At 46.0% G+C, this 110,078-nt stretch overlaps 3 protein-coding genes and 1 pseudogene across 4 annotated transcripts; all 4 read right to left on the minus strand.

Moving 5' to 3' along the window:
- Positions 1-1,116: 1,116 nt before the first annotated feature.
- Positions 1,117-10,934, minus strand: LOC135911253 (neurofilament heavy polypeptide-like). Its single transcript, XM_065443445.2, has 2 exons — positions 3,434-10,934; positions 1,117-3,387 (listed from the first exon to the last, which is right to left on the minus strand). Exon 1 carries the CDS (start codon positions 10,514-10,516, stop codon positions 8,669-8,671), a length of 1,848 nt encoding a protein of 615 aa, XP_065299517.1. The 5' UTR covers positions 10,517-10,934; the 3' UTR covers positions 1,117-3,387; positions 3,434-8,668.
- A 139-nt stretch (positions 10,935-11,073) lies between these two features.
- Positions 11,074-11,865, minus strand: LOC135911254 (alpha-crystallin B chain-like). The gene has a single exon (XM_065443447.2). It carries the CDS (start codon positions 11,745-11,747, stop codon positions 11,238-11,240), a length of 510 nt encoding a protein of 169 aa, XP_065299519.1. The 5' UTR covers positions 11,748-11,865; the 3' UTR covers positions 11,074-11,237.
- A 12,588-nt stretch (positions 11,866-24,453) lies between these two features.
- Positions 24,454-81,621, minus strand: omd (integrator complex subunit 5 omd). Of its 2 annotated transcripts, XM_065443444.2 has the most exons (8): positions 80,436-81,621; positions 69,508-69,704; positions 65,126-65,404; positions 56,174-56,317; positions 52,659-52,994; positions 41,751-42,149; positions 33,146-33,291; positions 25,589-25,728 (listed from the first exon to the last, which is right to left on the minus strand). In XM_065443444.2, exons 1-7 carry the CDS (start codon positions 81,352-81,354, stop codon positions 33,169-33,171), a joined length of 2,397 nt encoding a protein of 798 aa, XP_065299516.1. In that variant the 5' UTR covers positions 81,355-81,621; the 3' UTR covers positions 25,589-25,728; positions 33,146-33,168. The 2 variants fall into 2 exon arrangements, with proteins under 2 accessions (XP_065299515.1, XP_065299516.1); XM_065443443.2 differs by lacking the exon at positions 33,146-33,291 and having other exon boundaries at positions 24,454-25,728; positions 80,436-81,613.
- On the minus strand, positions 29,046-33,034 carry LOC135911218 (putative polypeptide N-acetylgalactosaminyltransferase 10; annotated as a pseudogene).
- Positions 81,622-110,078: the final 28,457 nt, after the last annotated feature.

Raw genomic sequence — 110,078 nt, forward strand, 5'->3', positions numbered from 1 at the left:
TTAAAGCTGCTACTATAACAGAGATCGAATCAAAAGTTAACAATTACCTGAAGCAACTCTCTTGCTGGTTACAACATAATAAGCTACAAACGAATTCACCCAAAACGAAATATATGATATTTGCTCCTACTAATAAACCACGTAACTGCACTGCGGCTATTCTATTTGAAGACGGGCTGATAGAACAGGTAAAATGTCAAAAATTTCTAGGAGTGTGGTTCCAAGAGGATTTGGCCTGGAACATGCACATCGACAAACTTGCTATCGAACTAAGCAGAACTGTTGGCTGCTTATACAGACTGAGTACTCTGGTCCCTCTATGGTTGAAAAGTTCTTTATACTACGCACTCTTTTATTCTAGATTAACCTACTGTATTTTAATTTTGGGCACTACTTCGCAAAAAAATTATAAATTGATAGTGCTACAAAAAAGTCCTACGCGCATTCGAGGGATACTATGGCCCTGTACAAAACTTTAGAACCACACCATATTTTATAAAACACTCTATGTTAAAGGCAAACCAGGTGTATTACTACAAGTTGCTGCAATACATTAAACAGAACAAATCGCAGTACATCTTGAATGTACCCACCAATCCGCATTACAGCCTTCGACAACATAACATGAGAACACCAAAAATAAGAACCAATTACGGAAAACAACTAGTCAGTTACCAGGCACCTTCACTACCAAATCGCCTACGTGATTTTGAAGATGAAATTATAGAATATTCGAATAAATAATTCAAACATTTTCTCATCCTGAACAATATTGAGTTCGTCTGATTAGAACCACACTATAAATTGTCAGTCTTTTGTTTCTTTTGTTCTTTGGTTGTGGTTGGTCTCATACAAAATACATCGTACTTTGAGTATCCTGTTCGTTTCTCATATTTCTTGTATACATGTTTTATTTCACGAAAACAATATTGTCTCGTGACTATTCCAGTTGATTTCAGTATGTATGTATGATACATGTTGCTGCGTACGGCCTGCGTGCCGAATTGTTGTGGGAGCAGAAGCCTTCGTCAGGCCACATGGCCTTTAGCTTCTGCTTCCTTTCTGTTGTAAACAGGAGAAATAAATTCATTCATTCATTCAATTACATAACTAAGGTACTGTTCAAAGTAAATCTTTATTTGTCACGACATCAGCATCTAATGGAAGCTTGCAGTAGCATCTCCACAAAGAAACTTGGATACAAGAGAGTCCTCAGAGGCAATTTATGCAAAGTCATCTCCATAGCTGTGAACACAGCCACTGAGGTACAAGAACAGCGATGAAAGTAAACAAATACGTTTCATGGTGCAATATGTTTTAAGGTTTGTAGCAAGTCCTGAACACAAACACAACTGTATAAAAAAAAAAAAACTCGCCTACATAGAGGGGCACCAGGTTGACCTTATTTAAAGCAGTGTTGTGAAAGTGCCAAGGAATGCTCTTGACCGGGGAGGTCAGTTGATGCTGACGGCAAGGAATTGCTCTTGTCATCCATAAACCTGAATGATGCATTTGATTGATACTATACACATCACACGATCCGTTCTGTACACCTTGGGTAACAATAAAATTCAAACAGCGCTAGACGACAGAACCAGAAAGAGGAGGAGACAAACACAGCGCCGTGTTTGTCTCCTCCTCTCTCTGGTCTTGTCGTCTAGCGCTGTTTGAATTTTATTACCATGGAACACCAACTCGCCCAATCCGCAGCTCTTCTGTACACCTTGCCTGTTCAGCCACACAGCACAGGCTTCTTTCCTTGCCACATGTTGAATACTTGCAATTAAAATTTCTACTTCGACTCAAGCAGGCAAATGTTTTGAAAGTTCGCGAGAAAACTGCTGCTTCTTTCACTCGGACGACTCTGAGCACTAACCTACTTTTGATTCGCTTACCTCACAAAATACAAGCACTTGGCGCTAAGAAATTTGCATACATAGCTCTTGTGCAACCCCTGTCATTGGTGTCCACAGCACTCATTGGTCAAACACACCTTTCACAATGACAAAAGTTACATCGTTAGCACAATGGAAAAAGCCAAGAGGATGCAGACAAGAGCCGCGACACAGTTACATATGAACATAAACGCAGAGTCAACGCTAAGCTATACTCCAAACACGCACATTAAATCAGAATATACTGACGGAGGCACGTCAAGATGGCCAAGCACACTACAAAACACTGTTGACTGCAGTGAGGACTGCATGTTGAAAATGTTTAAACTGAAAAGTGCGCAGGCTGCACACTGTATAAACAAAGAAAGGTTAATGTAAAGCATCCGCGTGAGACCAGTTATACATGCAGCTTCCACAAAAATATTACAGCTGAATTTACAAAGCAAGATGTGTTCTTAGCCAATATGGCCACAAGAAAAACAGGGTTACAACTTAAGAGTTGCTCTCCTTAAAAACTACCGAGTTCTCTGCACAAGCTGCTCAACTTGCAGTCACTGTGGACCACACAAGTGAAAGCAACATTACTGCGTAACACACTTTTTACACATGGAAGCACACATGCACACATTTATGAGCCAAATTAATGTGTGTTTTGATGCAAGATGATGACAAACACCAACCACAAATGATACAGTAGAGCAATTTCTTGGCTCCCTCATGGGAGCCTTGTTCACGAGATAAAAACTGTGATGAAACAGTCAATTAGGCATGTTGCAGTAATGTGACTGATTGAGACAATGTACTTAGGCAACTGTTTTGTTGCTTTTTAATTTTATTGTGACCCAGGCTCCCACGCTGAAGCCGAAGCATTGCCCTATTAAATATTTTGTGGCTGGTGTTGATCTTCAACGTTCATCACATTTCGTCATACTCTCAATTCCAACCTGCGTGCTGATAGCAGTTAATCAATTTCAACATGACCTTCACTGTGTCCCTGCTGCTACAAAGGATGTCTCCAGTTGTAGTCATAGTGGATAAAGCGGCAAATAGGGCGAGGTCACGACACAGGGAGGCAATAGAGGATCCTACAATAAATGTGGGCTCCAAAATACACTGGAAAAACCCACATTGCCCTGGGCCTTCCCCTCAAGGTATTCCTCAAACTCACGTGCATGGTTAATGGCGCCAGCAAGGCACGTGTGCATGTGCTTTGAAGGCGATGAGATCGGTTCCCTACTTTCAGTAGCCAGCAAAATATTTCAGAGCCTTAACAAGAAAGCGCCCAAGCGCAGCTTTGACACAACGCCCCTGTTTTACTAACCTCATTGTTCAATCGCACAAGTTAATTCTTATCGGTTAACTCACCAACAAAACGAAAAGTGTTAGTGACGAAGCAGTGTAGTGGCCATAAGCATGGCTGAAAAAGTTTTTTCGGTGGGCTTCCAATTTTTTTTTTTTTCCTGAATGGTGCCAGCAGTCAATGCAGAAAAACCTTGTCATAAGCTGATAAACAACTTAAAAGTACACCAAAGGCACACTAAATAAGCTTATATTGATAAAGTATTTTTCCAAAACTGCTTTCGTTAATTTCATTCATTAATTCATTCATTTACCAGAGGAGAAGGTGAAGAACCAACTCCCACATTTTTTTTTTTTATTTGATAGTGAAACCTCAGTAAAACATCACAAACAGACAATAAAGTTAGAGGTTGCGACTGATGGTGACTAACAAAAAACCATGCCCCTAGGACAGACTTGAGGTTCTCGCTAAGTGCATTTTCTTGTTTCAACTACTGTGGTTCAGCAGAAGTTCTCAACAGTTTCTATGTTTAGTCTTCGGCTCCTTTAGGACACAATGTAGTCCATTTTTACCAATGAAAAATTTAACTAGGTCCACTGAGCAACAACATAATGGTGAGTTCGTGCAGAAACTTCAAGGCGCCGCTGCCACCAATTTTTTTATCTTCACATTTTTCTGGGTTACCAAGCCCTCTCTCATGGTACATGTAGATCTTTTTTTTAATTATAGAAGCACAATTTACTAATACAGCTGAGCCTATTTTTAGCTTTAGCATCCCTTTAATGCACTTATAGCGGAAGTTTACTTAGGGCAATGACAGTCCTGCTGCTTTTGCATTACCCGATTTGTGAATTAAATGTGGAAAAGAGGAGTGACAGCACAACAAATTTTTGGACAGAGACTGCACAATGAAAAGTTACAACTTGCAACACAACAAATACACCAGGATAAGTCCCGTGGGCTTCACAAAGCCATTACTGGCTTTCAAAACAGAAAAAGCTGCAACTCACAAGTTCAAGGCTGAATTAATGCATCGCCTTTACTCCCATTCTTATGTCCTCTTTGCACTTTGTCAGTGATCAGAGTGGCGCTCTGCTAATGTTACCACCACGATCAGCCATTTGTAAGCGGTATACGATAGAAAATACAATCGAGCAAAAGGAATTGCATTACATCAACCCGGCATTGTCGCTTGTGATTCAATGGAATTGCACTCTCAATAAGCGCACAGTGCTGCGTGCTAGCAACGAGAAGTGGCACTGAGCAATGCTGACATGCAGGACTTGCACACACAACTACCTTTCATCAGACCAGCAATGAACAATAGACAAATAACAAATTAAGAAAAAGCATTCTCACCCTCAACTCTTTGGGTAGCAGCGTAAAAGAATTTACATAGTGGGCATTGCCTTCCATGTTGTTTTCACCTGTTTTCACTGAGCTGAAAACTCATTTTACATTTCTTTTTTGCACACAGTGCCACAATGAAGATACATGCGACAGCTTCATTTTGTACAATTGGTCCTGTTCCTAGTGTATTCCAATTCTTATTCCAAAGCATGCAGTCAGGAATGCTCTACATGTGTTAGTGCACCTTAGCTACCTCATGTTAGTGTTTATTAGCAAGGTGCTGGACCACCGTTCCAAATAAGCTCACTTTTATCCACGAAGTATGTTTCCTCATTGAAAAAAATGGTGATGCACAAAACACAGAAACCAAATCAGTGCATGCACCTAATATATGCCTTCCTTACACCTGACAGCCTTAAGAGTACCAACATGCCATTTTTCACTTGTCATTTCTTTTCTGCTAACCTTCTTCATACCGCCGGAAATAAAAAAAATAAAAACATTTTACCTACTTTTCAGTGCATTTCAGCAGTCAAAAATAAAGAAAAAGGCTAGACACAGGCAATCTAGTGTCAAAAACTGCAGCTAGAACAAAGCCACAGATTTACTCACAATTCTTTCCATTACTTTATTTCTCTTGCATTCCATGTTTTATATATTATGCAAAGTGTGTGAATCTCTGCAGCTTTATGCAACCAAGGGGGTTGAGTGTCCCTCAAACCACGTCTGCGCGGCTTTTTTCTCTACCTGCCCCATTTATTGTGTGTAAATAAAAATCAGTAAAGAACCAACATTTAAGCACACTGCAAGGTACTTTTTCTCAGGACGACTATACTTGTAATCGGTCCAGAAAGGGTTAATTAAAGGTCTATAAGTATTACAGCGAGAAATTGGGCTAGTTGGTGTTCGTTCAACTTGCAATGTGCCGTGCACAGCCAACAGCCACAGCAGGAAACGCCAGACAAGAATGGTGGGGCCCAAAGCACTCTGTCGTCTGGTACGTACTATTGTTGTGGCTGTTCCTTGCTCCCCGGCCATTACAATATCAAGGGCCAAACCATCTAAATCATATCAAAAGTACAGGGAAGTGTCACAGTGCCCTAAATAATTTACTGCAATGCTTGTTCCTTTTATTCTTTTATAACCTATTTTATGTTTACTTTTTCTTGTATAAATGTTATCAAATCTGAAGAATACACAAGAAAAACTCTGGCACTTTCAATCTCTCTAAGAACGCTAACTTTAATGGTTTTGATACCGATTCACAAGTTTTCTTTTTTCTCCGCAAGAGAAGAAAATTCTGGTGATACACCGAGTGGCATAATGTTTCAATCACAGGTGTGGCTAAAAGAATCATACAGCTTGCCTGGTGTACCTATATATGTCGATCAACTTCACCACCACTTTTCAACTTCACCATGTTAGGTCAGGTTTAGATTGTGACATTATGGACACATGCTGCCAAATTAAAGCAAGGAGTTGCACATTGACGATGCTGCCGTATTTAGGCTGTTTTGGGCATGCCAAAGTATTTTGTTAAGACTAGCAAGGGCCAATACTCATTGTGGACAAATGTGGTGCAAACGAGTGAATCAGTGAAGGAATACACCTACATAAGCATTACAGTTTGCCTAAATATTTCCAAGTACAGATGATATGCCTATTTCTGCTAGATCTAGGTCATGCCAAAAAGGGGCTCACTGTGCTAATAAAATAGTCATGTTTAGAATAAATCTCAATACACGTTAACCTCAATTAACAGTAGTTGCAGGGCAATTCGAGAAAAAGCAAGTTCAATGGCAAATTATCTATTTAAGCCAAATCATCCAACAGTTGTTGCAAGAACAGCACAGAAGGCAATACTAAAGGAAACTGTAAGAATACTGCACTTGGAAATGATATTTGCCACTCAAACTGCTAGCCAGCCCACAACAAAGCTCACAATGAAGTGGGAGCTCTACTCTCCCCAAATCACAATTAAACTGTGTTTTCTTTTTTTTTTTGCAAAAGTTAGGTGCAAGACAAAATGGGAATCATGGAAACTGCACAATACAAGAGGAAGAAGCACTCTCCTTCATTGTCTGTGATACTGTCACAAACTAGCCTATGTTTTGCCACGAAATATTTCGAGTCTAGGCTTTCTCGGTTGCATGCAACATATTATGTACACATGGTGTCAATGCACATGCCATCACACGAGCAGAGAATAACAGTCAACGGTTGGAGATCAGAAGCAACTGGTGGACTGGCAATCAAGAATATGGTTATTGGCCAACTGCAACGAAATTTTGGAGTGCGTAAAAAAGCGTAGTTTCAGATAGTGTAGATACATCAAGCAGCATATATGCAAAATATTATGCTTAAAGTACAACTGGATGATACACGAAAAGCTTGAATTCATATCATAACTGAGAAAAGTGCTGACATCCCCACATGCTGGAAAGAACCAAAAGTGTCGAGAACTAGCTTGGCTTCTTGAAAATTACGTTGAGAATTTTCCACCTCGCAGCACGCAGAAATTCTTAGAGGTGATATGCTAAGCTTTCCATCATCACATCCATTAACAACTAGGTGCATGTTTGGTCTGCTTAAAGGTTAACGAAAAAAAACGTTACCAGCCTATAGTCGGATACAACTCAAGTTTGCAGCGAAGCCCCGCCCATGCGCTCATAACCACCAGCCACTGTTCCTCCACGAGGCTGCAAATAGTTCGTACTTCTAACTTTTCCTGTTACCTAAATAAGGCAGTAACTACAAAAATAAAACTATAAGCGCGTAATTTTGTACATTTTCACTTGTATAATATAGCAGAACGGTGAAAGCCCAATTGTTTATTGAACTGAAATAAAATGCTTGCTTTGCTGCAACTATTTATTGTCAAGTTTCACTTCAGTTGGCAGTGAAGTTTCGTGAGTAAAATGGGGTCAGCAGTGAAATCAACTGTATCACGTACTTTTGAAGAGTGAAATGCTCAGACTTCATACACTTTGTCCGTGTCTGTTGTACGCCTCGTTGCTTCCGCCAATGAAGACTCTTCAAGAACAGTCGACACACCGGAGGTATCAAGTAGAAGCCATTTTGAAATGATCGTATGACAACGATTTTGTCTGCTTCTGTGATTGGCTGGTGGAGTAACAACCTGGCGCAGTCTACGTGCCTTGGTTGCCAACTGCTGTTTTTTTTAAGTTGTATCCTACTATAGCAGCCTTGCCAAGGTTGCTTTGCAATAGCATATACTACCTATTTATAACCAAATTTCACAAAGGGAAGTTTCGTCGCAGTTGGCCTTCAAGTGGTAACGTAAAGTTACAGCAAATACAAACTTCTAAATTGCAACATCACCGTTACTTTTTCAGGCAAGCTGCTGCTCTAGGAACCTGGCCCATTACGCCCTCATACAGCAGCGTCACGCCCAACATGCGAGCAGGCTTACACAAAGTGACCAGCACTGAAGAAATTAAGTGAGGAGGTTGTGGCCATACTGGTAATTGTTCATGCGCTACAAATCTGAAGGCCAAACACTGAAGCTGTGCTACTGCAGCCAAATGAGCAGTAGCTGTGCACAAGGAACTCCTCAGTCAAAGAGCAATCAGTATGCAAGAAAAGAACAGCTCCGTACCATGCGCCCAAGCTCGTGACGTTTTCCGACAGTACAGTAAAAATGCGGATGCAAAGGTCACTGCAGGGAAGTAGGTACATGCGTGCACTTAAGCTGTTTCACACAGAGTTTTGGGAGTCTGATAAAGACCCACATGTTTACCTTAGAAAGTAAAAAAAAAGTGTAATGAAATCTACAGGGAATAGCTGCTACTTGTGAATTTGTGTTATACAATAGACAGATCTCTGCCATAGGCCCACTACATGTGATGCATATATGAAGTGCAAACCCTGCATGACATTTAAATGAATGAGCATTCTTAAACCACACGCACTCCATACAGAAGCCACATGATGCACACAGGCTTTTAGAATGGTGACAGCAACAACTCACGGACACAGAATGGTATTCACCGATGTTGATGATGTGATGTTCGTTGGCATTAAAATGTGCTGTGTCTCTACACGCAGTGAGGAAGAAAGTGAATGCGATCGTCTGCTACCTGCCAACATCCTGCACGATGGTTCAGGTTGCGGTGGGTCGCCCAGTCATGTCGTGCGTGAACGCCTGTGGCTGCTGATGCTGCTGGTGTTGCTGCTGCTGGTGGTGTTGTTGCTGCTGCTGCTGGTGCTGCTGCTGCTGGGCACAGTGCACGGCCGCATTCACCATGTCCTGCGACTCGTCGTAGTGCCGTACGTCGACGATGCGTAGGAAGCCGTCGCCCGGCCTCGCCTGCGTCGCGGCACGGTTCACCAGCGCGTTCCTTGCCGTGTAGTCTCTGACGTCGGCGCGCGGCGGCATCGCGAAGCTGCAGCTGTTGGCATCCGCTGTGTTCACCACCCTCATGTCGGGCGGCGGCCTCATGATGGGCGAGTTCCTCGCCGCGTAATCCCGGTGGTCGACGCGGCCGGGTGCGATCACCATGCCGTTGCTCGCGTCGGTCGGCGGTCGCACGTCCGACGGTTGCTGCTGCTGCTGCTGCCGCATCACGGGCGAGTGCCGCGCAAAGTCCGCGGGCGGCGACGCGTAGCCGCAGCTGGGCCGGCCACCGTCCGGCCGCATCACCGGCGAGTGTCGAGCCCCGAAGTCGTCGGCGGCCACCGTGGGCCGGGGCGACGCGTAGCTGCAGCTGCCCACGCCGTTGTCGCCGACGGCGGTACGCACGTCCAGTTGCGGCCGGATCATGGGCGCGATCCGGGCCGCGTACTCCCGGGCGTCGAAGCACGGCGTCGGGAAGCCGTACGCGCCCATCGCGTTGTTGGCCGCGGCCGCCATCCGCACGTCCGTCGGCGGGCGCATCATCGCCGCCGGCACACTTCTGGCCGCAGCCGCGGCCGCTGCTACGGCCGCCGGGTCCTTGTTGGCGTTCTTGCGCGGGGAGCCGGTGCCCGGCGGGCGCTTGACGCGCTTCGGGGCGGCCGGCGCGCCGTCGGCCGACTCCGGAGGGGCGTTGGGGTCGCGCTTCTTTTTGGGGGACTGCTTGCGCTTCTTCTTGGGCGGCGCGGACGGGTCGCCGCCTTCTGCGACGATGGCGAGCGCCTTGGCCCGCTCGTACTCCTCGGGTGTGACGAGGATGCCGTCGGCGTTCCTCCGCTTGCGCTTCTTGCCCTTGCCGCCGCGCAGCTTGGTCTGCGGCGTCAGGACGTGGCCGTTCCTCTCGTGCTCGGCGACCCACTTGAAGAGGGCCCGGATGCTGACGCCCGTGAGCACCGCCGCGCGCTCGTAGATGCTCGTCGTGCTCCCTTTCTTGGTCTCGGTTATCAGCGCGCCGAGAACGTTGAGCGCCACTTGCTTCGCTTGCAGCGGGTAGAACGACGGCTTGGTACGGTAGCGGTAATCCGCGGGATTGATCAGCGGCTCCGGCTCGGGTTCCGGTGTCTTCTCACGCTTCTTCTTGACAGGCTTCTCGGGCTTCTTGCTGGACTTGTCCGCCTTCTTGCTCTTGTCGGACCTCTTCGGTCTCTCCGGCTTGTCTGCCGCGCTCTCGGCCGACTTATCGGACTCGGCGGAGGACGCCTTCTTGTCTGCCTTCTTACGTTTCTCCGGCTTCTTCGGCTTGATGGGTTTCTTAGGCTTTATAACCACCACCTTCTTCGGCTTTTCCGGCTTCCTGGTCCTCCCGGGCTTCCTCGCCTTCTCCGAAGACCTCTTGGCCTTCTCCGATTTCTTGGACTCATCCGATTTGGCTGGCGGCTCCTGCGCGTCTGGTTCCTCCGATAGCACGGACTCCACCAGATTTCCGGGCAGCACCGTGTTCTCGGCATCCTCCGAATTCTCCGCCTGGTTGTCGAGCTCAGCCGAATTATCCGACTCTGCCGAGGTTTTTTTGGGCTCCTCCAACCCTTCCGACGGCGACACTGAAGCGGCAGCCATCTTCCCTGTGTTTTCAAATGGGCGCAGCACCTCTCGCGTTTTCGCTCACTCCGCGCGCCATGTGATTTATGTCAACTGGTTAGCATGGCGGCCACTCGAACCGAAACACGCGCGATATATACGCTGAACTGACGTTGGATCACCACCGACTGCAGTGTGTTTGTTGCGGTTCCAGTGCAACTCGTGTCTCGCCGCTTGTTTACACGGACTACTACATAGCGGCATGTGTTCTGCGGCGGCATCGCGTATCCGTGCGCGCCTGTGGCGCTAAACGGTGAAAGGGGTTTTGCGAAAATCGCGAGTAATTTGGCTGCCGTGCATTGTTGCAGCAGTACTAATATGCTTTACTTCTGCAAGTTTTAGACAGCTTCGCGTGTTTTGCTGCGAGAAACCTTTTAGCCATGTAGTAGTCGAGTGCGTACGGCGATGCGGCTCACAAACTTAATGGCGACGTCGTCTGCTTTTCGTAAGTTTGTTTACGCTTGGTAGCACTTGAGAGCAGCGCGCCGATGGCGCGCGCGAGCTCACAGTCCGCAGGCATGACACCTCAGACACAGTGTCTTGAACGAAACGTTTATTGCACTCACTCGACAATAATAAATTAACATGACAACGTCACTCAAGTTCCATGCGTGATAAACGAAATATGAACAGGAACATATAATACAGGCATTCGAGCCCCGGAATGTGGAGAAACCGCGGTAACTATTCAAGTTGACTTCTAGCTGTCGCCACTGGCTTTGCCTTCGTGATGAACTTTGATAGGGATGAGGTTGGCATGCTTGTCTTTTTTCTTGCGAGGCGCCTCAATGGCCAGGACGCCGCCGGGAGTCAGGTGCGACTTGATGGTCTGCGGGTCGACGTCTTCGGGAAGCACATAGCGGCGTGTGAACTCCCGGGAAACGTAGCAGCCACGGTCGTCGGACTTTTCTTCGTGCTTGCCATGAATCACGAGGCAGCTGTCGACAGTCTTCAGAGTGAGCTCTTCGGGCGCATAGTTGCGCGCGTCAAGCCGAACGGCAAACTTATCCTCGTTAGTGCAGATGGTTGACGCAGAACCTCCCCTCATCGGGCACACCTGGCGGTTTTGGTTCTGCTGATTCTGCAGCGGCTGGATGTAGAACCGCTGGTGATAAAAAGGAGGATCGAAGAGCTCACCATCGAGGTAGCTGCCGCCCCCAAGAAGACGGGCTAGGTCCGACGTTTCGTTCAGAAGAGGAAACAGCGACATGACGATCAGCAAGTTAACTCAGCACACGCTCCAGTCAATGCTTATGGTCTGCCAAGCACCGGCAGGAGCACGTTTTTTTATACCCCCTGCGCCGGTTTCGAGCGCTTTCTGGAATATTCGGGCAGCGCGACTATCGAATGCGGATTGGTCAATGCCAATCACGTGCACGTGACGCTAAGGTCCTCGCCGTGGTCGTTTCCTGAAGGTTCTCCCGAATTCTTTTCGGAATTCAATAGCTTTGCAGTGCGACAGGCTGACCACATGCAACAGTGTGAACTTTTAATTGTAGCATTTTTATATTCATTGTTATATTATGCTACAAAACCTCAACTTTATCTACTTTACTGCACTTCAGTCTGCCTCGGCTCGAAGGCAGACGCCAAGCACTATCGCGCTGACGTCGAGGGCACTGCCCTCCCAGACAGCCAATGAAAGTGTTCGCACTGCTCTTGAAGGTTCTTCGTGTTTCTACGAATAAACAACCGTGTCGTCTGCTAGGCGTTCAGGTCTATTGCGCACCAAGACCACCGTAGTTTGTTACAGATGGTCCAGCGCTCTGGTTGGCTTTCTGTCAACGGCGTGCTCGTCATCGAGGCTTCGAAGGCGCTGCCTCCCAGCAAGAAGGCCAGGACGATTCCCATATCCGACGAGCGGGCAGTCGACCACGAACCGATCTGCTGCCGTGACTGAAAAGCATGAAGCCGTTGAAGCGGCGCGTCGAGCACGTGATATATTTTCCTAATGTCATCTAATGTCATTTACAACGAATGACATTCGTTGAGGTTTAATGTCATTATCGCCGCGCGCTGTCACACGGCGAAAGCGAATGTCATTTGAAATTGATGACAATGACGATAATAAAAAAAGAGGCACACATAGCGTCATAATTAATGTTGTTCAGTGATTATTTTCTAATATGCTAAAATACGTCGGAATGAGTGACCCTCCATTCCACACCGTATACTTCGGATCACTAACTCGTCGACACTGGCAACTAAAAGTCGAGTCAAGCCAAGCCCAAGATCAAGAAAACAACATGGCGAAAAGCACGACGGGCGCTACCGCTACCTCTGCTGAAGAGGCAAGAGAAAGGCAACTGCGTGTCATCGCTGCTCTTATGTGCATGCGGGCCAAACATCGTAGCGACGCGTACACTTTGGAATTTCTCTTCGTGCGCCGCAGGTCTCCCAAGAGGTCCTGCCACATTCTTATGAGTGTGCGAGTCTCCTGTTCAGACCACTGTGCGCGACTCCGAACTTCTGTATCGCCGTCTTGCGCCGTTGACATGGCATAACACAATAAACGCGCACGGGTATAACCAAGAGGCCGCGGCTGGGGCGAACGAACGCGACTGCCACAGCCAAAGCCAAAGACGGCCGCCTAGTCACTGGATTGAGAGTATATTGCTTAAACGTCATGAAAGTAAAAGCTTATAGAATAAAACTGACAGTACAACAGCTATTTTTTGTTAGACAATTAAAAAACGGGTACTGTCTGTGAAGCTGATAAAAAAACAAACATTGTTTGAGAAGCTGATCGGTAGGCTTCTGGTGTCGAGGGTACACATTTCGTTCCAAAACGAACGCGAATGAGTTTGGCGAACTCATTCGATTGAAAATGTCATTTTCAACGAATGTCATTACATTTTCCCGTGTGACAGTAAACAAATGACATTCCGAGCGAATGTCATTCGTTGGAAATGACATTAGATCTGCCGTGTGACAGGGGTATGTACGTCACTGACGTTCGCTTCTTTCATTTCAGCTGTACGTATTTATCTTTCGCTCATCGATCGCGCTGGCAGTAGCGTCAGTAAACGTACATTCATCATTTTAAAGCAAGTGTACGTGTCTTCCTTAATTCCAGGAAGCACGCAGCGCTATAGCAAGTAGAAGTCTGCCTTCCAGCTTGATCTAGCTGAGGCCACAGCTAATAGCCGTGTTTCGTAAGCTGTGCACTAGACCTAGACCTCTACAAGCCAGCTGGTAACTCATGCCAATGCTCCCTCCACTTAGTCAATTTTTGCATGTATACGAATGTAAAACCCGGTAATCGTATTATATCATCAGATTTTAATTTGCCTAATGTGGACTGGGCAACGCTCTCACTTAAAAAACATGACCCTCTAGGGGAAGCTATGCTGAACATTGCGTTTGCCTTTAATTGACTTATTGCAAATTGTGGAACAATTAAAGCACACGAATTCAAGGCATTTTTCAGTCGATCAGTGCTTGAGCTTTTTTTTGTCACTGGATCAATTAGTGCCAAAACTAATGGCGAGATAGTGCCTGGCATATCGGATCACAAGGCCGTACTACTCACCATTGCAGACACCTTGTTAAATAAAAAATCTGAATGTTCATATTTTACCAAAACTTCTCTCGAGTCGATGATGTATCAAATATTGATATACTTTCGCTTAATTTTGACAACTTTTCAAGTATCACGGAACACATGGTGTCTCTGTGGTGCAGGTTTTAAAAAATAGTTAGAGTGGATTGATCGCTTTGCCCATTGTCGATTAAAAAGAAAAATCGCAATAATCCCTGCATCTCCCGCGAGACATTGCTGCTCCAAAGGAAACTGAAATGTGTAAAGAAACAATTAAAAATCGAAAATGTGCAGTCGGTAAAACAAAAGATCGACGACGTCTCCTCTCAGCTTAAAAGTGCATGCTGATAAATAACGCTACTATATGGCAAATCGCTACCAAGTATCATAACAACGGACCCAGAGAAATTTTGGCATTCTATTTCTCCGACATCCAAGGAATGTGTTGTATTTCATGTTGATGGTAAGGCAGTTCACGAAAGCAAAGAAATAGCAAATGCGTTTAACAAACACTTGAAGTCCGTCTATACAAATGATAATGATGTAATGCCACCTTTCGAAATGTCTACGCCACCTATACCCGATGTTCAAATAAGTGAACCAGGTATACTATAAACATGCTTTTACAACTGATCAGTAAAAAATCTTCTGGCCCAGGCTACATTCGAAACATCTTAAAACTTTTTGTGCGCGAACAAACAGGGACGAAGAATAGGCAACACAAGGACGAGCGCTTTCTAACAACTGCTTTTATTTTTGAAGAACCACCTGCTTAAATACCCACAGATCTGCGCGATCTAGTCAACAGAGCACGCCTATAGCGCATATGATACCCGCACATCTGTGCGATCAAGTCAAGAGAGCATGTCAATAGTATATATAACACTTCTGATAAAAAGATGTGGACAAAAGCCATCCGGTCAACATAAAAACAGCAAGGTGCATAATACAACCACTTGCAATAAAATGCGTTAAAGATGTGATGATAGAAGCGAATTTTCTTTATCCAACAATGAAACAGAAGGATAACTGATGCATTTTTCTTTTTGTTTTTCAATCCAGTGTGCTTCCACAATTTCCTTAGCGGTTTGATTCGTATGCCTATACAAAATGTCGGTGCTACTAGACAAGGTGAGCAATCATGTTCTTGGCAATGCATTGCCAAATGCGTACTAGGGCGACCTTTCAGACTAGACAAGTGCTCCCTTAACCTCGTGTTGATGCATCTCGCAGTCTGCCCTTCGTACACATGAGCACACGTCATTTTACCTCGCGATTCTTCATCCACTTCTTTCAGAATAGATAATGACGTCACCAACGACCCGGCGGTGATATCCGATGCATTCAACAAGTATTTCCAATCCGTGTTTGTTTGCGATAACAACTTCATCCCGACACTTACCACTATAGTTTCTTCTGAAGCAATCAGTGACGTTGAGATAAACTGCGAAGGCGTCCTCAACCTTATATTAAACCTGGATGTTAAGAAATGCACCGGTCCGGACGGGATACACAATGCGTTCCTTGTTCGTTATTCGTTGTGGTCATCAAAATATCTGTCCATCATATTCAGAAAGTCCTTATCATCCTCTACTGTACCTTCTTCATGGAAGTTAGCCAAAGTGCTCCCTCTTTATAAATCTGGAGATAAGCAGTGCTTGTCGAATTACAGACCAATTTCACTGACGTCACAGTCATGCAAAATGTTGGAACACATCATTCATAAGCACATCACGCTCTTTCTGGAATCAAATAATTTATTGTCTAACAAGCAACATGGGTTTAGGCGCGGTTTTAGTACGCTAACGCAGCTAGTTGAGTTCACGCATGACATTTCATTTAACCTTGACGTAGGCAACCAGGTCGATGCAATTTTTATAGATTTCTCGAAGGCATTTGACACCGTTTTACATTCTAAACTTATTGCTAAACTTAATGCTGTACTGAATAACCCTCATTTGGTTAACTGGATTTTAAGCTTTCTCTCATTTCGCTCCCAGTTCGTCTCTTACAGTTCGACTGACTCCGCTACTGTTGACGTGACATCAGGTGTGCCCCAAGGCTCCGTCCTTGGGCCACTTCTTTTTTTATTATACATAAACGATTTGCCACTTCACTGCTCTTCTAACATCCGTCTCTATGCTGATGACTGCGTTTTATATGAAGTGATTAATTCTTCTAATGATCATTATCGCCTTCAAGAGTCGTTTTCTAGGTTTTGCGATTGGTGTAACACTTGGCAAATGAACATTAATTTCAATAAAACCGTTCTGATGTCTTTCTGCAACAAATCTTCCCCCTCCCTTTTCAGTTACTCGTCCAATGGCCGTACAGTAGATAAGGTTTCTGAGTATAAGTATCTTGGTGTCATTTTTACGGATAACATGTCATGGTCCAAACACATTGACTACATATGCAGTAAAGCACTAAAAAAATTAGGTTACTTAAGACGAACGCTAACCCGATCTCCTAAAGACACAAAGGTACTAATGTATAAATCTCTAATCCGCCCTGTTCTTGATTATGCATCTGTAGTTTGGAGCCCGCATAAGCAGTTAGAAATTATTAAACTAGAGGCTATACAGAAAAAAGCTGTGCGATTTATATGTCATCGTTACGATCGAGACTTTTCGCCCTCTTTAGCACTTTCTTCCTTGAACCTAAACACGCTCTCTTCGCGTCGCCGTGTCGACTCATTAAAATTCTTGCACTCCATTGTCAATTCTTCAGTTAGGCTCTCAAATGATAATTACATTAACTTCACGCCGGGATCATCAACAAGAAGACATCATGACCTAAACTTAATACCCTACTACGCACGTACTAACATGTTCAAATTCAGCTTCTTTCCCCGCTCAATCGAAGACTGGAATTCATTACCTGGATCCATTCGCTCATGTTCATCCCAAATTTTTGCAACCGCCATCCCAGATGCATAATTATGAGTATGGGTATGGGCATAATCAGGCATGGGTATGCCTGGCAGCATTTGTATAACATTTGTATAACTTGTGTATTCTTTCACCAGTGCTCTTTTGTAAAAGTGTTCACTTGTATTTTTGTGTATTTTCCTTTTCATATGTGCTCTTTAATAGTCTTCACTTGTGTTTACCGCTGTATATTCCCATGCATTTTCTGTACATTTTCATAACCCACTCCTGCTATAGCGCAAATTGCGCTGCAGTATGTATAAATAAATAAATAAATAAATAAATAAATAGGAATCTGATAAACGACGTTCTTCGCGCAGTCAACAAATTGGTTCTTGCACGGATGTTTAACACTACATTCTTACTTTACATCATCCTTACTTTCGAACTTCTTTTTAACCTTAGAACACACGCCACCTATTTTGTTTTTTGCCGAAAATACCACTTTTACTGCATAACTACCAGCCACGTTTTTAAGTCTGTGTGAAAGGCCGTGCACATACGGAATCACTAAAACCTTGGAAGCTACATCCTTCTGCCTTTGATCCTTTGTGTCCTTTATCCTTTTTAAGTTCTTTCATTAGTCTAGCGCACGACGCCAGCATCACAGCGAGCGGGTACCAAGCCTTTCTCAACCTATCAACTTGCTTAAAAAATGCAGTCTTTACAGTGTGGAGACATGACTTCAACAACGCTGACCGGAAGCACGAAATGGCTATCCCATTCTTCACAAGCCTGGAATGGTTTGAGGCATAGTTCATTAGCGGTTTTTTGGGAAGCATAGACAGAGATTTGGCCAAAAATTTAGACAGTGTAGTAAGTAAGGTATACAGATATGTTGATGACTACTTGGTTTTAGGCTGTCATGTAGACAAGGGTGCTTTCAGGAATAGGGTTGTAGAAGCCTTCAATTCTCTGGGCAAGGGCTTAACATTTATTTCGGAAGTACCGGTAGATAATAAGCTACAGTTTCTTGATGTCAAGTTAAAATTCCTACCGGAACATGTGTGTTGGTCATTCTCACCCTGAGCTGGAAAACTTTTGGAACACATAATCCATCATCACATCTCAAAATTCTTGGAAAAGAATAATATACTTACAAAGCATCAACATGGGTTCAGGAATAGCTACTCTACCCAATTAGTTTTAACGGTGCATGACTTTGCAAAAGCAATTAATAATGGGAAACAAATAGATGCTATTTTCATGGACTTTTCAAAGGCTTTTGACAGGGTCTCTCACAAGAAACTACTCTACAAATTGAGCAAGATTCTGAAAAACTCCAGACTAATAAATTGGCTCACAGCATACCTTAATGGCAGAGAAGAATTTGTTGTGTTTTAATAATCATTCTTCTGAACGACTTCCGGTAGACTCTGGTGTTCCCCAGGGCTCGGTCCTTGGACCTCTCTTGTTCCTTTTATTCATTAATGATATGCTGCATGGTATTCCAGTTATGGTTAAGCTTTATGCTGATGACTGTGTATTGTACTCAGAGACAGACAATATTACTGACCAGGAGTTGCTGAACGATGCTTTTCGACAAATTGTCGACTGGTTCGATGCCTGGAAAATGTCAATTCATTTCAAGAAAACAGTTTTTATGTCCATTTCACATGAGAAGTATAAACTAAGGTTTCCATATGGTATTAATAACATAATTATTTCCGAAGTAACACATTATAAGTATCTCTGGATCACAAATGACCTCACTTGGGCTAACCACCTTGAATATGTAGTAGCTAATATTAACCGCAAGCTTTATTTTTTAAGGAGGGCTTTGAAACTTTCTACTCCCACGGTACGCCTACTCGCATATAAAGCTGTCATTCTGCCGATGCTAGACTATGCATGTGTAATTTCGAACCCTTTTACTAAAACTGGCACTAACAAGATAGAAATGGTGCAAAGAAAAGCAGCTCGTTTCATTTATAACAGCTTCGGACACACTTCAGTGACAGACCTCTTAACAAAAGCAAACCTGCCACCATTATATATGCAAAGAAATCGTGTATCACGGCTAAAATTCCTTTTTCAACTTATTAACGGTCAGATCTCACGGGAATAATTACTTTTTCATCTGGTTATGCTACTAGGCAGCAACATAGCCGAACAATAACCCCGTTTAGTACACGTAATAATTGTTTTAAGTATTCTTTCTTTCCTTGAACAGTGGTTGAATGGAATCATCTAACCAATGACCAAGTTTCAAAATCATCACTTTCAGCATTTGTTTCAAGTATTGAGTAAAAATGTTTTATCTTGCTGTGCCACTGCTATGTTCCAGCTCTCTTGACCCAATTTGTATTGTGCTCATTGCCTATGCTATTGTGTTCTTTACATATGTATTGTTTCCCACCCTGCTAAAATCTCCGGTGGGGATTGCAGTATTGATAAATAAATAAATAAAACTTACAGCTATGGTAGTCACCTTGGAAAGCACTGCTGTAGCTGCAGTGTAGACATTCAATTTCCAGGCCCGTTTCGATCAGCTTCGCAAGTGCTGTGGCTAGCTCCACTTACCATGTTTACAATTTCGTAAGGTTGAATTCTCATTTTACATGTCACTACAGAACCGCAAGAAAGGCAACGACTACAGTAAAATCTTCACTTTGTGCGTCTTTCTTGTGCCATATGTCCCAACAAGATGAGCTGTTGTCAAGCCCTTGATTTCATACCACTGTAATGTTGCACAAATACCAAACTGATAATCATTTAAAGAAGTTATAAATACAGTGCAACAAAATACTTTTTTCAATACATATATAACACCAGTACTGATATAGTTACCTCAACATTCACAAAGAAATGCATTTGCGCTCTATGTATTGTTCTCCCACTCTTTGTAAACCGCTTCTTGTAAACTGCAAGACAGCAATTTTCACCTAAGCTCGAGCAAATATAAGCCTTTTTAGTGATTGAATGGTGTCAGCACTAACCAACTTTAATGTGTACCAAAGTTGGCAATGAAACACTATTGGAGGTTTTCATACAAAGTATGACATCTGTCGCTGCTCATGTGCAGCAGAAAAAGTGGCCTTTCATTACGCCCCCTTATTTTTAAGAAATTAAGGCACAGCTTAAACAAGTGCAGCAGCTCAGCCTATGTACACACTGAGTGCACATAATGCATTGCACTCCACTAATTTTATTCAGCCATTTTCAATGTTCGAGCACCATGCTCGTAAATAGTTCTACAATTTTCATTTTTCAGAGTCAGAATTAAAGGACCATTGTTTTGTGGTAGTAATGGTAGTATGGTGGTTGCGATAGTAGTATTAGAATACCATACCGTGCATGCCGGCTATAGTAGTACACTTAATAAGCATGTCTGTCTGAAATAGTGCAACAAATGTACAATTCTATTTCCCTTGTCCCTAAGGTCATTAGTAGGGGCCAGTAGGTGCCAATCTTATGTGCCAGTTGTGGGGATGCGCGACCCTCGCGCCTCCCCTGATAGCTTGTTTTCCCGCATAGCCCCGTCTCCGTGCGGCGTCGCCGCGTGGGCCGCGGCGTTGGAGTGGTACAAGCGTGGTGCGAGAGATGGCGCGAGCGTCGCGCCGCTGCGCGGTTGCTTGGGTGCGGGAAAGACGAGGCGCTCTCTCTTGGGTTCCAGACAGCCAGCGGGACGGACGTGCCGTGCCGCACGTGCAGCGGCCCTCTTCCCCGGCGGGTCGCCGAACAGCGCGGACATTCCGCGCGCGCGGCGACCGATGCATCTGCGAGACCGCCTCGCGTGGCCGCCTTCGAACGCGCCACGATTCGCGTGACTATACACGCGAACGACCAGGCGTTGGGATCCAGCATGGAGCGAACATATTCGCTCGCGAGGACGCGGTGAGTCGGACTTCTAGATTTGTCGCGCGCCCATCTGCATGTTTTGTGGATAGCAACTCGGCTAGCAGGCATTGATCTATGAAAGGTGCAATAAATGCCCTTGCGATTGTTTGCAGTACTGTGTTGTCGTTCCTTTGTCCCAAGAGCACGGAGGAGAACTCCACAGTCCGTATTTCCTTTCTTTAACGCGGCGAGCAAAAAGCCAGACTTCATTGTTATAACCAATAATGCGGCATCAGGGCATTGTAGTAAACGGGTTATTTCACAATGGAAAACATACAAAACGTCGACGGTACAGCAGCTTCCTATTGTTATGACCGATATATTGTTAAAATCGGTATCATTATAAGTGGGTTAGACTGTATATGAAAGCCATATAGAGAGGTTGATCAGAGTACAGATTGCCATTCAATCATATATTAATATCACCGAACCAAAATAAATCGGTGTTGTTGCTGCCGTTCTTGCAAACACAACCCCGAAGTTGTCCACTCGATAAGTCTTATCACTTTAAGCAAGTGAACAGCACAAACTAACCGCCGCCACCGCTGCCGAAAGTTTCAAAATCAGCAAAAAGAGCATGAAGCAGCACCGTGGGCACCGTTGCATGTGGCACCACCTTCACCACCCTTGCTTCACTTGTATAAAGTTAAGTTTTTTTCTCATGCTTAGATATTTTAACTTTAAAACAACTTTATTGCACAGCTATGTTTTTGAACAAGATATATTTCATTTTTTTACTCGCTCTTTATGTTCGTTTTAAATTGCACACCTCCTTTGTGGGCTGCAAGTTGCAGCACACCATTAATGTGGCATCAGATTTGAAGCAGCAAAGATGAGCGCTTCTACACATGCGCAGGAAATCAGTTTCTATGCGCTCCATTTGTGGTGCTGATTAAGCTACAAGGGGTTTCATATATTCCCTGTCAATGCAACTATCCCTTCACCTTTTCTGAAGCATGCCGGCAGCATCCACGCTTACAAAACTGACCGTGTCGCCCCTCCATGCATTGGTGACCCCCCCTTAAATTCCTTGAGGCTTTCCTGGATCTTCCTTGAAAATGCCTTTGAAATTTCGACTTATTCTAAGGAACTGTCTTCACATTAGATAGAAGCCTATGGCTTGCAGAGATCAAGTGCTAGCCATGTTGAAGATGTCTGAAATATAGACTGACATAGCTCTAGCTGCTTCTAGTCTGCTCAAGCTGTATCAACTAGCTAGAAGCCAACTTGTGCTTCCCAAGTTCTACACACACATATACATATGCACGTGTGAAAGACTTTAACATACTAAGTGCAAGGCAGACGGGGCACGAAAGCACAGTGGTTATGGTAAGAATCGTTATCTTGCTGCAATCAGGATAAGAACTATTAATCAACCAATCTGTTTCAGTTTTCTTACACAGGAAATTGAGGTTGGCAAGAGAAAAAGCAGTCCAAACAACTGCTTGACAAGGCTCACCAACCTTAGGAAAAACAAATATACCAAATGGTCCAGCAGGTTTTTGTGCCTCTTCCTTCAAATTGTATGCTTATTCAGCACGTGCTTAAATGTGCACACAGTTTGCAACACTTGTCTCTTGCAGCCATATTGCACAGAGGCAACATAACTATAATACAAGGGACGCTCTGAAAGTAAGTTTTGTCATTTATTTTCACACGATAACCTTATTGAAAGAAAAAAAAAAAATAACACCATGGCATCATAAACTATACATCTTGCACTATCGTTCCACTTAGTCATCACTGACGTTGAGCTATCTGCCGTAGCATGCAATCAGTTCAAAGAAACCACTCTGGTAAAACTGTGCGCTGAAATGTAAAAATTGTCACACAGCCTTCTCCACCTCAGCATTGTCTCGGACGTGACGTCCCCAGAGTGCGGCTTTCAATGCAGGGTACAGGTGCCAATTCATACTGGATGCACTTTCATTGGTGACCAAGTCATCAGCACACGTATGTCTGCCATCATGATTTGTACTCAAATAACCTCGGACACGCTGGTCTGCTGGTACTCTCTCTTCTTCGGTGCTCTGCACATGTATCATTCCTCCTTCGCTGACGCTCCTTCCGTCACTGAACGAGCAACGGGCGGGGATTTTTATGGCGGTTGTTTATTTTCCTAGTGTACTGCCTTCTCTTTAAAAAAAAAAAGCGAAACTTACTTTTGGAACACCACTCGTAAAATAAATATTGCAGAGAACTCACAGTTCGCTAGCATTCTAAAATTGCACAGCCATGTTGCTGCTGTGTTCTGCCACATACACAGCACGAGTTTGAGCAGCTCAGAAAGACATTGCTATGGTGAACTTCTGAGTAACTCCATTACATGTTCATTGAAGTGTCCGCACTAAAAAATTCACCAATGATCACGATACTCCCTACTGCGAAATTTGGGTGCAGCTCTATACATGTTTTAATTTCGCAACATATGGGCTGGTGCAGACAATCTGTCTCGTGCGGCACAGTGCATACGGAGCAAAGTGTGGCGACACTGCCTCGCTAATCAGGAGATCGCGAGGCAGCGTGTAGGTGACACATGGGTGCGATTCACAGCAGCCACCGCAGACAGACCTCCCCTCGTGCAGCACTTTGTTTCCATATATGGTGGCGTCATAGCTGAACAGACGACATGCGCTACTCTGGAGCCATCGTTGCCACGGAGCCCATGTTGTATGACACGGCTTTTCTCTTCAGGCTTTCGCCACACCCTCCTGCTCCGTTTTCCTCCTTGGGCTGTCTTCACTATCGCCGTCTTTCATCACCCGCTGTGGTTCGCGTTCGCTCTTTCATCCTTCGCTGTGCTTGTTCATCTGGTTACGCCGAGGGATGCCGACGCTTGACACCGGGACGGGCACCTAGGAGCTTCACTCTAAAACGCACAAAGATGGTTACATATTTTGCCCTTTCTGTCAGCCTCTGCAAGTTGATTGCTTTTCAAAAGAACAACCTAAGCCCAAGTGGTAGTCATTAAAGTGTAGGGGGGCTTTGCCAGAACGACAGTGTACTCGACTGTCTGGCAACGAACTTAGAATGCATTATGTAACTGCGCAAATGACAACAGACGAAGAAGGAAACCTGTGTGTTCCCTTCTTTGTCCGTTGTCGTTTGCGCGGTTACATAATGCATTCTAATATGGACCACCAACTGGCCCGCCTCTCCTTGTTAAATGACAACGAACCCTAACCACTGCCAAACAAGTATGCTGATCAGGACCCCAACCTCATATGGGAGTGTGACAGACTGGAACAGGCTGGCAACAAGGCACTGTCCACCAAAGGTGGACAAAAAAAAATCATTTTCACACTGTGGAGCTTCACATGCGAGACTTCGATACCTAGTGTTGGTCGAGTTGTTGTCCTTTTAAGCAAATTTATTCTCTTCCCCTCTCTTTCTGCATCAAGTGCAGAATGGCTTGAATGGCTGTGAACAGACAACACTAGCCAGCAAAGTTCTCTCTAGAGATCCAGTGACACACACATGCAGAAGGGCCATATGTGTATTTGAGGTGCACTTTTATATAGCCGACACCCAAGCAAACCATGCTTACCTTATACACTAAGAGGCAAGTCATAACAGTACAGTCATACTGGCGCAACACAAGCGGCTGTGGTAGAGCGATTATTTTATTGAAAATGTATCGCAGCTCTGAGGAACAGAACAAATAGGAACTGATTTCTTAGTTCCTAATTTGAGCACAATAAAAAACCATGACACATAAGTGGCACGAGACCGGCTTACAAACATCTGCAAAGGAGCCAACTACTTCATACAGTAAAAACAGCCTCATACCAGTGTCACATGGTCACTTTCGATTGCGCTTGGGCCCGATTTGGATTGAGCTCGACTCAGGTATAGTGTTGCTACATGGCCACTTTTGATTGTGATCTTGCTCACTATGAATCCAGACAATCACAATCCCTGCATGGCGATAGATCCTCTAGATGATGATCATAGGCTGATGATCATGTAGTTCTGAGGGCGGCCGACTATCAGCAGACGACAGCCTTACCCACAATGAGAAATGAAACATTTCCTAGAAAAAAAAACATTTTATATTGCAATTTTTGCAGCGTATTAGGGAAATCTGATAAGTAGTTTGGACCCACTAATGGCACCTGGTGTACTTGAACTCATCCAAACTAAATCTGAACTGGACCGTGTAGAAGCAATAATTTTTGATAGAGATTAAGAAATTCAATCCAAATTGGACTTGATCGGAAGTGGCCATGTAACACTGGTATTAGACAGCCATGCTGATGTAACATTACATGACATGTTGCAACCATTGGTGGCATACCGAACCTAGGGTCCTTAATGACCAGCACTTTCAACATTCAGCAAGGTCCACATTCACACCAGTTTCATGTGTCGACACTGAAGAACTTCTGGAAGATCAGTCCGCACGTCTGTATGTTGCTGATCATGATGGCTCTCAGCCGCTCCATGTACTTGAGGTCTGCGGCGGGTGCCTTGAACTCGCGCCACAGCTCACCAGTCGTGGGGTTCTTCTGTGTGAACAGTGCCGGGCTGGGGACGTTGTTCCGCATGTACTGCCAGACATCCGACAACACGCAGAAGACTTCGAAGGGGCTCAAGAGCGGCAGCACCTCACCGAGACTGTTCATGGCTGGCGGGAGCAGCTGGCCCAAAGACATGATGCGTAGCACCGTGCGGGTGGTCTCGAGATGTTTGGGGCTCGAGGCGGCTGCCTTCTCCTGGCAGTTGCGCCAGTGGGTCATCGCGACGGCCATGACGGCACGGAGGAGGACACTGCAGTAGCACAGCGACGGCCGCACTGATGCCACCAGTCGCAGGAGGTCCCACAGAATTGGGTGATCCACAAACATGGCCTGGATGTGAAGGTCACGCTCGATGGTCACCTGTGCAAAAAAAGAATGTAATTGTGGGCTTTAACGTCCCGAAAGTGCACTGAGGGTTATGTGGAATGATGTAGTTGAGGGCTCTGAAATGTTTTATCACCACCCATGGTTCCTTAACCCATTCGACGGCATGGAAGAGCTGGGTTGGCAAGCTTTCTGCTAGTTGTTATTTTCTTGTTCATTTTCTTGCAAGTCTCTTGCATATCTTCACTTCTGCAATCAATTATTGCAGTTTTGTTTACTAAGTGCTTAAAATATTGTGCACATTGCTTTTTAATGCAAAAGCATTATATGTCTCATGAGGCAGAAAAGCCTGCGGTGTCCGCAACTAGTGGTAACAAAAGTCATCATCATTAGTGATGTCATCAGTGTCTTGTATGATGTCAATAGTAATACACAATTAAAGTTGGAACGAGTTAGAGTAAGATGATTTAAGATGGAGTAAAGCGAATTAAGGTGAAGTAAAGTGAGTGAAGATTAATAAATTAAAGTGGATTAAGGTTCATAGAAATTAGACAAAGGTGGATTAAGACAAAGTTGTGAAGGCCGTGTGTATGACATACGATGACACAACCAATGAATAAGAGAAGTCATTATGCTTCTGCATTCAAATCACGTAAGAATACGTAAGTGACTGTCAATTTCTGCAAAGCATTCCACAGTAAAAAAAAATGTGGACATTTTTTACCACAATTTAGAATAATGGTGCTTTCACAGTTAAGAATTAACAAGCACCTATACTCGATCTAACAAATCGTTTGCAGCACTGCCGAAGGTACTAGCGCAGTCGAAAGTGACCATGTGACACCAGTATCAGACATTTTCCTGTCCCAAGCATTTGGCTCTCTTGCAGTGGAATATAGTTCCAGGCATAATTGCTTATTGGTGGGATTAAACAGCTTTATTTCTGCTTGGTACGTGATACGTTCCAGCAATTCATGACATGTTAGGACCTCTGTGCATGCGCTGTGTACACCGTGAATTACTATGGCCGTGGGTAGATGACGCAAAACAGATGGACACATCTCGGGGAGCATTCGGCCTTCCCACAGGCTAAGAGTTCCTGCAGCCTCCACAGTGCCACGAATGATGTGTGAGATGAAGAATAAATTAGTGTACGCAACCATTTGTCGATTTTGACCTCACCGAAATGTGGCCAGCACAGCTGGGAATTCAACCTAGTGCCTGGCAGCAGAATGCATGGCAGCCACTGCACCACCACAGTGGCCTCACCTGAGCCATAGCAGCTGTAGCTTTATGAAATAGCCTGCCGCAATGAGGAAAGATAGGTGCCAGAGTTTACAGTTACCACCATTTGGTGCACTGTGCAACGAATGCTTCTCGCACTCTTCTCGATTGGGGTGGCGACATCGAGTGAAGGGCAAAGCAAAAACAATGCTGCAAATTTGTTTGAATTTGTTTGACTTAGGAAGGAGACACGAGACACGTCTCGTGTCTCCTTCCTACGTCCAGTGTTGTATTTGGCGCCTTTGTTGTAATCATGCATAACCAACTCGCCCACCAGCATGTGCTGTTGGAGCATGGCTGCGTGAGTGCATGGTGAAGCAGCTGTGCCTGGCTTGACAATGCAAAAACTGAGGCTGCGTGTCATAGTAACTCCCTTCCTTCGATTCAGTGTCTTGTCATCTGCAATTCTGAGAGACATGACTGCCACAACAGTGACACGTCCGGATCGCCATCGAGAGGCAGTGTCAGCAACGTACATCATTGAGGGTCAAAGGAGCAGTCTTTGCGAGGCTCCTCAAGCCCCAGAAACAGACATAGAGAAGTAAGGGTAATAAGTTTGGCTAGTTGGTTTTTGCAGAAATGCATGCTTACCTCCGAAAAAGAAAAAAAAAAATAAAGAAAATAAAACATGGAAACTGACACAGGTTAACGACGTGACTGATAACAAAAACATTCACCCATTATGATACTCCCTCATGCGAAACTTAAGTGCAGCTCTGTACGATGTGGGGCCACTGGCTGCACCGCTGTGCCGCCATCACCACCATCTAGGCCTGGCTCATACGCCCGTTCCATGCGAAGCTGGCCTGGGGCTGGAGCGCGAGGAATGGCGACGAGGAAGCTGGCCAGTTGGTCTAGGGCTTCAGGCAGTAAAGGAGGCTCTTAGTGAAGAAGTAAAGGCTCTTGGAGATGACACTGTGTCATCTCCAAGAGCCTCAGTTGGCCACTGGCTTTGAAGCCATGGCCCTGACCACATTTTCCTTCTAAGGAAGCCTCTTCCTTTTTTCTTACTTTCTTTTAATGTACCATGTAACATGACCTGTTTGCTTCTTTCTGTAAAATTGTGCCCACCTGCTTTGGTCTCAACTGAGACTGGCAGTATTGCAAACAAAATATATGAATAAATAAATTTGGCACCCGACATGGGGCCTTCAGACAGTCCTTGTGGGTACCAGAGAATGCTGTCTGAAGAAGCAGAGCACTTGAGTCGCACCTAAGCCATACGTGGCTCAAGTACGTGCCACCATGCAACAGCATTCAAGAAAGGATTGAGCACACCGGGCAACTGAAATCTGTATACCCGCACGCGAGCGTATGCCAATCTATCGTCACAAAATGCCAATTTAAACATTAGGCTGAAATCACACATGTAATAGTTCATAGCCTCCCATGCCACCCCCTTCATCCACCACCTCGTGTCTTCATTCCGTGATGCCGATGACCTTGCCACATTGCGATCTTCAGAAACAGAGGGAGTGCCTTCAATGAATAACTTGGCCCTCCTTTGTCTTTAGAAAAATTAAGCACACAAAAGCAAACACTGAGTCTTGTTTATGCACACAAGGTCTTCTATACATTATGCAGAGGTCCATGTTACACAGCGATGCAACATGACCGGGACTCTAAGGTGTTCAGTAACATACAACACCGCTTTCATTGTCTTCCAGACAGGTGTCTAGAAGAAGCGCATGAAACATAAGTGGAGTCTGCATTTCTTTGTACTTAAATGTCACTTAGAAAAAAAGGAAACACTCTTTGATAGACTCCCGTAAATATAACAGCAAGTTTATCATGCTTTCATGCATGTGTTCAATATGCCTCCAAGCTAAATATGTCACATTCACAACAGCGCAGCGACGCAGTGTAGGGCGAAGTGACTGATCACGCGGAACACAAGAAAGCGATTTTCCAATCAAAGGGTGATGGGTTATGTACTGTAGGCAATCGTCCAGTGGCATCGCTGCAGTAAGGAGAATGGAGTCGCCAACATCATTGAAGGTCGCAGGAGAGGCTCCCAAAAGTGCGGCAAGCTACATTTTTTTGTAGTGATGTGCGTGCCGCTCCAGCAATCACCAGTTGGTCAGCGCCATCTTGTTTATGCACTTGAAGAGCCAGTGCTACGACACTGAATTCGGGTCGCACGAGTTCATGAACACCTCGCGCCGCTCCGTGTCGGAGTCAAGGGAGGAAGGAGGCTGTGATTAGGTGGCTAATCTGCTTCATTGTTGTGTTGTAATTGAACAGCTGGCTGCCGCGCATTCCATGGCAGCTCCAGAGCACAACGGGTGCCCTGGGCTTTGTGGGGATGCGCGACTCTCACGCATCCCCTGATACGTTGTTTTCCTGCACGGCTCGCATGGCCTGGCACCCGCGGTGTGAGAGATGGCGCGAGTGTTGCGCCGCTGCGCGGTTACTTGGGTGCGGGAAAGACAAGGTGCCGTCTCTTGGGTTGGAGATCGTCAAGCGGTGCGGACGTGCTGTGCCCATGCTTCTGCGAGACCGTCTCGCGTGGCCGCCTTCAAACGCGCAACCGTTCGCGTGACCGTACACACGAATGACCGGGCGTTGGGATCCAGCATGGGGCGAATATATTCGCTCGCTACCTGGTCGCAGTGAGTCGGACTTGTTTGGTATGTTGATCGGCATGTTTTGTGGATAGCAACTCGGCTAGCAGGCACTGATCTATGAAAGGTGCAATAAATGCCCTTGCGATTGTTTGCACTACTGTGTTGTCATTCCTTTGTCCCAAGAGCATGGGAGGAGAATCCCACATCTGGCGCCCAACGTGGGGCTCTTGGGGCATCGGACGATAGATTTAAGTTTTGCTTCGTTCGAGACCTTTGTTTGAACTGAAGCGTAGGGCTAGCGTGGATTTTGATCGCTAGCGTTGGCGGCATGCTTTCTTGAGCGAGGCGACGGTGGCTGTAGTGTGTTTGAACATGTCAACATGCTAAGCCTTTTCGCAAGTGTTTTTTTTAATGGCATTCGTTGGTACGAGAGCCACGTGGTCTGCATCCTGGGAGAGCAAAACTCAGTGCCTGCGGAGCATTGCCAAGCATGAAGCGAGTGAGTACGGAAGCCTCGTGGGTGGTCCGAATTTCTTATGTAAATCATCATCATCAGCCTGGTTACGCCCACTGCAGGGCAAAGGCCTCTCCCATATTTCTCCAACAACCCCGGTCTTATGTAAATAGCTTCTTCTATCTCTTTGACTCGGATGAAGTTGCGGCTCTGGGAGCCAGATGGCCGCGGGCCACGGGTGCCACTACGGGCTGACTGGTATTGCGGCCTCGCACCGGGCGCTCCGACACCGTCTGGGACGGTAGGCGCCGTCAACTCGGATGCTGTGTGCACCGAGCGGAGTAAGACCACCTCACAGAGCTGACGTCTCCTCGCGGCTGCCTCTTTTGTGCTCATTTTGGGTGTTGTTTTTGGATGCCGGTTGTTGTCAGGGTAGCGACGCTTTAGGCCTAAGGCTTTATGAAGCTGCCTGTCGCACGTGGAGAGACACAACCTGGTGGACCGTGGCGCTGAGGTGTTGCACTTTGCTTCCCTCATTCTATTTAGCCTCGCACGAATTGAAATTACTCGTTCGACTCAAGGAAGCGAGCTTCGTTCACGTGAACTTAGCATCTGTGTAGCTGCCCGATCTTTTGCTAGCCGAGTTGAACATCGTACCACGTGGGCGATGCGCATGCAGAATTTCTCTCCCTTGCACTACTTTAGTGTTTGCCGAGTGTGTTGAGTGTATGCAGCGTTATTGGAGTCACCCCTGGCTTGCTGTCACCTGCACATCGTCTGCGCTGCTGCTCCGGACTATGATCGAGCCACCCCGGGCGATGGTGATGGTGTGGCCAGTTCGGTGCAGCGACTTCGGCGGCCGCCTGTATCCAGTTCGCAACCCTCGGCGGTGGAAAAAAGAGCCGGCGGTCACCGACAGCTACTGTGGGTCTCACCAGCAGGGCGCCTCGGCACGAGCGATGCTTGCTCGTACCGACTACTGCGTCGTCGTCTCCAGAGTCCTGGCCTGGAATCGTGCCGTCGAGTCTGCAAAGCTGCTGCTGTGACCGGCGGTGTACCCAAGGACAGTCGGCTCGCATGCTATGGACAGCGTGTGGACATTTCCTCAGCGCGGCCACTGTTGCATGTACTATCGTGTTCGCGAAGCACGGGTTAATGTTAGACCGTGTGACATGTTTCGCCGGAATAAGAAGTGATTTAATGTTGGGGGGATGTGGGGATGCGCGACTCTCATGCATTCCCTGATATGTTGTTTTCCCGCACGGCTCGCGTAGCCTGGCGCCCGCGGCGGTCGGAGTGGTACAAGCGCGGTGCGAGAGATGGCGCGAGTGTTGCGCCGCTGCGCGGTTACTTGGCTGCGGGAAAGACAAGGCGCTGTCTCTTGGGTTGGAGATCGTCAAGCGGTGCGGACGTGCCGTGCCGCGCGTGCGCCGACCCATGCTTCTGCGAGACCGTCTCGCGTAGCCGCCTTCGAACGTGCCACCGTTCGCGTGACCGTACACACGAATGACCAGGCGTCATATTCGCTCGCTACCTGGTTGCGGTGAGTCGGACTTCCTAGATTTGTCGCGCGCCCATCAGCATGTTTTGTGGTTAGCAACTCGGCTAGCAGGCATTGATCTATGAAAGGTGCAATAAATGCCCTTGCGATTGTTTGCAGTACTGTGTTGTCGTTCCTTTGTCCCAAGAGCACAGAGGAGACCCCACAGCTTGGAGCTGGACACGTCGAAGAAGACGATGCGCTTCTGCGGCCGGATGTTCTTGTGCCAGGTGAGCATGAACTGCTGCTCGGCAGACTGGTCTCGGTCGTCACTGATGCACTTCTCCAGCATAAATTGCTCCTTCTGGCCCTTGAACAATGTGTCGATGCACAGCGAGCTCTTCTCGTACCAGATCTCTCCCCACGCGTAGTCGGGCGGCTCGATGGCCAGGTACTTGGAGGCTGATTGAAGGCCACATTCTCCATGAACAACTTGAAGGACTTGCAATTGAGCCGCTTGCGGAGCTGTTCCTGCGCCGTCAGGCCACCAGGTTACAGGTTGCAGTATCGCAGCCGCCGCATGTACAGGGTACTTCTCATACTTGTCCATCTGCACCTCAGCTATGCGGCATAGTTTTGGCCGACAAAGCTTCCTATGCCTGGATTGGGAAATGGGGCGCACTTGCAGTAGATGTGGCCCACCTGAGAGCAGGGTGCATCCACCATGGTGCCGCTGCATTGCCAGACATTGAAGGACAGCTCATACTGCTCACTGCCCCACATGTCTAGGCCTTTGTCGCAGCTGCCGAGCTCCCAGAAGTAGCACTGGTTGATGGTGAATAGGCTGCCAGCCATTGTGGGGTTCTTGAAAGGCTCTGTAGGGTTTGCCAGGTCCTCCATAAGCAGCCGCAGCCGCTTTTAGTAGAGCTCCCAGTTAAACGAGCTCCGTGCGCTATTGCCCTGAGCGTGGTAGGCGAATGTCTCGCAGTCAAAATCGATGAAGGGGCACACTACAGTGAAGTAGCATTTGGCGATGGGCTCGAGCAGTGGCAGCAGCCAGTTCACGTTGTTTCGGTGTGCGAGTTGAGCAAGATGAGCACATCGCCCGTTGCCTGCCGCATGTGCAGCAGGCGCACACAGAACAGGCCCTCGCGCCGTGTCGCACGCATGCACTTTGGTCCAGTGTTTCACGGTGTAGTCCTCCAGGGCATTTTCAGCTGCTCTTTATTGGTGTAGTCGTCAGCCAGGATGTTCTCCTTGATCAGGTACTGCGGCGACTGGTTAAGCATGCTGGTGGCTGTATGCAGAACCGTCGTCCAGTGCTTGTTGTGGAAGGGGACAACCATGCTCGCCGTGAAGAGCTTCGACACATAGCACTTCTGGCACCCTGGATTTTTGATGCTAGGCAGTGACCTGTTGAGCGCAATGGAATGATTGGCCAGCGCTTGAAGCCATTGACCTTGTACAGCTCATCCTTCCTTTTGTTCATGCCCACGGGCAGGAGTAGGCAGCACCTTGCTCACCAGTGCCTTTGGCCTGTGCATCATGGCTGACCATGATGCAGCCGTGCCATTCCTTGCTATCAGTGTCCACTTTACCACCGGCACCAGTTGTTGGCTACAGCAGCCTGGGCGCATAGATGTTGTGCCAAGTTAACCTCCGCTTTACCGCCGTTCCCATTTGCCGGTGGGTCAATGAGGCCACTTTGCGGTTGGAACAACTCTGTGCCGGCATTGGGTTTCCATGGCACCGTGGGCAGGAAGGAGGCACCGCCAGGCACATAGTCCAGCACCTGGTTCCTGCTGCCGGCTAGGCTGTGGAACAGAAGTGTGGAGCACAGCACCAATGCCAGTGCCTGCTTCAGCATATTGCGGTGCATGGTTGCAGTAGGGTGCTAGCTATGTCAGGAGGAACAGTTGCGACTCCCACGCATCCTAGCCTATGCCACACGGTCTTGATGAAAACCAGTTCTTTAACATGCTGCGATATGAAAGCAACGATACGCCACTATGACAAACTGCGCACATGGCCTCATCTGGGTTCGGTCCAAAGCTGCCTGCCCAGTCGGACCTTTCAAACACTAGCACATGGACTCCGCGAGCATTTAGACACACTTCACAGGTCACAGTAGCTGAAGTTCGACAGATCGCAGAGACTTCAGCAGCTGCTTGGATCCCAACAATCACCTCATATCGCACACCGGGCGCATCCATCCATGTCTTTCAAGCCGGCAAGCACTGCCCAATGCGCACCCACGACGTGTTTCTATTTTCCGGAATATTGACTGGCACAGACAAGCTGTCTTGTGCGGCAAATGAAGCATGTTGCAAATGGAGCAAAGGGCGGCGCGACTGCCTCACTAATCTGAAGATCACGAGAGGCAGCACCTGGGGGATGCATGGGCATGATTCATAGCAGCCGCCGCAGACAGACCTCTGGTTGTGCAGCATTTAGTTTCGATATATGGTATCAGTGGACGTGCTCATCGCATGCCTTATTGATGGTGCCAATGGTGAACAAACAATGTCATCTCGTAGCGATTGTCGCCGCAGAACACGTCTTGTGCGACACTATGTTTTCTTTTCTCACACTTTCACCATGCCCTCCTCCTCCACATTCCTCGCTATCGCCGTCTTTCAACCCCCACTATGCTCTGTGTTCGCTCTTCAATCCTTTGCTGTGCTTGTTCCCTCAGTTATGCCAAGGTACGCTGACGCTCATGCAGGGAGAAGCACCTAAGAACTGCGCTCTAAATGGTAGGACACAGGTTACATATTTAAGCTGTGCCAGTCCTTAGAGCACGGCTCTTAATGGCCCATTCCTGCAGTGTGCAGCAGCGGCGGCGTAACCAAGCTAACAAGCAGAACAGCGGAAGATGAAAGAGCAAATTCGGAGTGGCAGATGAAATACGCGAGCTGTGAACAGAGAGAAAAAGAAAAAAAGGTTTCTTTTGGTCTCCCATAGATCACTATGTGTGATTGATAATTGCGTCTAAGTTTGGTAATTACAAAAATACCTGACAGACTCGCTACACATATACAGGGTGTCCCAGCTAACTTTAGCCAGAGTTCAAAAATAAGCTGTAGCCATGCAGCAATAAGAAAGACACGCCGTAGCCACGCGGCAATAACGAAGTCAAGCCGTAGCCACGCAGCAATAACGAAACCAAAGCTTCTAGCCCAAATTTTCTGACTGAAATTTCTGTTTGGATCTGCATATAGTACGAGGAAAAAATTTGGGACACTAATAATAGGAGAAAGGAACTCTTATTATATGCGAGCTTTTACGGTATTGCCGCGGATGGCCAGTGCCGACAGGTCGCGCAAGATTCTGTAATGCCAAGTTGTATAGTACGCCTTATCCATATCGAGAAAGACGGATAAGAAGGATTTCTTATTGATTGATTTATTTATTTATTTACAGAATACTGCAGGCCAACTTGTGACCTAGGCAGGAGCGAATTTGTTCATACAGTAATGCAATTAAATACGTTCAAAGAAAAGAAGTGCATATGAAATATGAAATACATTGAATCATATGAGGTACATTGAAGGATGATATAAATACATCAAAAACACATTCTACAAGCGTACAATGTAAGGGATTGAATTGAAAGGAGAGAAATATTTACGGTACTAGTTTACACAGTTTTTTTTTTTTCATGCTAACACGCATGAAAATACTCATGCGGTCACACGTTTATTTGAAATGCAGTTTTTCAATGGCATTTAATATGTTATTGGACAGGAATACATCGGCCGGCAGAGAGTTCCAATCATTTATTGTTCCAGAAAAGAAGAAATATTTAAAGCAATCTGTACTCGCGAAAATAGGGGTTATCTTCTCGGGGTGATAATTTCTGGTAGCTCTAGCTGGTAGCGGCTGGAGACAGGGTGAATGACCAAGTTGTAGTTCCCTTTTCCAAAGGCGGAAAAGCAATGTTAGGCGTGCTACCTTTCTTTGGGATTTTAGGGTGGCAATATTATTTTCATTAATCAATTGAGAAGGGGAGTCATAACATCCATAACAATTATATATGTAGCGGACGGCAAGCCTGTTTATGTTTTCCAGTTTTTAAATATTTTTTTCGTGAATGGGTCCCAGAAGCATATTCTAATTGCGACCTTACGAGTGTGTTGAATGCCAATTGTTTTACGGATGGAGGAGAATGTTTCAGCTTGTGTCTCAGTAGGCCGAGTTTACGTCAAGCAGACGCACAAACATTATCAATGTGTTGCGACCAGGTTAGACGATTGTTAATGGTTACACCCAATATCTAAAGGAGTCTGTTTCAGAGACCGCAGATTCATTAATAGTGTATTGATATGCTAGCGGGTGTTTTTTGTTGGTAATGCGCATAAAAACTGTTTTTTCTTCATTAAGTTTCATTTACCAGGTGTTGCACCAGTCAGAAATCGCAGTAAGACTTTTACTCAGGATCACTTGATCATTGGCATCTTTAATCTCTTTGTAAAGTAAGCAGTCGTCTGTGAACAATTTAATACTCACACTATCGTCTATGCATGCTGTTATGTCGTTAATGTATACTAGGAAAAGTAGCGGTCCGAGCAAGCTTCCCTGCGGCACTCCCGAATTTATGGGGAGACATCCAGAGTAATGGCCCTCAACATCGACGAATTGTCTGCGCATGCTCAAATATGCACAGATCCAGTTTACAATGTTAGGTGGAAACCCATAGTTGCTTAGTTTTGTTATCAAACCAAAATGAGAGACCCTATCGAAGCCTTTGCAGAAATCAAGGAATATAACATCAACCTGGCCGGCTTTATCAAGAACTGAGGCAAAAGCGCAGACGCTAGAGAGAAGCTGAGTAGTGGTAGACAGCCCCTTACGAAAGCCGTGTTGGCACGGGGACAGAATACCACGTTTTTCAAGAAATTCTGTCATGTAATTTGAGATAATATGCTCTAAAAGCTTGCAAGATGTAACCATCAGTGATATAGGGCGATAGTTTGATAGTAATGTAGGGTCGCCTTTCTTAAATACAGGCACAACACGAGTGACCCGCCAGTCTGATGGAACAATGCCACAAGATATGGACGAGCGGAAAATTACGAGAAGAAAATGTGAAAGCCACTCGGCATAGCGACGAAGAAAAGCATTAGAAATGCCGTCAGGACCGCATATCTTTTTTGTGTTTAGATTTAAGAGCATAGAAAATATACCCTCGTATCTTATAAAATCTGAATTTACGTTTTCCACATCTTCAGCAATGACCGGAGAGCACTGATTAGACTCGGAGAAGATAGAATGGAAGTAATGATTAAATTTGGATGCCTGGTGTTGCTTATCTTGAGTTATCTGACCATCAATCTTTACGTGGTCAAGAGCTTGCCTCTTCTTATAGTTCAAATGTCGCCAAAATTTTTCAGGGTCAGTCTTAAGAAATTGGGTGAGCGTGTGGGAGCAATAAAACTGCCTACCTGCTCTAATTTTTTTAGTGAGTGTTTGTTTTAGCTCGTTGAATACTGGGCCAATTTTTTTTTTTGCCTTCGGAATCTTTTTACTTTTCTAACGAGGTGGATTATATCTCCATTGATCCAAGGATTTTTTCGGTGCACCTTCTTCATTTTACTAGGGATGAAGTTATCAATACAGAAGTGGCAAATGGATTTCAGCTTTAGCCATAGGTAGTCAACATCATCGCCAGAGAAGTCTTCCAGTGCTAGTTCAAGGTAATCGATAACGGGCTCGCCATTTGCTTTAGTATAGTTCTTGACGGATTCGCATTCTTTAAGCGCGTTATTTGAACTATCTGTTCGACATGTGAAGCACACAAGCCGATGATCTGATATGCCTTCCTCAACGGTTATTTCAACGTCTCGAAGAGATCTGCTGTGAAAAACCAGATCAAGAATAGAGGAAGCAGATACCTGCACCCGTGTTGGAACATGAACTGCTTGGTCAAGATAGCAAGCTAACATGGTGTCGAGGATAATTTGGTCCGCTAGAGTAGGTGACGAAAGTTTCTTCCAATTTATGCTGGGAAGGTTAAAATCGCCAGACAGTATTATGGTCTTTCTGCAATAGTTAACAATATGTTCATGGAGTTTGGTTAGGAAATCTGACGTGGCACACGACGGACGGTACACTGCTACAAGGTTAAACAAGAAGCCGTACAAATTGATCTGTAGAAACAAACTGTCATGATTATCAATTTGTTCTAGTAACGATACAGACCTGTTTTTGCTCACAATAACGGCCACACCACCGCCACGGGAAGTTCGGTCCCTTCTGATTGTTTATGTACGAAGGCATTGCAAATGTTTGCTTCGATGCGCACGAGATGGTCGGTTGTGGATCATCTTTCTCTAAAGCTACACTGATATGGATCAAGAATTTTGTTTGACTCAAGGAAGTGTAAAAAAAAGCAACGGTTTATCATTTTTTCAAAAAGTTTACAAATACAACTTGTGAGGGCGATTGGGCGGTAACTGGCTACTAATGTGGGGTCTTTGCCGTGTTTCAGAATCGGAACAACAAGGGCTTCTTTCCATGCTGTAAGGAGGTACCCCGCAGCCCATATAGCGTTGAAAAGTGTGAGTAGCGTTATTTGAGCACCACTGGGGAGGTGTTTAATCATGTCACACATGATCCTGTCCGGTCCAGGTGCAAAGCTCTGACATGCAGCCAGGGAAGCTCTCAACTCCGCAATGTTAAAAGGCAGGGTATGGGGTTCGTTCTGTCTGCATTTGCAGTCGATAGCCTTGCATTCTGCTACTTGTTTGTGCTTTAGGAATGCCTCAGAATAATGTTTAGAACTGGGAACATGTTGAAAGTGTTTGCCAAGAGCGTCGGTTTGGTTTTCCAAGCTGTTCGCTTCATTGTCCACTAGGGGCGACGAATGAATATCTTGTTCCTTCAGCCTTCTCAGCCCATCCCCATACTTTAGCTTCGTCAGTATATGAGTTTATGCTGGAGAGAAACCTCTGCCAGCTTGCTCTCTTTGCCTGTCGTCGCGTCTTTTGTCCCTCGGATTTAACCTGTTCAAATTCAAATAGATTTTCGACCATAGGACATTCACGTAGTTTGCCCCAAGCTTTATTTTGTCTCCTCCGTGCCTCTTTACAATCGTCATTCCACCAAGGGACCCATCTTTTGAATGGGGTGCCACTTGTTTAAGGAATGAACTTTTCAGTGGCGTCAATGATAAAAGTGGTAAGGTATAAAACAGCATGATCTATACTAAAATTATCTATAAAGTCTTGTGATAAATTAGTGAATTCCTTAAGATATTCCCAGTCAGCTGAGGCCAGTTTCTAGCGAGGGACGTGTGGAGGGAAGTCAAGTTGGTTTATTAAGTTCAATGTTGCTGGGAAGTGATCACTTCCGAATGGATTTTTAATTACACATTCTAAATCAGGGAATATAGAAGTGGAGCCAATTGACAAGTCTATTGACGAGTATGAATTATGGTGGTATTATGATAGGTTGGTTCCTTCTTATTGAAGAGGCACACACCGCAGTTTGAAAGGAAGTTTTCAATGAGTCGACCTCTCGTGCCCCATCGTGAGGCTCCCCACATCGTGTTGTGAGCGTTAGTCTCCCACGAGCATCTAAGGCTCAGGAAGCTGATCAATGAGGTTATAAGAGTGTTTTTTCGAGATGATGGTTTGGGGGTATATAAATGGTACATACAGTGACCAACTTATTAAGAAGAATGGCCCAAACTGATACTGCCTCAAAGGACGCCTGAAAGGCGATGTGTAAAATGTGAAGGACATGTCGGCTACTACTGTTACACCCCCAGAGGCGTTAGCCTCATCACAGTCTTTTTGAAAGATGGCGTAATTTCGAAGAAAATTTGTGTTCGTAGGTTTCAGATGTGTCTCTTGGACACACAGCAACTTTTGATTATGCTTTTGTAGGAGTCCTCTAATATTATCACGGTTATGAAGTCCTCTAACATTCCATTGTAGTATTTGTGTCTACATTATGATAAATGTGTTTTGTGCTGTGTGTTTAAGAGATGAAGATTAGGTCACAGGCCCTTTTGTGGCGTCATGATGTGAGTTTTGTCTTCTTTTAGAGTGATCGCGAGAGCCTTGCCACTCCTTAGGCACTGGTGGCACCATCTGGCTGGTTGTTGTGACAACAAGCAGCCAGACGGTGCCACCAGCACCTAAGGAGTGTGGGCTGTACAACTCAATATTCTCAGGAAGCACACTTGAACCAAAGGTAAGTATTAGATGCTTTGTTTTAATCTATTTTACGTCATTCCTTAGCAGAATTCTTTTAGCATTACATTTTGATCACCTCCAGCCTTCTAATAATTCTGCTTCTGTTAGCTCTATCAGGTCATCATTGGAAACAACACCATGGGTGGTCTCCATTGTGCAGTGCGGGGTAACTGCCACTGAGACATCTCCGAACGATACCAGGTTATGCAGCTTCTCATGTTGCTTTTTGTTGCGGAGTTTCCAAAGGAGATCGCTGCTAGGCATCTTTGATGCTTTATAGCCTGGTCCAAGTGCTTGAGTTAAGGATTTCGAAACAACAAAAGGTGACATGGTTCATGCTTTTTTTTTGGTTTTTGTTTTTCAGAGTGGATGACGCAAAATTGAAGGAAGGTTTCTTTTTGGCGACCAAAAAATTCAAAGATTTCATCGGTCCGCCCTCTCTTCAGGGAGCGATCAGGTAGTGAAGGGAAGGAAGTAACCATAGGTAGACATGCAGTTTTCAGCAACAATGCCAGCCACCCACCACAGAGCCTTACAAGGGGATACTGCAGAGTCAGTAAAAACAGGGCCTCCAAACACCAGCTGTACTTTACCACTATAACCAAATATGACATAACCTAGGTTGGCTACTCACATAAGGCTAACCCTTGCTGCCTGGAAGATCGTAAGTAATAAAGAAATGAGTAGGAGACAGGAAAGATGAAAAGTGAGAGAAATACGAAGGCTGGAGGGAGAGGGAGGCAGGAAAAGGCAACTACAGATTTCCCCCAGATGAGTCAGTCCTGGGGTGCCGTCTACGTGATGCCGAGCCCAAACGAGTGTGTTGCCTCCGCCAAGGGTCCTTAAAGGTCCTAACACTCAGCATCGGCTCAACCCCGAGGATCCCCTTTTCCCCGGACACGGCTAAGCACTGCACGGTTAAATGCGGGAGTGTCCAACCCTCATGTGCTTGGGTACGTGGTGTCGCAACACGTAAAACACTTGCTTACGCAGATGCACCTGTGGGGGAAAGCAGAGGAGGAGAGTATGGTGAAAGGGTGAGGAGGAAAGAAGTGCCACATGAGACATGCTTCACGGCAGTGACAAGGCATGCGGCGAGTGTGTGCACTGATACCCTATATGGAAACAAAGCGCTGGCATGGGCTTCAGACCCATTGCGGATGCGTTACTTCGCCTGCGTTTCTGTGTTCACGCTTCCTTTCTGAACAATGAGCTGTCTAAGCAAAGGCTCAATGCCGCCGCCAAAAGGACTCTGTCGTTGAGAATCAAATAATTTGCCACAATATCTTGCGAATTCAAAATGCCTAAACAAGTGTGCTCAAAATTTGTATAAGGGAGTATTGTAATCGTCTGTGAATATTTTTCTACGCCTCAACATGATTTATTGGCCCACAAGATATGATTATAGAGTTCTAGATGAATAATCTCTTGATCTACTTTGGCTTCCTGTTTGCCATTAGTGTCCCTTTAACCCTTAAGTGCCGGCAAAATATCCAAAATCTGTTCAGAAAATTTAACTCTTTTTTCATTGCATATCTGGATAGCAAAGCAAACTTTTGCAGATTCGAAATATATATAACACTGTGCTGGTAAATTCACAACTTGTGTCTGAAAATACACAAATGTAAAATGAGGAGGCAATGGCAGAAGGTTCCATCCATCTTTGTCCAGTGCTGCAGCATATCGAAACTGTTGTTGTAGTCGGTGACATCACAGTTACTGGATGTGTCATAGTGCTGAAAACACTGCTGTCACTATCAATGACCTCATGTAGAAGCAAATAACCTTTGGAGCTTGACGACTAAATCAAATGAAGACGGGTGCTGCAACATGCAACTAGCAGCTGCCACTTCTTGAATCTTTGCTGGACAAACAGGGTCTATGGGCTCCCTAGCAGAACAAACAGAGATCTCGACAAAACGTCAAAATGGTTTGGATGAACGCAGCCTGTTACTGGCACTTTGAAAGAGCACCTAAACTTGTGGACGAGACAGACTAATCCACGGAAAATAATAATAATAAAAAAATAAATATGAGTTTCACCACAAGGAAATACTACAAAGGGTCATTACCTTGAGGAAATCTTCATCTGGCCAAGGAAGCCCGTTGAACATGACATCCGACGATATCATCTCGACTAAGAGCAGTGCAACGATTTTCATGCCACCAACGGGGGAAGTCCGCGTGGGTGATGGCCTGTCATTGCGCCACGGCAGGGCGCAACATGCCGTGATCGCTTCCAGCAGGAGCTGCTTGTTCAACACCACCTCTTGATCTGCGATGGGCGGCGACGGAGGCACGCTTCGCAGCCCAGAGCCAATGACACCAACACGCACTATGGACGAGTGGCTCTGCGGGAAGTTGATGGACGTGGCGAACTTCTGGTTCTCGTCAAGGAGGTGCACAAAGCGAGGTCGCCGCAGGGACACTTCAGTGCTCCGTCGTGGGCACGAGCCAAATCGCCAAGAGACCTGCAATGATTGATTAATCGATTGGTTTCCAAGGCTGATGATGGGCTACAAGGGATGCGGCAGTGAATGGCTCCAGATTAAAGGTGCCCTCAAACTCCTTTAGAGTAAAAATCTACTGCATAGGAAATGTACTACCTGCGTCATTCTCTTGCTGAAGTGCTCTATGCATGTGTTGGAACGTGTATTTATGTATGCTTATCCAGCAATAAACCAATACTAGTTGCAGTACAGCGCTTGTGTTTGTTCACTGTGTTATGTACTCATATTGAAGTGCACTGCTGTATTCCATTTATTGGGTAAATCTTGTACGAGTGCTGGCATCAGCTCTTTTAGCTTTTCCCTCCATTTTTTTCCCCCCCATAGAGGAGTGCTGTGCAGAAAGCCAAGGACACGGCCGTTTGTCAATCACATGTCAACTTTCGTGTGTCAGCCGGCGTGTCAACGGCATGCACAGTAGCCCTCTATTACCTGTGGCTTGTGCACAGCACTCCTTTATTCTCAATTCGACACCCTCGCCGCTAACACACCTTCGCTCAGTGCTGCACCCACCCGCCTTATGCCCTCTGCCCTTAAGAAGAATCCCACCTATATATATACTGTGGTGAGGAAAGCATATGTCGCCTTGAAGAAGACAAGTCCACTTGTCGAAACGTCGGCTCCTGCTTTCACCTCGTTCTCATTTTGCTCATCGTCTAAAATTTTACCAAGCACATTAAACCTGACCCGCAGCAGTGCAGCGATCAGTTGTTCCCGCAGCGGAAGTGCAGAATTGCCCGGCTAGAGAGCGCTTTGTTGTTTATCAAAGGAGAAAACTCGACACACTCACATCAGTGAAACCGAACTGTATCGACTGCATCAAACTGCATTGCTTGGCTGACAAGCATGCTGCTGGTCAGCCAACCTAACGCGGGATGCACCCTGTTTCATCGGCTTGTCCATGCTATAGGACATGTTCTATTCCCGCGCCAGCCACCCCACACTGCAGAGTGTCCCGATTTTCACCGACGTAGCATACTGCGCCACTCGTGAATCTCGTCCGCATCAAGTCAGACTGTATCCGCGCCTTCAGCTCGGCCTCCCCAATGGTCTCTTCTTCGAGTGGAGGCAAAATGTATCAAGGCTCTACCGTTGAACGTAGACAACCAGATGGAGAAAACTGGCTGCACACTGAGAATACTTTGCATCAAAAGAACATCGCAGGCGCGCAACAGTGTGGGCACGGTGTAAGGAGCAGCTAGCAGAGTGTTATGAGTCTGTGGGCTAGCAGGTATGCGGGGCCTGCCTGTTGATACAGGAGAACAGCATACAAGCAAGGGAAGCAGACGACCTGGGCGCCAGTTCTCTAGTCTTCAAAGCACATCATTTCCGGCGTCTGGTAATGGCAGAATTTTTTTCAGTTTCGGTATGAAAAACATAGAGTTTTGCGAGCGTTTTATGAAGCGCCCACCCGCATTTTAAGCATAAAATTTTTCCCTGAGGCAACTGTATGCCTAAATGATCTGAAACGGGGCTTTTTACTTGGTCCAGAATTTCGTTGTGGTTGGCCTTTAGTAATGAATACCATCGACTTCCGTTGAGTCGACCCTGACAGGACCAATGATATTGATTTAATTATCTGGGGGTCAAATTAAACAGCATGCCGAAGAAAAAAAGAAGGAAAATCACCACTCATTTATTTGGCAGTATTTGCCGGAGTTTGACACACCTCCGAATCAAACCCACGTCAACTTTCTGTGTGTCAAAAGTAGAAAACTAATGTAGAAATTACTTAAAGCTCCTAACTAAAGTATAAATCTAATGTGCACCCGATTTTGTTTAATTGCAGGCATTTTTAAAAAATTCAGCATCACCGTACGTCTTTTAAATTGAACTGCGCTGTGATACAGCCCTGCTATACAGTAGTGTACGAACACCGCAAAGGCGGTTTTGGTTTTGTATCCAACTGCACTGCCCAGGAAATTTTCGGCCCAATTTTCTTGGAAAACAAAATGCGCCCATTAGAATCTAGTAAATACCGTAATCAGTAATCAGACATTGTGAGCTACTGTTATTGCTTGAAAATCTTTCTAGGGTGGCCCAAAAGTAGGAGTTTTGAAGGGGGATGATGTGTGTTCAGTGCATTCAATGTCCCCTAAGCTCCGCTGAGACAGATGCCGCAGCTAAAGGGGTTGTTATTGGTGTTACCATATGGGTCAAGTGCATGTGTGCAAACTGGTCAAGTTCGATTTACCCTGCCAATGCCAATTTTAGTTTCGAAGTAACGAATATTTGGGGCTATATAAATGCATAGGTGCCGGGCAGGAACTTCGGTTGGGATTGAATTAACCGAAAAAACGAATTAACGCAATTCTGCTATGTAGGATATAAAAAAGGTACGTATTTACTGACATAATGATCGCACTTTCTTTTTCAAAAAATTTGCACAAATTTAGGGGTGCAATTATTATGCGGGGTAAATTTTCTGTGAAAAAACAACAACAACAATTTGAGCACCGAAAACGCAAACAAGCTGTGGGTCAGAATTCGTACGATAGCTATCATGAACATAACCAAAAATAAAGGTTGGGTAAGGCATAAACGCACACATTATTATGATTCTATTGCACAAGGTTATGATTCTATTGATTGCAAATTTCTCAAAAAAAACTTGCGTCTACAGTTCAATCATACTAACAAAAATATTTCAGCAATCACTTGACACATCAACTCTTCCAACTCAATGAAAAATTGGGAAGGTGATTCCAATCTTCAAATCGGGCAATAAAAGTTCACCATGTAATTATCAACCCATTTCCATTACTAGCACATGCTGCAAACTCTTAGAACATATTATATACTCAAACCTTGTCGCCTTTCTTGAATCTAACTTCTTTTTCTCACCAGCTCAACATGGCTTCCGGAAATCATTTTCGTGTGAAACACAGCTCATATCATCTACTCATAAACTGCACCGCATTCTTGATCGTTCTTCGTTAGCTGACTGTATTTACTTAGATTTTTCTAAAGCATTCGACAAGGTCTCCCACAGACTTCTTTTTCATAAACTTAGTCAACTTAATATTGATAATAGTCTTTATTTGTGGATGAAAGATTTCCTTTCAAATCGTTCCCAATTTGTTGTAGCCAACGAACTTTCCTCTAACCAATGTCCTGTTCAATCTGGAGTCCCACAAGGATCCGTATTAGGCTGCCTTCCTTTTCTCATTCTCATTAACGACCTTCCCTTTTTAGTTTCTTTTAATATTCATCTTTTCGCTGACGACTGCGTTATTTTCCGTGAAATAGTTACTGATAACGATGCTAACATTCTCCAGTGAGATTTAAACTATTTATCTAACTGGTGCAATACTTGGCCAATGGAATTAGGTATTAACAAGTGTAATGTGAGGCGTATCTCTCGCGCATCCAGTAGTCCTGTTCCAGATTACCTAAACCACTCTCTCTTAGCCGCGGTTTCCTCCTATAAGTATTTAGGCGTTCATATCACTTCTAATCTAAGTTGGTCTCTGCATAATGAGAATATAATTAACAACGCTAACCGCATGTTAGGGTACTTACGCCATAACTTTTCTGCAGCCCCTTCGTCTTTAAAGCTCTTAATATATAAAACACTCATTCAATCTAAATTAGAATATGTCACTCCAATCTGGGATCCCAGACCCACAGTCTGGGATCCAAGCGTTAACGATTTGGTTGGGTCACTAGAAAAATGGTGCAGAATCGCTCTACTCGCTTCATCTGTTCCTGTTATAACCGCACTGCTAGTATAACTTCTATGAAATTTGGTTTGTCTCTTCCATCCCTAGCATCCCGCCGAAAAAATTTTGACTTGAACTTTTTCCATCGGCTTTACTATCACCCTACCCTCCGTGACGAATTCATTCTTCAGCCATATTATATATCTAACTGTGTTGACCATCGCTTTAAGGTTGGTATCGAACCATGTCATACTAAAACCTTTCTTTACTCTTTTTTACCTTGAACTTCACAAGATTGGAATCGCCTTTCTTCTGACATTGTTTCCATTAATGATAATGCCAGATTTAAATATGCCTTAGCTAACATTGTATAATTAGGATTTACCATACCTTACCATGCTTTGTGATATTATGCTTATTATGTTCATTATTACTTTGTTATTATTATGTTACTATGGACTGTATTTATTCTCTACCCACTCCCCTCTGTAATGCTTCGGCCCTGAGGGTAAATAAATAAATAAATAAATAAATAAATAAATAAATAAATAAATTATGTAGGCACTACATGAATTGCACGTTGCCCTTTTATGTTTTGTTTTCTCATTCAATAATGACCCCTCACTTTATTCCTAGTCTGACTGAATCTCCACTATCATTGGTGCAAGGTTCATCGTCAGAACTGGCAGTGTCACCACTGGGGAATTTTTGCAGTCCCACAGAAAGTCATCTTCCGTCCTGTCCAGTGCGTAGGATAAGCCGGTCATCTTAAAGCTCTTGGCCACTACGTCGTCAGAGATACAGCTCCATGCTTTAATGATTCAGGAGCAAAGCACCTCTGCGGACAATCTTCAGATTTTTCGCTTGGTGTCAAATCACGTTGGGTGGCCGCCATCCACACTGTGCTTGAACGATTCATTCAGTGATACGTTGAGAGGCTATAGCAGCAACGTCAGACCCCCAGGGATCACTACAATGTCCGTACGTAGCTCCTTAAGCTTAGCATGAACACACTCGTCAAGATTGCTTCGGAAACTGTCCAACACAATAAGCGAGGGAAGTGGAAGCGCACCTGGTCTTCGTCCCCGAACAGTATAGATCCGATCGACCATGACTTCTCCTGTCATCCACCCTTTTACTTGAGTCTGGATGTGGATGCCACAGGGAAATCTTCCCTTTGGAACAGCCTTGCATTTCAGGACGACACATAGTGGCAGCTTTCGCCCGTCTGCCGTCACTGCAAACATAATGGTGCATTGCAGCTACCCTGCACCAGATGTCTTCAAGAGGATACTCCAAGCACCCTTCTCGCTGACTGTTGTATTTCGGGGCATGTCGAAGGTCCACGAAGTTTGGTTGGCGTTCCCTATTTGCGACAAGAGGAAGCTGTTCTTTTCACGGATCCTTTTGACGAAGCAGTGAAAGTCTATCATCTTGTCTTGATACGCAGATCAGAGCCATTGGTATAACGTTTACCACCTCAGCGACAGACAATTTCATCACATGAAGCGAGTCGTCCAGCTGTTCTTTTCACGGATGCTTGTGACGTAGCAGTGAAAGTCTATCATCTTGTCTTGATACGCAGATCAGAGCCACTGGTATGACGTTTGCCGCCTCAGCGACAATTTCATCGCATGAAGCGAGTCGTCCAACTGGAGCTAGTGCGGAAGTCCCTTGCGATGATTTCCAGCTTCTTGAAAATTGCGTGCACCTGTGTCTCTATCATTTCTAAAGATACTGCACAAACATCTTTGTGCAGGTCCCTTACGTATTCAAGGACCGCCTCCTCAACGTGAGGGAACTTACCCATTTTGGGTTCATAAAAAGCCCGGCACATCTTGCAAGTAGCTATCAGCTCTTCACACTTGTTTTTCCAGTACCCTACTTTAATTTCATCGATATCGAAATGCCTGCTGGCAGCACGGTTGCCATGCTCCAGCACATAACAGCCTTAAGCTTAAACACGGCCGTAAAACTAGCATACCGCCCCATGGCGTAATGGCAACGAAACAGACAAACAACTACAAAGCACACTGCCACCTTGCAAACTGGCGAAAATGCGGTGTCCATGACAATGCGTCAGAATACGTTTACTGCAGGATGAGGACAGGTCAATCAACAGGCAGCTGCCACTGTAACAGTGCTGGACATAAAAGCAAGAATGGCGGCCGACGGAAGGAGCCTATCGAGTTTTTGTTTTTTTCATGAGTACTGTATTAACTGAGATCTAACGCACACATTTTTCCGTTAGAACGGGTCCAAAAATTACATGCGCATCAGAATGAAGTACGACCCTACATCTGCGATACCATATCGCGATCAGCATTTCAAAATGGCTGACTCGTACTTGCTTCGAGCCTAGCTGCCGTAGCTTCCTCCATGTGTGCTGCAGTATGTGTGCTTAGGAATGACTAAGGTTAGTCCACCGTTCACCTTCCCATTTGCTGCATTTGCTCTATGAGCATGGAAGTGCCGACTACGAAGACATGCCAAGTTCATCAGGATTCATTCATTCAAATAACTTTATTCAGTGCCCTGCGATTTGGTGGGGTGGGCCTGGACCCCGCCTAGGTTTCAGCCAAGGGTTGTTGGCCCTTGGCAGCTTCTTTGGCTCGCTGGACGGCCCAGAGTTGGTGCTGCAGGTCGGAGCTGAGCAACGCAGACTCCCAGCGCGCGTGGAGGCTGTCGCTGTTTGAGGCTGCGTCCCTGTTACCCTGTATTACAGCCGTACATTCCCATAGGATATGCTCCAGGGTGGCTCTAGAGTTGCAATGTGTGCACTTGTCGGTTGGGTATAAATTTGGGTGTATTAGGTGCATAATAGCTGGACTCGGATAGGATCTGGTCTGTAACTGCCGCCATTCTACAGACTGGTTTTTGCTTAACTTAGGGTGCGGCAGCGGGAATGTACGCCTCTGCAATCTATGGTGTTGTGTAATTTCGTGAAATTTGGTCATTCGATCTTCCCACTCCCACTCATCGGTAGTCAGTGAGGCGGGGCTAACCGAGGCTCGGTCCGTAAGTTCTCGAGCCATGCAGTGCGCCACCTCATTGCTACCGTCTGGTAGTGTGTGAGCGGGTGTCCAGATGAGATCGATATTTTTGTCGCGGTTATTAGCTAATTTCAGGAGTTGTAGTGCCTCTGGGGAGATTCGACCGTTGGTGAAGTTTCGTACGGCCATCTGGGAATCACTGATAAATACGCCTGCTGGTGTTTGTGCTATGGCCAGCGCAATAGCTATTCCCTCTGCGGTTTCTGCATGTAGTGTGTTAACTGTAGCGCTCGTCGTGCATTTTCCCTCGCAATTTATCACCACTGCTGTGTAGGCGTGCTTGTGTCTGTATCTAGCTGCGTCTACAAATGTGGTGCCCTTGCTGTTACCGAATTTCTTCTGTATATTGCGTGCTCTGCTTTCGCGTCTACCCTGATGGTGGGTAGGATGCATATTCTTGGGTATTGGAGAGATGGTTATCATGTCTCTGATGTGTCTGGGCATATCTACTTTGACGCCATGTTGGGTATGATACCCAATACCTAGGCGATCCAATATTTGCCTGCCGGTTTTAGTTTTGGACAGGTGTTCGTACTGTGCTATTCAATGTGCCTCGATTAGCTCATCCAGTGTATTGTGGAGACCTAGCTGCAGTAGTCTATAGTTGCTGGTGGTGATGGAGAGTCCGATTGCTTGCTTGTAGATTTTTCTGATTAAGCAGTCTAATTTGTATTTTTCTGACGAGTACCATCGTAGGTATGGTGCCACGTATACTATTCTGCTTATTACGAACGCTTGGACTAGTTGAATCAGATTGCCTTCTTTCATTCCACTATGTTTGTTGGCTATTCGTTTAAGTAGCTGCATGATTTGAGATGTTATATTGTCTAATTTGCGTATGGTCTCTCCATTGTAGCCGTTACTTTCAATGATGAGGCCCAATACTCTGATCTTGTCAACATTGGGTATGGGCGTACCTTCTGCCGTAGTTAGCTGAATTTCCGGATTGTTTCGTTCCTCATAGTTGCGTGGTTTTCGGCCACGTCATGACGGTACATAAATGAGGAGCTCAGATTTCTCTGCCGAGCCCGCCAGTCCGGTTCCTGCTAGGTATTGTTCAACTGCTTCTATGGCACGTTGTAATGTGTTTTCAACCTGTCCATCGTTGCCATCGCTCACCCAGAGGGTGATATCGTCGGCGTAGATGGTATGATTGAGGCCATCGATTTCCTGTAGCTTTGCTGGTAATCCAATAAGAGCCAGGTTAAACAGCATCGGTGATATTACTGAACCTTGGGGCGTACCTGCGCTTCCGATCTGTAGTTCTTCAGAGTTAAGGTCCCCTGTCTTAATGTGTGCCTTTCTGTTGGTAAGGAAGTCTCGTATATAACTGTATACTCACTGGCCTAGGCCTAGCTCATTTATTCTGTTTAGTATTGTTTCGTGGGTAACACTGTCAAAAGCTTTCTTTAAGTCCAATCCTAGGATAGCTTTGATGTTCCGACTTGTGTTATCTATCATTTGATGCTTAAGTTGGAGCATTGCATCCTGTGTGGACAAATTTCTCCGGAAGCCCAACATTGTAGGGGGGAGAACGTTGTTATGCTCGAGATAGTTGGTCAGTCTCGTTAGGACAACGTGCTCCATGAGCTTGTCCACACAGGACGTGAGTGAAATGGGTCTCAGGTTCTCCAACTGTAGCCACTTGCCTGGTTTAGGTATTAGAATAATCTGGGCCATTTTCCATTCTTGTGGTATTGTACCGGATTGCCAACATTCGTTCATATACTTGGTAAGTTCTTCTAGAGAGGCATCATCGAGATTTCGGATTGTCTTGTTTGTTATTCCGTCCAGTCCCTGCGCGGATGTAGTGTTAAGCTTTTGTAGAGCTGCTCTCAATTCCGCCTCGCTAATCTCTTCATCTAATTGTCTGCTTTTGGTGCCTGTGTAATCTGGGTGAATTGCTGTTTTAGCCTGAGATATATACATTGTGGCTACCTCATCGATAAAAGCTGCTTCAGTTTTGTCATATGCATGTAAGATTTTGTTTATGTTTTGTCTGTACGTGGCTTTACTTTCCTCAGGATCCAAAAGGTGCCTGAGGAAGTTCCACGTTCTGGACAATCCTAATTGATTATCGATATTGGTGCATGTTGCTTCCCATTGCTGGTTACAGAGTTGTTGTGCGCATGTTTCTATATCTGTGTTAAGCCGGGCCAGCCTGCATCGGAGCGTCCTGTTGTGTCTCTGAGTTTTCCATCTCGTCAAGAGACCTTCTTTAGCTTCCCACATATGTAGGAGTTCACTGTCTACCTGTTCCATTTGCGCGTCCTGGGGGATTACTTGTGTGGCTGCATTAACATGATGTAGCAAATAAAAGGAATGTGCTCACGTTTGCGGAGACGGACAGAAATCGGGCTGCATCATGGGTGTTCGGAGTTCCCTAAGCTTGCGTGCAGGATTGGCACGGCCCCTATCTTGAAAGTGATCTGCGATGGAGACAGTCTACACATCTAGGCGCATCGTGCTGTGTTCTCATCGCTTAGTTCGCGTTAAAGTGAGAAGCCGCACAAAGGTCAATTTGCCCACTCCTGCCACCGCACTCTCTCACTCTAGCGTCTTGATAAAGAGTTTCCGTGGTCATTCAGCGAGACGCGTTCATGTTTGCTTATGCGCACGTGACACCATGCTTGTTAATTTATTTAGTAAGCGAATGTCTAAATCTTTATACGGCTGATAAAACTACCATCCTTACTATTCGTGTAGCTGTCTACTAATTTGCTAACGCAATCGATGCTTCACCTTTCGGGTGAAACTGCGACTTTATTTATTTATCGCAACTTTAGTGTATTAGGGGTAAATACTTGTTTTTCCAAATGAAAGCAAGTTGTATTTCTGTATAGAAGAATGAGGCCTGGGGTACTGTAAAGGACGTTTTTGGGTTACAGCAAACGGGCACATGTTACAATTGAGGGCGTTTTTTTTTTCCTCTTTTTAGGTCACGGAAAAAGGATGCGCTTTACAATTGAGGGAGCGTTAGAATCAAGTAAATACAGTACTTTTTGTGCACTGAAACAGTTTCTTCTGTATCAGTCATGAATAACACCATTAATATCAGCAAGTCTGCAGAAATAACGTAGCCATGTCCACTTTGAGGGGACAGAAACAGAGATGGGCACGCTCAGCTGCCACTGGCATAGAAACACATGGCGGGCATGCTACGAAAACTGTAGCATTTGTCTTTATACAATCCTAATATGGCATGTTTCCGCTAAGGGTGGGGGAATATCTTAGCTGTGTCGTAAGCACTGGCATATGAAGAGGATACACCTCTACCAGATCAATGTAAATGTGGCCACTGTCGTTACCGCTCCCGATTTGGTGCGTGCCCTCGAGTGCAGACGAGAGGAATCGAAAGAAACCTCTTTTTTTTCTTGTTGATGACGACAACCATCAAAAAGCCAACAAATAATGAAGTCAAGGCAAGTTTAGTTGTAGATTTTTTTCCCCTTTAAGTGCAGAAAGTGATGAAGGGAATGAAATGGGGCATCTGCTTAAGAATCTCTTTGGTGCATGCAGTCCGCTTGGTAAGTCTTGAAGAGTAATTTGCACAGCACTCGACAGATGGTAAGCATTATCATCATCAGCCAGACCTGGTACACGACATTTCGCTGCGGCAAAGTTCGGGGTGCGATTATCATGCAATTAAATACACAGTTTTGTTTCGGATACGACTTCACCATAAGGGGGCCCCGCCTGCAACAGCAAACCCCTTCGTGCGCAGTGAACGACGGGTGGTGTCAAACGGACGCTCTCACCTTGTTGTCAAGTGCCCCAGAGAGCAAATTGCGGAGTGCCAAGTGTTGTGCAACGGAGCGCGTGCACAGCGTGGACAGCAGACGGAAGCAGACGCAGGCGGCCGTGTACTTGCGCGACGGCCCGTAGTGAGCCGGATTGCAGACAATGGCGAAGAAGTAGGCAACAGCTGCTGCGGCCACCTTGACCACGGCTGTGGGGGACATGGCCTCTGGCTGCACAGACGTGGAGAGTAGCTCCGCCACAGCATCGGCGTACGTCAGGTCAGAGGACAGCTGCATCTGCTCAGCCAAGACCTCGGCGAACTTGCAGACAGTGCTGCTAACACGTAGACCAACCTGGTGGAGAAACACGACAGAAGGCCAGGAAAGCGCGATCTCGTCACACAACTGTTACCGTGCTTGACTCCATGAAGTATTAAGTTATTGTAGTGGAATGTCACTTCAACACTTTCCTGCCCGTGGGAAAAGCAGCAATTTATTGGGCAGTCTAGTAAATACTTTCCTGCCTATCACACAACACGCTTGCAGCTAAAATACATAATTTCCAATCGTAGAGGAGGAAATTGTGTTTTCACAGGTACTTGTCCCAAACAACACGATCATTAAAATGAATTTGAAAAAAAGAAAGGAAAGACAAAAACCAAACAAGAACATTATAAAAAAACGTATAAAACACCATTGTTACTCCACACAAAGAAAAAAAAAATTCAGTGTATACAATTCCAATGCAGGGGGCCAGTGCAATACTCCAGCAAATATCCCTAGATGGACAAATGGATGTTATGAGCGTCTTCTTTGGAATGGGGCGATGGGTTGCGCCACCAAGCTCTTGCTATTATACTGCCCAATGTCCTACCTAGGTTAAACAATAATAATAAAAAGAAAATAAAACTGCTATGAGCTCCCGCAACCAAATTTTTGATTCCCTATTGCGAATTGTGCTTTCATACGTCTCCGTTTTTTTGTCGTTTCTCTACTTTTCTTCCATCAATCCTCCAATCGCCTCTTACTAATCCCTATTGCAGACATGTTTACTTTTACACTGCTCTCGCTGAACCCAAGGGCTTCAAGGAGGCCAGCGGTGCCTAAATCAACCGCTGGGTAGAGGTCTTCACACTTTAATAAAACATGCTCCATAGTTTCCCTAGCTTTACCGCAGCAAGCACATGCTTCTTCTTCCCTCTTATATCTCGCTTTAAAGGTGCGTGTTCTAAGGCATCCCGATCTCGCTTCGAAAAGTAATGAGCTTCCCTTTGAGTTATCATAAATGGTTTCTTTCCTGATTTCGTTTTTTCCTCTTAAGTAGTTACTCATGGCAGGTTTCTTTTCCATTGCCGCCACCTATGAGATTATTTCAGCCTATCTGACTTTCTGCTTGAACGTCTTTGTTACTGTGTTGCCCATCCTACAGGCCGCACACCAAATCAACTATTCTACTGCCGTGTTCCCTTTTAGCAGCTTTGCCATAAAACCTTCATATGAAACACAAAACTTCTTGAAAACTTTTTGAAATGGTTTGAAAGGTACGTAGACATACTGGCTTACAGTTGACTTTCGTTAATTCGACCCTAACGGGACCAGCAAAATTTATCAACTTATCAGGTGGGCCGAATCAAACAAGATTAAGAATAAACTCCAGAACACACCATTATTTCTTTTGGCAGTATTTGTCCTATCCTACCACACCCCCAAATCAAATGTGCGCATGCTTTCTATGAATTCAAAGTAGTAAACTAACGTAGAAATGAAATCAAAGCTCGCAAACGAAGTAAAAACTTAACACGCGCCCGATTTTTCGCAAGATAAATTAATTTGTTGCATAAAGGCGGGCGTTTTTTTTATGTCTGCTTTGCCACACAGTTTTTGAAGTTAGCTCTGCCACAATACACCCATGTGAGGTTAAGCATACAATCGTTGGGAAGGCAGTTTTGGTTTCATGCCCAACTTCAGTGCACAGGCCATTTTTGACAAATTTCTTTACAGAAAAAAAAAAGTTTCAAGCTACTGTTTTTGCGTGAAAATCTTCCTAGGGAGGGTCCAAATTGGGCATTTTTGGCAAGAGATGATGTGTGTTTGACGCATTCACTGTACCCTTAACTCCAATGGGACAGATGCTACCACTATAGGATTCAGTATTGGGGTCACTATAGGGGCCAGGCGGGTGCGTGCTGACTGGTCAAGTTCGAATTATCTGGCAAAGGCCAATTTTAGGATCTAAATAACAAAAGTTTGGGCCCATAGAAATGCATGGGCGCTGGCCAGGACCTTTAATCGGGACCGAATTAATCAAACAATCGAATTAACTGGAGTGAACTAACGAAAGTGTACTGTATTATGAAATTTTGAATTGCATTTGCGGCAGGAGGTGTTTCAAATGTTTATATAACTCTCACATCAAGGGCGTACTTATTGCTTTTTGACCGAGAATACTTCCACGTATGTTGTACATTTAGGTTTCTAAAGCTTGTAAAAATGTACTAGAAAGGTTTGGTTTCTTGTAAATTAGAAAGTTGCATTGTATCGACTGCCCACACAGACTAAAACCCTGCCATTCAATTGTGTTTAGCAAAATAGAATTTGTGGATTGCACAAATGTAGCCACATTGAAGGTGCAAAAGAAAAGGGGAAACGACATGCAATGACAACAGGCCACAAAAATCTACCTTTTCTTGGAAGGATGTGTTTATACACAGAACAGAGCACTCATGCTATTCTCCATGCATAAATATGTGTGGAGAGTGCTCGCTTGCCTACATTTCTTGCAACACACATGTACATCAGAAGAGCGGACTGACGCACTAGTTAATATTGCATCATGCAACGTGTACCACAAACGAAGCACACAATATGACAAAAGAAGTTTGTCTTGACCTCCATTGTCTTGCATGTCCCGTCTGCAGTGCATGCACATCACGTAATGTTTCATAGGTTTAATCATGCTGAGAGGACTAGGGTGTACAAGCGATGCCAGACTCTTCCCACATAGGATATGCAAAGCCGGACCTATGCCAAGCCGAACAACGTGTTCTCACTGTTCGGTCACTCCCAACTGAGGTACGGGGGGGTCTAATGGTTAGAACAACTGGCTCACCAATGAGAGAACACGAGATGTAATCCTACTGTGGGGAAAGTTTTTCTTTTGCCCTGCTTATTTTTTTAAGGTTTATATAATGGTTACTTCCCGTTCATTCTCATAAAAAATAAATGTGGTCACTGGCATTGAAGTAACAGGCAAACACAGATAAAGGTCTAAAAAAGTTATCAAAAACTTCCTTCAGCAACTTCGAGACCACTACTACATTGGTGTTAGCACAGCTACAGGAGGTTTTCAAGAAGTGTGCAGCCAATTTTTGAAGTTTCGCTTATACTTCAAAGACATATTCTAGATGCTGTTGACCTCTTTTTGTGTTTCATGGCTTGTCGGGACTGATCAGCTAGAGGTATACTTTGGCAAAATGGATGTGCAGCAGGCACTAACATAACACGAAATGGTGCTCGAGGGAGTTGTCACTTACCTGAGCATTGCCGCTGAGTTTCTTGAGGTTCTCAACCAACTGGGTGGGGTTAGGGACTCGGCCTGATCGCAATTCAGCCATTAGATGCGAGATGGTGTGGGTCAGGCAGTTCACGTGAACCACCTCGACCTGGTAGATCAACGCCTGCATGCAGAGGACCACCATTAAAGACTCAAATCAATTTATGGACTAGCCACAGTTTCAGAAAATGCCTGTATTTGCTAATGTAAGGCCCGCCCTTTTTTTATTTTTATTTATTTATTTATTATTATTATTTTTTAACTGAGTGTGGTCAGTCTTATAGCTACTGACTAAAGCCTTGAACAGCACTCAGACAGCTATGCAAATTAATCCAACAACTGGCAGTTGACTGTGAACACAGTTACAGTCACTGACCGATTTTAAGGACACAAAAAATGCCACAAAAAGGTCCAAATAACTGGGCAGTGTGCCTGTCAAAAAAGCAAAATGTGTGACAAACTTCCGCTAATCTTCATCTTATTGCCAACCAGTAGCAATTAGTTTTTGCAAGTCTCCAAAAAAAGAAAAGAAAAGGAAACGCATGCATGGTGGCATCCTTCCTATGCGCACCTCTGTGAGCACTAAACGAGCGAGAAACAGGTGATCGTCCTTTGAGCGATTAGTGATGATATAGCCATCAGTTTTGCAAGCGCAAGAAGCCGAAATCACCCACGAAACAAAACCGAAACCTCCGCCCGCCCACGCGCGCCAATGTGCGAGCGGTAGTATATAGACGCACTGGAGAAAACTAGTTCTAAAACAAACCATGCAATGAAAATCGAGAGAGGGAGGCAGGAGAAAAAAATTTTCCTGTATTCCCACATAGTGGCAGCACATGCCAGAAAAGAAAAAGTTAGGAAATTGGCGTGCATTTTAAACGCACAGACGGCGCTGTAAATATACGGCATCGACCATTTTGCACTTGGTCGCGGCGCTGTATATTTACGTCATTGACCCTGAAAATGTTAAGTAAACTGAGACACCACGAAAAGCAACATACCACTAAGCAGGGTGTCTACCAAGCTGACATTTCCAAATTCCCTGAGTTTTCCAGGTTTTCCCTAAGCACTTTTGCTAAATTCCCTGAATGAGCCAGAACTTTGTTTTATGTCAAGACAGGCTGACACCATGTTGCCCGATGCCGTCACTCTCTAGTAAGCATGTTGAAACAAAAAAAATGACTTAATCCAGTTTGAATAGTAAGGAGTAATATCTATTTTACTTAAAAAGAAAACAGAAGGAAGGTGTTAGTAAAATGCACAGTGAAAAAAAATGATAAAACCCATTGCAAATTGGGTCGAACATATTCAAATACGAGTGTAAGGAGATGCATACATAAGTAAATATTTTTTGAATATGAGCTATTTCTATCAACTGATAGCAAGCTCATCGGTATGAGGCCTGAACTTTGTACAACTAAGATTCTCTCTCAGCAGCTGGGAAGTCAATCTCAACTGTCCTGACAATGACATACTGTCTGCCCGTACAAAACATCTCAGTGTAGGGTTTCACTGCTTTAAATAGCTTATTTTGGTTTGAATGAAGGACACCTGCATTTCGGCATCAGCCAACGCTTTGTTTTTTGAGCTCAAGCTCCTTCAAAGGGGTGGTGGGACGCTTCATTTCCCGTTAATTCCTCAGGACGTCGGTCCTTCCTGTTCTCATCCTCCTTCTGCCACACGTTCACCCCATGGATCATTTGAAGCATCCTCTTGGTCAGTTGTACAGTCAACGTCCAATTTTTCGGACTCCCTAGGGGCCGCAAAAACATCCGAAAATCGGGCAGTCCGAAAAAAATGAATGCATGTCTCTAACTGCCTATGAGGGCTAAAATTGGAACAGGCACGTCCGCAAAAGTTCTTAAGGCCTGCCAGTACACTTATTAGGCATATCAGTGCTCGTACTGTGACAGGAGATGAGGGTGCACGCGCGTATATTTAAGGAATACATAATGTGTCCCGTGACAATTGCCCCTTCCCACGCTTGTATGCTTCACCGCCTAACATTACTGTAATGAGGCGAAGCTAACTTTCGGAAACTGTCATTACAAAACGCGCTGTGTGTGATCTGCGAACTTCGAAGCCAATGGCGAAGATTACAAACGTGGTGCCATTGCTGACAGCGGCGAATTCTTTCAATGAAAAACACGGCACCGCACGGCAAGAAGCTTAACAGCGAACGTAGAAGCAGCTAGGCCAAACGTTGCGTGGTGGTGGCCACGGCTGCCGGCGGATTTGCGTGCGATAGTGCCAGTTCGGGGCGGCGAGATAATCAAAATGGCGGCGGTGGCGGCTTTGATTAATGCCATTTCAGACCTGCAGTCAGGGCAATATACATTTACTATATGGAGTACGTGGTGGTGCCGCAAAGCCGTGCAAATTATCGGGCATGTCCGAAAAAGCGTCTGGAAAAATCGGTCGTTAACTACTCTGGCAATACATCGTGCCGATGACACGGCGTCAATGACGATTCATTGCGATTCCTCTGTTACTGGAGCCAGCATTAACACGACTTTCGTTCCCTTTCAATAAAGTTACAGCTAATTTTCCCTGACAGAAGCACGAATTCCCTGAGTTTTCCCTGAGTTTTTCCAGACTGTTCAAATTCCCTGAGAATTCCCGGTTTTCCCGGTTTTCCCGGTTGGTAGACACCCTGACTAAGGTGTACACATTTTTCGTTGCATCAGCTCTTTGTGGTGCAGGTCAAATATATATACACACTATCTGTAGCTGAAAACAGCACGCACTTCACATTTAGAACTCAGAATGTTCAATGGAAAGTATTTTTAATGTGGCGGACATAAATGTGGTACCTTGTCCAATGCTTTGCACACAGATAGCTAGTTTCGCACAACTTGAGTAGCACATTCATAATGGACTACTACATCAAAATCCATTTTGCACCTCTTCTTTGATATTCTACCCTGCGACACAGAAGTACAGACTGGAATTTTTCTTCATGTCAATATTCAATAGCCAAACAGGTTTTCAGCATCACATGTCTCCATCTCCCACACATGGCACCTATTGCATGTTCTGAATGTGCATTCATTGCCGGTGGTATATCTTCTAATATGAAAATAGTTTGTTCGACGTAGTTTTAAGTGTATATTTTTGGACTTAGCCATAAGTTCTCTCTGCTCCACTTGTATATACCTCCTTCAGTACTGGTATTTGTGCTGTTCCTTCATTAGAGCAGTAAATGTTGTGAAAGCTGTGAATTCATAAAATAGAAAGCCTATCCAATATAAACAAGGAACTTGCAAGCAAGGTAATCATGACAAACCAGCTGAGATGGTGGCATTGTTCTATTTGTTTTCACTTGTGATCACACAAGTGTTCCTACTTGTTCTGCTGGGCAGTTGTGACCGATACGCTCGCGAAGGTTTGAGTCATTCACATTTTAAGAGATGAGTAATGGTTGCATGCATGCAACATCTTCCTCTGACTATATCAGTGACTTAACTACATGTAGCAGGTTCAGCTGTGTGATGATTGGTGTAGCTGAAGTGATGTATCACATAGTTTCCATACACTATCTTGCGAAAAGCATGCTGGAATTGGTCTTTGAGCTATTGGTTCAGTGGTGGCTTTCCACTAAACTGACCGCTGAAGAGGCAGATTTCACTTCGTCGAAAAGCCCAAGTGAACAGGAGCCTAGAACTCACGACGCCAAATACAGTCACCATGTGTGACTGAAGAACAACACGTGACAGAATGATGGGCAGTGGAATTCAACTCACTAGTGTACAAAGAAGTGCAGCTGCATTCAGTATTTCAGTGCTGGTATACTAAACAGAAACCTTTATGTGTGTTGTTTGGATGGCATAATCAACATGATCCCTCTAATAAGAGATGGCAAAAGCTACACAAAAAGCTGCTGCCTCAGGTACTGTCATTGGTCTAAAATATGCATTCTCAGATGCAGCAGATGCAGCCCATAAATTGGTTTACATACAGGTATGAAATGTTGTAAATGTACCATGTGATAAAAATTAAATAACATCAGCTGAATACCGTATAGAACATCTTTGATAGTTGCTGCCACATGCCTTGATGTTAGCAGTTTTGTTGTTTTATTCACACACACATACATGTAAACACACAATGTAAACCTACATTTGTGTTTATGTGTTACTGTGTGCATTGAATGAACAACACAACTTATACAAGACATAAAGAAAAATAATTTTTTTGTGCCGGTCTAATTCCTATTATGCAATGATTTCTTTTTCTCACATGCAGCCACTCCACTCTGTCCACAAGTTAAGCTGATGTTGCTAATATAAGCTAGGCGTGGGTATCATTTTCAGAATATGATAAAATAAAGAAGTGTCCACGTGTATGGGCCTAAAATTGCTGGTTTGACAGTATCTTATCTGGCAGGGTAGTAAATTTGTGTCAAAAAATAAAAATGCAGCCCACTGACCAAAACAGTGTGGCTAACAAAATATAGGGAGCAGACGCTCTGTCAGTAGAGTCACTTGAAAATTTTGCCAGCAGTTCATCCTCATTGGCTGGCTTCGATCACATAACTAATGCTGACATAATTGTGAAAATTCGTGTTCAGGATATTCTCATGACAGCCAATCAGCACATTTTATATTGTGATAGCAGCTGACTTCTCAGGGACAACGCACTGTGGCCATGAACATGCTAAAGAATGACAAGAGGCGAGGCTCCTCTTTCTATAGCCTGGCAGCGCAGCTGAAAACAGTTCAATTAATGAGTGGAACCATGGCCTCTATTCAAAATAAAGATCAGTCAGATAGCCACTTATGGAGTCCGACATTCTACACCTACAAATGATAGGTAGCAGTATGCTTACAGCTAGATGAAAGTGCATCGGAAAAACATTTAATAGACATACTTTGCAAGCCAAAGTCAGTTTAATGCACATTATTTGCTAATGACTGCCACCAGAATGAACACAAGGAAACAAAATAAAGCACTTATCAGGCACATAATGCTGGTACTTTTGCTACTGTTCGCTTTAAACTGAAGGCTCGTGCGAAAACAGGCAACACGAACCAGAGACTCAAATAGGGTGGACATACAAAGTAACGGCAAACTTTCACTTACCCTATTCTGCCTGCATTAGTAACGTGACATAACTAGTCAGTCGGGAAGAACTCTAGGCAGAATTTCTTTCAAGCAATCCTGCTGGCTGCTGGCAGAATATCATATATTACCATATCTGTGACACTTACTTTTTACTACTTGTCTTACGTGTTAATTTTTACATTCATATTGCTTTTTGTCAGGAAACGTATAATGTGTACTTAATAAGCAAGTATCTAGCTCTTACCTGTAACGTATTCATCTACCATGCCACTGGTGTCTTCACAAACAGACTGTGCTTAGTCAGCAGCCAAAAACAAGCAGTTATGGTTTTTGGTGTATGTAAGCCGCTTGCATCACAAAATATAAAGCAATTTACATTGTGCAATCTAGAAATTCTTACTATTCACACCAATGTCCACATGATAAGAGCTAGGCTGCCCAAAATTTTCATTCATGACATTAGTGATGTCAGGCGTCTCCACATTTCAGGACAGTGCTGTATGTCTTGATGCACATAACTATTATCCCTAAACTCCCCCACAGTAGAAACACCTTCAAAAGTGCAGTAACTTCTGAAACAAACAATACATGCACGAAGCAGAAGAGACCGATGTGATAGGACTTATCTATAAGGGTACTACATATGAAAACGCGATCAGCAACACTTCTGCGCAGTTCACTTCTGAGCACACGCACTTTGCATAGAAGAGCACTTCTACACATAGTAACGCTGCGACACATCGCATATATAAATAACGATTTGTAGCTTACGAACACACTTCATGACAGCAAGAGCACAGCTCGAACGTCGCAGTCACCATGGTGCATTGCAGCCGGCAAAACGGCTCACACACAGTATAGCACACGCAGCGATAACGAGGCAATAAAAGCTTATCGCTACTGATCGTATCCATACTCCTGAAACTTGCAAAGGACTGGCATTCACCACTTCACGGCAACAAGCCACATACACAGAACAGATACCAATCACTTACGCTGGGTGCGTTGATCCGAGACTATGTATTTTGCCACGCCCTGAACATGTGTCCTGCTCAGAATGCAACATGAGTCCTGCTCAGAATGCACGTGTATGTGATGGGCTTCTCGTTTGCGACGTACACACGAAGTATGGCACGAAAAGTCACGAAGAGGATGGCTAAAAATTTTGTCCGACACTCTCGTTAACAAAATACCCACTTCCTGCGCTCCGGCTGTTTCTGTCAGCGATTGCATGCACTGATGAGGCCTGGAAGGGTACAGTGGCTTGCTGCCTTGAATGTCTATTTACGTGGGTGCCAGATAACTCTAGTAAATATCACAAGAAGGAGCAAAATGGATGGTTTCTGATGCAGCTGTAGTTTAGGCCTCGCGTCTCCCCGCTTCGCTTCGAGCAAGTGCCATGTTTGCTGTGACGACGCCCGACGCTGTCCACCTCGGACCAGCCGATAAGAAGCGAGCAGGCGTGCGAATTGCAAAGTTGCGACCGCTTGTCCGTCTCAACTGGAGAGCAATCCACACGTAGGCAAACGAGGGCATAACGGACGGGCGGATTGACCATGTTTCGGCCCTAAGCGGCAATTTCGCTGCCGACTAAAACACTCAATGATACTACAGTCGGATCTTGATAATTCTAACTCGAAGGGGCCCGAAAATCTGTTCAAATTAGAAAGAGGACTTGTGAGGACACCATAGCATGATGCACGAATGGTGCATCGAATGGAGACCATCGAAGGTGAGGGAGTCGAGAGGCAGGGCGAGGGGAGCGTAGTTGTGAGGCGACGGTGGGAGGAAAGCGAATGTGCTTTCCTGCCAGCTTGTTGGATGGCTCCAATTACCTCTGCCACCTGAGCCCCCTTACTGCCACCCAAGACTGCCACGGCAGAGTCGCTGAGGTTGGACTGTGTCTCCGCCACTGCTTCCCTCTACGTGCTTGCATGCTTTTTCCTTCGTTTGCTGGCAGATAGGCGCTGCATTTACGTTCGTCTTATGTTCTTAACGTGTCATGTCTTATGAAGATGATGAAGTCATTGCCACTGATCATAATCGTGTTGGTGTGCTGCCTTTTGTTGCGGCGTCACCACGTGCAAAAGATAAGGAGAATGAGGTACTGAGTGCCACCTTTGCGTCCTTGTATTCAGGGCCCGTCTCATACAGAATCGGACGTGGCGCACTGTCTCCGACAACCTTTTCGTCGGGACGTCTAGGTTTAGACTTGACATCGTACAAAAAAAAAAGAAAGTCGCAGTTTGGCTCAAAAGGCGAAGGATCGATTGCGACAGCCTATTAGTGGACAGCTATACAAAGCAAGGATAGTAGTTTTATCCGCTGTATAAACTTGTAAACATAGGCAAACTAACAAAATAAACAGGCATGGTGTCATGTGTGCACAACATGAATGCATCTCATTCGATGACAGCGAAAACTCGCCTTCATAACGCTAGTATGAGAAAACGCGGCAGCAACAGCGAGCGAAGTGACGTTCGTGCATTCTATTACTTCAGCAGAAAGTGATAGCCAAGAAAACATGGCATACACGAAGCTACGAGCCGCCGACACACCTAGACTGCCCCATAACACAAATGGCTCTCAAGATACGGCCTCGTGCAGCTGCCACATGCGCAGTTGCAGCCGGCGTAGAACGCTGCCCTCTTCACGACCCCCCCTTCCCCCCTCGTGCCTGGCAATGTTGGATGCCTCATGCACCTACGGAAGATGGTGTGCTCCCTCCCCACTCCATTTCTTTAGCGCGGGCAAAATTGAGCTGCCAACTGTCAGCTCCTTTCGCACGCTTTCACTCACACATACAGTGTAGGGTGCGCAGTGATGATGTTATTGCCCTTGGACTTTATATATGGAGCCTCGTGCGCAGAGTTGAAGGATCTCTCCTAAGCTTTTCCTCTATGGCGGGGTCAGAGCAATGTTGGTCGGAGGCGCTGCCACGTGATTTGGCGCACTGCTGAGAGCACTGTCGGAGCGCGCTATGTTCAATTAACCGTTGAAAATGCTTTATCACTTGAATTACCGAGCGTTTTCGTCCATTGGAATACTCATAACTCTAACGGGACCACAGCGTCAGTTCTAATAAACCGCAAGTTCGAATTAAGTGAATCTGAATAAATGAGATTCCACTGTACAACACAAAATATCTCGTAATCGCTACACACCAGTACAAATTTTGCAGCAACCCCCATAATTCCTAATATCCTGGCTACGACTTCGTTGCAATGGCTCTCCCTGAAGACGCCACACTCGACGGGGAGGTGCCTGTTACAGTTGCGATGCTGCTGCTTTAATATATTTAAGGCTACACATACCTGTGTCACCTCAGCACATCCTCTCTGAGGGACTGACCAAGAATTATTATTACCATTATTATTAGATATAGAAACATACAAGCATACAAAGGAAACAGGGAGGGAACAAGCTGACAATTGCCACCGAGAAGGGCACAACGCCTGCCTACTCTTTCGGGAGGAGGGATGGAAAATAGGAGAAGAGGGGAAGAAGCTGCATATACCAATATCACACATGCACTGCCACAGTTGCCTGTTGTCTGTTCGGAAACACAACCAGTGACCCAAGTTGTCTACTAGGCCAGAGAGCAGCCAGCCGCAAGTTGTCTATTCGAGCATATACCCAGTGGCCCATGTCTGCTCAGCAAGACAGATACCAGCACATACCTAGAGGCCCAAGCTAGTTGACAACTTGGGTCACCGGGTGAAACAGGTTGGGTACAAATTGACAAACCGGAACGAGGGCTCCGAAACAATGTCCCCAGGAATGCTAATCGCATTAAAAGGTTTCAAGGGGAAAATGAGAGTCACTGTACAACTTCCTTAGTAAAGAAGTGAAGCAGCTGCTTCATTACCTGAAAGAAGAGCAGCTCAGTGGAACCACGGATGCGGCCCAGTAGGTGACTGAGCACCGTGAGGGTTGTCTTCTCCTTGCGGTGGACACATATGAGGGACAGCACATTCCAGAGCCACATGGTGCGGGGCCCACAGCGTGTGCGCTGCAGCCAGCCACACAGCTCGGGTAGCCGGGCCTCTAGTGCTGACAAGAGTGGGATCTCGGTTGCTCCTGCGAACACCCGCTGCTGCATCTCCAGCAGTACACTGTCCAGCAGCATACCAGCTGCGTTGGGAACCTGCGTTGGGAGCCATTGATGATGTATGAGGCTTTTTGGCGCAAGGGGCAGGGATGGCCAATGTTAATGAGTTTGCAGTGGAGCGATGAACTACAAACTTAGGGAACTCCAGCAGACTTAGGCATACTTAGGGAACTCCAGCAGAGTTTCTGCTTACTTTTTTGCAGTACGCAGCTCTGACTCCCCACTTCCCCGCATAGCATGAATAAACCTCCTTATTCAGAGCGGTTTAGGAAAGACAAGTTCACTCAGGTCGAGCTATAGCTTCAGTAACGAAACATAATTATCGTGTTCATTAATTAATTAGACTTAGTCGTTGCTATAACTATGACATTTGCTTAATTCATTAATATGTATTAATTAAATTATGATGGAGGCATTCGAGTAATTAGTAATCAAGATTACTTAATTAGATTGAACTAATCTCCAAGTACAATTAATTATTATTGATTAGACTCCATTAAATTAACCTTAGTAACTCTTGATTAGTCTAACAATTTAATATAAATTAATATTAACTAGCCTCACTATTCTTAATTACATCCAATTAATCATCATTACACTTAATTAACTTTACTGTAATTAGTCTTATTTGTCTTTATTAACCTTAATTACACTTATACCTCTTCAGTGCTTGCTATATACAGGATGTCCCAGCTAACTTTACCCAGAGTTTAAAGATGTTCGAAGGCCATGTAGCTCAACAGAACCAAGGCAGTGTTGTTTGCAGTCACTTGGAAATATTCAAATAATTTTTTCATCCGGCCTAATTTGATAATTAGTCTTAATTAATTACAGCTTCTCAAAGATTATAATTAGATGAAAAGTGTCAATGACACAATTGTAGAGTGACTTTAAAAGCTGATTAGTGATAAAAAAATTAAGAACAAGGTACAAAGTACACCAAATACAAAAATAAACACAAGATCAACACCAAAGCTAAAAAAATAAAGCAATCGGTGATATTCACACACTCCATATGAAATAATCTATCCACAATATACACCAGAGTAAAAAAATACCATGAGACCTTAAAGGACCCCACACGAAGCCCCATGGCAAATTTTGGTTATACACTGGAAATTGTTGCATGTCCTCTACGGAGTGTTCTGCCGCAAAAATTTTTCACATGGGCTCATTAATAGCCGACATATAAATATTTCAGTGCCGCGAACCCATGATTTGAGGAGGCGAGCTTCACTGCCAAGAAATACCCTCTCTCCACTCAGACCCATCCAGCCTCCACAAGCAAAATTCCTTCCCTGTGTTCTCCCACACCAGACCTTGAGGATCGCGTGACGCATAAGTCACGGGCCCTGCCTTCATTTTTTTTTACTCCTCGCTTTCCTGCGGCACAGTACATTTCCATTGACGGCGTCATGCGCGAGCTGTTGTGATTGTCTCATTTCGCGGAGCGCACGACTTTGTGCGCTGTGCTCAAGGAAGACTGACTGGAGGCACAAGTGAGTGCTACTCGAATAGTGAGGCAGAACAAGCAGATCGCAGAGCATGATCACGCGCTGGAACATGGCAGAAAATGACATAGTTTCGGTGTCTGGGCGGGCAACTGCACAACCAGGGGAGCAAGCCGAGGAAGCGGAAGTACATCACTCTTGCTTTGGTACGAAGTAAAACAAAAAAACATGCAGACATTCCGTTTGTGTGTTTTATTATTTCTCTACACTAAATTTGTCAATTCAAGCAACAGATCGCACAAATAACAGGTGTTGCCTTGATTAATTCTCGAAATCACGTGTCACCACGAGGGACATCACACTGCAGACACGAGTACGTCACCGTCCAGCTCGGAGCGCGATCGCCGCAAGGGAAAGAGAAAATGGCATTCGGATTCAAATTTCGGACTCTTCCGTGGTGCATAGCAATGTAATTCTTTGCAAACAAGATTGTTAGGGCGCATTGTATGCTCTGCGCTTGTCAGCTCAAAATTGTCAGACCTGGTAAGGAGCCCTTTAAAAGGGGTCATGAAGCGCCCTTTGGAATTGGTTAAAAAAGACAGTTATCGGATAGCATATGCTGCTGTGAACACCTTAAGACAAATTTTGCAGTTGTGCATGCATAGCAAAACACAGCACAAAGTCGCCTTTTACTCAAACACTCCTTGTAGGAGAAGTCTACTCCTTAATCTTTTCAGGCTGCAATATTTTGTCATATAGCAGATTCCCATGCATGGCTGCTGTTGGGCAATAGCGGACATCTATCAAGAAGGGTGTTCGAATCAGTGAACTTCTTCCTACTGTTACTGTGCATATTTATTAACACAATTTAGTAAACAGGCTGAAGTAACCAAAAATGTGATTTCAAATTTCGATAAAAAATACATACTTTCGGAAGAAGCCAACTATCGTCTGCCCACGCTCGGCCACGCCGGCTCGCATAGAAAGGAAACTTTGGCCGCAATGCATATCGTCGTTGTAGCCATCGGGTCTCGCTGATTTCTATTAGTTTTGAACATTCAACTACCCTCAAACCATGAGAAACTTAAGGTCAGGCCACATGTACGCTTGCCAGCGCAGGTGCAAGCTACGCTGCTTTTGGCTAGCTGCCTTGGTCTGCATCGCTGCCTACTGATCCATCGACAGTGTTTCAAAATGTGCAAGTTGGACGTGGCTACTATCCGTCGGTCAAGCTGGTGCAGGGCAATGCCAGCCTGCACCATATAGCATGGCCAGACTGGAGCACATGAGCATTAGTGCACACTCGAGCCCCGTGGTGAACATAGCAAACGTTTCACTATAGGCACCGGATGCACAAGCTTTCCATACTGACAGCAGCGCTAGATCATACAGCCTAGAGAGTGGGGGAATCACATCCTGTAGGAAACCTTGCGCATTCACGATGCCCTCTAGCCAGCATTTATCTTGATGTGAGTGCTTCCATGTTCCACATACGAGTAGCACAACTGTGCATGGCGTTATGGCCAGTCCGGAGCGCGCATTTCAAGTCTGGGCAGGCACTCGCTTCAGATTGGACATGGCTGTATGCATTCAAACGCTGATGCGGATAAGGCAACGCTTTGATTATCAGATAGCAAGCACGAAGTTCAAGCAAGGCATTAAGTAGGCACACGTCTGTTGCTGTTCAGAAAATCTAATTTCCACTGTAGCCCAAACAGCTGGCACCGGCCGTTCTTGTAGGAAGCTGAAACAGCCTCAACGCCAGCTGGCCAGCGCCCATACTCGCCATACAGTTAGCCACCCGAGTCGCACGTAGCTGCATCTGCTGCATGACACAGATATTACGGCCGCCGAGGACAACAGCATGCTCCGATTGGTCTCTGTGGCTAACAGGGCTCCAGGCGTGTGGCTGTGCACTTCTCTGGCCAGCTCATGCGCCTGGAACAGGTTACCTGCTGTCCGAGTTGGACACCTTTGAGGTGTGTTGCCATCATGGTCGAAGCTCGTTACGTTGAGAATCCTTTTCAACGTGATTCCACAGTGTGGCATTTATGACTTACCAGGTATGGACACTGCCTATGTACCCCCATGCGTGAACAAAAAGACGTGTTTCGTACGACCCTAGAAAATTGTGTGATTGCTGTAGTGATAAGTCCGAAAGGAAATGTGCTATTTGCCACTTGGTGTGAGAAAGCACAGCTGCACATAGCTATCTAGTTCACTGTAGCACAGCTAAGGGATAAGGCACTGTGAACCCAACCGTTAGTTGAGGAATAACCTGCGTGTCTGGTGTGTCGTAGGTGCCAAAATCGGTAGTGGTGTCTATGCGAACATACAAAACCAAATTTGAATTGCGCGCCATGGTGTCGTTCAGTAGGTGGCGCATGGTGGGCGCACCCCACTCCACCATAGCCTTCGCAGTACAAGGCATTAAAGAAGGAGTAGGAGCATCATGTAGGAGACCAAAAGAGATTTTTGATTGCAAATAACACCACTTCTGCTGAATGCAATGAATACTTTTTGCAGCAAAGTATGTCTGAAACAGTCTATTTTAACTGCAAATGCATTTCTCGACTTTGATAGAAAGTGTTTTAGGGCTCCTTTAAGCAAGAACAAATGCTTGAGACACTTCTGTGATAAAGAAACCTGTCCACCTCTGCACAAGCTGGTGCCAACAATGGTCCTTACCGCAGGCAGCAGTGCCGAGGAGAATTCGCTCTCGCCAGATGCAATGTCCAAAATCTGGCTAAGGAAGCGCAGATCGCCTGAGCCGCTCTGCACAATGAGTACGACGGTCAGGCTCAGCAGGTCTCGGGTGCCGGGGATCTTGGCCGACTCCCATTTGCCCATCAATGTTGACAGCTTATTGAGTGTGTCCGCTGACACTGCAATGGCGGTAAGTGGTCAATCGGCATGTGTGACGGTCAGGGCAGGCATGGTGGTTAGCAGCAAACAATTTCATGCTGGAAGCAGCAGCAAACAATTCCTTCTATCAAGGTAAATTTTCGCTACCTTTTGCAAATAACGTTTACGAACAGAGGAGAATAAAATACACTGGTGTCAAGGTGTAGAATTACAGTCGAACTATTTTCCAGGATTCTTAATAAGTGTAGGTATGTGATATGTGCTTTGTATGCTATGCATAGTATATTCTTATAATATTACTACGAACACTCATGCACGTTGACATATGTATATGGACTGGCAGCGCATTGTTCATCACTGTTTATCCTTTTTCCAGGGGCTGCTTTTTAACTGCTAACAACTTAAGGCTCAGCGCAACACGCACCTGCATGCACCAAAAGTTTCTCAAATGTTATTCTTGGTTCTTTCTGTTGTCTATGTTGGTGCGAAACATTGTGCTATCAGATTGTATGCACGACACAAATATCGATGAACTTTCTGGAAGGTATGCGAAAGACCTACCCTTGGCCATTGTGCATGAAGAACTGAGCAAGATGTTCTCTCTGTGGGTAATATGGTTATATGTTACCCACGTTACCACTCATTTGTTGCAGTTTCAGGTTACCTCGATCACAGACATCAAAAAATATATATATATATAAAAGAAGAACTTCAACGGTCACTCGGAGTTTCCCAAGTGCAGCCTGAATCATTGCAGTCTCTGCTAGAAGCAATGACCTACGCTGTTGTCTGCCACCATGTTCTCCCTCCGTGCATTAGCCAAGGCCTCATCATGCTGCGATTTTCTCATCCGCTGCCGCAAGCATGTGGGCCTATCCACAGCGCAACTACTCAATGAAGACAAGACGTAAGGTGTGCTCCAGAGCACCGCCGACTCTGCTATCACTGTGGAGAACCCAGCCACATCTACCACAGTTGTTCATGCCGTCAGATGGGACTATGAGCATTCTGCGTGAACCTGCCATGCTTGCGACAACTGGAACGCCCCAAGACATCACTGACTACCTGGCAGTAACTGGGTAACCTTGATGGCCTTTCCGTTTGCCATTGCCAGGACATTATGTAACTATGCAGCATCGACCATACTCTGGCCCAACACATGGCTCATCGATATCCTCAAAACTAAAAGCAGCAACTGATGAACATGCGGTTGCTATTCGTCAAAATTCCGAGGATCCTTTGCTGCTGCCAAAAACGCCAAAAAGAGCATCTCAATGCCACCCTGAACGAAGCCATGAAGCAAAGAAAATTCCGCCTAAAGAAGACTTGATGAAACAAAGTATTACGTCACTGGGAAAACACGGCACAGCCGTGATCCTATGATGTGACCGAATCGCAGTGCTCAGTGCAAACCACAGACACTACTCTATCATGAGTAAACCCTTTTCCATCTAGTTGAAGAAGAATGTTAGGACTGCCATGGAAAGGCCCTCAAATGCAGACAGCCTGGAGGACACCTAGTAATGCCTACTGGAACCTACATGCCAAAAATGATTGTTTATGGCAGGACCTACCCTGCGACCTTCATTATGCTGCAATAGTGGCCACGAGCTCATACCGAGTTAGGCCATTAGAGCCCGTACCGAGTTTCGATGAGAGATCGAGAAGCCTGATGCTGATGAATTGGTGTTTTGTTATGCAAAGACTAAGTATGATCAAAGAGTGCAAGTGCCAGGCTAGTGTTATTGAGTTGGCAATGCAGTGGTGAATTACGAGAGGTAGATGTGATGTGGCTGTATAGGTGCCTTAAAACAGCCCTTTTTGTTCATAACAGTTGCACCTACTCAGCATTGCCCAATGTCTCCTGCAGCACATCTGATATCGAAGCCTTATTTATCAGACTGGACAACTCTGTTATCATAGGTGTCGTGTATCGACCACCTAATTCACCTGTAGCTTTATTTCTTCAAAAACTTGAATCCATATTTTTCACTCTAGTGTCACAACACAAACGTCCGGTTATAATTAGCGGTGACATTAATATAGACACCAGTCATACAAACCATAGTGACTACACGTATCTACTAGTCCTTTAATTTTCAAAATCTGATCACTGTCCCCACTAGAATAACAAGTACATCCGCACCTGTCAATGATCATGTTTTAACTAATATAACCTCGAATATTAATGCCGGGGTATGCAACAAACCCATCTCAGACCATCTCCCCACCTATGTAACGGTCAAAGACGTCATAAAACCAAAATTAACGCATGCCAAAGTAAGTAAGAGGATTGACTACGCTTTGCTGAGATCGAATATCCAATTAATCGACACTAGTACCATGTACCACGATGACGTCGACATGAAATTCTCCAATCTAATCGACATCCTGACTTGCGTTAAAACTGGCAGCAGTATTAAAACATCTGTTTGCTCATATAAGTTGCCCGTCTCGCCCTGGATGACGGAGCAGATTTTAGCAGTATTGCAGCAGAAGGACTTTTGGTATCATAAATGGAAACAGCATACGGATAACAGCTATTACTTGGGTCAGTACAAAAAGGTATGCAATAAGTCTGTGGCAGTTATGCGTACATGAAAAAAAAGAATACTATTCATGTTTAATCGAACAGAGCTCCGCCAACTCTAAAAAACTGTGGGAAATCGTGAATAGTGTTCTGGCAAGCCACACAAACAAACGTTTCCAGACGCGGTTGATGAGAATGTTGTAAACAGCTTTAATTCATATTTCACTACTGTTGGAATTTCATCAGGTACCAATGTAAATAATACAGATATAAACTCTTTGTTACCAAGCCCACTCCCAAACTCCTTTCGTATGGATGACATTGAACTTAACGAGATACACTCTCAACATTAGCAACCATGAATAGTAGTAAAGCTGCAGGTATAGATGAAATTACACTAAGTATGTTAAAAGAAAATATTGATATTCTGGGTCCAATATTACGCCACGTCTTCAATCACTCACTTGAAACCGCCACGTACCCAACGTCACTAAAAACAGCCCGAGTTGTCCCAATATACAAGGACGGTGATCGCTCAAGCCCTTCTAGTAACCGACCAACATCCGTGCTCAGCACCATTAATGTACTTTTCGAGAAAATCCTTGCGAATCGAATCAATAGCTTTACACACACATACAACATAATTTGCCCACAGCAACATGGTTTTCGGCCAAACCATTCAATCTCATCAGTGGTGCAGTCTTAAGCCCACATTACAAACTGTGCTTTAAATGACAACCAACTTGTAGCTGTAGTCTTTCTCGATTTAAAAAAGGCTTTCGATACAGTCGACCATTCCATTCTTTTGTAAAAGCTAAAACACTCCGGTCTTCGGGAACGGATTTTCTATTTGTTTTCTAGTTACTTCAATGAACATCATCAGATAGTTGTCATAAATAATATCTCATTGTCACCACAACGTATTCATGCAGGTGTGCCCCAAGGGTCTGTTTTAGGACCCATGCTTTTTTTCTATATACGTTTCTGACCTTAATATTCTTAATAGTCTTAATATTCAGAGAAATGCTGATGTATGCAGACGACACTGCTATAATAATTACAGGCAATAGCATTGAGGAAATACAGTCCAAAGCAAACATAGATTTGGCAAACGTCTCTAAATGGTTTTCAGCCAACAAGCTTACTGTAAATGTAAAGAACACAAAATATACTATATTTCACTCCCGCAGAAAACAAGTGGATGCCAACTCTGTAAATATTAGTATTGACAACTCTCTACTAGAACTCTGGGTTTTAAATATCTTGGCGTAATCTCTGATAGAAACCTGCACTGGCAATACCATTTATTAGCAGTTGGGGCGAAGGTAGCATCGGGGTTCTATAAACTGCTTCAAGCACGTGACTTTTTTGACATTACGTATTTTATATTTCTCCTTTATCCACAGTCATCTCTCATAATGTCTGGAATCATGGGGATGGACCTACAATAGTTATCTCCAGCCAATCAGAAAATTGCAGAAACGATCATTACAAATCATAACGCAATCTAAGCAGGATCACCCCAGCAACCCATTATTCCACGATCTACAGATATTACCTTTCGGTTCACTACGCCTCCTAAAAACAGCAACTGTCGTAAAGAGTATCGTAAGAAACAACCACCTCTTCAATATGTCCCTCTTCCATACATCATCGCGTACTACCAGAAATGTATTATTAGGCAACTTTTATCTATCTCCCACGCACGTTTATGGAGAACAACGGCTCTCTTTCATTGGTGTTCAGAATGGAACACTCTTCCACAAGAAATAAAATATGCTCAAAATTTTGCACTTACAGCTAAAGAATTCTTTCAGCGCATGCATTAAACATGTTAAGAGACATCTATTTGCTGTTTGCATCTAATTTATTATTTTAATATAACATGCACAATGTTTTCAAATTGAAGCAACTGTTTCTTGTTATGCATTCTTTTTGTCATTTGTATTATGTATATATCCCCCTCTCCACTTTTCCAAGTTTTTATTGTGCATGTGATGAAGTGTCTGCATTATAGAATTTCATTTCTTGGACTCATAACTAGCCTGCGGCTACGGGTCCAAACAGTACTGGACACACTTTTATTGTGTTTTCATGGATAAATAAAGAATTTGAATTTGAAAAACAGTCACTGTAAAGTGCTTAAATGTAATGTAATAAGATTATGGCAATGACTAATGACGTATACTAAGAAATGAAAGATCCATTGCAGAAGGCTAATATATATATACTAAATATGTCAGCACTACAGCCTTGATAGAGCCCTTGCAACCCAAGGGCCTAAAACACTAGCAACATCCTCTGGAGAGAGGATGCGCTATGAATTTCTTGGGCTTACTGATAACATGGAACACATCATTCAAGAAACCTAGAACTGTTTTCTGGTGTCAAAAAACGTTTCTGCACCAAGAAATATTACCAGATAGAGAAGCATGCCTCACTCATCGCAAGATGCCATTTTGCCTTGCAGTCTTATGAAAGCTTTGTTTTCCAATTCTCACAACGTGGGATCTGCATAATTTTAATGGAAGCTTGTCAGTGGATCTGCCCACACAATATGACATCTACGTTTGTTGTGTGTGCAGTGTATCTCAACTTTTTGGATACACATATACCAACGACCTGTGCACTAACCATGAATAAGTAAAAAAAAACCTGCGAGAAGCGACCATGCGAACTTCAGTGCATGCACACAGCATCTAGTGAGGCAGGCAGCAATGAACATATCGTCAGAACTATACTCAAACAGCACACCTGATACAAGGACACACAGGAACACAAATACTACAGAACAAGCGCCAATTGCCAACTGATATTTTATAGCGTTATCACAAAATAAATTGTATTTTTGCATGATGGACTATGAAAGTGTCATGTATATGTCTATTTGTATGCATGCCTATTCTGGGATGGCTATATAAAGGCTCGCATTCCTAAAATAAAAATCCAGTTGGCAATCAGCGCTTGTTATGTGGTATTTGTGTCTCTTTGTGTCTTTGTATCAGTTGCACTGTTTCAGTATAGCTCTGAACACGAACCAACTAGACCTCACCAAGATATTACTTATATCAGGTGGGCCGAGTTGTGAATGCGCTCACTATAATGAGATTTCACCTAGCCGTGTGATTAAAGCTTCCAAGTGTGAATGTGCCTTTGAGATTTGCTGCATAAAGCTTGCATAATGGATGGCACTGCGCAAAGCACAAGTCTGCTTCAGATTTGCTTCATCAGATGGCAAGAAAGCCCATTAGCACTCTCTAAGTGTTGTTCTACTTACACCACGGTTTTCTCAAACCTTTATACAAGCATTGAGAGGGAAGTCCTGAAGAACAGGTACACTCCAAAGGTACACTGAAAATATGCAAGTCTGTAGTTGCTGCTTGCAGCAGTTGAATTAAGGATACCAAACAGCCACAGGGAATCTACTATGTTGGCATTTTCAAATCCCCTGATTCTTCCCTGGCAGTCTGTGACATTGACGGTTTAGGTGCAATAAATGGACTACAGCTTCCAAAATTACTCTGGGTCCGTAATTTTGAATTACTAGCAGCAACACATCAGTCAGTTGGAATACACTACCATATTCAAATGAATCATGCATGTGTTCCATGCATGTTCAAACCTTGGATTGTAGCGCAAAGTGAACACGGACACAGAAAGGAGCAGACAGGACGAGCGCTGTCCTGTCTGGTCCTTTCTGTGTCTGTGTTCACTTCGCGCTACAATCCAAGACCATGTTACCGTACGAACTCGCCCAACTTTCTATTCTTTTGCATTACATGTTCAAATCACCTGGCCAAGCTCACGCCCACAAAACGAAAAGGAAACCATAATTTGTAGATGTGCAGGTTTAGTCGAAACCATTGCTTCCTTCTTCCATATACCATTATGTTCACCATAACTCCTGCAGGTACTGTTTTTTGCAATCCACACAACTTAGACAACATTTCCTGCTTTAAGGGGGGATGATAAGCACATATGGGACGTCGGATATTTTTGTCATTTCCTCAAGTACCGCTAAACCATTTTATCTTTAATTGCAGGTGCCTAGCAAAGGAATTCCTCATTACACATACCAAATTTACCTCCAAATTGTTCTCTTCAAAATAAATTTTTTGACTTTGACATCCCTGTACAAGGGCAACTTGTCAAGAAAATTTTTTAAATTAAGAATGTGCAGAAACTCCTCTGGTAGTTGTCCAAGTATGCATAAGCATTGTGCCAGTTGCTCATCTCCGTGCAGCCCGGCATCATTATTAATGTTATGGAACTTGATCCGACCATTGTAAACCCTTATCAACATTTATCGGTTGTTCGCTTATCATGTTCAACAGCGAACATGACAAGGCAGGTTCAATTAAGATAAGAGCTCATTACAGCACTCGAACCCATGCCCATTGATCTTAATTAAGGTGAGGTTAAGGCACTCAAACCCTCGACCTTAGGTCCACAAGCTTGACTGTTAATTAAGGTGAATTAGGCTTAATTTAGAGAAGCTGTTGCAAAAAGCACAACTATATTTGCTGAGGAACGTATGCAATGCTTTATTGATGGCTGAGGTACTTGTTTTGAGCTTGTTATTTATTGAAACATTAGCTGTTCTGTGTGTTGTATGGGTGATTTCAATGAATGTATGCACTGTTCGCTTCACTTTGCTGAGTGCTTGTAGCCTCTGCCTTACGTGGGTATGAGACATTGCTTAAGGAAGAAAGAGCCTTTCGGTGTCTTTTGTGACAGACAAATTTCTTGTTGGATAGGCACAGAAATGCTTATGCATTTAAAATCTAATTTAAGTAACACAATTGTCCAAGTTCACTAGATGCATCAGATAATTTACAACAGTCGGGCAGAACCTTCAACTGAAAATTTTGTTGCAGAAATAATGCTTTTTTTGTAGGCAAATACCGTGTTTTCCAGAAATAATGTTTAAATGTTCATTTGAGAACCACCAGGCCCATTCTCCAAGGACATAATTTTCTACATAATTTAACACTCATTCCATTGCAAATTCCTTTCTGACAATTTCTCTACCTTTTTTCTTTCAATTGCTTTCAAGTAATTGAGCAAAACTGCAGCAAACATTGTGGGGCTCGCCCTCATGAGCATGGCTTGACCCTGTTGACACAGGGTAGGATAAAAATTTCTGCAGAATGTGCAGCTTCTTTCGTGGCAAGTTGGAGCACTTGGCATCTATGCATCTAGGCATCGGCTAGCTATGCTGCTCTTCCGTGAATCTCTTGGACACCAACTTGGGTCACTGGGTATGTGCCACTGCACATGTGCTGCCCCTCAACGACAAAAAAATTGCCGCAGAACCCACGTGACAACGACAAGTGACGATAATGTGTTAGCAGTGACTCAATACAGTTATGCAATGTGTTGTCACCATCAAAACAAATTAAGCGTGAGGCATGCACTGCAATGGGACTACTCTTTCACGCTCCCCGAAGAACACTTGGCGCCATCTAGTGCTGCTGCAGGGAAGTCTGTGCATGGCCTCCAAAAATGCACAGTGTGTTGGCGCGTGTGAATGCTGAGCAACGCATCATGTGGCAACTGAGCTCTTTTCTCGTGCCTATTTCTGGGCACGCTGCGTCATCTAGTGGCACTACCGAGAAGTCTGTGTGTGGCCTCTGAGATGAGAAACGTGGCATGCAAGTGCTTGTGAAAGCTGAGAATTGTTTTCTTGCTAGCTGCACACTTAGTGGCACACACTCAGTGGCTCAAGTTGGCGAGAGGTTCAAAGAAGAGCAACGCATACCCAGTGCATTCATGGTGCAGCTCCCTAAAACGTTGGCACGAAAGGCGTTCTTCGAAAAGCGGCACATAACCAGTGCATTTCTGGCGCAGCCTGCTAACGTGTCGGATTGCTGTTATCTTTTTCATCCCTGTAGAGTGGCAGACGCCTACTGGCACATACCCAGTGAGTCGAGTTGGCATCAAAGAGGTCCAATGAAGACGAGCCCAGACCGACTGGCACATACCTAGTGCTCAAAGTCGGCGTCAAAGAGCTTCTTCGAACAGTGGCACCTACCCAATCCCACATCTACAGTTACCCATGTCAGTTTCATTGAAGAGCAGCACATGTGTACACTCTGTCCCATGCTCAGTGACCCAAAGTTGGCCTGGTGGTTGGTTTCAAACCCTGCTACCTCAGCACAGCAGCTCAAATGGTTAGATAGATGGATAGATAGGCAGATAGATTCACACTTAACACCTTAGTATATAAGTACTTCTTGTTGGGCCAGTAGGTACCGCATAGCTATTAGAAGGGGGTCACTAATTGACATGTATGTGGACGAAGGAGACAGGACGAGTGCCATCATGTCTCCTTCATTTGTGTGTATGTTGATTAGCGCACTTCTAATAATGTATTGTCAACTCACAATCTTGTGTAAACACACCGATCTATTCAATATGGCCGCTTTTCAATGGCTAACAAACTTTTTCACTCGGCGCGGCACGCACCTGCATGCATCGGAAATTTCATGAATGTTATCTATAGATAGATAGATATCCCTCAAAATGTGCGTGAAGTACCCCAAGAATGCAAACGCATTAAAAGGTGCTCGCTGGAATCAAACCTGTGCGCATGTGCGGACTTTGCAGCATTGTCGCTAGATGGCACAGTGTGTGCAGTGGGAAGCGCGAGATCCCAGCTGCATAGACATTTCGGCATTAGCAATATGAATTGTCATTATATTGCTTCAGTGCTAACTGCATTAATGTGGATAATCATTCTGAGATGGGTTCTGCCTAAACTTCTTTCCTTGAATTTTCCGAGACTTGGGAATTCTTTGATAATTTCAGGTTTTCCAGGTTTTTCCTGATGGTAAACACCTTAAGTCACTGAGTAGGGCATTTTTTTCTTTCTGCCCTGAAGCTAATTGCCGGTAGTTTAGTGGAACTGACGAGCTAATTGTGTGGCTAAGGGCTGCAATTTTGTAGCAAAGCCTTTTCCTAATGCTAGACGTGAACAGCGCCAAAAGGCATTAGCATCGGGAAAATGCATCGCTACAAAATCCCAGCCCAGCTTTTCTAAAGCAAAGTCGCAGCATCCACTGTCAATCACCGCTCACTGGCAAGCGGTGAGCTAGCGTGCGTCTCTCCTGATAATTCGGGTGAGTATCGCAAGACAGCTCTGCTTGTATCACTTGTTGGTTACTTGCCTATTCTTAACACCTTGACATTTTCGTGACACTTCTTGCCCTTGTCTTGGCATTTGTACTTTTCTTTTTGTAATGAATGAAGAAAGAATGAAATAAATAGAATGTGAAGCCCTGAACAACACATAATTTTCATGTTCCCTGCACAATTTCGGTGTCAAGTTTTCGTCAATTAATCTGTGCACAAAATTCGATGGCTGGTGCAGTAACAGTTAAAACCCAGTGAAATGGACAGATAGATGTGCTGCCTTCAAATGCTGCAGTTGAGGTAAACTGTGCAAGAACTACCAGAGGTGCTTTGCCGCAGGCATTGAGATCACTGTAGCCACCTACTGCCCCAGGTCACACAGTCATAAAAATTTTTCTGCGACTTTCTCTTCACATTTACTTTGTCTAATGTATCGGGTGGGATCATGACCCAAATAATGATGGGTTACTGCAAACTAGCAAGTGCACTGTGATGAGAGTGCTAGTATGATAGGGACCACAGCTAGTACCATGGCATAGGCACCAAGCTGTACCAAAAGCTTTAAAAGGAAAACAATGGGGAAATAGAGTTGAGCACCTCTAAAACGAAATGGCCAATATAACAAATAAATAATTATGTCCCACTTCTATTGTGACATGCATTACGCGTGATTTTAACAAGAGAGTTACCTGTATAATTAACGATTTCGGAGGCACCAAGCACTTCATTATAAAGGTGTTCCACTGTATTACACTGGCTATGTCGGGCCAGGACTTACTAAGACTGGCGCATGTGAACTATTACACAATCTAGGTCATGTGACCTACCCAACATTGGTGCTTCCTTGCAAATCGGTTGCGCTCATGGAAAGTATAAGGTAGCACAGACGGAGAAAATCTGCAGTAAGGTATGGTAGCGCTAGTAATGTTTGGTGTTCAAACAAGAGGTGTCTTTAAAAGTCACGCTTCGACAAGGGAACCTGTATTCGCCCTGACGTAGACAATTTGAACTGTTGGCTCCAGAGACGCGTCCTGTTTGACCACTGCCGATGAGGCCTCCATCTGCTTGTTATTTAACATTGACTCACGGACTTTGGTGAACTCGGAGACGACGGCGTTGAGCAGGTGCTCGGACATGGACGCCAGCTGAAGCAGGAAGGGGATGGTGGCGAGCTGCTCGCGCGTCGGGTTCGCGGCGAAGCTCTCCTGCATGAGCGCCACGAGCGCGCGCCGAATGTCGGCCGCGTGCTGTCCGGCCAGGTGGCCCAGGATGCCGACGACCGAGGCGAGCTTGGGCACGTTCCTCTCGACGGCGCCCATCGCCTCGTCCTCGTGGCTGATGAAGTCCTTGAGGCCGCAGGCGAGCACGCGCGTGATGACCGTGTGCGGGAAGCAAGAGCCTATGTGCGCCACCACCCAGTCGAAGTGCGGCGAGTGCTGCACCGACGTCTCGAGCAGCGTGTCGATGCACTTGTCCGGGTTGGTGTCGATCAGCGTCGACAGGCACTGGGTCGTCAGGTCGATCAGCGTGCGCGTCGGCGGGCACGCCATCCACATCTGCAACACCTCGGGCAGGCTGGACGAGTAGTGGACGATGCGACGGTCGGCGTACTTTCGCGTCAGGTGGCCGAGCAGCTCCAGCGACCAGCTCGATATGATAGGCGCCCAGGCACCCAGGTTGCTCTTGATGAAGCCGGATAGAACTCGCTGCACCTCTTCGACGGCCACGTCGTGTTCTTCGAGCTCGACGGGCACGCCGGTCTCCTCGGAGTCGAGCCGCATGATGTGCCGGTTGACGGCGTCGTCGAAGAGGTTGTGCATGTACTCGAGCACGGCCTCGCGCGCCACGGGCAGTGTCTTGAGCAGCCGTATCGCCGCCTTGGCCACATCCGCACCTCGAACCTTGCTGTCGTAGCTAGAGGTGCCCGCGAGAAAAAGACGCAAGTCCTTGAGCGCGTCGGCCGCCGCATTGTTGCTGTCAGCGTGCGAATGCATCACGCTTGCCATGCTCCGTTCTCAGTTTGCTACAAACCGACCAGGTGAGCGCATGGCGTGATAAGCGCAAGATGGAGTGGAACTCGTGTAAGGTAGTCTCCGCACCCGCACACTTTTCAACCAACGTGAAACTAGATGCCAAAAAACAGATCACTACGGCCTATTCAAAAAGCGAAAGCTTCAAAACATCCTCCACGATGCTTCATGATACCAGTGTTGCCAGGTCGGACAAGGCGGCGTGGCCCAAAGCTAGAGAATTATAGCCAAACACAAAAAAGAGCGAAACAAATTTGTAGCCAAATATAGCCATTTATATTTGCAGGGTTATTTGTATAAACATTTTCACATTCCACTACGGGAATCCCTTTTTGCACAAACCGTCGTAAGTTCTTGACGCTGTGACGTATTAGAGGCAAGGAGTTACGGAGTCGCCATCTGTCGGAAGCGCCTTCCTTGCGTCGTATGAGGGATCACGCGCCGCGCTCCTCATAGATTTCGCTCACGGCGCGCAATAATAACATCACGCTGCAGCCATCCTGGACATTTATGTAGGCACACTCAAAACGAGGGAAGTTTTTGACTGTCGATATAATAATCTTCGGCAAGCTGAAAGCATAGAATCATTTACAGACCCAATCTATTTACCGAATACGTACAGTGAACGCCACTGCGCGCGGTCACCGCGATAGAGCCTCCCGAGTCGGCTTCTTACGTGAAAGGTAGACAAACGCTGAGAGTAAAGTATGTGAAATGTGTTCTTATAGTGGGCTGTCTGTATAACCAAATGAGGCATAACAAAAGCCTCAATGCAGAGATCGCACGGGTTCGCAGTCGCCGACTGCGCGTCTGCATGCATGTCCGCGCGTTTGGCTTTTTTCGTTTTCGCACCGTGCCGGCAAGAGTGTCGGAGAAATTACAAGTTGCAGAATCGCTCAACTTTTTCTGTTCCGTATTTACAGTTGATAATGGTCAAAAACCCATATTTTTGACATTGCAAAGCTTTCCACGTATTAGTAATTATAGTAACGGAAGAAGGTGTTCTAAAGCTTTTACTTAACATTGATACAAAAAAATCTTCTGGCGTCGATGCGATACCCAACACATTCCTGTTCCGGTATGCCGAATGGTGCTCTAAATTCTTATGTGTTATTTTTAATAAGTCATTGGAACTATCCGAGTTGCCTCATGACTGGAAGTTTGGAAAGATTGTTCCAGTGCCAAAAGCAGGAGACTCATCGCTGCTTTCTTCCTATCGACCCATTTCTATACTCTGCACATGTTCCAAACTTCTTGAACACATCATCTTTAAACATATAACAGCTTATCTTGAGCTTCATGGTTTTCTTGACCCCAGGCAGCATGGATTTCGTAAAGGGCTTTCAACTACTACTCAGCTTTTAGAAACCATTCATGATTTCGCAGCTATTCTGGATGAGCAAGGGCAAATTGATATTATTTTTTTAGATTTCGAGAAAGCATTTGACCGGGTATCACACACCAAACTCATGATAAAATTGAAACCTATACTTAAAAATGAGTCCCTTCTTTCTTGGATTCAAGCATACCTTACTTCGAGACGGCAAACTGTAAACATAGACGGAACACATTCACGGTCAAGACCTCAAGACCTGTACTATCCGGAATCCCACAGGGATCAGTGCTTGGGCCCTTATTTTTCTTAATTTTCATCAATGATATTGCACAGGAATTGCCAGTTAAAATAAAATTGTTTGCTGACGATTGCGTTTTATATAAAGAAATCCGTTGTCCCGCTGACCAATCGCTGTTAAATACCTCGCTGTCTACAGTGCAATCATGGTGCAGCACATGGCAAATGAAAATCAATGCGAAAAAAACTGTAGCGATGACCGTGACGCGGAAACGACACCCTTTAAACAACCAGTATTCGATCGATGGGCATATTTTAGACCGCGTGACAAGCTATAAATATTTGGGTGTAGTTATCAGCTCGGATTTAAAGTGGAATGAGCACGTGTCATACATAGAAAAGAAAGCCATGCAGAAGCTTTGTTACTTGAGGCGTTGCTTAAAAAATTCACCCCATGAGATAAAACTACTAGCTTACAAAACTTTCGTCCGCCCGATTCTTGAGTATGGGTCCGTCGTCTGGGATCCACATAGCGATATTAACATAAAAAAGGTAGAAAAAATTCAGAGAAAGGCGATACGATTTGTATTCAATTCCTTCAGCCGTTATGCATCACCAAGCGCTATGCTCGAAACAGCAGAACTGGTTACCCTGCAAAAACGGCGATTTAAAGAACGATTAAAGTACATGTATCTGCTCTATCATGGAAAATTGGGCATCGACAAGGACACGTATACCGAGCCTCTAGCTCGTCGATCAACTCGGTCTAGCCGCGCTAAGCAGCTTAAAGATTACTACTGCAAAACAGAAGCGTTTAGAAATTCATATTTTCCCCGAACCATTAGGGAATGGAATGTACTTCCTGCTGCGGTGGTTGCCTGCGACACCATCGAATCATTCTTAAAGCTGCTTAAAGAAAATGTGTAAATGACCTAGGTACATCCCTGCCCTCCTTTCCTTTTTCTTTTCTTTTCGGCTTGTCCTTCCACATAACTGAACACACGTGTTTTCTGATGCTTCTGCCACTGCTACACATTTTTACACACTACCACATTATATTTGTCTGACAGGATGTATGTTCTGTAATCGTTTGCCACGCGTGGTATACATATATTGTTCTAGTTTAGTTTTTCTGTCTCCTAAGTGTTTGTCAACTTGGCGCTAAGAGCATTTTACATTTTCTTCTGGAATAATTTCACATTGTTAGCGCTAATTGCTACGTTCTCGCAAATGACACGCTGCTTATATTTTCAAATTCAGTGCTATTTCATTTTGCTCACGCTTCACACCTTGTACTCAGTCTTACTCGTCATGTATGTAACCACTCCTGCTTAAGGCCTCTAACCAGAGGCTGGCAGTAATATTGAAATAAATATGAGCATTTTACAGCACACTAGCAACCATTGCTGCGTGGACGCTATCAGAACTGTTCTAAAATGATTTCGTCATAGAGACTTCGACGCCTACAGCGACTGTGATGTGCCGTTGCAACGATTCAATCTTTTTTTGTCTTTTAAATTCTTGGACATTTCAATATTATTTCTCATGTTGCGTCGCACTGTATGTTTATCGGTCTTCTCAGCGTGCGATTTCCCTCTGCTTCTTTTTCGTAACCCAGTGCATTTTTTTTTGTAATGTGCGTCTTACCGCTGCCTTTCCGTTTCAGTGAACTCGCCAATATCTAGCATCAACAAGTTCATAGACCAAACCGTCATGACATTAACCGGGCAGCGGGCGCGGGTGAGCGCTTCGGTACGCGTTTCCAGCTACTCACCGAACATCGCAGTCCCAGTGCCGTAGCAGAAATGCTGCACATCCGAGTTGTAGACGATGGCTGTCTACCGGTTCTAAGTTTCGCAAGCCAAGCTTCACGCAGCTCCTTACCCTGCGGCTACGTGTGAATAAGGCTGACACCGGGCTCCGTTGCGTACGTCGGGCACTGCGGCACCGAGCCGCAACCAACCATGCTGCACGCCTCCAAAGGCAGCCATTACCTATTATAGTACTTTTAAATGTTGTCAAGCAGACACCCAAGGCGGTAAAACCTCACCATTTAATCAGAACCGCAGCGCAGGTGAAGGCCCTTCCGAAGCAGCCGACGCGGCCGCTGTGTCCACGTGATCCCTCATGGCACGTCACGCCGACGGTGGCGCCAGCTTTTCCAGTGGTGGAGCTCGCCCGGTCGATCCCATCGACATCATGCTTGCACATAGGACACTTTTTGGTTTGCCCCGGCAATTCAAGTTGCAGCGAATTGCTGCAGGGGGCGAACCTATCGAAATGAATCTCGAATGTAAGAAGGAACAAAAAACTTGGAGGACGCTTAAGGGGACTGACCATAGAGTTTCTCACTATATTATCATATATATTACCTAGAGGGAAATCTGGCGTGGCTGCGCTGCGGTATGCCGCGCAGCAGCATACTCTCTTCTCGGCTCTTCTCCAAGAGAAGAGAAGGAAAGGAAAGCAGAACTGCATAGGCGGCTCGATGCGCTTGAGACGCGGGCAGCGGAGAATGATGGGTCGAGACAACAAGCCGGTGGCAAAAGCACGGAAAGTAGGGTAGACCCTACAGGCGAAGTGAGCGGCAGGGAGCCAGACCAAGCGGTAGTCGGCTCGCCGCCGATGAAGCAGCGCAACACGCCCCGAGTGAGGCGACGCTGCAGCCACAGGGGCGCCAGCGAGGAGAGGAGGGGAACAAGCTAACCCCAAGGAATGAGCTCATAGCCAATGATAAGAGGCAGCATAACGGAAGTTAGGAGGGAAGGAGCGAATGCCCTAGTACTTATCGGTGGTGATTCAAATATGAGGAGGTGCAAAACAGCTATAATGGAGCGTGTAAAGGGTGATAAGCGGGTAGCAGTCGGGACGTTCCCAGGCAGGACAATGAACGCAGTACTGAGAGAAACAAAAAGCGAGCTTTCTGAGAATGTTGCAGAGCGCAATTTGGTAGTGGTAGCGGCGGGGCTAAGTGATGTCTTGAATGGTGAAGCCGCAAAAGTAGTGGAAAGATTAACGGAGGGAGTTGACGATTTAAGGGCGATAGCACAGCAAGTCCAGATCGTGGTATGCGGTGCAAGGAAGGAACGGAAAAATTGCCAAGGACGTTGTGGCTGTTAATCGTGAGATAAGAAAGCTAAGCCAAGAGAAAGGATTTGAAGTGGCAGACATAAACAGAGAAGTGCATGGAGGAGGCTTTGGTGGAGGCTTTACACGAGATGGCATCCACTTTAATGGAAGGCTAGGAGCCGAGATCGGCTGGCGCCTGGCAGGTCGGGCAGTAGCTTTTTTAGGGGGTCCACGGCGCCTCAGGGCGTAGGGGTAGGTAGAAACAGTGTAGAAAGTGCAACAATAGAGGCTGACGCCAATAAAATGGCCACTAGGAGGTCCAGGAAGAAAACTACAAAGAAATTTAACACCAAGATCAGGTACATAAACATGCAAGGCGGTAGAAAGAGAGCGAGGTGGTTAGAAATAGAACAGCAGTTAAAGGACGAAGAAGTAGGTGTATACGCGCTATGCGAAACAAATCTCTAGAAGACCCACCGTTTATTGAAGGCTACGTCTGGGAAGGGAGCAATAGAACAACAACGGAGAGGAAGGGAGGAGGAATAGGTATGCTCATACACCAAGGAACAAATTGGCAAAGAATAAAGTTAACCTGCAAAGAACATGTCTGGGTATGAGGCAGGGGCGTAGCCAGGGGGGGGAGGTGCTTATGGGACTTCAGCCTCCCCCCCCCCCCCGAAATTTTTTCGTGCTGTGATGCAACGCCGACCAAAACAACCCACGGCGCCGGAAATCATTCTGGGTTTGCTCTAGAATATATTTTTCACGCCTGAAAAGACATTTCGGCGCGAAGATTGTTAACTCGGGCTGGATTTCGTGGCAACTCCCATGCACCTGGTGTCACATAACACAAAGATTGCCATCCGAGCGCAAAGTTTCAAGGTCGCTTTGGTGGCGAGCGGGCTCGTCGCGGCATCTCGCAGAGGCCGCGGAATCTACGGAGCGCATGGATTTCAATTCAGAAGCTTTATGAGTATAAAGATCACATAAAGCTTTGATGCGAAAGCTGCATTGACATTTCCAAAATCGTGCTTTACATTTTCAGTTCCGGATCTTTGTAGGTTTCATGTTCTTATAAACATTTGACGTCAAAGCTGCATTGATTTTTTGAAAGTCGTACATCGGAGCACAACGAGACAAGCAAAATCAACACACTATTAGACAAGTTGACAAAGCACGCAGCGAGGTCCGATGAGAGGAAGCCTTGTGATGGTTCATTTGTGCCATCATGTCACGGCAAAGAACGTCAACATTTTCTTCACCTGCGCCAAAGCATCCGTGTCAAGACACTGACGCCAGCAAAGATAACTGCGTTCTCATTTATTTTTTTCTACTTTGAATTTTATTCGCAATGACACATTGAGCATCTTCAATTTCTTTTTTTTTTGTTCTCGCTACCCGCGGGCTACCATAGCCAGCCAGAGGTCATGCGTTTTTCACGGGTTGCCCTGACAACCGCGCGGCGCACTGCGGTGCGCGTTAATTGTTGTCCGGCCGAGTGGATTTCGGCCTCAAAAAGCTTTGGAAGCTGTCTGGCTAGCAGAGGAGAAGAAGAAGCAATGGTCGCTCGCCGACACCATTGTGGGGACTCGACAGATTGCGGCCTCGAGCTCCACCACTGGAAAAGTTGGCGCCACCATCGGCATGACGTGCTAGGAGGGATCACGTGGACATAGCGGCCGCGTCGGCTGCTTCGGGAGAGCCGAAGCGAGCTGAAAACGAGAGTTTCAGTTCCCTCGTACGCTGCGGTCCTCATTTAGTGGCGAAATTTTCCCGCTTCGAGTGTCCTTTACAACGCTTCAATGCACTACAAGAGGTAGTGTCTGCCTTTGAAGGCGCGCAACATGGTAGGCTATGCCGCAGGGCCGGACGTACGTAACGGAGGCCGGTGTCAGCCTTATTCACACGTAGCCGCAGGCCAATAAGCTGCGTGAAGCTTGGCTCGCGAAATATAAAACCGGCAAACAGTCATCGGCTACAACTCGGGTATGCAGCAAGCACAGACGCGAGGAAGATTTCTGCTACGGCGCCGGGTCTGCGATGTTCTGAAAACGTGCACTGAGACGCTCGCCCGAGTCCGCTGCCCGACTAATGTCATGATGGTTTGGTCTATGAACTTGCTGATGCTATTGGCGGCGAGGAGTTGCGGAGTCGCCCTCTATCGGAAGCGCCTCGCTGCCGTAGTATGAGGGATCACGTGGCGCGCTCCTCATAGGTTTTGCTGTCAGCGCTCACTGAAAACACCACGCGCGAGCTCTCCCGGACATTTCTGTAAGTACTTTCGAAACGAGAGAAGTTTCTTACTGTCTAAAAAATAATCTTGGGCAAGCTGAAAGCACACAATCGTTTACAGCCGCTATCTCTTTACCGAATACGTACAGTGAACGCCACTGCACGCGGTCGCCGCGATGGAGTCTCCCGAACTGGCTTTTTGCGTGAAAGGTAGGTAAACGCTGAGAGCAAACTATGTGAAATATGTTCTTATAGTGTTTGTATAACTAAATGGAGCGTAATAGAATGAAGCCTCAATGCAGCGATCGCGCAGATTCGCAGCGACCGACTGCGCGTCTGCATGCTTGTCCGCGCACTGTTTCGCTTTCACCGCGCGCGCGTTTTCGCACCGTGCCATGAGCTTTAGGCCGCAGAATATGAGCATTTGACAGTATACAGGCAACCATTGTTGCGTGGGCGCTATAAGAGCTGTTCAAAAATAATTTCATTGTAGAGACTTCAACGCCTACGGGGACTGTGATGTGCCGTCGCGACGATGCAATCTTTTTTTTTTCTTCTAAATTCTTTGATCTTTCAATACTATTTCTCGAGTTGCGTCGCACTGTATGTTTATCGGCGTTCTCAGCGTGCAATTTCCCGCTGCTCCTTTTTTGTAATCCAGTGCATTAATTCATAACACAAACATGACCATATACCATGTTTTCTTTAAATGTGCTTCTTACCGCTACCTTTCCACTCCACTGAACTTGCCAGTATCTATAGTATTGACAAGTTCATAGACCAAACCGTCATGACATTAGTCGGGCAGCGGACTCAGGCGAGCGTCTCAGTGCGCGTTTTCAGAACATCGCAGACCGGGCGCCGTAGCAGAAATCTTCTTCGCGTCTGTGCTTGCTGCATACCCGAGTTGTAGCCGATGACTGCCGGTTTTATGTTTTGCGAGCCAAGCTTCACACAGCTTCTTGTCCTGCGGCTACGTGTGAATAAGGCCGACACCAGCCTCCGTTACGTGCGTCCGGCCCTGCGGCACCGAGCAGTAGCCTACCATGTTGCGCGCCTTCAAAGGCAGCCACTACCTATTGTAGTGCTTTAAAGCGTTGCAAAGGAGACACTCGAAGCGGGAAAATTTCGTCACTAAATGAAAACCGCAGCGTACGAGGGAATTTAAACTCGTTTTCAGCTCGCTTCGGCGCGCCCGAAGCAGCCGACGCGGCCGCTATGCCCACGTGATCCCTCCTAGCACGTCACGCCGACGGTGGCGCCAGCTTTTCCAGTGGTGGAGCTCGAGGCCAATAGATACTGGCAAGTTCACTGGAGTGGAAAGGGAGCGGTAAAAACACATTTAAAAGAAAGCAGGGCATATGGTCATGTTTGTGTTATAAATTATTGCCCTGAATTACAAAAAAGGAGCAGCGGGAAATCGCACGCTGAGAACACCGATAAACATACAGTGCGACGCAACTCGAGAAATAATATTGAAAGGTCAAAGAATTTAGAAGAAACAAAAAGATTGAATCGTCGCGACGGAAGTCTCTAAAATGAAGTTATTTTTTAACAGCTCTGACAGCGCCCAGGCAACAATGGTTGCTTGTATGCTGTCAAATGCTCATATTCTGACGAGATATTCTGCGGCCTAAAGCTCATGGCACGGTGCGAATACGCGCACGCGGCGAAAGCGAAACAGTGCGCGGACAAGCATGCAGACGCGCAGTCGGTCGCTGCGAATCTGTGCGATCGCTGCATTGAGACTTCGTTCTATTACGCTCCATTTAGTTATACAAACACTATAAGAACATATTTCACATAGTTTGCTTTCAGCGTTTACCTACCTTTCAGGCAAGAAGCCGGTTCGGGAGACTCCATCGCGTCGACCGCGCGCAGTGGCGTTCACTGTACGTTTTCGGTAGAGATTGCGTCTGTAAACGTTTGTGTGCTTTCAGTTTGCCCAATATAATTATTTAGACAGTAAAAAACTTCTCTCGTTTCGAAAGTACTTACAGAAATGTCCTGGAGAGCTCGCGCGGGGTGTTTTCAGTGAGCGCTGACAGCGAAACCTATGAGGAGCGCGCCGCGTCCGATAAATGGCGACTCCGTAACTCCTCGCCGCCAATTCCTTAGGTAGCTACATTAGGTGCCCCAAGTAGGCATTCGACTGTGGCCCCCAACATGCTTTCCTTTGCGTTTCTTCATTTCGGTACCCCCCCCCCCCCACACACACACACACCCAAAATGACATTGTTGCGGCGCAGAAAGTTCGATTTTGTTACTACTTTTGCGAACAGTAATGGGCCACGGGTCTCTTCACTTGCCGGATACTCTTATTATTATTGCGATAACAATTAGATGGACACTCAAGGCGCATTCCTGTCGTTGCCGTCATGTTCCGTATGAAGTCCAAGGGCGATAAGATCGTCAGCGCGCGCCGCATATGCTGTATGTGCGAGTGAAAGTGTAGCGGGGGGGGGGGGGGGGGGGGGAGGGAGGGGTGGCGTGGATGAGCCGACGATAGTGGGCCAGTCTTGGGTGTGCAATGGAGAGAAGCGGAAAGGAAGCGCGCCGCCTTCCGTCGCGCGCGATGCATCGGGGGAATGGAGGGAGGGGTGGGGGGCGGCCTTAGGATTCTGTGATCTGTGAATCTGTGATTGCGCAACATGTTTATTTGCCTTGTTTGACGCATTATGCGGGGTGTTTCAGGTAACTTTAGCCAGAGCTTAAAAATATACCGACGCACTCTAAGACGACGCGACCAAATGCATGTTTCTCACTTTTGTATGCATTGTGTCACGCTTTTTTGTATTTTGATTCATTAGATAATTAATCAAACCTTATTAACTAACTTCTGAAGCAACGAAGCTAGGAAAAAAAATTCCGATTAGAAAGTTGCAGAGCGGCTTGCGAAACGTCCGAGTAAACAGTTTGTCTTTCTATCTATTAAATAATCGTGTTTTTCAGCTCGCTGCGGATTCCCGCGAAATACAAAAAACACAACTTGACATGGCCGCTTGCGCGTCGTGATTGCGCTGCTCCCCAGCTTTCCGCGCACAGACAGCCATAGCTGCGCTGCCGCTTAAGAAGCGACAGGGTAGCGACGCAAGCGTTGGCTGTCAGATTTAAGCTAGCAACCGTTACCTCCTGCGCTGCGTAAAGCGACTGACGGACGTGGCGATAGTAATTCCAGATAGCGATAAACAGACTATCGTTCAATGGCTGTTAAAGCGTGAGCAATTTCGTGATGCCCTTTTCCAACGAAGAAAAAGAAGTAGACATGATCCTTGCCCTAGGAGCTGCATGCAGACAGAGACGGCAGGCTGCAGGGATATTTCGAAGCTGGCACCCGGGTAAGCGACCGAGCTCGATAACAATGTTTAACACCTTGGAGTCGCTGAAGCAAACCGGCAGCTTCACCAGAAAGAGGCAGAGAGCTTCAGTCATAAATAATGAGGTACGCTCCAACGTTTTGTCTTTCACGGCGGCTAATCACAGCTGGACTGCACCCTTATCACCTGCAGTTGCATCAATGCCTGAAGTCAAGGGATCTCCAAAAAAGACTCGGCTTTACGAATTGGATTCTGATTCAGGAGGAGCAGGATTCAGACTTTCTCACCAAGGTATCCGGACGGATGAGGTGAACTTTCCCCGAAATTGCCAAGTGAATATCCACAACGCCCACTATAGAAGTGAGCAAAATCCTCACTGGATAGGAAGATCCCGCCACCAATATCAGTGGTCCTTTAACGTTTGGTGCGGAATATACGACAGTGCGGTCATTGGCCCAGTGTTCTTTAACAACATTCTGACCAGCAAGAGGTATGTAAGCGAGTTCCTCAAAGGGCCGGTTGAAGACTTCTGCTGCAACATGCCACTAGCCCGGCTTGACACAATGTGGTATCAGCGCGACGGGGCCCTAGCCCACAGCTGCAGTCAAGCACGAGCAAGCCTTGGTGTTACCTTACAAGGGCAATGGATAGGGAGAAATGGGCCTGTGCTGTGACAAGCAATTTCACCTGACCTCAACCTTCTAGACTTTTTCTTCTGCGGCTATATTAAAGATCACGTATACACGACGGAAGCGACGACTCCAGAAGCCTTACAGGAGAATATAACTGAAGACTGCCACGGCATTTCACCGACGGTGCTCAAGGCAGCGACAGCAAGCTTTCTTAGGAGATCCCAGTGTTGTACCGCTGCAGAAGGTGGCCTCTTCGAGCGCTGGCTGTGAAAGCGCATGAAAAATAAACGTAACTTCAGTGAAAGACTGCGTCTGGACATTAATGGTACTCTTATTCCACCATTTACAGCCTTCTGAAAACTGAGTCTTTTTATTTTAGGAGTGTTCAGTTTGCTTACAGCTATCGCGAAATGACGGACCTGTTGCTCCCGGCAGCACAAGCGATAACCGCCGCGTCTGCTTATCGCGAAAACGAACTTTTGCGAGGGGAGCACATCACTGGCGTAAATGGCACAGTCAACGCCTCTACATCGCTGTCCTGTCGCCTTTTAAGTGGTAGCGCGCCTATGTCTGTTTGCGCCTGGAACGCTTGGAAGCAGTGCAATCACGACGCGCAAGCGGGCATGTCACTTGTATTGTATTTCGCGGGCATCATCAGTAAGCTGAAATACACTAATACTTAATATATATATATATATATATATATATATATATATATATATATATATATATATATATATATATATATATATATATATATATATATATATTGTCGCAGCCTACAGAACGTCTGCATAAGACTCTGGCAGGCATGATGAGTATGTACATCGACGTCGCCCACAATAACTGGGGCGAGATTTTACCATATGTTACATTAGCATATAACACGGCTCGCCAAGAGACAACACGCGTGACGCCTTTCAACCTCGTTTACGGACGCGAAGTGACAACCATGTTGGACGCAGTGCTTCAACCTTTTGCAGGACCCCGCTGGAACGCGTCTACCTACTTCCGCCATGGCTACTGCAACTCCATCGCAGGTGACGCTGCAGAATCTTAAGATACCAGAAAGTTTCCATGGCGACGCTTTTGACGATGTCCAAGATTGGCTTGACCAATTTGAGCGTGCCGCCAGTTATAATGACTGGGGCTCCCAGCAAAAGCTGTCTAATGTCTATTTCGCGCTTCAAGACAGTGCGCGGACGTGGTTTGTGAACCGGGAGAGAAGTTTGACCACATGGGATGCCTTCCGCACCCAGCTGCTAGACACGTTCACTAGTACCGACAGAAGAGACACTGCGCAGCGCCTACTCGAATCCCGTATTCAAAAACCAAACGAGAGCGTAGCCATGTTTTCAGAAGATATGGCCCGCCTTTTCCGCAGAGCAGACCCTGAGATGGCCGAAGAAAAGAAGCTGCGCTATCTCTTGCGCGGAGTGAAGGAGGAACTGTTTGCCGGGCTCGTGAGGAACCCACCGACGACAGTGGTCGAATTCACCAAGGAGGCTACCGCTATAGAACGGGCACTACAGCAACGGTACCGCCAATACGATCGCAAGAGCTCACCGGTGAATGCTTCCATTCTACCTGAGAGCTACGGCACGTCTCTGCGTGAAGTCATCCGGGAGATTGTGCGAGAGGAGGTCCGGCAGCTCGGGATTTCTCCTATGGCGCCAGCGGTGGCTTCTGTCGCTGATATCGTTCGGGAGGAAGTTCGACAGGCCTTTTCGTCGCCCGGCGGGCAGTCGGTGCCGCGACGATTAACCTACGCGGAAGCTGTCTGTCGCAGGGGCGTAGCCAGGGGGGGGGGGGGGGGCTTATGGGGCTTCAGCCCCCCCCGAAATTTTTTCGTGCTGTCCATGCAACGCCGACCGAAGCGACCCCCGGCGCAGGAAATCACTCTGGATTTCGTCTAGAATGCCTTTTTGACGCTCGAAAAGACATTTAACCGCGAAGATTGCGAACTCGGGCTGGATTTCGTGGCAACGCCCATACACCTGCAATCGCATAACGCCAAGCAGTCCCATCCGAGCACAATGTTTCAAGGGCGCTTTGATGGTGAGCGGGCTCGCCGCGGCATCTCACTGAGGCCACGGAATCTATGGAGCGCATGGATATCAACTGCCAAACTTTATGGGTATAAATCTCATAAGCTCTCGATGTGAAACGTGCATTGACATTTCCAAAGTTGTGCTTTAAATTTTCAATTGCGGAACTTTGTGGGTTTAATGTTGTTATAAACATTTGACGCCAAAGGTCCATTGACTTTTCTAAAGTCTTACATCGGAACATACAACGAGACAAGCCAAATCAACACACTAGCAGACGAGTTGACAAAGCACGCAGCAAGGTCCAATGAGACGATGTGTTGGGGTGGTTCATTTGTGCCGTCATGTCACATAAAAAAATATCAACACTTTTTTAACCTTCGCCAGAACAACCATGTCAAGACACTAAAGCCAGCCAAAGTAACTACGTTCTTATTTATTTTTTCTACTTAGACCTTTATTCGCCGAGAACACATTGAGCCTCTTCAATTTTTTTTTTTTTTGTTCTCGCTACCCTACCCGCGGGCTGCCAGAGCGAGCCAGAGCGCATATGTTTTTCTCGTATGGCCCCGACCACCGCGCGGTGCACTTCGGTGGGCGTTCGGCTTGCTCTAGCCGAGTGGATTTTCACCTGACAGAGTTTTGGAAGCTTTCTGGCTAGCAGACGAGAAAAAAAAAAACAATGGTCCCTCGCCGCCATCACTGTGGGGACTCGAAGGATTGCACCGCGTTCCTTGAGCGGAACCATTCCGGAAAGTCGTGTTTCGCCGGTGTAGGATACTGAGCAATATGCGTATGGTTTTCAGGGGGCCAATCGTCTCATGATTTCTTCGGTATTAATTATGTAGCCCCATTAGGTGCCCGATATAGGCATTCGATTCTGGCCAACATACTTTCCTATGCGTTTTTTTTCCATTTCGGTGCCTCCGCCCCACAGAAAAAAAAAAAAAACATTGTTGCGGCGCAGCGAATTGCCGCATGGTGAAAGTTCGATTTTGATACTTCTTTTGCGGAAAGTAATGGGCGACGGGACGCTTCAGTTGCCGGATACTCTTATTATATTATTGCGAAAGCAATTATATGGACACTCCAGGCGCATTCCTGCCGTCGCCGTCGCCCTCATGTTTCGTATAAAGTCCAAGGGTGATAAAATCGTGACCACGCGCTGCATGCTGTATGTGCGAGTGAAAGCTAGGGGGGGAGGTGGAATGGGTGAGCCGACGATGGTGGCTCAGTCTTGTGTGCGCAAAGGAGAAAAGAGGGGAGCAAGCGCGCCGCCTTCCGTCGCGCGCAATACATCGGGGGGAGTGGATGGAATGGGGGCGGAATATAGGATTCTGTGAATCTATGATTGTGCAACATGTTTATTTGCCTTGTTTGACGCATCACATACAGTTACTTTTTCTTACATACATAGACTCATTGGAGACTTATACGTATACTTAAATATCTTGTTGCGATGTTTTGTGTATACATGCAGTGAACTATGTTTCCAGTGACACTTTTTTGTCCTTTATCAAGCCGTATTTTCACATTTGTATATCCCATTGTATCTTTGCATTTCTAATGTACGAGGGCGAGTCAAATGAAAGTGCGCCTACCCTAACCGCGCAATAATGGTTCGGTTCATTATCTGCGAGGCATGCGCGTAGGAGAACGGCATGTCTCATTTACAAAAGTGACACGCAGGTGTGAAGATAAATGTTCTTTATTGCTCTCATACACTGGGTTGAATATAGTTGCGTCACATAATGGACACTTCAAAAGTTGAACAGCTCGGTGTCGCGAAGTTTTTGACAGCTAAAGGTGTTTCCGAAACAGAAATTAATCGCTGTATGGCTGCCGTTTACGTTGAACACGGCATTTCATTGACCACTGTGAAGCGTTGGAGCAAACGGTTTAAAGGACGTTGTAAAGACATTCCAACACCGGGCCAAAGCCATCGTGCAATCACCCCCCACACAATTTCAAAGGTTCATGAGCTGCTGAAACAAGAATGGAAGATAAGCATCGATGAACTGGCAGACCGTCTGAACATCAGCCACGGTTCGGTTCACGCCTTAATTCATGAGCTTCTCGGTTATCGGCTCTTTGGTGCGCAATGGATCCCCAAGATTTCGATCCATAGCGAGAAGACGGAGAAGTTTCGCGCTGCCTTGACTCATCTGATCGGGTATCACAATGATGATGACGACTTCATGTTTGCAATTGTGATCGGGGACGAACCTTGGTGCCACTACTACAAGCCTGAAACACGACGGCAAAGCTTACAATGGAAACATTCGAATTTACCACGCCCAAAGAACGCAAAGGCCATCATTTCCGCTGGAAAGGTGTTGTTGACTTTTCTTTCGGTCGTCAGGGTCCATTACTGATAGAATTTGCTAAATCTTGAGAGGCTATCAATTGTTTCCGATATTGTGAAACGCCAGAACGACAGTGTGTCGCAATCAAGAACGAACAACGTGGAAAATTGACGAATGGGGTCATCTTGTTCCACGACAATGCCTGTCCCCACGTCGCTTATGTGGTTAATACAAAACTGGCAAAGTTCAAGTGGGAAACGCTGCAGCATCCGCCATACAGCTCAGACCTGTCACCTTGCGACTTCTACATTTTGGGGCAACCGAAAAAACAGCTCAAGGGAACCAGATACAGACTTTTTGAAGCAGCAACCCAAGGAGTTTTATAAGACGGGAATCACGCGACTCGTTGGTCAATGGGACAAATGTCTAAATTCTCATGAAGACTACTTTTAAAGGAAGTACCCCGTTGTTGGCTCACATTCATTTGACTTGCCCTCGTATATCTTGCAGAATTCCTGCTTTTTATACGTGCCCTCTGTTGCGACTGATTTCGGTGCAATTACTTACGATACACGACCGGTGACAGCTGCTTCTGCGTAATACATTAAAACAAATTACAGCGTCATTGAGATTTTTCACTGGCCATTGCATATATACAAGAATGTAAGCACGGTTCATGAATGACAAAGTTTCATTAACATATTTGTCCTCAACTTGTTCAGTTCATTGCCTTTTAATTTTTCATATCAGTGGCATGCACTGCTTTCCTGGTTTCGAACTGATATACTTCTAAAGTTCGTGTGATATTTTCTTTACTTAAATAGACAAAAATATGGAAGCATTGATATCAGTTATTTTGGGCAATATTTTTGGCACATACGAGTATATTCTTTTATGAAAAAATACATATTTTATTGTTTTGACTGTGCGTAGCGTTCAAGAATTCGTTTGCAGCATCTTTGGCAATGACAATGCAGTTATTATTCATGGATTTGATCCCTTGACAAATTGTTTAAGAGGAAGCTTTAGCTCGGGCCCAATCCGACGCGGCCTATTCAAATACTTGTAAAACGCAGAAACCCTTTTCTTAGATAATCCTGCTAATCGCTTTGATTGAAATTCGTTGCATTTGAGAAAGTTAAATCCTAGTTCTGTTGGAAACACAACTTCGATTTAGGGCCTGAATCTTGTTGAAAATATTTTGAAAAATTCGAAAGTTTGAAAATATAGAAGCACGACGTTTACAAACTAATAGCTATGCATGAATAACAGACATTGTGGTTCTGTAAACGGCGTCTATTATAACAGCCAAAGCGGACAAGTTTGCTATGTCAATTTGTATCTTACGTGAATTGGTTACGTTGTGTACAAGGGTTCTGCACAAGCCGTATTTCCACAATACTAAATTTTTTTGAGATTCATGTGTAACTTATCCATTTTGTCCGCTGTAGATGTACTATTAGATGCAATTCACAGAATTGTGATATCATTTTTCATTGTTGAGTCACGGAGTTTTAAACTTGATAGTTTCGTTTTCTGAAAATTTTCGATTTGGCCAATTTTTAATAAATAATTGACCACCGAAATAAAAAATTTGAAACCAGTAGTCACTAGAATTAAACTTTTCCTTTTAAATGCAACAACAAAATTTCTGGCTACGCCACTGGCCCCTTGTGTATATATATATATATATATATATATATATATATATATATATATATATATATATATATATATATATATATATATATATATATATATATATATACACACACATGGGGCCAGTGGCGTAGCCCCCCCCGAACAAAATTTCTGGCTACGCCACTGGTCTGTCGTCCACCTGCCGCCACTTCGATGCTGCTGACACCGTCGACCACTACGACGCAGCCATCACCACCAAAAAAAAAAATCAAATTGTGGGGTTTTACGTGCCAAAACCACTTTCTGATTATGAGGCACGCCGTAGTGGAGGGCTCCGGGAATTTCGACCACCTGGGGTTCTTTAACGTGCACCTAAATCTAAGTACACGGGTGTTTTCGCATTTCGCCCCCCATCGAAATGCGGCCGCCGTGACCGGGATTCGATCCCGCGACCTCGTGCTCAGCAGCCTAACACCATAGCCACTGAGCAACCACGGCGGGTATCACCACCACCCCCGACGCCCTATTTTAGACAGTCACAGCCACCGCCAATTATGCCGTATCGCCGCCAGCCGATCGCTGCGCCTCGGTCTTACGGCGAATCCCCTGTGGGCTACCCGTATACGAAAGACCGATTTGTGGCGCACCGCTGACCGCCGGCCGCTGTGCTTTCATTGCGGCGAAGCTGGACATGTTTATCGCGCGTGTCACTACCGCGTAGCCGGGTATCCAAGGTTTCCCAACTGCAATTACCCTGTGTTTGATGCTGCACGTACATGCGACGAAAATTCTACAAACTTTCGGCCGGAAGGTTCAGCGACGCCTCGATCATGTTCCCCTTCTCCGACTCGTTATACCCCACCGACCCGTCGCGATTTTTCCGACACCTCTAGGGGCAGGTCCCTTAGCCCGCACCGGGGAAGCTAGAACCAGCGACCTCCCCGAGTGAGGTTGCAAACCGTCTGGCTTTCCAAGAGCCCTCATCACCGACGACCGACGACTCTAAAACGCCGACGTCTCCAACCGCACACCCTGTAACCGATGCCGTCAGCGCCGATCTTGTCGTTTTCATTGACGGCCACCAAGTGGCCGCTCTCGTCGATACTGGTTTGCATTTTTCGATAATAAGTCAAAAGCTGGCCGACAGGTTGAGAAAAGTGAAGACGCCGTGGACCGGGCCCAACATCAGAACTGCCGGCGGCCAGTTGATGACGCCGATCGGAAAATGCACAGCCAGGATAGTAATCGCCGGTGAAACCTTCGTCGCCACCCTCGTCATTCTCTTTGAGTGCTGCAAGGAACTTATATTGGGTATGGATTTCTTGAGAGAGTACGGTGTAGTGATTAATGTCCGTGACCTCGTCGTCACATTTTCTACGAGCTCAGACGACGTCGACCCCGCAGAGCACCAGCGACCCCGCTTACGTATCGCCGACGACGACGTCACGCTTCCGCCGCGAAGCTGTGCCCTCGTGCCTGTAACCTGCGACAACTTGAACACCGGAACTGATGTCGCTGAACACATCGACGCACTGGTACTGAGTCAAGGCGTTTCCATCGCCAGGGCCGTAATTAACGTACACGACGGACGTGCTGAACTCCTGCTGACGAATTTTACCAGGGAACGCCGACACATTGTTAGAGGCACGGCTGTTGCTTACTTCGACGAATTTACCTCAATACAAGACTGCCTCTCAGTGGAGCACGCGACGGCCACCGTGGCCATGCCTGCCCCTGGGGTTGATATCAGACCCACCTTGTCACCCGTCGAACGTAACAGCCTTCTTGAGCTCATCGATGAGTTTAGGAGCTGCTTTTCATCTACGTCACGAGTCAGCCAGACGCCGCTCACTAAGTACCGTATTGTCACCAGAATCCTTATCGTGTGGCACCGAAAGAGCGCGAGGCGATACAAACGCAAGTGAAGACGATGCTTGAGGACGGGGTTATTCGGCCATCTAAGAGTCCTTGGGCATCGCCTGTTGTGTTGGTGAAAAAGAAGGACGGTAGCCTGCGCTTCTGCGTCGACTATCGAAAACTCAACCAGATCACAAAGAAAGACGTTTATCCGCTGCCGCGTATCGACGATTCACTGGACAGGCTACGAAACACACGTTACTTTTCGTCGATGGACTTGAAAAGCGGCTACTGGCAAATAGAAGTTGATGAGAGAGACCGTGAGAAGGCCGCTTTTGTGACGCCCGACGGACTTTATGAATTTCAGGTGCTCCCCTTCGGTTTGTGTTCTGCGCCAGCAACGTTTCCGCGACTAATGGACACGGTACTCTCAGGCCTCAAATGGCAAACCTGTCTGGTGTACCTCGTACGACGTGATTGTTTCCTCCGTCACGTTCGGAATACTTACGGGGAATTAACACGGCCTTTGAAGCAATACGCTCAGCTGGTCTAACTTTGAAACCTGAAAAGTGCCATTTCGGCTTTGAAGAACTTCAATTTCTCGGTCACGTTGTCAGTCGTGAAAATGTCCGACCTGATCCTGATAAAATCTCTGCCGTTGCTAATTTCCCAACGCCATCAGATAAAAAGGCCGTGCGATGTTTTCTGGGCCTTTGCGCCTACTACCGACGCTTTATTTCGGACTTTTCGCGCATCGCATGGCCATTAACGCATCTAACCAGAGAAGATGTGGGGTGAAGACCAGCTTCGTGTGGGGTGAAGACCAGCAACGGGCATTTCACGACCTACGGCAACGGCTGCAGACGCCTCCCGTGCTCGCACACTTTGATGACGACGCTCCTACGATTCTTCATACCGACGCTAGTAATGTCGGCCTCGGCGCAGTGCTTGTACAGCGGCAGGACGGCGCCGAAAGAGTGATTGCTTACGCCAGCAGGACGCTATCAAGAACGGAGGCAAACTACTCCACGACAGAAAAAGAGCGCCGAAAGAGTGATTGCTTACGCCAGCAGGACGCTATCAAGAACGGAGGCAAACTACTCCACGACAGAAAAAGAGTGTCTCGCACTGGTGTGGGCCGTCCTGAAATTTCGGCCATATTTGTATGGTCGGTGTTTCACCGTTGTCAGTGATCATCATGCACTTTGCTGGCTGACTAATTTAAAAGATCCAGCTGGTCGGCTAGCGCGCTGGAGTCTTCGTCTCCAAGAGTTCGACTTCACGGTTTCTTCACATTAAAGTACGGCCTCTCCGTCAACCAGAAAAGTATGTCATACCCCGCATCTTCACCACTTATGGCAAAACAACCCGCACCTACTATGTTCCTTACTACTTCAATAAAATACGAACCCTCCCGAGTATTACCGGATTAAAAGACCTTAAGAATTTCCTTCGACCTTGGCTGAACGATAATATAGAATGAGGTAATTTGCTGTTGGTCATGTTCTTAATGTTTTCATTTCGTGTACGAAAGTATGCACGGTGGATTTGCTATCATATGTTCTGCTGGTTCTTGTTTGTTTGTTCTTATGTCGCACAAGCAGTTGCTGAGTATTTTGGCTGATTTGATTTTCCCTTCTTTTCAACTATGATTTACTCACTGTTGTTTCATGTGCTTAACCTGGCTGCCCAGCTCAGCACACAAGCGGCAACGTTTATGCAGGCTGGAACACGTTGTATGAATTGAAGTGAATAAAATTATTATTATTATTATTATTATTATTATTATTATTATTACAAATCAGGGAAACGACACACTGACGCCGACTGCCTTTCTCGGTCTCCTGTTCAGACTGCAGTGCACAACGATGATGACACGGCTTTTCTAGGCGTGCTAGATACTGTCGTCGTTTCACGCCACCAACGCGAGGACGCAGAACTGGTTCCTCTTTTTGATTACTTAGAGGGAAGAACAGGCAGCGTGCCGCGGTTATTCGTGCCTTCATTCTGCTTACGCCACGACGGTCTGTATAAAAAGAACTTTTCACCTAGTGGCAGCAGCTACCTACTCGTCATTCCCGCATCTCTTCGCGACGAAGTTCTACATGCCTGTCACAACCAGCCGACCGCTGGTCACTTGGGCTACACTCGGACATTGGCAAGAATTAGGCTAAAGTACTATTGGCCGAGACTTGCGTCGATCGTGAAATGTTACACACAGACATGCCTGCTGCATCCTGTTCAGATACCGCAAGCGCCGTTCGAACAAATTGGCATGGACCTTTTAGGTCCGTTTCCACTGTCTACTGCCGGAAATAGATGGATAATCGTCGTCACGGATTATATTACGCGATACGCCGAAACAGGTGCTATCCAACGTGGAACAGCAGCCGAAGCAGCGCGATTTTTCGTCGAAGCCGTCGTCCTAAGGCATGGCGCTCCCGCAGTGGTCATAACAGCCAGAGGATCTGCGTTCACGGCTACGCTTCTGGATACCGTGTTTCGACTAAGTGGTACGACTCACCGAAAGACCACGGCTTACCATCCCCAAACCAATGGGCTGACAGAACGTCAGAATAAGACTCTGGCAGACATGATGAGTATGTACATCGACGTCGACCACAAGAACTGGGACGAGATTTTACCATATGTTACATTTGCATATAACACGGCTCGCCAAGAGACAACACGCGTGACGCCTTTCAACCTCGTTTACGGACGCGAAGTGACAACCATGTTGGACGCAATGCTGCCGCACGAGTGCGGTGATGACGAGACTGGTGCCGAGGAGTTTACGCAACGCGCAGAGGAAGCCAGGCAGCTTGCGCGTTTTTGAATCCAAGAACAACAGGAATACGATGCCCGACACTACAATCTTCGACACAGACACGTCACGTACAACGTCGGTGACCAGGTGTGGGTCTGGACCCCGATTCGTCGGCGGGGGCTGTCTGAAAAGCTCCCGCGAAGATACTTCGGCCCGTACACAGTTCTGCGCCGCATCAGCCATGTTAATTATGAAGTTGTCCCCGACAGCCATAACTGCTCCAAACGCCGGCGGCATCTGCCCGAGGTTGTGCATGTGCTTTGTATGAAGCCATAAATTTCCTCATGACCTCAACTTTGCACCCTCTGTGCACAGCCTTCGGACATTGGTGCATCGGGACGATGCCTCTTTTTTCAAAGGGGGGGCAAATGCCACATCCTATATGGTCGCCGCGGGTATGTGCCAGGCGATGAGAACGACGCTGAAGTAGCGCGCGAGTGGAAAAACAGAGACGACAACGACGTCGCGTTGACTTCTCTGATAAAGTGCTTTCATACATCCTCTACGCCGGCTTTACCGTCTTCTACTAGACTGCGACAATATATATATACATTGTAATGGGTGCACTGAACAGCTCCGAGGGTAGCGTCTCTGCGTAACCGAGGAGGCAGGTGACGCAGAACAGGAACAGCTGCTTGCCTGAACGGCTCACACTCGTGCCAAGCACTGGCGATCCGGCTGGCGCACTGGTTGCACAGCAGGCATGGAAGAGACGATCTGGCTGGCCTTGTTCTTGCGCTCTTCTTCATTACAATTACCCCCGGTGCAAAAGCGGAGCCATCCTGGCGACTTACGACGTGGAGACGAGCGGGTCATAGAATTGTTTCAGGCGGCGCACGTGAACAACATCCCGTCCACGGCGGCGCTTGTCGGATGTCGATGTAAGCGGCTCTATGACATAGTTGACCGGAGAGGTCCGTTCGACGATGCGGTATGGTCCATCATACTGCGAGAGAAGTTTTGCCGAAAGTCCAGGCGTGGTAGAAGGCACGGACAACAAGACAAAGGTGCCGGGAGAGAGAGGGCTCTTTATTAGAAGAACAGAGAATTTTGCCGGCGCGTATATAACCGCTGGCATGCTACTCTGTATAGGGATGGGGAATGGGATTAAAAGATTCCAGAAGAGAGTGGGAGAAAAAAAAGGATAAAAATAAATATGAAATGTCCGAGTGGACCTGATACTAATTTTTACACGTGACATGGCGGGTTAATTTAGGCTTTTGTATAGGAAGGATGCAATTTTTAAAGTTTTCCTATTTGACCAATTTCTGTCAGGTATTTGAACAATAAATCCAAAACCCGTCGCTGTTTTGAAGGGCCGGGCATTGGACCTAAGATGCTCGGTAATGTTAACGGTTCGTGGCGAATCATGTCCATTTGGTGTTCAAAAAATTGTCTCTCGTCGCGGTACGCGGGGCATTCTAGTAATATGTGCTCAATTGTCTCTAAGTTGCGACAGTTATCACAGTATGGGTTAGTGGTAAGTCCTATGCGGTACAGATAATTGTTCGTATATGCCACGTTCAGTCGAAGACAATGGTACAATGTCTCTAAGTGTCGAGGAAGTGGTCGTGGAATTTTCGGTTTCATTTCTGGGTCAATGTAACGTAGGAAGTTATTTTGGTGAAGCGGCAGATTCAAGATGCGGTTTTTTTCTTGATAGGCATATTTTTTTGCCATGGTTGAAGCGTCGGCTTTTGTAAAATATGTTCTTCTGAACTTGCGGTATTGGAGTCCATTTCTGGCAGCTTCGTCCGCTCTTTCATTTCCCGAAATGCCGGCATGGCCAGGTATCCACTGGAACTTTATGCAATGCCCAGCAATCTTAGCCCTGTGGTGAAGATAAGCAATGTCAAATGCTGCTGGTTGATTATTGCAACGCTTGTGCCTGTTCCATATACTTTGTAGGGCTGCTTTTGAGTCTGTGAATATCACCCATGTCTTTGGCGGCTGCTGTCGAAGTATATACACAAGGGCCTCCTTAATGCCATATAGCTCCGCTGAGGTAGATGATGTCGCTCGCTCAAGACGAAACGAGAAGCGTTGTCCTGTAGAGGGAACAAAATGTCCGCATGATGAACGATGTGGAGTTGTAGAGCCATCTGTGAAAATGTGCGTTGCGGCTGCGTATTCTTTGTGCATATATTCTAAAGCTATCTGATAAGTCGCTGCTTGAGGCATTTTCTTTTTCGCACTGATTCCAGGTATGTATGCACGATTTCCAGTGGGGGCAGTGTCCATGGTGAAATGTTTCGCAGCATAATTTGTGACGCCTGAGCAGGAATCGAAATAGATATGCTTCCGACGGCCTGCCCAAAGCTAGATGTAGCACGGGTTCTGGAAATATCCTTTAAAAAGTGAGTCTTCGTATGAATGACGTGGCGGAGGTGTATCCGAAGTGTCTCCTGCGAACATAGCACTTCCAGAGGCAGGCATCCAGCTTTTGCTACAGTCCCTGAGCGGGACGACCCCTTCGGAAGGCCAAGACATACGCGAAGGCAGTTGTTTCGTGCTGCCTCGAGTTTTCTCTTGCTTGTGGGAGATATTTTGTGCAGGATGGGGAGGTAATATCGGAGTGTTCCATCGACGTAGGCCTTATGGAGGAGCACCATTGATCGACAGGTGCTGCCCCACTGTGATCCGGCTAGAAATCGGAATACGTGCGACGCCGAGGAAATCTTCTCACTCAGTTTTTTCACTTGGGGCGACCATGTGAGGTTCCTGTCGATCGTCACTCCAAGAAACCTTTGCGTCTTGACGTATGGAAGGGCGCGACCACCCAACACTAGTGGGTATTTTTCCATACACCTCCGCGTGAAAGCCATGGCAACGCTTTTGTCGGGGGACAATTTCAGAGCCCTTGGATTTAGGTAGGCCGATATATTTGCTAGCGCTCTCTGGATGCGTTGTTGGGTGGTACTGCGGGAACGCGCCGCACTCCAAATGCAGATGTCGTCCGCATACAGTGTGATTTTGACGCCAGTGGGCAGGTTTCTTTTCAGATGGATGAGGACTAAATAAATGAGGTGCCGGGAGCGAAGTTCGGATTCGTAGCGTCGCCATCACGATTGGCTTTTTGTCGTTGTTGGTCAGCAGAGGTGAACTTTCGGGCTAATTGACGGCATTCCTCGGCGTATGGGGCGATGGCTGAAACGGGAGCACATTCTGACGCGTCTGGTGTATAAGGCAAAACCATATCGATGATATGGGAAGGATCGCGGCCGTAGAGAAGAAAGTATGGAGAAAATCCTGTGGTACTTTGTGTAGCCGTATTATATGCGTACGTGACAAATGGGAGGGTGATGTCCCAGTTTGTATGCTCCGATGAAACGTACATGGCGAGCATATCCCCAAGGGTGCGATTGAAACGCTCTGTAAGTCCGTTGGTTTGAGGATGGTATGCCGTGGTGGTCCGGTGAACTATGCGGCATTGAGCAAGCAGAGCTTCAACCACATGCGACAGAAACACACGGCCTCTATCACTCAGTGGGCCATGACGAAGAATGAAACGATGGAGCAGAAACGATGCAACGTCACTGGCGGTCGCTGCAGGTAGAGCAGCGGTTTCGGCATAGCGTGTAAGGTGATCAACTGCGACAATAATCCATCGTTTTCCAGCGGGTGTTAGTGGTAGCGGCCCGTAGAGGTCAATTCCCACACGGTCGAAGGCACGAGCAGGGCACGGAAGCGGCTGTAATAATCCGTGGGCCGGATGAGGCGGAGATTTGCGGCGTTGGCATTGCAGGCACGAGCGGACAAACTTTTGGACAAAGTAAACATTCCTCGCCAGTAGTAACGCTGCCGCAGGCGCTCATACGTCTTCAAAACGCCTGCGTGTGCACATTGTGGGTCAGTATGGAAAGACGCGCACATGTCGGAACGCAAAGTCCTGGGATAACCATGCAGGAGCCACTTGCGACCATCGGGCTGGTAGTTCCGTCGATACAAGAGTTTATCCCCGACAGCAAAATGGACAGCCTGGCGACGCAGGGAGCGGGAGATGGGAGATGGAGGCGAGCCAGAAAGGAGATCCAAAAGAGAGGCCACCCAAGGATCCTTGCGCTGTTCTGATGCGAAGGTGTCGATGTCGACCGAGGATACCGCCTTAATGGTGGAGAGGGAGGCCGTGTCGGTTGGCAGCGGAGAGCGGGACAGAGCGTCAGCGTCAGTGTGCTTGCGACCTGAGCGGTATATGACGTGTATGTCGTATTCTTGAATGCGCAGAGCCCAGCGCGCAAGGCGTCCAGACGGGTCTTTTAAATAGGATAACCAACAAAGGGCGTGATGGTCAGTAACCACATTGAAAGACCTGCCGTATAAATAGGTGCGAAACTTTCCGAGTGCCCAAACGATGGCCAGGCATTCTTTTTCTGTGACGCTGTAATTGCGTTCCGCTTTGGTCAGCGCACGACTGGCGTAAGCAACGACGTACTCGGAGTAGCTAGACTTGCGCTGCGCAAGGACAGCGCCAAGGCCAATACCACTGGCATCGGTACGCACTTCAGTTGGGGCGGTGGGGTCGTAGTGTCGCAGTATAGGCGGAGACGTCAGGAGACGGCGTAAGGTCACGAACGCGGTGTCGTATGCAGGAGACCAGGAGGATAGGTCGTTGGCGCCACTTAAGAGTTGTGTCAGAGGTGATATTATCGATGCAAAATTGCGAACAAAGCGCCTGAAGTAAGAACAGAGGCCGATGAAGGCGCGGAGTTCTCTGAGTGTCTTAGGTTTCGGAAATTCTGCCACGGTGCGAAGTTTTGATGGGTCGGGGCAAATGCCGTCTTGTGATACGACGTGACCTATAGAATCATGAGCTTGCACGCGGTGAACTGGCACATTTTCAGGTTCAGTTGCAGGCCTGCGTTGGTCAGGGACGTCAACACTTGCCTAAGGCGAAGAAGATGCGTGCTGAAATCAGGGGAGAACACAACGATGTCGTCGAGGTAGCACAAACACGTGCTCCATTTTAGGCGGCGCACGATATTGTCCATCATTCGTTCAAAGGTTGTAGGCGCATTGCATAGGCCAAATGGCATCACATTAAATTCGTATAAACCATCTGGCGTAATGAATGCAGTTTTAGGACGATCAACTGCTGACATCGGGACCTGCCAGTAACCGAGCGTAAATCCCACGAAGAGAAGAATTTAGCGCCTTGCAAGCTGTCCAGAGCGTCGACAATGCGCGGTAGAGGGTAGACGTCTTTGCGTGTTATCTTATTGAGACGGCGATAATCGACGCAGAACCGAATGGAACCATCTTTTTTTGTGACGGGAACCACCGGTGATGCCCACGGGCTATTGGAAGGTCGAATGATGCTGCGCTGAAGCATGTCGTCCACGTGCTCACTGATCACCTGACGCTCCTTGGCGGATACGCGGTACGGGCGCAGCCGCAATGGCGCGTTGGAGCCAGAGTCAATGTGGTGGCTGACGGTTGACGAGCGACCCAGAGTAGGCTGAGCGACATCAAAAGAAGAGCGGAACTGGGCAAGCAGGTGAAAAAGCTGGGAACGCTGCTCTGAGGTAAGGTCATCGGCAATGAAAGGTGTGAATAAGTCAGGTGATGGCGGAGCAGAAGTGGAAAGTGCACAGAAGTCGGTGAGCTCTGCATACGAAGCATCCGGCACGTCGGTTATAAACATGTCATCAGTAGGCTGAACATGGCCAAGTGCTTCGTCGCGAAGAGCCATCAGGGCTGTATGAAGCGGATTGCAGACAACGATGGCGCTGAAACCGGCTGAAATGTCAAGCGCTGCGAAAGGCAGGGGAACGTCCTTGCGGGTCATGAAGAGTTCTGAAGGAGTGAAGAGGACAGCGTCTTCAGAGACAGCGCCACAGAAGACGGGAACAACGGCAGACGAATACGGCGGTATGGTGATGCCTTCTCGAAGAACTAGCTTAGCGGGAAGAGAAGTGGCGCCGACGAGGGGCACGTCACACAGAGGCGATAATTCGACTTCAGCACGTGCACAATTGATGACGGCGTTATGTCGCGAAAGATAGCCCCACCCAAGTATCACGTCGTGAGAACAGGACTGGAGAACCACAAACTCCACAATATAGAGAACGCCCTGAATAACAACTCTAGCTGTGTATGCTGCTGAAGGCTGAACTGGCTGGGCGCTTGCTGTGCGAAGAGAAAACCTAGAAAGTGGCGTCGTAACTTCTTGTAAAGCGCGAGAGAGGCGTTCGTTTAGGACAGACACGGCTGCTCCAGTATCAATTAGCGCAACGGTAGGGACGCCGTCAACAGTGAGATCGACAACGTTCGAAGGCGACAATGGAGGACTTGTACAGATCGATGGCAACGCAGTTCTTGCCTCCTGAACTGCGGCGCTTAGTTTTCCTCTTGCGTGGGTGAAGGGCGCCGACGCACGGGGGACAACGAGCGGCGACGCGGGGAAGGCGAACGACGTGTAAGGACCGGACGCTCGGCTGGTGGCCTGTTCGACTGCCGACTAAAATAAGTGTCGTGGAAAGGCTGGACGTTGGCGTAGGGAGGCGACTGCACAAACTCATCAGAGTGCAGCATGTGGCGGCGGCAGAGTCGTGCAACGTGGTCGGGAATACCGCAGGCATAACATATGGGCCTGTTTTCTTGCGTGCGCCAAGGATTAGTAAAGGCAGGAGCAGGTCGATGAACGGGACTGTGAACGGGTGGTGGCGGCCGAGGATGTAGCGCAACGAGTGGTTGACGAGGGGGCTGCGCGGCGACGGATGCGTAAGTAAGTGGCGCGGCGGCAGGGTACGGCTAATGCAGCATTGGTAGAGCCTCAGCAACTTGGTCTTCAATAACCCGCCGGAGCGTAGGAGCGAGCTGTGTAGGAGGCTGTTGCGGCAGCGGCTGCTGTAGCTCAGCGAAAGGTAGCAGAGAAAGCTGACGTGCAACTTCCTCCCGCACGAAAGCTTGGATTTGTGTGAGCAAGGAGGAACGATCACAGAAGGCTGTCATGGAAGAGAGGACCTCGTCAGCCACTGAGGGGCGCCTAGTCAACTCGCGCTGCCTCCTCAACATGTCGTAGCTTTGGCACAAGTTTATGAGCTCTGCTACGGTGCGCGGGCTCTTGGCGATCAACATTTGGAAAATATCATCAGCGATGCCCTTCAAAATGTGCTTCAATTTGTCATTTTCGGGCATAGACGCATCCACACGTTTTCATAGGTCGAGAACCTCTTCAATATAACAGGTGAATGTTTCA

This window comes from Dermacentor albipictus, chromosome 9, assembly GCF_038994185.2.
Source record: "Dermacentor albipictus isolate Rhodes 1998 colony chromosome 9, USDA_Dalb.pri_finalv2, whole genome shotgun sequence".
In the NCBI taxonomy this organism is placed as follows: domain Eukaryota; kingdom Metazoa; phylum Arthropoda; class Arachnida; order Ixodida; family Ixodidae; genus Dermacentor; species Dermacentor albipictus.

Bases quoted from the DNA above. Each gene is read 5' to 3' on its own strand.
- LOC135911253 (XM_065443445.2), bottom strand. From the start codon at position 10,516: ATGGCTGCCGCTTCAGTGTCGCCGTCGGAAGGGTTGGAGGAGCCCAAA.
- LOC135911254 (XM_065443447.2), bottom strand. From the start codon at position 11,747: ATGTCGCTGTTTCCTCTTCTGAACGAAACGTCGGACCTAGCCCGTCTT.
- omd (XM_065443443.2), bottom strand. From the start codon at position 81,354: ATGGCAAGCGTGATGCATTCGCACGCTGACAGCAACAATGCGGCGGCC. The intron at 65,405-69,507 runs GTAAGGACCATT...CTCCCAACGCAG, and splicing joins CCTCGGCACTGCTGCCTGCG to GTTCCCAACGCAGCTGGTAT. The intron at 52,995-56,173 runs GTAAGTGACAAC...TTTCTCCACCAG, and splicing joins AACTCAGCGGCAATGCTCAG to GTTGGTCTACGTGTTAGCAG.